Below are 144,179 nucleotides of genomic sequence, written 5' to 3' on the forward strand. Positions count from 1 at the left end.
TCTATGTGCGTATCGGTATCAAATTCGTTGGAATAGCTCCAAAGAATATGGATTGATTGCAGGATGGTGGAGGCTCTAGGGCTTGGAATGCAAGTGTGGGTGTTAGTGTAATCTATGTCGATGGGGCTCCAATTATGTTTGGGAGGCTCGATGGGTTGTTCATAGGTTCTCCCTCTCGGATATGTGGGATTTGAGGAGGTCTGTGCTCTTATCCAACCGTTATGTTCTCTACAAAGTTGATGTTTGGTGGGTTCTGTCACTAATTGGTAAGGCCATGTCTATAGGGTTGGGGAGTGTTCGACTTTATTGTCTCTTTCGTGCCTTACGGTGTTTGGATAGAGCAGTGCACAACACAATGTCGAAGGATAGTCATTGCGGATCTACACAGGATTCAGAGGGTAGTGTTCATGACTCCATGGATATTGATTCAGGTTTTAGTTCCTGCTCGGATGACAACGTGTGTTCTCATTGTAAGCAGTCCCATGAGGATTTGTAACATGCATATTAGCACTTGCATGTACAAGTTCTCCAATTGTCCCATTCTTAAATTGAACTCTCTGATAAATTAATGGCCCTTCAAACTTAGTTTGTGAGGGTAATGGGTGAGATATTTACTCTTTGGAGCATGATTATGGACATCAAATTTGTCTTGGCGACTTAGTCGAGCGTGCCAGATGACTTGACAGTGGAGGGAAAAATGGAAATTGATTTAAACCAATCTATTATAGGCTTCGAATAGGTCCTTTGTTCGTCATTGTATGGAGTATGTTTGTCAAGTGTGTTATGCATAGGGTATGTATAGGTATTTGCTATCTTAAGATGTCTGTTGTTTGTCTCAGTGTCCTTAAGTCCCCAACAATTATATAGTGTCTAGCGGTGTTTATCATGTAATGTTGAAGTATTGAGTCTCAGTCACTTTGAAATATGAAGATGTATACCCCGTGTACTTGGCTGCAACAAGCGCAAATTTTTCAATACAATATACTCATATTTGTTTAAAAAAGAAAGAGATGGCTAACTAGTTCATTCAAATTCATATTTATATTTGAGTGAATCTCATTTCCATTAATTTAATATTTAAATTTACCTATAATTCCCTTAATTTGAAAGTGAATTTTCTCAATTATGTTTAATTCTTAGAATTGAAAGAATTTATGGTTCAAATTTATGCTTTATGGGCTAAGGCTCAAGGGTTTTTTGTAATATCTAAACACATTTTTTAAAATTGTTTCCCAAATGTTCACATGTTAAATTAGTTGGCATAGTATTGCAGCGAAAATTAGAATTTCGCTCCTAGACCACCACCTTGAATCAGATTTGCCTATTCATGCATGCACCCACATTATAACAAATATAAATCATCCAATCTTTGGTTTTGTACATTGATAGGTAGATTTTTGATGTGGAAAACCTCGAGGAATATCCAATTTATAAATGACCTTTTAATGCTCCAAATCAACTACTTTGAATCTTTCTATATATATTTCAAATCTAATTATAAATTTATATAAATTAACATAATCAATTTTTTCGATATAAAAAAAATATTATATATTATGTTGGGAATGTATACATATGTTGTCATCTTGTCATGAGTGTTGTAGCACTTCAATATCAGTGTAAAACTAAAAAACATGTTCCTTACAAAATTGTTAAACAAAAAGACCCCACATTTACCTTCAAAACATAAAACCAACATCTAACTACATATCTTAAGTTAATCTACAAATATAACAATGCCTATATGTAGACTAGAAGGAAACATTTGTCTCCATTGACTTGGTCTCCAATCCATCAATGAATTCATAATGTCATGTTGTACCAGTGGGTAAGGCAAGGACTTATTTTGTCAAGCTGTCAACATTCATGTTGATTTTGTGTAGAATGTGATAGAAAATCACGTGTTAAAATGTTCCAACATCATCCCTGATATCTGATAACAAATTTTCCAATCCAAGAATGTTTACTTCAGATCTCCTGTTTGCACAGTCAGTCACAAGTTTTGAGTCTCCTAAGACCTGTAAAGATGTGATGCCCTTCTGCTTATCCAGCTCCAACAGAAACCATAAAGCCGCAAATTTTTCTTTATTATTTGAACCTATGCCCAAGTAGTGTCATCCATAAATCAAATGTGATCAACTAAGATATAATACCACCCCTATTCCATAACTGGAAGGGTGGCCTTGATTGGCCCCATCAAAATAGCCCCATAGATATCCATAATCGATTTTATACATGATCAGGGTTTTGGGCTTGCTAGGATTCAAATTCGATCTATATTCCTATGCCAACGCTACCACCTTAGCTCCACACACCTATGTCATAATGACCTTTTCCTAGAGCACACATAAATTTCATCCCCACCAAATGTTAGCTACCAATAGACATGGTAGGGGTTTGAAAGGGGCAACTTCCTTGTCCAGCCACCAAAACCTGAAAGCAGAACATAAATTTATTCCAGGCCACCTCAACTTTGGATTAAAGACATGCCCTAAATATTCACATACATGTGATGCATATCTACAATGCAATAAAAGGTGTCTATGAGTCTCTCCATGTGTCTTTCAGAGAGGACAATGATTCAACCTATAACATCCTCTTTAACAGAGATTATCCCTTAGTACACTGCCACATTTAAAATCACAATCTCACTGCCCTTACTCCCAACAACCATCAATTCGCCCTTAGTTACTCTACTTGCAAGCCTCGTGGTTGATAATTTCACAACCATGATCCAAGTGAAATGCCAACTAGTTCACCATCTCTTGAAATTCAATAAATTTCAAATTCCATGGACAAAATTAGTTAAACATAGTAATTATATTGTTATTGACATTACATGATGATGTGAACATGACATTAGCCTATTATCATAGATGATTTGTCTTTGGTACTGTGGAAATTTAAGTAATTGCCTCATTGATCATTGGATTATTCGGGTATCTCTTATATCAAATTGCTTACCCCAACCATTACATTGGTTTCATTTACCCAACCATTACATTGGTTTCATTTAGCGTGAAGACACCCTTTCTATACTTTGTTCATTTTGTGTGAAACAGGTTCATTGAACTGTAAAATAATTAGGGTATGGGGCATGTAGACTTCCCTCTTTTCCTTTGAATGAGTGCCTAATGATTATGGTCTGATTATCTTGGTCCACCTATAGAGACATCTTAGAGTGTGATGTCATTCTTTGATTTGTCTTTATTAACTTATCTTCACTTTAAATGTGCTTAGGAGATATGTCAAAAGCCATCTCATCCTTAGCACTGATAAGATATTAGTTATTGATACTTTTTGTACATTTAATTAACATTCATAAAAGAGTGAGGTTATTGTCTTTATACTTTGTTGACGTGTCACAAAGAAGGGAATTGTGTTTTTATATCATACAACCCTTCGTATATGACCCAATTCTTAATAAAGGATGATAGCAGACACATGAGAAAGAATGATGTCATTATTAGGTTATTTGACATTGCATTGTTAGGATATTGCTAGTTGCATCATTTGTGAACTATTGGTTCCTATTTGTGCATGGAACATCTAAAGAATCTCCAGATTTCATTCTTATGTTCTATAAGCATAGTTGTTTCCATTGGCATTGCTGATTTTAGAGAAGAAAAAACAAAAGGGACAATTTTTTATTCCTAATGAGAAAAAATTCTTTGTTGTTGTGTGCTTCATCATTATCAATCTTACAATATTTTGAATTTCATGTTTAAATTGAATAGGTTTGATTTATAGATTCATATCTATTTATTGTAGGTTGCTCTCCAAGTTTAACAATTGGTATTAGAGTAGTTGTTGGCTTCAAGGGAACACCTTTATCACTAGGTCGAGTAAAGTTGGTTCACATAATCTTGGGTTGTTAAAGCCTTATTTTTGGTGCCTTGATTAGGTATCTAGACAAATCTAATAGTTTTTGTAAACAATTTCAAACTATGTAATGATGTGCTACACCAATAGTGATTTTATTTTAGGGTAGATAGCTTCAATGAAATGTTGGGAAGATGTCCATCGTAGGAGAAACAACTTCTAAACATTTGGAGATTGAAAAATTAAATGGCCACGTGGTAGTCAAAGATGGAGTATTTAATTATTGAAAGATAGCAAAAGGAAGTCATCATGAAGGACATGGATCCCAACATTGTGAAGCAGGCAGGTTGGGACATGATGAATGATAAGGCCATTTCCTTGATGAGTTTGGGACATGATGAATGATAAGGCCATTTCCTTGATGAGTTTAATCTATTTGAGAGTGTGTTGATTAATTTGTATAAAGAAATAACAACAAAAAATATTTTCGAAAATCTTGGCTCATCTTAAGAGGTTAGATCTTTTATGAATTTGATATTCTTGTGGAAAAAGTTGTATGCTCTAAAGAGGAAGGATGGTGATAGGGCGATATATGACCTTAATTCATTCAGTGCCTTATTTAATAAAGGTTGTTGGTAATTAAGTAAAGGGTATTGAATGTTGCATATATTGCTTTATAGACTTTTGGATTCTTGAGATAATCTAATGGTTGCCATCAATATAGAAAGGTAGAAAATATGAAGTTGGATGAGATTGTGGGTCAGTTTCTATAGAAGGAGACAAGGAGAAGAGCCTCTAAAATAAACATTGATTCAAAATCTTTGGTGACTAGGGATCACTTTAGGGAATGATGAGAAATCTAATGAGAGGAAATATACATCTCGAGGAAGATATGCTAGTTAAGGTCGAAAGTTACAAAAGTTTATTTGTTGGAGTTGTGGTCAAACAGGGCACAAGGAGAGCAAATATAAGGTTCTTTCTCTGAAGAAAAAAGAAGAAAATAAGGAGGATTTAATTGCTAGGATTTCTACTTGTGAGGGTAGCACCTATGAGGAGGCATGATTAATAGATTTAGGAGTTTCCTTTCACATAAATCCTCATAGAGAGTGGTTTGTGGATTAAGAATAATCACATGGATTCAAATGATTTCTTGGGGATAATTTAAATCATTAAATTTCCTAACATAGCAATGGGAAAGTCAATTACAAATATTGGTATATGAAATAAATTATGAATGTACGATACTTTAAAATAGGAAAACGTCTTATGTAGGTTTTGAAACAATCTTCTCTAAAGGAAGTTCTAGATTGGTTCAAGGGGCTATTATTTTTACCATGGGTCTTTGGCTTGCAGTTTTGTCGAAGTTGGATGTGACTACTCAAGTCATGGGTAGTAGCAATGCAATGTCAATTAGAAATCACAAATAAATGACAATGTTGCAGACATTGAACATTATGTTGTGGCATTGTTGGATGGGACATATAGATGAAAAGGAACCCATGAGAGCTATGCACTAAAAACACTGTCCATGGAATTGATCATCTAAGGGATGCTTTTGAGTTTCTTGAGACATATGTGTTCACAAAGTAGAAGAAAGTTCAATTTTCCTCAAGTAACAAGAAAGCTTAAGAGGCGCTTGAGTCGTTATGTTATGATAACTGTGGATAATTTTGATAATTTGTTTGCTAGATGTGTTGCTTCTCAAATATACTCTAGTGTTGCAAGTGGTTTAACTTGCTTCTCAAATGTTCGCTAGCTACCTCACAACTAATTTTATTCTTCTCAACTTCCTCCAAATATGTAGGAGAGGACTTAACTCTTGAAATGTCTAAGTCTTCCTTCCCATGAATAAATAAGGATGTAATTCATTTGTTGGGCAAGCAAAGAAAGTCTCGAGCTTCAATATTGAATAAAGGTGTTTTTTTTATTATAGTAATTAGTAGAGCCATGCCTAAATTTGTTTTAATGTGAGAGTTCTAGTTATTGATGCGATCATGATAAAAATGGCAATGTTTGTATTAAGAAAAATAAAACCCACTGGTCAGCTCTACGAAAGAGAGTCTGAACCAGGAGAGTCTGGATCTGTGAACGCTCTACATTGTTCATCAACATTACACATTAAATAGAATACATGGTTTTAGGGAAGTTAGAACAACATCCTAAGAAATAGAAACTAATTCCTATCCTGAGGCTACGTGAACCAACTCTACCTATTCTAGGATATTATCCATTATCTTCAACACTCCCCCTTAATGGAGAATGGGTTCACATATATGCCTAACATCTCCCTAAACATTTGAAATTTTACTTTTCCAAGGGGCTTAGTGAAAATGTCCGCAACATTATCACATGTATTACAATATTCCAGATGAATTTCTTTAGATTGCACTTTCTCCCTTACAAAATGGAATTGAGTATCAATATGTTTCGTGTTTTTGTGAAACATCGGATTGTTGGCCAGCTTGATTGAACTTTGATTGTCGCATCTGATTGTTGTTGCGACTGTCTGTTCTTCCCCAACATCCTGGAGAAGTCTCCGCAACCAAACCGCCTCGCACGTTGCTGCACACATGGCTTGATACTCTGCTTCTGCTGAGGACAAGGAGACTGTGTTTTGCTTCTTGCTGCTCCAAGTGATCACCCCGAATCCAAGACTGAATGCATAACCTATTATAGATCTGCAATCATCTACATTTCTTGCCCAATCTGAATCTGCAAATCCTATCAGTCTAACATCAGAAGAGTCAGTGTAAATAATTCCATAATCTACAGTACCTTGTAGATACCTCAAAACATTCTTCGCTGCATTCCAATGGCTTTCGAGAGGCTTAGACATAAATTGGCTTAACACGTTGACTGCATAAGCCAAATCAGGTCTAGTGGTGGTTAGGTAGATCAGACTCCCAACCAGTTGTCTGTAAAGTGTTGCATCCGCCGCTTTTGAGCCATCCTCACACTGCAATTTGATGTTCTGCTACAATGGTACCGGTGCAGACTTACACTGATCCATTCTAAACTTTTCTAACAGGCCTTTGACATACTTTGCTTGAGACAGAAATGTTTGACTTGAATCTCTCCAGATCTCGAGACCTAAACAGTATCTGAGTTCACCGAGATGCTTCATCTCAAACATCTGTGACATCTGCTGCTTGATTTCATCAATTAGATATATAGCATCACCTGTAATTATCAAATCATCTACATATAATGAAATCAGCACTACGCACCCTTGTTCATCTTTCATGGTGTAAAGATTAGGGTCATTCTTGCTTCTATTATAGCCAGCTTGCAGAAAAAATGAATCGATTTTCTCATACCATGACCTGGGAGCTTGTTTTAATCCATAGAGTGCTTTCTTCAACCTACAGACTAAATGTTATTTTCCCTTCTAGACAAACCCTTCCAGTTGCTCTAAATAAACCTCTTCTTTCAGTTTCCCATTCAGAAATGCAGACTTTACATTTAGTTGGTGCATCATCCAATGTTTCTTAGTAGCTAAGGCAATTAACATTATGATGGTGTTCAATTTAGCTATAGGGGCGAAGGTTTCTTCATAGTCTATCCCTTCTTTTTGTGTATACCCCTTTGCAACCAACCTAGCTTTTAGTTTTTCTATAGTTCCATTTGCATTAATTTTCGGTTTATATAACCATTTGCAACCTATGACCTGTTTTCCTCTAGGAAGTTCTACCAATTCCCAAGTGTTGTTTCTGATTATTGAATCATATTCCTGTTCCATGGCTATTTTCCATTCATTACTTTCATTTGCTTCTTTATAACTAGACGGTTCAACAACATTCATCATACTAGTTATAAATGCATTTTCCCTATATCTTGTAGGCATTTGAGCTTTCCTACCTGATCTCCTGAGTGGTGGGGTGGTGGTTTCAAACCTTATTTTTTCTTGTTGTTACAGTTATTGTTGCTCATCCTCTGCCTTTGTTTGCTGCTGATCCTGATTGTTCTCTACATCCTTTTCTTCAAAGTACGGAATGTCCCATCCATCATAGTGCTCATCAGTTTCTTCACTATCCTACTCATGGAATTTAACATCTCTACTAACAAAGATCTTGTGAGTAGAGGGATTAAATAATCTGTATGCTTTATATGATGAACAATACCCTATAAAAGTGCATCTGATGGCGTTTGAGTCTAATTTTCTTCTATCGTCCTTTGGTATATGGGAAAATGCTTTATATCCAAATATTCTTAAGTGTTTTACTGCAGGCTTATATCCATACAAAGCTTCAAAAGGAGTTTTAAACTCAAGACTTCTTGTAGAACTCCTATTTTTTAAATAAACCCAGTACTCACTGCTTCAACCCAAAAACCATTTGAAATATTCTTACCTTTCAACATACTTCTCGCACATTCCACCAGAGTTCTATTCTCCCTGTCTGTTACTCCATTCTGTTGTGGAGTATGGGGTACTGTAAACTGTTGCAAAATTCCATGATCTTTACAATATCTAATCAGTTCATTTTTCCTATATTCCCCCCCTTGATCAGAACGAAGAATTTTTATTTGTTTCCCTATTTGTCTTTCAATCATATTTTTAAACTGCTTAAAGTATTCGAATGTATGACTCTTCTTACTTAAGAAATACACCCAAGAAAACTTCGTACAGTCATCAATAAATAGTAGGAAATACACTGCACCTCCTAATGATTTTGTCTGCATGGGACCACAAAGGTCTGTGTGCACTAACTCCAGTATATCCCTCTGTTTCTTTTCTACTCTAACAGGGAATTCTTCTCTATGCATTTTTCCTAAAGTACAAGCATCGCAATCATTATGTACTTGCTTTAGCATAGGAAGATCTCTTACCATTTCTTTTCTCTGTAGTAACAACAAATCATTGTAATTGATGTGGCCGAATCTCTGGTGCCAAAGCTCTTCTGTAGTCAGGCTCGCTACTATCAATGCTCGAACCGGTGCAAGTCTCACATCCAACTTGTATAGTCCTCCTGTTCAGATTCTTGTAGCAATTGTCTTCATTCCATCTAGCAGATCCTTAATGTAACAGTTAGATTTTAAAAATTCAACTTTCAAATCTTGATCTGTAATCATTGATACAAAAATCAAGTTCTTTGTTATGCCAGGCACATACATTACATTATAGATTTGTTTAATATTACCATCAAGTAGAATGACAAAAACTTTCCCACATCCTTTGATTTGATGGCTTCTGTCATCACCTAGGTAAATTTGTGTGCCTTCGTTGATCTCTTTAAAATCCTCCAGCCAGTGCTTGTTCCCTGTCATGTGTGTTGACGCTCCTGAATCTACATACCAGATGTCTGCATCAACATTTTCATCACGATCTGCCATGAACAATCTCAAATTCTGCACCTGATCATTGTTCGCGAGATGACCTGCATGTCTCTTTGACTTTTGCTGTTCTTCATGATACTTCTTTTTCCTACATTCCCTGGCAATATGACCCAATTTTCCACAATAAAAACATTTTGTTTAGAGTAGTTTTTATTCGGGTGCATACCTTGGGTCAGATTTGGTTGTTTATGTGAACTTGCTCCATTTTGTTGTTGTGGACCTCCTTTCCCTTTGTAGAAGTTCTTCCTCGCCACCAATGCAAGATCGACACTCTGGGGCTTCAGAGTCGATCTCCTCTCTTCTTCCTGCATCAATATACTTGTCAGCTCTTCAAAATGCGAGATCTTTTCTCTGGCATTGATCCCAGTGATGAACATCTGATAATCATCAGTGACACCATTCATTGTAATGGTCACAAGATCTGTATCGTCCATTGTATGACCAATATCTGATAATTTGGTTTTCAGATCCTTGATCCTTGCTACGAATGAAGTAATCGTTTCATTCTCCTCCATTTTCATGGACATGATCTTACTCTTGAGGAACAAAAGACGATTTGAATTTTTGATCTCGTACAATTCCTTCAGAATTCCCCAGATCTCATTCGCTGACTTACCTTCTCTGATGTGCGGTATAATATAATCTTTCACTAACATCTTTAACATTGTCCTTGCTTTGCTTTCTCGTTTCTCCCAATCTGGGACTGTTGCTGATCCAGCCGCGGGCCTCGGCTCATCCCCATTCACAATCGTCCAAGCACTTTGCGCTTCTAGCAGAGTTTGCATCTTAAACTTCCAATTTGCATAATTGGAACCATCAAGCTTGTTATGCTCGTTCATGCATGCTTCAAATATGTTGTTATTCATCTTGGCGATTTAAAAAAAAAAATTGACAGGTAAAAGATGTTAAATTTACCCCACATCTGTGACAGATAGATCACTGTTGTTTGAACTCGCAGCACACGCGAAGATCACCATGGCTTCCTTCTCAGCCTCCAGACAACCTCCTGTTGTTAGCTACAACCTTGTTCTTGGCTCGCTTTGCAATTTCTTTGATTTACACGATCATCGTTGATATTTGCCCAATATCCGAGACTAGTCACAACCGTTGCTGATATTTGCCCAATATCCGAGACTAGTCGCAGAAAAACACCAATTTTCAGAGACCAGTCGCAACTATACACTGGAAAAGTGCGACGATCGAAAAAATGAAATCTTTGAGAAGTGTAGTAGTGTATCGTCGCGACTATCCACTCAAAACTTGCGACGATTTCGGTTCAAAGAACCAGCCAGCGTACAGGTTATATCCGAGACTAGTCGCAGAAAAACACCAATTTTCAGAGACCAGTCGCAACTATACATTGGAAAAGTGCGACGATCGAAAAAATGAAATCTTTGAGAAGTGTAGTAGTGTATCGTCGCGACTATCCACTCAAAACTTGCGACGATTTCGGTTCAAAGAACCAGCCAGCGTACAGGTTCCTCAGCCCTGATGCTCTAATACCATGATAAAAATGGCAATGTTTGTATTAAGAAAAATAAAACCCACTGGTCAGCTCTACGAAAAAGAGTCTGAACCAGGAGAGTCTGGTTCTGCAGAACGCTCTACATTGTTCATCAACATTACACATTAAATAGAATACATGGTTTTAGGGAAGTTAGAACAACATCCTAAGAAATAGAAACTAATTCCTATCCTGAGGCTACGTGAACCAACTCTACCTATTCTAGGATATTCTCCATTATCTTCGACAGATCATTCATTCACATGGACTTTTTCACATCTCTATTGAGCAACAAATCAACTCCAAATTCCCATTAACTTATGAGAATGCACAACAAGGTATAGGCAACATGAATTTGTATTGAATATCTAAGAAATCTAATATTCACAATTTTTTTACATTTATTATCGAGTTAAGAGATCACAAAATGTATTTTTTGTCTTAAATTCTATTCATATGTACATTGCATATATCATAAGAATAAAAAAAATTAAGAGAGAAAGAACAAAAATAATTCAAGAATCAAAAGAATTGACGAAGAAAGAAGAAAAAAATCACAAAATATTTATTTATATATTTACATTGTATATATCACAAGAATCAAAATAATTATGAGATAAAGAAGAAAATGATTCACCCTCATTCGCAGGGAGTAGTAACTCAATCCATTTTGCGTTTACTTTCAATTAATTAAGTGGTTAACCAAAAATTAAACCAGATTTTACAAAATTTACATTAGAATATTTTATTTTATTTTTATTTATTGTTGATTTAATTATTTATTTGTATTCTATTGGTTAGAGTCTTATTGTGATATCATTGTCCTTGCTACTATCTCAATCGGTAATCGTTGTACTTGGCCCTATAACATTCTATTCTCATAACAATAGCCTTCATCCATTTGATGGAGATAATATTGCATTTCCCGTCTGTACTTTGAAATCTGGGCATAGTGGATTCATTATATATTACGTTAATTTTTCTTAATTATCTCACTCAACCCAAATTACTTTAGCAAAATCATCTAATAAAAGCTGAAATTTCATAGTAGTTGCAGGCATTTTTGAAAAAGAAACCTAATGGTTTCAATTATTAGATGGCTAATCACGGCTAATCTAATTCGCTTTGAAATTCAGTATTCTATGCGTCGGTGGAAGTTGGAACTCACCAGACCCTATTTGCTATCAATCTCGAATGCTTAAACCATAAATTTTTTGAAGTTTATCTTCCAATTGGAGACCATAACCTTGGACCCCATATGCTGCTGCAGTGGGACAATATTGTACAGTATTGGACTTAGTCGGACGGAAACTCCTATTTCCATCTCTATAGCAAAGTTATTGCACCCTGACATGCAAGGGGAATAGTGGGTGCCTTGCATTTATATTTCTGCCAAAGTTGACTTTGGCATGTTAGCAGCAAAACACCCACTATTCCCCTTGCATGTCAGGTGCAATAAATTTGCTATAGAGGTGGAAATAGGAATTTCCTAGTCGGACATTGTTGTACAGTATTGGACTAAGTCGGACTGTGTTGTACAATGTTGGTCTAAAATTTTTTTAATGAAAATAATTGTGTGCCAAATTTAGGATAAAGCATGACATTACGGAACCATATCATGGCACTTATACGTTAGAATGGATTCGAACGAATTACAATAAAACATTGTACCAAAGTCTTTTATCATAAATTTGTCCAGGGAAACAAAAGCAAAAAAATGGAAATAATAGGAATTAAACAAAAGTAAAAAAACAGAAATAACATGATTTAAACCAAAAAAAATGGAAATAAATTAATCAATAGGAGGATTTGTAATTTTTTTTTTTAATTAATGAATTATGTAAGCTGGTTATATAAACATTATAAATTTGTACCACTTGTATCATTAAATCTTTATAAAATTTTATTTATATATTAATTCAAAATATATATATATATCCTATCCTTCGTAATTATCATGTTATCATGTTAGGCACAGTTAATTTTGCTCCTCTCCCTTTCCTAGTTAAATAGTTAATATATCTTTGAATTAGAAAAGTCAATCCTTTATTTATTCATAAAAGGTAAGTTAGGGTATAGGGGAGGGTCGCCATTACATGTGCGCCCTCCCCGCCACGTCAGAAAACCACGCGTAAAAGCACATGGAGCCGGTATGACACCTACCCACCGTGGAGCTCCATGTGTTGGCTACCGTATCAACCCATAAAACTTTGTGTTCGCGCCATTTCACAGGTTCGTTTGGGGTCATTGCTGCGATGTTCCAGTTTCCCTTTGTCTTTCTGCTCGGGGCCGGTTGTTGGGCGAAGCCCCCCGCCGAAGATGGCGCGGGACGGCCCCGGAACCTGCGCGCTTCGTCGTTTATTCGTGTGCTGTTTGAGGCGTTTGTTCGGTTGACAGGGTTTGTGGACCTGCGCACTTTGCCTGGTATGCAGGCGCTGGTGCGAATGTTTGCTAGAGTTTCAGGGTTTGTGGTTGGCACAACGCTTCTGCTTTTCTTGTGCTTTTCCGCCTAGATTTCTTGGTCGTTTTGGAATGCCAGTTGTTTAGCATTTCTCTGTTGCTGGTCTTATTCGACGATTTTGTTGTTTGGGGAGGAGTCGGTCGCTGTTTTACTGAGCTCGAGGTCAAATGGTGTTTTGCTGTTAATTTGTTGTTTTGTGGTGGTGTTTTTGTGGTTTTCTGTTCCCTAATATATATTTTTCTTCTTGTTGCAGGTGTGGAAAAGGTCGTTGCAGGTGTGGAGAAGGTCTGGCGAGCTCCGGGGAAGGTGGGGAAGGTCGGCGACCATGTATCCGGTAGGATTTTAATCCTACCAGCATTCTCTGTGTTTTTCAACACAAGCATCTCTATTTTTGGATATTTTGTAAACTTTCTATGGCATTTTATGGCATTTTTTTGAGGATTTTTTTGAGGGTTTAGGGTTTATGGGATATTTTGATGCTGTTTGTTGTTGAAGGTTTAGGGTTTATCTGAAATTTCGTTGTTTTTGCTGTTATTTTTGCTGTTTTCGTTGTTATCCTAGGCCGTCCCGTGCTATCCTCGGCTGTCCCGTGCCCTCGCTGTTATTTTTGCTGTTTTCGGTGCTATCCTAGGCCGTCTCGTGCTATCCTCGGCCGTCCCGTGCCCTCATTGTTATTTTTGTTGTTTTAGGTGCTATCCTAGGCCGTCCCGTGCTCCTCGGCCGTCCCGTGCCCTCGGCCGTCCCGTGCCATCCTCGGCAGAGGGCTTCGCCCCACAACTGGCCCTGAGCAGAAAGACAAAGGGAAAATGGAACATCGCAGCAATGACCCCAAACGAACCCTCGAAACCCTCTGTCGCTGCTCTCAATTGACTTGCATAACTTATCTTCTCCTCGTCCGTGAAAGCTTTTGTCAGGAACTTCACTCTTTGTATTTGAAATGAAGCCTCGTAACCCTTTGTCGCTGCTCTCAATTGACTAATTTGAGCAAATTTGGGGTTTGTTTGGTTGCGTTGAAAATAACAAATTCTTTAATGGCCATATGTATGGGGTAGTATAAGTCTACCATTGCAGTTATTTAACTGTGGAGGAAGAGAAGTCCTGTTCGTTTCTGGAATTTGTTACTCCTGGTTATTAATTTTGGTGCTTTTTGCTATTTTCCTGAACCTAATGTGTATGTTTTGCAATATGGATATCCTGTATACACAGTCCTTTTTGTTTCCATGCTGACGCTGCTCTCAATTGACTAATTTGAGTATATTTACAGTTTAAGCAAATTTGGGGTTTTTTTTTGTTGCACTGAAAATAAGAAATTTTTTAATGGCCATATGTATGGGCTACCATTGCAGTTATTTAACTATGGAGGAAGAGAAGTCCTGTTCGTTTATGGAATTTGTTACTCCTGGTTATTAATTTTGATGCTTTTTGCTATTTTCCTGAACCTGATGTATATGTTTTGCAATATGGATATCCTGTATACACAGTCCTTTTTGTTTCCATGCTGATGTATTTGTCTTTCTGTACATGGTGACTTTTCGGACCTCTGACATTTGCCTTTCATCGAGATGTCTCGGACAGTGGCTGTCAAATGCCACCCTTTTGTATCTTATGACTTTTTTTATATTGTCAATATAATCTGTGATGCTTTTTTCTCTGAAAAAAAAAAGGAGTTCACACATTTTACAGTCGATTCCAAAACCGGTTACTGATGGTTACAGAGATAAGAGAATAAATATTTTTAGTAATGAATTATGTTCTCATACATAAAATGCATTTCAATAACTAAACCTTCTCGGGGTCCAATGATAAAACCTTACTGTATAAGTGACTTTTCATTTTAATTTAATTAAGGATGTGGATCATGTAAATGAGCAAATATGACTTATTCCTAGGTCCCACAGATTCAGTTGTTCATTTCGAAGTTCTAATGTAAATTAGTATATGATATAATAGTTTACTCATTGTGTGAATATCTGAAGTAGTCTCTGTTTCCAGCCCATCTTGGGGTTCATTGACTAGCTATTACAGAATATAATGGGTAGAAATTGCTTTGTAAGCATTATGGTTGAAGCATGAACTATCAAGTTGAATGATGTTCCTTTAGATAACGGTCCACTTATTGGAGCCATAAGTGAGTTTAGAGCTTTGTACAGTGCTGCAAATTTGATGCCTTCAATGTTGAGATCGAAGGCATAAAAAATACAATGTATAAAATGCTCTTAGAGAAAAGATCATCCAAAGATTAATGGGTTGAGTGTCAAACCCATCTCTCCTAACATCTGATGTCAAAATTTATTGACCACATGAAAAGCCATTGAGCCATTGAGGTGCGAACTGTCTACTAAGTAGAAGAACCGAGACATATTAATATGGAACCACATATAAAAATCGAAAGAATGTTCAATACGGGATGATCAAGAGTATCTGTCTCAGGGTTTCCATCTGATTGTGAGGGAGTTGAGTGGACAAAGCTATACTTCTCTCTCCTTCACTTCCAGCGAACAACGTCATCCCTCCAATTGCTCCCAAGAATGGGGCTTGCACATTCAGTGGCCTTACTTTTCATTTTAATTTAATTAAGGATGTGGATCATGTAAATGAGCAAATATGACTTATTCCTAGGTCTCGTTGATTCAGTTGTTCACTTCAAAGTTCTAATGTATATTAGTATATGATATAATAGTTTACTCATTGTGTGAATATCTGAAGTAGTCTCTGTTTCCAGCCCATCTTGGGGTTCACTGACTAGCTATTACAGAATACAATGGGTAGAAATTGCTTTGTAAGCATTATGGTTGAAGCATGAGCTATCAAGTTGAATGATGTTCCTTTAGATAACGGTCCACTTATTTAGCCTTTTTCATACTCAACTTGATAATGAGTGCTCTCAATTTCTCAAGTGTCCCCTCAATGAATAAAATTATTAGTGGCTTTTTCACATTTAATAAAACTTATTATGAGGTACATTGCCGCCTCATTGATTTCTGTATTTAGCCTTTTTCATACTCAACTTGATAATGAGTGCTCTCAATCATAATAAGATTGTCTGGCCATTTGATTTCTGTATTTAGCCTTTTTCATATGCAACTTGATAATGAGTGCTCTCAATTTCTCAAGTGTCCCCTCAATCAATAAAATTATTAGTGGCTTTTTCACATTTAATAAAACTTATTATGAGGTAGATTGCCTCCTCATTGATTTCTGTATCTAGCCTTTTTCATACTCAACTTGATAATGAGTGCTCTCAATCATAATAAGACTGTCTGGTCATTTGATTTCTGTATTTAGCCTTTTTCATATGCAACTTGAAATGTTATTATTGAATTCCCAAACATCGCAGCAATGACCCCAAACAAACCTGTGAAATGGCGCGAACACAAAGTTTTATGCAATGATATGATGGCCAACACATGAGCTCCATGGTGGACAGGTGTTGTACCGGCTCCATGTGCTTTTACGCGTGGTTTTCTGACGTGGCGGGGAGGGCGCACAGAATAACTTATAGAAATAGTTTTATCATAATTAATATTTTACAGAAAGACATATTCCATTGAAAATTTCTTATCAACACACAGTTAGGTTGCCACAAGAAATCACTACTAGGTTGTTAGCCAAAATGTTTCTTGGGACAAGAAAAAGATACAATCTAGTGTTGTAAGCCAAAATATTTCTGTGACAAGAAAAAGATACAATCTAGTGTTGTAAGCCAAAATGTTTCTGTGCCAAGAAAAAGATACAATCCATCCAAAATCCACATCATAATGTGGTTAGAACCAAAAACATATGGCACCCCTATTCTTTATGGCCCTGAGAATCTTGAGTGCCAAAACTCCCCGAGTTACCTTCTTAAGCCAGGTAGGTTGGCCTACTAGTCAAGGGTTGATTAGGAAATGGTTGATTGATGCCATATGATTGATTCCAATTTGCAGCTTCCAACCATGGAGGTACTGAGTACCCATACCTCACATTTGCACTACTGACCCCTGCATTAAGTGGAGGTGTGTAATGAGCATACAGAGAATTGACACCAGCTCTGGTAGGAACAAGGCAAGTGGGTAAACCCTCAGTTTGATAGTGGGGCAATTGAATGTTTATGAGATCTTGGAATAATAGTGTATTGTCTACAATGGAGTCCAATGAGTTTGAAATAATCCTGGTTTCATCAGCTATTCTTGTATCGTTGATCATCCCTTGTTCCTTTTCAAGCATTTGTTGTGCCTTTCGCTTTTCCTTTTCCTATCTTGCCATTTGCTTTTGTTGGTCCTTAACTTGCCTTACTTTATCTCTTTCAATCCTTTCTTCTGCTCGACGTTGTGCTGCAACAATCCTTGCTGCCTTCTTCTCCTTGACTATATCCTTCTTTTTCTGTTTTAATTCTTGCATTTCAAATTTCTTTTTTTCTGACTCAACTAACAGGTTTATATAGTCCTCTTAGGTGAGTAACTGTGAGCTTCGGCCCAGACGAAGACTACCCGGTGCACCTTGCTTTTTTTTCATTGATACTCTCTCTATTGGTAGCTTTAGGAACCGTCCAAGTGTCTTCTCCACCCCTCCCACCTGCATGTCATTGCTTGGTACTTCCCTTTCAGTATCTGTTGGAACTGATTGAACCATATCATTATCTTCATTTGATGCCTCATTATGTCCTTCATCTTCTTCCATTGATCTATTGTCCACAAAAAAATGAACAATTTCACTGTTCAATTCTGCTAGTTGTGAGGGCATGTTCATGCTTTCTTCATTGGTTGCTGAGACACTATGTGCATTCATATTGATCATTGCTTCTACTAGCCATGAAGGTGGGGTTACTTGGCTTGGCAATGTCAATTGGTCATTGTCAACTGCATGTTCAACAATATCATTAGCAATATCAACAACAGGAATTTCATGTTCTTGAGTTGGTGGAACAATCTCCATGTTACTAGGAATTTGTTCATTGTTATATTGTGTTTCACATACAGTTTCATCATCTTCAGCATATAAGTGTCCTTGAGACAGGGAAATCATATTACCAGCGGCAACAACATCATCTTGGTCATCTACTTCTTGCACTTCAACACCTGTTTGGACATTCCCTTCTTCCTGACCATCCACATGAAACGCTTGGCTACAACCAGTATCGTGCATAAGAGCATCATAGTTCAGTGGCCAGATTCCTGTCCTCCTAAAGCCAGCCTTAATATTTGATGGTGTCAAAGCCCTTTTAAAAGCTTTACTTGCAAGCTCTGCTAACTCAAACCTTTTCACCTCAACCCCTGGATTGTTTGCCATCCATGCAGCACGCTCCGACCTGAAATAGTTCTTGAAAGGGCCAAACACACTAACATCAAGGGGTTGCAGCCTATGAGTGGTATGAGCGGGCAATGTCAACAGGTCGATGCCTAAATTGTTTGCTTCCTCAATTGTTTGTACAGCCATGTGGCTCCCATGGCCATCTAATATCAAAAGGTGTCTGTTATTAGGCGAGACGCCACCTGGTACCGATGCAGCAAAGTGAAAAAGCCAACTTAGAAACAGTTCTTTAGTCATCCATGCATGGGGATGTGCAGCCATGCATGCACCTGGTTCACAGTTCTGTATATAGTTTTTCAGTTGATTTTTACCTTTGAATAGATAAAATCCTAGGATTGAAGTACCAATTGCATTAACACAACATAAAATAGTTATCCACTCCCTGCTCTTGGGCAAAATCTTTGGCACATTTCGGCTCCCTCTCTTGGCAATTACCCTCATGCCACAATTCCTCCCTGCCTGTAAACCTGTTTCATCACAGTTCCATATATGGTCTGCTCCATAAGAATGTTTATCGTAAGCACTAGAAAGTGTGTCATAGAACTGTTGCACAACTGCAGGGCGCAAATTTAATGCTCTGTCTCTGTCAAGGCCCTCAGCAGTACGCAATACAAGTTCTGGATGCCTTTTTTTAAACCCAAACCACCATGATTTACCAGGAAACCCATGTTTGAATGGGTTTGGCCTCCCTTGATAGATTTGAGCAACTGTTGATTTGAGTTGTATCAACTCTAGCCCATGTCCCAGTTGGGCCATCTCTTTACACCACTCAACCACCTCGGCCTCCTCCTCCTCAGTCATAACTGTAAGAGGTCCTCTACGTTTTGTATGAGTCAGTCCATTTATCCAATAATGTATTGATGAGGGAGGAATACCATGTTTTTTTGCAGATGCCCGAACTGAGTATCCATTAAACTCTATGTCGTCAATTGCAACTAACATTTGTTCTTTTGTCCATCCTCTTATAGCACTGATCTTTTTAGTTGAGCTTGCCCCTTGGACTGTTGTTGATGGTGGTTCTGTGGCTGATGGTGTGTTAACATCAGCGGCTGTCACATGGTCATTTTCAACAATGTTCCCTGGTGCATTGCCGGCATTGACATCAGCTGGCCTGTCATCATCAGACGATGTGCATCGCAGCTGCACACCCCTTGTCACTCTCCTGCCACTTCTCCTTGTACGAGCAGAGTAACTTCCTTTTGCCATATATGCAACAACCTGTAAAATTATTGCATGCATTTAGACATTAGAATATATGTCAAATTATGCTTTATTACTTCTGCAAAAATACTTTTCCTCTATTACAGGAAATTATCAACATGTATGTTACTGTTTTCATAATGAGAGTAAATGTTTCACTTTCATAGGGCAGTGTCAAAATTTTGCAAATGTCATTCCAAGTAAATCCATAGTTCATCAATTTAGCAACTTTTATGTGGATTCAAGTAGATTCTATGATAGTTGTTTCAAATATCATTTTCCATTTACTTTCAACAGCTTTTTTCCATTTACTTTCAACAGCTTTATACAGCTAAACCAATGAGGTATGTAAACATGTATGAATTACGTCATTCTCCTTATATCTGTTAAAGATTAGGGAATACAGGTAATAAGCAGGTACTAACCATGCTTGTTTACCTAATCACTTGCTTGTCTCATTCTCATTACACTCGGCATAAGTAATAGCACAGATATTTTATAAGTAACATCATCTAAAGGTTGACCTATCAGTACTAACCTAAGAAATACATGTATAGATATGATAAAGTATGTGTATCACAGGTTGGTTATCTCCCTAATAGACTGGATTCAGCTTTAATATAGATATAACATATGTAATTATACAGAGCTTTGTTCTAGCTCACTCATAGATAAGGGTGAACTGAAACCATGCTCAGATACTAATACGAGCTTTTTAGTGTATAGAGCTTACTAGTGATAAGATGAATGAGATGTATTGAATATGATACATACCTTTGTTCAATGTATTATGTTATATTAGCTTATACAACTTAGCTTCATACTAGATCACGTATTGAGTAAGATACACGAGTTTCATCAGTTCCAGTACTCTGACCGTAATCATACTAGTATACCTGTTCTAACTTATAAGTAATCTGTATAGGTATATCCCTAATTAACACTATCATAACATGTAAGAAACACAGACCCTTAGTAATACATGTTCCTTATCACTAGTCGCAAGCTTCATTAGTATCACTAAACAGTTACTCAGCTTAGGCTATGATCAGAGCTTGTATCGTTTCATCATAGTTCATAAGGTAAGCATATCCATATTCAACATACAAAAAACAACACGTTTTAAGCATAAGATGTAATCAGAGCTATGACCAAGTTGGTTGATTAGATGGATACGACTGTATTCAATAGGTTCAATTCCTGTCAGCTAAGGTTCAATTCCTGTAAGCTAAACAAGCTGTGACATTGATTAGATGGATACGACTGTATTCAATAGGTTCAATTCGTGTAAGCTAAACAAGCTGTGACTACAATACTAACACGACATATGTAACCTCTGTGATATGTAAGCTGTAATCACTATGAAGCTGATGATCGAATATTTCCTGTAAGCTAAGGTTCAATTCCTGTAAGCTAAACAAGCTGCGACGTTGATTAGATGGATACGACTGTATTCAATAGGTTCAATTCCTGTAAGCTAAACAAGCTGTGACGTTGATTAGATGGATACAATTGTATTCAATAGGTTCAATTCCTGTAAGCTAAGGTTCAATTCCTGTAAGCTAAACAAGCTGTGACTACAGTACTAACACGACATACGTAACCTCTGTGATATGTAAGCTGTAATCACTATGAAGCTGATGATATAATAAGCTAGAACACATACATAAACTCTGTATAAAAAAGGTTAACTGTAACTGTATAGGTTAACTGTAACCCTATGGACAGAACTGTAAGAACAACGACTTTCAATGGCTGTTTGTGAAACCATCCAGGTATCCTTCTAGCAGTTATGGCCAGACAGACCATGTAAGAAATCTGATAAATGAAAACAATGAAAACAGAACTGTAAGAAGAATGAGTTGTAATTCATATAACTAACTTGGATATATTGGCCACTGTTTTGTGATGTTGTCTTCAAGTTTGCTGAATAGTTTGAAAGCATAAGATGCAACTTCAACAGTGGGTGGACTTCTTTTATAGTTTTGGGGACTTGATTTTAATTGGTGGACATGGATGCACATGGATTGCAATGGCTTCATTTTGAATGTGTGGTATGGATTTAATTTGATGTGATCTAATGGTTGGGAATTGTTTATTTGTTGATCCATGTGCTTTGATCTGTTTTAATGAGAAATAGAGTGAGTTGGGTGCCATTTATTGCAGTTATTGGGTCTGGTGTCATTTATTGAACAAAGTGGGTTTAAATGTTATTGGGTTGGGTGTCATTTATTGAACATAGGGTGTTTAGTTGTTGAACAACACAGCAGTTATGGCTGACATACATTCCTTTTGTTATGTGCAGGTTGGCATATTTATTTGGGATGCAAAGTTGCAGTTCTGATGAGTGGGGGTTGAAGTGATTGCTGTTTTGTACTTCTGGAATAGACCAGTTTGGAAGCCTTTATGGCTCTAGCTGTTTTCTACTTGGGTCAATATGTTTTGTAGTGTTAAGTAGTAAAATACTATTTATGGAGAGTTGTGGGCCCAGTCAAAGTATGGGTGATTTTTGGACATAAATTAATACTTATTTATACATAATGTTATTTATTTCTGTTTAAATTTTGGTTTCAAAAGTCTCAATTATTGATGGTTTGGTGGGACCAGTACTATATCAATTACTGGTCCCTACACAACATTAGGAAGCTCTCCCCTATATACTAAGAACGTTTTTTTGGTTAGAAATATATATAAGGATTTAAGGAAATAAATTTATTATTAAAAATATATATATCTTTGAATTAGAAAAGTCAATCCTTTATTTATTCATAAAAGGTAAGTCAGGGTATATATACTAAGAACGCTTTTTTTTGTTAAAAACATATATAAAGATTTAAGGAAATAAATTTACTATTAAATTATATTTTTATTTATATTATTATGGTGCTGGAAAACAATTTCTTTATTTAATACAATTTATTTTCATACATTACATATCTAAATTAATATCTACAATTTTTAAATATAAAATACTATTAATATGTACCATTTTTAAATTTAAAAGGTACAATTGCTTTGGAGAAGGTGATATAAATGATTTGAGACAAAATGTAACAGGGTCTGGCAACTCAGGAAACAAAGATAGAATAATGTGAATAAAGATAGTAGAAAGCAAATAATAGACATTGAAAGCCTCATACTAATAAGAATACAAGGTTTATCTAATCAAAATGCAGTGGACTTGAATGAAGACAACAATATATTGAAGAAGAAAAAATAGTAATGTGTATTTATGTACAACATGGGGTTCACGTGCTTAGATCCAATTTTATTAGGGACATTTTTTAAAGACACGTGATTATGTTCCTATCCAATTTTGTAACATTGATTTTTTTTTCTAAATATTTCAGATGTGACCCACAATTATATATTTATATACATAAAATAAAATGTATTTTGTTGGTCATTATTTTGGTGTCCATTTCTAATAAAGCAATCTGATATCTCAACCTACATGTTATAAAAAATACTAACAACCTACCTAAGATAACTAAAACATTACATACTACAAAACATATTTCTTTAATATATATTGATTTTTATTAAAGTTAATAGTGTTGATATACGAAATAAATTTCTATTATAACATTAAATCATTTTTAAAATAAAATAATACGAAAATCCATATATATATAAATAATTACAATTACAATTAATGAATAATAAAATTATTTAATCAATCAATATATTAAATTAAAATAAAATAAAATAATAAAATTATTTTTCACAATTCCATATTTTAATTTAATTATTTTAATTTAGTTGTGCACCATATTTAAACTATGTATAAAATGTTTGACTATTCAATTACATTGACATGCCTTGTTATTTGGCTTTGTGTTTTATAAAGAATTTGGGTATCAAATTATATAAAGCATAACAATGTGGTTGAAATTTAATGTTTACCAATGGATCACAACATAACACATATACAATAACGAATATTAACATGTCTATGACATAATATGATGTCATTTCCTAGTTTAATTTGTACTAAATGTACGTCACTAAAATATGCGTGAGTCTTGACACCACTTCATTAATATACATCTCCAAAACATCAATGTTTAAATTTATATCTAAACAAGTTTTTAATAAAACTCTTATTAGTGTGGTTTTATCGATAATGAATTTGGACAAATTTTTAATAAACTTCTTATTGAGCCTAGAAGTTAAATAATAAACTTCTTATTGAGCCTAGAAGTTGATTTTAATTTTACATGTGTAATTTGTTCGTCATTATCAAAGTTGAAATTTAGCTCATGTTGGCTCAAATAAAAATAAAAATAAAAATAAATTAAATAACTATACAAAATATTTAACTAATGTGGGTTCATAAAAAAATTCCCCCTAGTTCATAAAAAAATTTGCACGTGAAGAAATTGGATCCCTTTCAACTCATAAAAAAAAATTGAGCGTGAAGAAATTGGATCCCTCTCAACTCATAAAAAAAAATTGAGCCTGAAGAAATTTGATCCCTCTCAACTCATATTAGATCCATATTTAAGATAGGTCTATGCTAGTTAGCATGAAGAAATTGGATCCCTCTCAACTCATATTAGATCTATACTCATATTAGATCCATATTTAACATAGATCTATGCTAGTTAGCATGAAGAAATTGGATCCCTCTCAACTCATGTTGAGTTGAATCCATATTTAAGATAGTATTTAAGATAGATCTATGCTAGTTAGTGTGATTCCTACCATGTATTTCCTAGTGCGATCACTATTTAACCAAATAAGGTTTTTTAGTCCTTGCCGCACTCCTTAATCAAATAAGGTTTTTTAGTCCCTGCTGCAGGCAAGGATAGGATTATAGTAATCAAAATGATGGCATTTAACATTAAATAAGCTGATTATTATGACACATAATCAGTTACTATTCCAAATAGCCAAACTTTTTTAAAATGAATCAGTTTAAAATGAATCGATTTGATCATCTTATTTAGCTTCTTCCCGCGGGAGGATACAAGCATAGATTATATTCATTTTTTTTTTGCTTTTTTATTTAGCCTCTTCCCGTAGGAGGATAAAAGCATAGATTATATCTTTTTGTTTGGCATTTGGAAATTTAGCTTCACAAAAATTAGTTGAAAACATTAAATGTTAAAAAGAAGCATTAGTTGAAAATATTAAAAGTTAAAAAGAATGAATTACCTACACTAAGCTAGATGAATGCAGGTAGGCAACTCTTTTACAGTGATTGAAAGATATGAATACATAATAGATACAGAGACAAAGACATGAGCGACAGAGCGTATCTATTTGCTAAGCTACTCTGGCACTAATGTGAGCTTTGTCCCAACAAGTGGCAACCTGCTACCACTACATGGATGATCACTGCCTTCTTCCGCAAGCACCGCTTTCTTGGGTAAGAAAGCCTCACATGCCTTCTAAACGATGCAGAAAACTAATATGTCGATGTTGCCTCTTTGTTGATTGTAGGCAATGCTTCAATTGTTGATTGTCGACAGTGCTTCAATTCATCTTCTAGAACTCATGGGCACTAACACTGCTAAAACATTGATGGCGCTAACATTGTTGGCAATGCTTCAATTCATCTTCCAGAACTTATGGGCACTAACACTATTTCAACATTGATGGTGCTAACAACTGCATACCGCTATGGAACATCTACTTCAACACTGCTTCAACATTGATGTTAGAACTGCTTCAACATTGATGGCGCTAATAGTTGCATACCGCTATGGAAGTTCAACACTGCTTCAAGATTGATGGTGCTAACCGCTGCATACCGCTATGGAGGAACTTCTAGACACACATGAACTTATGGGCACTGTGTCAACATCTGTTTCAACATTGATGGCCCAACACTTGGCCTCCGCTCTTGACGCTACTCGACTAATAATCAGAAGAAGCGACTCTTAATCTGCATCACAAGTAAATATCAGTAACTCTTAATATGCATCACAAGTAAATATTATCAGTAACTCTTAATCTGCATCATAAGTAAATCAAATAAATATCCAAGTAAATACCAATGATTCTTAATCTGCATCATAAGTAAATCAGGTAAATATATCAGTAACTCTTAATCTGCATCATAAGTAAATCAAGTAAATATAGTAAAATCTTTACCTATAAGGCGTAGCATGCCTGTACTTTATATATAGCATGCCTTGTACTTTATATATTGTATTTTATACAATATGAAGAGTAAAAACCATAAGCAATATAAGAAACTATGAGGTAAGAATGTATGGGAATATGCGGACTGGTCCTGATTCAGGGGTATGTTTTCAATATTAAAAACTATAAGCAATATAAGCAACTGTGAGGTAAGAATGTATGGGAATATGCAGACTGGTCCTGATTCAGAGGTATGTTTTCAATTTTAATTTTTAATATGACAGAGTTAAAATCAGATTGAAATTTGCATTTGTTTCCCCTACTAAGTGGTTAATAAACTTAGGGTCCTCAGTTCTTTCTATAGTAAAATCTTTACCTATAAGGCGTAGCATGCCTGTACTTTATATGTTGTATTTTATACAGTATGAAGAGTAAAAACCATAAGCAATATAAGCAACTATGAGGTAAGAATGTATGGGAATATGCGGACTGGTCTTGATTCAGAGGTATGTTTTCAATTTTAATTTTTAATATGACAGAGTTAAAACCAGATTGAAATTTTCATTTGTTTCCCCTCCTCAGTGGTTAATAGACTTAGGGTCCTCAGTTCTTTCTAGGCTATATCTAGATGCTAATGCTTAATACATCTAACAAAAACAAGAATAACCATGCATTGCAGATAGTTCAAATGTGAAATCAAAATGTACCCTGTTTTCTTTAAATATATGCTGGTGCCTAACACATCCAGTGAAAGAAAGAATGGTGAAATCAAAATGTACCCTATTTCTATGCTTAAATCTATGTTGGTGCCTAACACATCCAATGAAAGAAAGAATGACCTTGCAGTTGTTAAAATGGTTTAAAACATACCCATTTTTCTATGGTTAAATCTATCGTAGTACCTAACACATCAAGGAAACAAAATAACAACCAAGCATGTAGTGAAGCTAGCTATTCAGATGTGGACTCAAAACATACCCTGTTTTCTATGGTTAAATCTATGCTAGTACCCAACCCATCAAGGAAACAAAATAGTGTTCATGCAGTGAAGATAGTTCTGATGTGAACTCGAAAGTTCTCTTTCATTGAGAGTAACCATGGTTCGGATGTTAGTTCACAACATACCCTGTTTTATTGAAAAAAGGCATTCAAGACATCCCATCTTGACATGGGAAGGCATCCATAATCTTATCTTCAACGGATGGAAAGCTGCAATTAAGGCATGATCATACTCAAATTCATATGAACCAAGTGATGATATAGTTCACAATTAAAACAAATACTGATACATTATCCTAACCTTTCACAACAGTTGCCAGCAGTGGGTTTTCAAGAACTTGACAAAGAATTGATAGAAATTATAACCAATTTTGCATTCAAAGAAAGTAAAAATTTACTTCATCATACTGAAGACAGTAATTTCGAGTAGCCCTTTCCTTTCCTTCCCCAGTTCAACAGACTAGGGTTGTTTATTTCCCAGTTGTTTACTTCCCGAGCATCATGCGCTTTTAAACTTCGACATATTGATTTCAATTACAGAATGGCCCCTTCCAACGTCTGCAATTGCAACCTGAAAATGATTCCATCTATTCCAAATCCCAAATTATTTCTCTCCTCATTGCTCTTACTACTAACACTAGCACTCGCTCACTTACCTCACTTCGATATTCCCACCGATTTCCTGTCATCCAGTTGCAGAGGCAGCGGATATACCATGAACGAAAGTACTCGGGAAAATAACTTGAAGGTGAAGGGAAGAGCATTTACTAAATTTAGTAGGGAGGTGTACTGCCAACTGCATGTCCCATAATCACATTTCTCTGGTGGCCACCAGTCTAGAATGACACATATAAAATCCTGGTCCGTCTCACCAATGGCAGATTCTCCCTCCACCCGAACCAGAGCAATAACGATCTTGTTAAAACCGCTTTCACATCGTAAAAAGTTGCAACACAGAGCTTATTATTAAAACACTCGCTCTTACACCACTATAAAGCTGCGATAGGATCAACATGCTAAGCTCCATTGATTTTACACAAAAGCTACCTTGATTTATGGAATTGCAGCTTTTCTTAACTTATGGAAACCAACTGCAGTAGTTTCCTTAAGTTAAGAAAATCAACTGCAATTACTAAATTTATAATTGGGAGCTACTAAAGTGGTCCATCACTTTGATCTGATCTCTACCTTGATTTGTGGTTTTTCTAACACATAGCTTTTAGAAGCTTGATGGAAGCTTAGCTATATGTTCATCTGTTTGGTCCCCAAGCTCATATCTCAATCCCCTTCAGTTCTACACCATCTAGCTGAGATAGCAGAGCTCGGAAGTGCCTTCAGACTAGTTGTCTTATCTCCTTTTTGCATGTGCAGCTGGAGCGTGGTGTTTCAGAAGGAAATTGCATCAACAGTTTCACCAATGGCTGGAGGTAATTCGTATCCCTGGGCATTAAGTTTCAGTGATTCTTTTCAGTTCTTTCCGCATGCAGAATCGCTGTTTAAGTTTATTAGTTTTCTAACAGTTGGTATCAGAGCGGAGTTTACCTCTGCCTTGGTGTGGATTCGAATATTTTGAAGTGATTTTTATTTTCATTTATTCGACTGAATCTCATCGTCAGTTTTGTATTGCTTCGTTTCATTTCATTCGTTGGTGTTGTTTCTGCTGCTTCGATGCTTTCTCCACTGCTGTTCTTCTTCTCCCCTTATTGTTTTAATGGTGGAGTTAGTTTCGAACCTTCACTTTCTTCACGCAATTTTCTTATATTGATATGCACATACATCATAAAAAGAGCGTGCCTATCAGCCATGAATTTTGGGAAACAATCAGTCTATTTTGTCAGAGTAGTCAAAGCATGCTGACGAGATATGGTCTGTTATACGCATGGAATTGCATATCTCGCATTTGGCTATAGGGCGAAATGTTTTTGGAAGACCGATTGATTATTCATGCGATTTTAGTGGCTGTGTGAGACCGAAATTATGCTTTATACCCGAGATTTGAATTCGAATGAGGCGGGTAGTGATCGAGCTCGCAGCTTAGAATCGTATAAAAATTTTCCCAACACGGGAACTTCAAATTTTTTTTAATTAATGGTGCAATTAAAATTTTTTAATTGCATTCAAGTGTATATATGTTAGAAATATATCGATACAAGTACGGGCAGAGATTCCGATCTCATGGTGCATGCCTATATAACTGATGACGATGGATATATATGTTGTTTGTATGTGCAAGTCCTCCATTTGAAAATAGGATGATTTCTTGTTCCGGAGCAGAGTAGGATTTCAGGGTTTAATTTTTACAGGTGCCATCGTTATTGAGGTATGCAAGATGCAGGCTCTTTGTATTTGTATATATTTATTGGATTTTTGCCCTCTTAACGTGTATGTCAATCGAGTATTAACTATCACGGTTTGAAATTTGAATTATATCGTTTTGCTTGAAAAAACGGATCCTGGCGGTAGAAGACTTGTGTTGTTTTAAAATGGATCGGGTGAAAGTCTTGAATCCAAAGAATCAAACCAAGTTAATTTTGGTAAATAGGGCATTCTGTGACCGAAATTAATTTTGAAACCCTTTTGTCTTGCGTTTATTTATGGCTTAATAAGAATTGAATTCTTGATTGCTTGAAAAGCCTGTTCAAGCATGCTCCTCTTTTTATATGGTTCACTAAGAGGGAAAGAATGCTGCAATAGATTTGTGTTCGAATTTTTCCTCAACATGAGGCCTTTGAATGATTCTCTTTATAGTTTTTTTTTTATTTAATGAGCTGAAGAACTAGAACTTGAATTGAATTGTGTAGTATGAATGAGTACAGAGAACTGTCATGGTTATTGAAAGTTAAAATAATAGAATGCGTAAGACTTGACGAACAGAAGGCTATTGACTGTAAGGCACTGCCGTGGGTTGGTTATTGAAAATTATGATACTTTTGATTATGTTTGTATGAATTGGTTTTCGGTGTTAGTAATAAACCGTTTCCACAATATAAATCAAGGAAGTGTCGAACTATTTTTCGGCTGTGCATGTTGCACATGTTGGAGTAGTAGCTACCTCATTTGTGTTTGCTTCTGCTTCGTTTTGTATCATGCAACGTTGGTTTTCTCTTGTATTTTCTCATGTTTGTAGCTTATATGTGTAGATGTATACACATATAATGTGTTAGGTTTATATGCACTCAGCAGCAACGTTGCTCATGGCGATTTCACTGCTGATTGACTTTAAGCGCTTTCTCATTATTTTGTCCAAGACGTGCATCTTCCAATCACTGTTGCACATGTTTGCTAGTGTCTGACGCATCAGCTGATGTTTGACAATGAAGCGTTATATGCTTGATTATATGCAGCCCATCTGAATGAATTGAATGATCAGTTGGATTAGATTCTTGAAAATGAAATGGGACATTATCCATTTTAGAATCGGAAAGTTAAACCACATTATATTCATTTTCAAGCAAATTCATTAATTGATCATTGAAAATAATTTATTCATTTATATTATTTTCATTTAAATAATATCACAACAAATCAGTAAATATGTTTCCTTTTTATGGATTGAAGGAACAATATTTGTGTGTGAATAAAGGTTGTTGTTGATATAAATCATGGTTCAGATCTTGTGAGCAAAATAGCTTGTTTGCTGGTCTATTTTGTTGTTTTATAAACTTAAGGACGGAGCCTGAAGTCAAGCCAGCTAGTCTTCGAACTGCATTTGCTATGCAAATGCAAAGTAGATCAAAGCTAATTCAGTCAATCTCCGGGTTAAGTTTATAGTCATTTTCGGTAATGATGACTGCTTTTGATTTTGCTGGAGAATTATTACAGTTTATGAAGTTTATTAAAATGTCATTTTGACTTACTCCTTTCAGTAAACATTATTTTTCTCTCTGGTTAAGTTTTGTTTATGCAACAAAATAATGTCTAGTGATCCATATGATTTTAATTAATTAGATAATAGCCACAACATCTTTAATTAAATAAAATTATATATTGATTGGCAAGATCACATAAAGATTATTTAGACATTAAATTGTAATTAATTACACTGAATATAATAAATTTTATCCCACATGAATTTTTATTATATTTATGTGATTAATTAGGATAAAATTTCATAACCTACCCACAGGAGTTATGAATTAATAAGTTTTATCATAAAGTTTTATTGAATCTGTTTGAATTGAAAATTTAGCCCACAGACAATTTTCATGTCATTTGATTCAATTCTTTTTAGCATGTTTTACATTGGTAAAACATGAAAGTTCATAAAGTTTTATTGAATCTGTTTGAATTGAAAATTTAGCCCACAGGAAATTTTCATGTCATTTGATTCAATTCTTTTTACCATGTTTTACATTGGTAGAACATGAAAGTTTATTAAGCCTCAACATAAGCATGTGATTCTTTATTTTGATGCAGTAGTACAACCTGCAAATTTCTCTGAAATTCGTTCTGACATTCCCGAACTTGAGGAAGTAATCTCGTTTGTTTGTTATGAATCTGATAGGGTTAATGTTAATATTAACACATGGTGGATTGATTCTGGATCAACAATTCACATTTCGAATTCCTTGCAAAGGTTTGCAAAACCTAAGGAAGCCAGTAGGAAGTGAGCAAAGCATCTTATCAGGAAACAAGATGGGCTCGCATGTGGAAGCTATAAGAACATGTTATTTAACTTTAAGTTTGTTTTGGAGTTAGAAAAGACCTTTTACGTTCCAAGTTTTTCTAGAAACTTGATTTCAGTTTCAAGGCTTGTACCTTTTGGATATTCCTTAAACTTTTCAGAAAAATCTTTCAGTCTATTCTATAAATCTGATTATGTTGGGAATGGTATTTTGTCTAATGGTCTTTACTGCATTAATTTACAAAACAATGTCACATATGATTCAATGCATGTTCACACTGGCACTAAAAGATGTGTTGTTAATGAAGATTCCTCTAAATTATGGCACCGGAGACTAGGTCATATCTCCATAGATAGAATTAAAAGATTGGTAAATGAAGGAATACTTAATACTCTAGATTTTACTGATCTTGAGACTTGTGTGGACTGCATAAAGGGAAAGCAGACCAACAAGTCAAAGAAAGGTGCCAATAGGAGTTCAGACATATTAGAAATCATACATACTTACAGATTTTATTGTCCATCTCACAACACTAGGATTGTGGAATCAGGAAATGCAAAGTTTCTTGAAAATGACTTGATCAGTGGGAGCGATCAAACCAGAAACATAGTTTCTGAGAAAGATCATTTAGAATCTCAACCTTCCACTTCAAGTGAAAGATTGGTTATTATTCATAGCACCCCTCAAGTACAAACTGGTGTTGAACAACCAATTGTTGAAGTTCCACAAGCTGTTGACGATATTCCAGTAGATCAAGGAGTTCAAGAGTTGCCAAGAACTTTTGAACAACAAGTTGAAGCACATACTTCTCAGGAAGATGATGGTACAACATTAAGAAGATCTACTAGACCTAAGAGATCAGCAATTCCTAATGTATGCTCAAGTCTGCACAAGACATGACATTGCATTTGTTGTGGGAATGTTGGGACGATATCAGAGTGATCCAGGTTTAGGCCACTGGAGAGCTGCAAAGAAAGTAATGAGGTACCTTCAAGGGACCAAAGACTACATGCTTATGTATATCCTGTTTTGAGGCTGCTTTACATGGTGTATGGCTTAAGAATTTCATTTCTGGGCTTAGAATTATGGATTCTATCTCTAAGCCATTGAGAATATATTGTGATAATTCAGCTGCTGGTTTTATGGCTAAAAAAAAGTGGGAGTCGAAATAAACACATCGACATTAAGTATTTAGCTATAAGGGAACGTGTTAAAGAAAATAAAGTGGTCATTGAGCACGTCAGCACTGAGTTAATGATCGCTGATCCTTTGACTAAGGGCATGCCACCGTTTAAATTCAAGGATCATGTATTGAATATGGGACTTGGTTCCATTATGAAGTTTTTCATTGTATGGACAATGATATTTTAATGAAATTCTTAATTATTGTGATGTTTTTTCTCATATTTATGTGCACCTTAAGTTGATTTGAGAAAATTCATTTAAGAAGGACCAAGAATAAACATAAGGTTTATTCATTAAGATATTGTTGCCACATAAATTATAATAAGAATAAATGCAAGTAATACATGGAAGATAATACTCGTCATAAGAGGACTTATCGCCATGATTCATGTATCTATTACTTAATACAGATTGTCAATGGTTTTTGAGACATTAAGTTTGGAAGTATGGACCAAGTGGGAGAATGTTAAGCTCCATTGATTTTACACAAAAGCTACCTTGATTTATGGAATTGCAGCTTTTCTTAACTTATGGAAACCAACTGCAGTAGTTTCCTTAAGTTAAGAAAATCAACTGCAATTACTAAATTTATAATTGGGAGCTACTAAAGTGGTCCATCACTTTGATTTGATCTCTACCTTGATTTATGGTTTTTCTAACACATAGCTTTTAGAAGCTTGATGGAAGCTTAGCTATATGTTCATCTGTTTGGTCCCCAAGCTCATATCTCAATCCCCTTTAGTTCTACACCATCTAGCTGAGATAACAGAGCTCGGAAGTGCCTTCAAACTAGTTGTCTTCTTTCATTTTTGCATGTGCAGCTGGAGCGTGGTGTTTCAGAAGGAAATTGCATCAACAGTTTCACCAATGGCTGGAGGTAATTCGTATCCCTGGGCATTAAGTTTCAGTGATTCTTTTCAGTTCTTTCCGCACGCAGAATCGCTGTTTAAGTTTATTAGTTTTCTAACACAACATCCATCTCCAGTAGATACTACGTACTCTACGCGACATATCTTAATGTGAGCAAGCAACTATTCCATTAATGTTCCCTCTTGGTCCATGCAGCGATCGTGGGAAGCAAACAGGATCGATCACCTCGGCTCTAGCTCAAAAAACTAAAAAGTGCCTTATTAGGTAGAAAAGGGGTGCCAAACTGGAAGCCATTGCGGGAATTTTCTGGATTTAGCAGCGAGTCTGCAGGAATCGAACCAAGGGGCGCTGGAATCGAACCAAGGGGAGCTTTTGAGGCTTTTTCCTCCGCCCTGACGGTTCACCTGAAGGCAACATGGTATTTTCATCCTTGATTTTGCATTAAGAAAATTGTATAAGCACACGCTGAAAGTATATCTTCGAATGCTAAGGGTAAGGGAAGGAGAAGCCACAAGTGGCGACCATGCAATGTAAGCGCTATAGTGTCTTTCTTACTTTTGTCGATCACAACGAACAAACACATGTCATCTTCTTGAAATTTAAGAAACTGTGTTAGTCTTTCTTGTTCAAATCATGTTCCTCAATTAATCAATCTCTATCATTTTTACGCCATAAGGCGTTCCCTATGAGAAAGACATCCCTAAAATGTGACGTGTGCAATCTTGAGCCATTGATTTTATGTGTTAGATGATTGGGGTGTGAAACTCTTTGCAAAAACTGCCCGCTGGCGATGAGACTCTTGTGCTGGCGATGAGACTCTTCGCAGAGACTCTTTAGGTCTTTTGCGACCAAGGATCCAAAGCTGTTCGATAGAGCGGGTGAGTTTGTGCCCCGTCGGTTCATGGGTTCGGAAGGGGAGAAGATGCTCAAGTACGTTCTCTGGTCCAACGGCCGCGAAACGGATGAAACGTCCGCCGATAACAAGCAGTGTGGGGGTAAAGACATTGTTGTGATGGTGGGGCAGTTGTTTGTGGCGCACTTCTTCCTGCAATACGATTCGTATAGCATAGATCAGTCGTCCTCCGTCATGTTTACGGCACTGAACAAGGCCACTTTCTAAGATCAGAATACGCGAATGCTGGGTTTGTAGAAAATAGTATTTGAATTCGTTTTAGATATTGCAGGTTCCATATGGATTTTTACGCCGTAAGGCGTTCCCTCTGAGAAAGACATCCCTAAAATGTGACGTGTGCAATCTTGAGCCATTGATTTTATGTGTTAGATGATTGGGGTGTTTTCTGTCGTTCGTTTAATCTGTTTTTTCATAGAAAAATAGTTTTTTCCCATGATAATGGGCCATGAAAGGCCAGGCTGCTCTGCTGGCGATGAGACTCTTCTACTGGCGATGAAACTCTTTGCAAAAACTGCCCGCTGGCGATGAGACTCTTCGCAGAGACTCTTCAGGTCTTTTGCGACCAAGGATCCAAAGCTGTTCCATAGAGCGGATGAGTTTGTGCCCCGTCGGTTCATGGGTTCGGAAGGGGAGAAGATGCTCAAGTACGTTCTCTGGTCCAACGGCCTCGAAACGGATGAAACGTCCGTCGATAACAAGCAGTGTGGGGGCAAAGACATTGTTGTGATGGTGGGGCGGTTGTTTGTGGCGCACTTCTTCCTGCAATACGATTCGTATAGCATAGACTAGTCGTCCTCCGTCACGTTTATGGCACTGAACAAGACCACTTTCTAAGATCAGAATACGCGAATGCTGGGTTTGCAGAAAATAGTATTTGAATTCGTTTTAGATATTGCAGGTTCCATATGGATTTTAGATAAATTGCCTAAACTCTCACTCTGTGTGAAACACATCATTGTATTGCATATATATATAGAAGTTGCTTCTTTCTACTGTCTTCGCGTGTGTTTGCATTTGTGATCTGTTATTTATATAGGGCTACAGGTGTTTACATCCAGGAGGGCGCACAACCCTAACCTGCTTTGAAAGCTGAGAAATTGGAGGTTGTGCCTTAAGAGTTTGAGTTCCTTTTCCGGTGACTTCAGGTATTCTAGAATTTTAAAAGATTTGATATTGCCAATGGCTTTATTGGAAGGGATTTTAGTGGATTTCAGGAATATTCTGGATTTTGATATACAGAGTCGTAGTGACAAGGCAGAATGATAAAAGCAGCAGGTCAAGTAATACACTAATATTTTTAACGGATAGATTTCTAATTTCAAAAATATTTTAGATTTTAATATCCTAAATGACAAAAGGCAGGTCAAGCAATTCACTTTTTATTTTTAAATCAACAAAATATAGTTTTAAACGAGCAATTTAATTAAGTTCAATAAACATTAAATAATTGTACCACAGTTTCCTGAAATAGTTTTCTAACCATGTGATTTATTGATGTTTGTCAGGTCAAATATTGTAGCGTGTGCTAAGCACTTTGTGGGCGATGGTGGAACAACCCAGGGTACAGATGAGAGTAACACTGTCAGCAATTATAAACAATTAGTCAACATCCACATGACCCCTATTTTGATGCCATTGCCAAAGGAGTCTCCACCATTATGATTTCTTATTCCAGTTGGAATGGACAGAAGATGCACGCTAACCGTTTTCTCATTTCTCATGTTCTAAAAAAGCAACTTAGCTTCAAGGTATTATTACTGTGTACTCTTAGAATTTTGATTAGTCTTGGTTTTTTCTCTTTTCAAAAAATTATATTCTGTAAAACATTCAATTTCTTTTGTCTTTTTTGATGCCGCCTTGTATTGGTTACAGGGCTTTGTTATTTCAGATTGGCAAGGTATTGACAGAATAACTACCCCATCGAATGCTAATTATTCTTTGTCAGTCCTTGAAAGTGTGGGTGCAGGGATTGACATGGTAGTGTATTTCTCTTGCATGCTAGATAACATTCCTCAATTTTCAGTATCCTCAATTAAATACTGCATATACTTATGACAGTCTATTAAGTTTGATATCTATGAGATTCATGCCTGACTTTTTCTATTGGAAATCTGCTTCACAGGTGATGGTTCCCTTCAATTTTGCTGACTTTATTAACGACCTGACTTCGCAAGTTAAGGGTGGTTTCATACCTATGAGTAGAATAAATGATGCAGTTCAAAGAATTTTGACAGTAAAATTCACCATGGGACTCTTTGAACATCCTATGGGTGATCCAAGCTTAGCCAACCAACTTGGCAGCAAAGTGAGTGTGCCATTTGTTATTCACGGACAGTTTCTTATGATCAATGGTTAATACCTATGCTGTTATGTATTTGACTATGTTCGTTTTCTCATAAATAGGCTTCGGTATTTTACTCTTCTTTAAAACCGTATCTTCCACAATATACCGTGTGTTCTCTCTTTTTCTGTTGGACTGGATATTAGTTTTTAATCGGATTTTTAACAAAAGCTCGTCTTTGATATTGATAATAGACCCTGCATAAAAAATTAATTACAATCGTCCATGGCTTTCGTGTGGACAACCTGGTGGGAGCTTGGAGCTTGCTTTGCAAGTTGCAATGCTTTGCTGTCATAACATATAACAGTTATTTTTGCAATAACAGGAGCACAGGGACTTGGCAAGAGAAGCTGTTAGGAAATCTTTGGTATTGTTGAAAAATGGAAAGTCTGCCAGCCAGCCTTTGCTTCCTTTGGATAAGAATGCTCCCAAGATTCTTGTTGCAGGGACTCATCCTGACAATCTAGGTTATCAATGTGGTGGATGGACGATAGAATGGCAAGGTTTAAGTGGAAACATAACCATAGGTGAGTTCCATTGCATTCATGTCAGGTCAGCTACCTTTTATCGTAGACTAGCACCATAAGAACCAGAGATTCAATTGACTCTTCCGATATTTTTTTTCTGCTATGCAGGAACAACAATTCTTTCAGCAATCCAATCTGCTGTTAGCTCCTCTACCGAGGTTGTTTATCAGCAAAATCCAGATGCAAACTATGTCAAAGAACAAGGGTTTTCATATGCTATTGTGGTTGTGGGTGAGCCACCTTATGCAGAAATGTTTGGGGATAATCTCAATTTGACCATTCCTTTAGGCGGAGGTGATACGATTAACAATGTCTGTGGCTCCCTGAAATGCCTTGTAATATTGATATCTGGAAGGCCACTTGTTATCGAACCTTACCTTCCACTGGTGGATGCTTTTGTTGCGGCATGGCTTCCTGGCACAGAGGGCCAAGGTGTGACGGATGTGATTTTTGGAGATTATAGTTTTCAAGGGAAGCTGTCAAGAACATGGTTTAAAAGTGCTGATCAACTGCCCATGAATGCTGGGGACCAGCAGTACGATCCTCAGTTTCCCTTGGGTTTTGGACTGACCACAACAGTAGCAGAAAATATAAGGTAGTAATTTAGACTTGTCCTTTTTTACTTAAAAGAAGTCATGCATTGTTTACCAAATTTTGTCATTCAACGATAATTGGCAAAACCTTAAGAGGCTACTTTATTAAAAGGCTTACTTCAAGTAATTAGGGAAAGGAAGAGGGTGGGGAGGGCTGATTTTGTCGTGGTTGCAATTAGGGGAAGAAAGAAGGGGATGATTTTGTCCTTGTTTTTATTTGCAATCATGTTTCTTATCGTTTTGTGTTTTCTGTTGTAGGTCTTCATCATTTGGTGTTCTATCGAAGGAGGTCCCTAGCGTGCTTGCCATGATTATTATCCTGTGCTTGCACATGTATGCTCTGTAAAACTCTGTAAAACAGATACAGCTCAAATTCATTATAGTTTTCAGTTTTACTTTAAGGCATTCCTTATTATCAGCATGAGATTCAAAAAGATATTGTATCTGATATACACAAGGTAAGAATGAAGGTCATAGAACCAAAAATTGTACTCTGAATTCACATCAGATAAGAATGAAAGTCATAGATGATAGAACCAATTGTTTGTAAAACAGTAGAATAATCTTGTACTTTATATCTGGAAAAACAGATATACATATGTTTGCCTTGTCCTTGCATATTTCTTCTAATGCTGATGATGTCATTCATGTTAATTTTGCTAAAGGTGAAATGATAAATGTGGTACCTGAGGATACTGAGATTCAAATTGGACAGGGTTTATGCTTTTTTAGAATATCATTTTATTTTTAATATTGGTATGGATGGTGAATTATACATGAAGGCCACAATGGAAGAAATTATAGCAAAACAGGCCTGGTAACCATACACTGAGGTAAAGAAAGAAATGAAATAACATATACAGTACTGAAATAGCTTAATCAATTTTAAGCTTAAAAGAAGCCTGAAGTGTAAGGCACCTATTCTAAATAGGTTTTGAATATATCTACACTACTGTCATTCTAAATAAGTGCTCAATATAATTGTATTGTGCATCCTTTGTATCTCATCTTTTTAAAGTTAAAATAAACCTTCATACTTTACACTAAAATAAACCTTCATATTTTATATACATGGCTATTGTTAGTTAACTGGTTATATATAATTTTTTTTACATTTATTCACTTTCCTTGCTGCCCATTTTCTACTCTTTGACATCAATTCATTAAAAGTTAAGAGAGTCGCTACCGTTATAAATTAAAGTTATTAACATATGGAGATGATACAGAGTAACAAAACAGATAAGTTTTTGCCATACATGCACTTAACTCTAATAAAACATGTGAGGTTGTTGTTGAAATGCAATGAACCGCTTCTTCCACCATATTTAAGCCATTGAATTATTGACTTATGTCTACAGAATACCTCCTTTTTCTTATCTTTTTGAATTTGAACCCTATCAAACTCATGAATTTTTTAATAACGCAGGGCTTTATGCCTTCCAGTATTTGAACGAGGGTGATTAATGTGGTTAAGCACTGTATCAACCACTAAGTCAGGCATGTCTGACTTCTTTTCTTTTATATGAGTTATTAATTGTTTTTACTCAAAACATAATAAATAGCAATTTAGCAATTTCTTTTTAGTTGAGTGACTCAAATTCAGGTTTCTTTAGGTTGACGGTAAACCCACTAAAGTGGAAAAAATTGTGATTCCAATAATTAGAGGGATTGTCATCCTGGGGTGATAAGAAATTTAATATTCCAAGACGAGGAGGTAGTAGTAGATTCTAAATAAATTAGCAATGCAATAACATAAATGTTTGCAACAAATTTAAAGAGATCCACCTTCTTGAATAATGCACACACTACATGGATAATGGATTTCCGCACTTTATGCCTTACGGCGTTTTCTTTGCAACATCTAGTGCAAATGCTAGTTATTTATATGAATGAAAAAACTGGTCAAAAATGTTTTCGACAGAATCTCCATTCTTGGACATTACTTGTTGAAATTCTTTTAATTATTAATTTACTATCCTAAATTTAACATAGATTTCAACTATCTCCTCCTTCCTCTTTTAGTCAAAATTCTAACTTCCTTATCCTTCTTATTTAATATAGATTTCAACTATCTCCTCTTTCCTTTTTTAGTCAAAATTCTAACTTCCTTATCCTTCTTATTCAACTCTTGGCCCATAATTAACTAATCAAATATTATTTTTAATATTTTTTCAACCCCTTAACTGTTAATCAACGAATACATAATTTAAATAGGTTCCTATATAAAGGCGCTGGAACACTCATTTACTTTCAAGGCTCTCTGATCCCTGATGATGGATGGAATTCTCATCTGAAACATTGGACAAATCACTTATATCACACAGTGCCCTTGCGGAAGTCATTGTTATAACCTATTTCATGCAGAGTTCATAATTTAAGAAGGGTAAGGTTTTTGTCGAGTGCATAATTTAAAAAGAGTAAGGTTTTTGTCCATACCGTTGTGTGTCCCCTCAACATGAGTGAAGAAGCAATATATAAGTGACGAATTTTGGCAATATTTTTGTTTTTAACATTATGCTAGATAAAGCAAGACTGATGGCAAATGAATCAATAGTGGCCACCTCGGCCGTAGTGCAAGTCACCGTATGTTAGTAGCGCTTGTTTTCTTACCAACCAGAGGTAGATTTGCGACGTGAAAGAACATCCTTCGATAGTGATGTGGTACTACCTTCCCCACTAACGCTAGTGAGCTAATAGCTTACCTAACAAGCATAAGCAACTGATTCAATTTCTTGGTTGCGCAATCGAAGTACTAATGAGACAACTCGGGGTTTGGCTAACTCATTTAATGGCTCGCACTGGCACTGGCAAATAAGAATTCTGCTCACTATCTAGGATATATAGCGCATTGGCTATACTTAGGACTTTCATAAACCTCTCGTATCGAAGAACCGGAGCATAAGCCTGACAACACATCCATCACTGCAACGATTGGGGAACAACGAGGCTCCCGTGCAACTCTTATTAATGAGCATCTTTGATTTTGATTGCCCTTATTTTCATGCTTCTATATATCTATGCGGATATCAGGAATAAGTTCTGAATATTTGTCTGCGACAACTGGCTTTTTAACGAGATTGAGCCACATGCCAATGGCTTAATAGGTTATGTTGGAAACGCTGCAGCGAGCACCTTTGTATACCTGTGCCAAGGCCACATGCCGGTGGATTAATAGGTTCGGTTGAAAACGCTGCAGGAAGCACCTTTGTATCATACCAAAATACCCCAGCTTTTGGGGTATGCTGCCTTTCTCATGGGATATGTACATGTGGCGGCTATCATATCAAAATAACCAAGCTTTTGGAGCATGCTGCCTTTATGTAAATCTGGCGGCAGGGACTTGTTGCATCGCAGCGCTCCAGGCCCTATATTAAAAGGGGTTGAATAGCGCAAAACTAACTCTGCGAGGTTTGCTTAGAGTGAAGGCCAAGAATAATGTTATTGGGACCTTACTCGCTATGTTAGAAAAGGACCAACCCTTTGGATAGGATCCTATTAGTTGGAGTGATTTATGAAGGACCTAAGGTGAAAAGGACGCTCATCATCGCAATCTTTACGACCATTTTAACTATACCCTTTGTAAAAATTATTTCTGCATGTTTGAATTAAACGTATTGTGCCACCTAAACCGTGGAGAGTGACAAATGTCCTCCTCCCAGGCAAACAAAATTTAAGAAAATCCGAACGCTGCCCTGCATAAAGAGCTCAATCCTTTCCCATTTCTTCAGAGGGGAGTTGCTCGATCAGTATTCGAACGGCAGCTGATTCGTGTTGCAAAGGTTACATTCTACGAGTCCAGGTTTGAATCTTTCCTTTGCCTTTTGCAATTTAGTTTCCCCATGGATTTATAAACCTTGCAATTTAGTTTCCCCATGGATTTATACTGCTTTATAGGTTGCGAGATCTCCAATGTCTGGCGATTGAATGAGTAGAATCCGGGTTTGAATCTTTCTTTTGCCTTTTGCAATTTAGTTTCCCCATAGATTTATACTGGTTTATAGGTTGCCATATCCCCAATGTCTGGCTATTGAATGAGCGGGTTTGAATCTTTCTTTTGCCTTTTGCAATTTAGTTTCCCCATGGATTTATACTGGTTTATAGGTTGCGAGATCTCCAATGTCTGGCGATTGAATGAGTAGAATTCGGTTTGAATCTTTCTTTTGCCTTTTGCAATTTAGTTTCCCCATGGATCTATACTGGTTTATAGGTTAGAATCCGGGTTTGAATCTTTATTTGGCATTTTGCAATTTAGTTTCCCCATGAATTTATACCGGTTTGTAGGTTGCGAGATCTCCAACGTCTGGTGATTGAATGAGTAAATAAGATTCGCTACAAAGAATTTTCCTTTCTGGTTGCTCAAATTCGAGGCTCTAGAGTTCCCGTGACGCGCCATCTATAGTGCAGGGTTGGATTGGTTAAATATTTCCACTAAAACTGTCGTCGTATAAGCTAGGAGCTGTCTGTATTGCATAGGATGTTACAAAGTCTTTTGCATTCATTCATGCATGCTTTTCCCTGCTTTTAAGCAGCACAGCCTTAGGAGGTCGCTGCCAAGCTCTCAGAGAACGAAAGGGTTTTAAGAAATACCTCTGTGATATTGATGCGCAGGGTTCCCCAGAGGTTGTTTTGTTTTCATTCATGCATGCTTTCCCCTGCTTTCAAGTAGCACAGCCTTAGGATGTCCCTGCCAGGCTCGCAGAGAACGCAAGGGTTTTAAGAAATAACTCTTTGATATTGATGCGCAGGGTTCCATAGATGTTGTTTTCACACTTTTTCCACACCATGTGTTGCTGCGAATTGGTGCTCTAGGTTCCCCAGGGTTTGTTTTCAATTTTTTCCCTTTCCATTTGTTAAGTAACATCGGCTTCTTTAGTTCGGCACTTGCCCGCTGATGGGTTGCAACCCTATTAAAAAATAACCATGACGCTTGCCGATGTGGCATAAGCTGCCGATTCTTAGTTGTGCCTCGTGCCGAATGTGTGTTGAGTCGGTGGATTACACTAACCAGTTTTCCACATATTTTTTAAAAGAAATTAATTCCAGTCTTCAGTCATACTTCTTTACGTTCAGACCAAATATTTTCATCTGAACTCTTTGGTTTAAGCCTGAAAGTTTCTTTTGGCATGCAACTTATAATATTTTACAGTACTTGCCAGTTCGAAATAAATTTGTACGATGAAGCAAGCATATAAACTGTTTAGAGTGGCTGTATTTGCCTTCCTAGTAAACCCCAAGGTACAGATCGATTTTTAACCCTGGATTTGAAGTCAACGAAGCTCAATTTTTAGTCCAGCCCATTTGTTAACTATTTTGGACAGTTGTTTTTTTTAATGGCTACTTTAAACTTTTGATTTTTTTTTCTCGATTTTTCTGTTCAGTCCATTTGTCAACTCTTTTGGACAGTTTCCTTTTGGGTTTTGCCAATTTTTATTTTATTTAAAATGGCTACTATACATGAACAATATATTTCCCTCTTTATTTTGTATTTTCACTGGTCCATTTATTTGAAACTTTTTTGGATGGTTTATTTTGTTTTTTCTTTTGTTTCTGTGCTTCAATAGTTATTCGCTAAATAAAAGATCTCTCTTTTTTTAAAATGGATGTTTAGATCAATTATTTTAAAATGGTAGCATATACTAGGGATAGCTAGATAGCTTTGGTTCAATACCACTTCAACCAATCTGGTTTCAATAAATTGTCTTTTATTTTACTATTTTATAATAAATATTTAAATATTTACTCTCCCGCGTGTGAGATTCTGCTTTATTATTGTATTCAATGTATTGTTTTATAATAAATGTTCACTCTCTCATATGTCTCATTTTCAAGATTAAAAAAACAAAAAATAATTAATTGAAAGTAACTAGTAATACTTAATGAAAATCATGTAAGATTGGTTACTTATTTTTGCTCTGGTTACTTATTATTTTGGTTGACATGCATTCGGTAAAAGTTATTCTTAATATATATTTGTTTCTTTCAGCCAGAAATGGTCAGCCAGTCTGGTTTCAATAAATTGTTTTTTAGTTTACCCTTTTTCATAATAAACATTATAGAGCACTTTACATTATCACGGCAAAGATTTACATAGTCAGTAATTGACAGGCTAAATGTTTCATAGTTTGGGGTCTTCCTAGTGGAATATTGGGAGTGGGAAACCAAACAAGAGGTTTAAGTTCAAAATCTTAATATTGTGGAGATCTCTTTTTGACCATTGCATCCATCGGACAAAAAGAGCAGCAAAGTGGCTTTCTAAAGAGAAAGAGCATAGGATTTTTTATTTTTATTTATTTATTTATTTTTTTTCCTCCGAAGGAAAAATAGGAAAAATAGTAATCTTTCATTCATTATGTAGAAAAATTACATATTAGTAGATAATATGCGTAGCTGTTGGCCAGTTCTAAATACATATCAGTAGATAATTATGGCGGATGCCATTTCTTGTAAGTAGTAATTCAAAAACTGTACAAAAATAACCTCGCAGGGGTATTTAGTCTGATGAGCCATATATATATATGTACATAATTATTTTCAAAAATGACAACTGTTTTTAAAATAATATCCAAAAACAGTGATTTAGGGCCTGTCCACCCTATGATATGCATGGGGGCGGTGGTAGTATTGATACTGTTCAGCACCCTTCTGTTCCCTGATCATCCACAGGCCTCGGGGTAGTAACGTGGCCTCCTTGGAAAGCCTGTCAGCACTTTCGTTATATTCCTCGTTATATTCCCTGTAAATATGTTGACATGAAATTGTGTTAAAATTTGCTTTGAAGAGGACAACTTCGTCCATGAAATTGTGTTAAAAAAATTGTGTTAAAATTTGCTTTGAAGAGGACAACTTCGTCCATGAAATTGTGTTAAAATTTGCTTTGAAGAGGAGAACTTTGTCCAATATATTTGTAAGTGAATGAGCATGACAGTGATTTGTATTGTTGAACCAGTTTATAGTGATTTTAGAATCCCTGAAAATCTGAATGGTTGTGTAATCTTGTGCTAATGCAAAGTGCAGTAGATGTCTGAGGGTGAGCCCCCAAACCCAGTAGATGTCTGAGGGTGATAAGCTCGACGAAGTTGTTTGTCCCCTCCCCCAAACCCAGTTGGACTTTGTATGAGTGCTGTTCAGATATATGCAGAATGAAACCCACTCCACAGCCATGGGCTTGGGCTGCACCATTGAAAAAAGACCATGGGCGGGATTTGTCAATCGGTTCTGGGAGAGAATACAAGAAGTGGGGGAATTGTCAACTTGCAGGATTTCATGGTAAGCTACCACAGCCTTTGCAATGATGAGAGGCCAACGAGCTGTAGCTTCATTGAAAATGATATTATTTCGGGTAAGCTAAATAGTCCATCATAGGATGAGGGGTAAACATAGTGCCATGGTGTGCAGCGAACCAAGAATTCCAAGCTAGAGGGATAGAGGGTCCTTGCCACCTTCCCTGGATGGATAGGGACTGTGTAATCGTTTGCCACAGCTGGACAACTGTAGGGCAGTGCAGAAACAAATGCTCATTTGTTTCAGTGTTCCGTTTACACATAACACACCATAGGATCTAGTAACTAGAGTTGTCCTATTTGGGGATCTACTCGTCAGCATTCTCCTTTCCCGTAAATGTGCTCCTCCTTTCCTGGAAAAGTGTTGTTGTTCCTGGCTGAGGAGAATGTTAATGCGTTGTTGTTGCTTGCTTAGGAGAATGTTAATGCGTTGTTGTTGCTTGCTTAGGAGAATGTTAATTTAATATTGGTTACTAATTTTGGTCTGGTTACTTGTTATTTTGGTTGACATGCATGGGGTAAAAGTTATTCTTAATACATATTTTCAGAAATGGTCAACCAATCTGGTTTCAATAAATTGTTTTTTATTTTACCCTTTTTAATAATAAACACTTCTTTATTCAAGGCACTTTACATTATCATGGCAAATATTTACATAATTAGTAATTGACACGCTCAATGTTTAATGTCTCGGGTCTTCCTAGTGGAATAGTGGGAAACCAAACAAGAGGTTTAACTTCAAATGTGGAATAGTAAACCTTCAAATGTGGAATAGTGGGAAACCAAACAAGAGGTTTAACTTCAAAGTCTTAAGGTTGTAGAGTAAAGAGGTTTAACTTCAAAATCTTAATGTTGTGGAGACCTCTTTTGACCATTGTATCCGTCGGACAAAAAGAGCAGCGAGTCAAACAAAAAGAGTGGTGAAATGGCTCTTCTAAAGAAGAAGATGATTTTGCATAGGATCTAGTAAATAGAGTTGTCCTATTTGGGGACCTACTGGTCAACATTCTCCTTTCTTTTAAAAGTGCTCCTTTCCTGGAAAAGTGTTGCTCCTCCTTGCTGAGGAGAATGTCAATGCGTTGTTGCTCCTTTCTGAGTAGAATGCCAACGCGTTGTTGTCCCTTGCTTAGGAGAGTGTTAATTTTGTGATCCATGTTGTCCAACTTCTTGTTGTTGTTCCTTGCTTAGGAGAATGTTAATTTTGTTATCCATGTTGTCCAACTTCTTCTCTAGCTCTCTCAGCTTGTGGGCATTGCCCTGTTGAGCCTAGTTGTTGTTGAATGGGATGTGGGTATTGTGCTGTTGAGCCTAGTTGTTGTTGAATACGATGTGGTCATTGCATTGTTGAGCATAGTTGTTGTTGAATAGGATGCATCTAACCATAATTTTGGTGTGCCAATACATCTTAACAACTTGCATGCATGTGGAGTACTGGGGGTGAGTACATATGGATCTTAACAACTTGCATGCATGTGGAGTACTGGGGGTGAGTACATATGGATTAGAAATGGATGTTGGGCGAGATGGTGTTGAAACCATTGCTCCTTATGCTTAACATAAAGCAGTACTCCAGATAAGGGGCACCTTCCACTGCCAGTTCCAGGGTTACGAACAAAGAAGAATCCCCATCCAGTACCTCTCCTCTTCCAGCCTTTCTTACCTTTAAGGTTTTGTCTAAAGAGTATGCCCCTTCGTTCCAGTGCCTTAGCGTAGTAAGACGCTTGTTCCTTTGAGATCTCAATTTCATGTTCAATTTTTATGCCCTAAAATTGATTAATCGATATTTTGATTTATTAACTTTATTTCATGCTCGGGTTCGAGATCAACAGAAGGGAGGTTAGTGAACATGTGAACAGAGGTAAGTGAACTGAACATATTAGGGATGTAAGTGAAAAAAAGCAAGGTCGCACCATTCTTTTCATACTACACATTTTCTTCGTGGTCGTTATACACTTGGTTCTTCTTCCTCCATGTTGCTACGGAAGTTGTGGTATCTTGCTACGGAAGGCACTTCCAGTTCTTGTTTTGACCACCAATCACGTCATAGTCAGTAAGTGCGGGTATGCTATGTTGCCACCCTTCTATAGGTTTAATAGTTTCTTTGGATTCTTAATATTTGTTTTGAAAATGACTCTAAGCCTTATCCGCGACCTCTCCTTCCACGTTTCCTTGGATGGAAGTCGCATAAACTCTCCTTCCACGTTTCCTTGGATGGAAGTCGCATAAACTTCTGGATAGATCGGTCACATAAACTTTTGGCGGGATAACTTTCTTTCCTCAGTCAAGGTAGTTAACTTATGGTTGGATAGCTAGTTGTTTGGATATTTGAAATTCCCATACAACTTTGATTAGCTAACTTCTTGCCCAACTCACTTTCTTTTTAGGAGTTCATTCGAGTGAGCTCATGAATGAATTCGATTTCTTCCCCTCAAAGAACACTGATTTGGAAGAGAAATATGCATATCTGTTATTATATGATGCATGCTTGCCCTTTATGTACATGTTCTTCTTTTCCTTATGTATAGGTTCTTTCTTCCTACATATAGGTTCTTTTCTTCTTACGCCCTAACCAGATCTTGAACCACTATTGGTTTTGCATTCTACTATGTAGGGTCTTCTTTGTCACCATCCTTTCATTCAACTCCTTACAACCCCTGCTAGTTGCATTTTCCATCTTCTGGGTCTTTGCCTCCAATCAATTTATAAATTGATTTGGCAACCCTTGTTGGATGCCTCCTCATTGCCTTCCAATCAATTTATAAACTGATTTTGCAGCCTTATTTGGATGCCTCCTCCTCCTTTCCTCTTTTGCTTTCACCTATTTCCTATTGTAGCACTACATCTTCGAAATCACGACAGTTCTGACACCTTTACCTCCATCACTTCATGCACATCTGCTTTGCATCATTGTTGTCATTCGTCCCTCCGTTGTCCCACTCCCCTCAGTACATGTTGGCCATCAATCAAAAGCTTTCTTGGAAAGCATCACCCAACTTAGTATGTTGGTGACAACGCGGTTGTGTCTTCGATCTTCGATTCGATTCACTAACTAACCTTGTACTCTTCCTTCCGCCTCGTTGTGCCTTCCCCATCCTGTACCGTACAATGTTGGGTCGATGTGGTAAATGAAATCAATCTTATATTGTGGGAACATGGCCAGCCCTATTTCCTGGGCTATAGCTTTGTTAATGCACTTTAAGAGATGGTGAATGCACTCGATATGCCCACCCTACATACATGACCATGGTTATGACGATGGTTGTGACTTGGTGACTTTGACTCCTATAGCGGCATCGCTCGGACATACTTTGGTGTAGTTAACGAAGTTTGCTATTAACTGATTTTCACCCCATATCCGCATACAACATAATAAGCATTTTAAGCATTTGCAATAATTTTATAATTTTATGTTTGTTATTCGATAATATTTGTAAGAGAAAAAAATGTAAAATGTGTCCACATTTACAAGGGAAAATGATTTATTTTTTTAAACGATTTCTAATTTCTAATTTGGTTTCTAGTTATAAATTATTTATTTGTCTTGGCGCCCTTTCTAATTTTTTATTTAGATTTTTTACCTCGTGTAGAAGGAAAAAAAGTATAATTCTTTGGAGAAGCATAAATATATATATTTTTTTTTAGATTTTCTACCCCTTGTGTAAAGGAAAAAAAAGTATAAAAAACAAGTATAATTCTTTGGAGAAGCATAATTATAAATTATTTATTTGTGTTGGCGCCCTTTGTAATTTTTTATTTACATTTTCTACCCCTTGTTTAGAAGGAAAAAAAATATAATTCTTTATTTCTTTAACTTTAATGTTGAGCTTGAATGATATGATTTGGTCAAAACACGCATGACACATGATATTGATATGTATATCTCAGACACACCTACGCTACTTGGGGTGATTAGAATGGTTCCCACAAGATTCAGTGATGAGAGCTTACCCTGTTTGAAGGAAGGACAGTTAGAATTCACATGTATTTTGGTTTGAAGTGTTTTTTTAATTTTGGCTGTGATGAGTTTTCTGAATATAAAATGGAAATGGTGTTGTTTATCGAGGCCACAATTTTGCTCAGAAAATTTGACTCCAGAAAACTATTTTACGCTGAAATTTGACTCCAGAAAACTACGCTGAAATTTGACTCCAGAAAACTATTTTACGCTGAAATTTGACTTTTTTTTTTTTTGCTAAATCCAAGCATAGGTCAAAGTGGGTTAACACCATTAAAAATCCTTGGGCATCAAAAATTTAATTTGGAAGCTTGACAACTGTGCAAAATCTTGCTGGAATTTTTGGAAGCTTGACAACTGTAGAATTTTTGGTCAAATTCTTCCTGGAATTTCCATTTTTTTCCGGGCAAAATTGTGGCCTCATTAGACTATATATAAAATGTGTTACTATAAGCTATGAAATTGTTAGGACAGACTTGCATGTTATACAAGCAATAAATTCCCCACCATGAGTGCTAATAACCCTTTTCTCTTTTACTTCTGTTTTGAGTTTTTAAATGCAATTGGGTCAGAGGTTGTTTGTTGGAACACATATGGATCAACCATTTAATTTGTTTGGATGTCTGAGTTGTAAGATAATGTAATTTGTATCTGAAATATGGGTGTGTGTCTCATTAAAGTCATAGCTTCATGTTAAGAAGTCTATAATAGATTGAGGCCTTTGATGTCCTTGGTGATGGGATCTTACCAAGGAACCTTTGATGTCCTTGGTGATGTGATCTTACCAAGGAACTGAGTGCTAATAACCCTTTTTTCTTTTACTTCTGTTTTGAGTTTTTAAATGCATTTCTTTTTTCTTTTACTTCTGTTTTGAGTTTTTAAATGCATTTCTTTTTTCTTTTACTTCTGTTTTGAGTTTTTAAATGCATTTGGGTCAGAGGTTGTTTGTTTGAACACATATGGATCAACCATTTAATTTGTTTGGATGTAATTTGTATCTGAAATATGGGTGTGTGTGTCTCATTAAAGTCATAGCTTCATGTTAAGAAGTCTATAATAGATTGAGGACTTTGATGTCCTTGGTGATGTGATCTTCATCTAACCAAGGAACCTTTGATGTCCTTGGTGATGTGATCTTACCAAGGAACTGATGTGTTTGTATTTTCCTTAATAAGTTGGCCAATACGTTATGCTTTTGGAGTTCCATTTGTTTTAGGTGGAATAAAGTTAATTTTGTTACTTATTACGCGCATTGAAAGGAATTCATCAGCATGTAATGTTTGTAAAATTGGTGAAATCCCCGATGACATCCCACGATTCAAGCATTGTACAAAAGAAGATTGAAGATTGAAAACTTTCTAACTTTTGTTGCCTAGTCAAATGCGTGTATGCACATCTGCCTTTTTTAAAACATATTTCTAAATTGTCTGATTAATCCAGTCATGTGAATTCTATTCACAAAGCAGATCTTCGTGAAGATAGGCATTCTTTGGCTGGATCATTTAGGTGCTACACCAATAACAACTGCACATGTATGTCTACAATTGAGATTAGATTCTTAGATTTTAACGAGGGCAGTGCGAATTTACTTCCATGTAAACATATGAAGAGTATCTCTTTATCTTCAGGGTGAAGAGTTGAGGAAACAGGTTGGTGCTGCATCATACTTTAGAGTGTAACCGACTCAACGTGTATACCACTTGAAATGTGCATTATGTTCATATTTTTCTTATGCCATAAAGCACGTTCCCCTAATTTCTAACTTCTGTTTAATACTATTACATAGTGGTAGCTCGTCTTTTCTAGTTTAGTATTATTACATGGTGCTTGCCTCGTAGATTTCCAAAGATCGATAACTTTAATACCTAATTTATTATCCCTCACCCAAAATAAGCTCATCCACCAATGTACTATTCCCTCCCCTAAAATAACCTCATCAACCTCATCTTTAGTCTACGAAATCCTCTCTTTACTAAATTCCAGACCCAAATGAAAAGGGCTGCCTCTCTTTACTAAATTCCAAGACCCAATTGAAAAGGGCTGCCGACTGTTGAGCTATGGAGAGCGATGTTATAGTTCTTCTACACATGGGGAAGACTATCATCTCATGTTATTGGATACTTAGAGTTATACATGCGTAGTATGTACACGATCATCATGTTCATCATGTTGACAACTTTTGTCCGACCATCAATTTGGGGATGGAATGCAATCAACTTGGTGAGCTTGGTGTCTAATAATGACCATAGGCACGATCAGAATGTGCTCAAGATCTTGCTATCCCCATTTGATATAATGGTCTGCGGGATCCCAAAATGTACCCACACGTTCAAAGAAGAGTTTGGCAGTTTTGTCTGCTATGATACTCTTCTTGGTGATTGTCAATATAACCATCTTAGAAAATGTGTCCACAACCACAAATACACAGTCATTACCATGTTTGGTAGAAGGGAGGCCAAACCGATTGTCCATGGAGATGGATTCCCAGGGTTGGTTGGGAGTAGGTAGAGGAGTGTACAAGCCTTACTTCTTGATGGTTGGCTTGTAGAGGAGTATACAAGCCTTACTTCTTGATGGTTGGCTTGACGATGACACAGGTAGTGCTATGATACTCTTCTCGGCGATTGCCAATATAACCATATTAGAAAATATGTCCATAACCACAGATACACAATCATTACCATGCTTGGTAGAAGGCATGCCAAACCGATTGTCCATGGAGATGGATTCCCAGGGTTAGTTGGGAGTAGGTAGAGGAGTGTACAAGCCTTACTTCTTGATGGTTGGCTTGACGATGACACAGGTAGTGCAAGATCTAATATATTTTTCAACATCCTGTCAGAGTTTTGGCCAAAAAAAATACTTTTGTAGTACTGCCATAGTTTTCTCCACACTAAAGTGTCGTGTGACAATATGCAACATGATTGGTGATGCACTTCTTGTATTTAATTTTCAAATGGAATTATTGTAGACGTATGGACCATTTTTGATGGTGATCATTTGCCACTTTTCTTGTATCTGTATAAACTGAAGAGGCCAGTGATCTGTGTGGAACACTGTTCTCTTCCACCGAATGTAATGTTTCCATTGCCGACAAGCCTGCACGATGGAATACATCTCTTTATCGTCAGTGTGGTATTTCTCAATTGTATTAGAAAGTGTCTCACTGTGATAGGCCACCGGATGCCCTTGTTGGGTGAGAATTGCACCAATAGCATAGCTGAATGGTTGTTGTAGGCATGGCAATGTGAGTACTCGTGTAGAGGAAATACAATGCTTCAACTCAACGAACATATTCTGTTGGGACGTAGATAAGAAAAACTTTGCTTTTGCTTCGCCCTTGGTAACTTGACTCAAAGGCTAAGTGATATGAGAATCTCAACACAAACCTCGAATAAAAATTAGCAAGGCCCAAAATGTTGCAAAGATTTGTTAGAGTGGTCGGGGTTGGCTAATCTTGAATGAATTGGATCTAAACCAGATCCACATGCACACCTTGATCATCAATGATGTAACCCAGATATTGGACTTGAATCATGCCAAGGGTGCACTTCTCCAAGTTGGCACATAGTTTGTGTTGTTGCAGGGTTTGAAGGACCTGACGAATGTGTTGCAAGTGCTCTTTCCAACTCTTGATGAAGATGAGGGTGTCGTCAAGATATACAACCACGAACGAGTCGGTGAAGGGCCACAATATGTCGTCCATCAATCTCATAAAAATTGCATGGGCATTTTTCAACCCAAAAGCCATGACCAACCACTCAAAAAGACCCTCCTTGGATTTGAAGGCGGTCTTTCATACATCTGTGGGTTTTATTGGAACTTGGTGATAGTTAGACTTCAAATCAATCTTGTTGAATTACTCGGCTCCCTTGCACTGGTCAAGAAGGTTGTCAATCTGTGGTGATTGGATATATGTTCCTAACAATGATTTTATTTAGTGTCCGATAATCAATGTAGAGTCTCCAAATCCCATCCTTTTTTGTATAAGTACAATTGGGCTCCCACATGGTCTCCAAATCCCATCCTTCTTTTGTATAAGTACAATTGGGCTCCCACATGGTGAGGAACTTGGGCTCCCACATGGTGAGGAACTTGTCAGATGAGCCCTTTTTGCAACAAGTTTTGGATTTTTTGCTTGATTTCTTCATTTTCCAAAACAGAGCGACGATATATCAGACCATTTGGTAGAGGTACTCCAGGAGTCTAATTGATCGAATGCTTGACTTGATAGTGCAAAGTTACTCCGGTGGGTGAGGAGATGTCCTTGTGTTCTTCCACAACATTATCCACCTGCTTTTGCTACGTGTTGGAACCCTTCTTGAGGGCTATGGATGTGGCTATGATTTCCCCCTTACTTTGAGAATGAATAAAAAACAAAACAAATTTTCGAGTCTGGAAGATGACCTTACTGCATTTCTTATCAGAGATCAAAGAGATGGCTGTAGGCAGGGCTCTTGTGGAACTCACACCACTTTCTTCTACTGCATTGCTTATCAGAGATCAAAGAGATGGCTGTAGGCAGGGCTATTGTGGAACTCACACCACTTTCTTCTGTCCTGTCTTCGTGGTGTTATTTTTGCATGTGGCTTTGATGGGTTGTCTAGAGTCACCCCACTGTGGATTTTTCCTTTGTTCTATGGTTTGGAGGTTCCTTTTCCTTGCTTCGAATTCATAGATTCAAAGTCTTGCTTCTTCTATTTACATTTCTGCGCGATCTTAATATCATATTAGTATGTGGCGCTAAGTGAGGAGATGTCCAGGAACTCCATCTCATCCTAGATGTATTTGTGTAGACAACTCTGGTACTTGAGCACCAAATGCCGCTAAGAATCCTTGACACTCAACTTCGTGTAAAGGGTATGAAAAATATTTGTGAACTTTGGCATGTCTTGGGCCTGTTGTCACCCAAAGTGTACACCTAAGGCTCAACCCTTAGAGTAGGGGTTTCCACTCTAATCCCTACTCACCCCGTTTAGACTCTCTCCTAGCTAAGTCAAGGGGGTAGTCCCTAAGGATGATTGATGATGCGAACTGGTTGAAGCAACAAGTCTAGGATATCTAGAGGCAAGGTAATCACTTCCCCAAATAACTTGAATTAAGATGAATTAAGATTTGAAGGAAAGTTGAGCGATCGGTGTAACATAAATATGTTCAATTAGATCAAAATGACACTTAAGATGAGACAACAAGGGACCAGTGCAAATGACACTTAAGATCGGTGTAACATAAATATGTTCAATTAGATCAAAATGACACTTAAGATGAGACAACAAGGGACCAGTGCAAATGACACTTAAGATGAGACAACAAGGGACTAGTGCAAATGACACTTAATATGAGACAACAAGAGACCAGTGCAAATGACACTTAAGATCGGTGTAACATAAATATGTTCAATTAGATCAAAATGACACTTAAGATGAGACAACAAGGGACCAGTGCAAATGACACTTAAGATGAGACAACAAGGGACTAGTGCAAATGACACTTAATATGAGACAACAAGAGACCAGTGCGTTAATAACAATGCCCAAATAAATGGTACTTCAAGCTATAAGTAATGCTACAAGATGAGACAACAAGAGACCAGTGCGTTAATAACAATGCCCAAATAAATGATACTTCAAGCTATAAGGTAAGTCATGCTACAAGAGACCAGTGCGTTAATAACAATGCCCAAATAAATGATACTTCAAGCTATAAGGTAAGTAATGCTACAAGGAAATGTAGTGCAAGAAATCAATAGACCACGATAACCAAATATCTTAAACTTTAAGACAATTGCAAGGAAGAGGAAAGATGTTATTCTAAATACAAATAAACTTGCAACTATAGATTTAGTCCACGATTCCAATTACCAATGTTCGATAAGGAATGAATGCAAGATCTTAACTAATGTGAGATGCAAGATGCAATGAATTAGTGAAGGAAGAGGGTGAGGAAACAAGATACAAGGTTAGCCTTGAAAAGACTTTAGAGAAAACAAAAACAATTGCAATGACCTTAAAAATGCCCAATAACAATAACTTTAAAATGTACTAGACCTCTAAAACACCACTGTCAGCAAACGATAAGCTTACTGCAACTGGTGATTAGATATGTTAGTCCACTATTATGGTGAAATCAACCCATAAGATCAATCATAATTGACTGCTAAAACACCACTGTCAGCAAACGATAAGCTTACTGCAACTGGTGATTAGATATATTAGTCCACTATTATGGTGAAATCAACCCATAAGATCAATCATAATTGACTGCTAAAGTGCGGGGAATAAAATTCAATGCTCAAGATTCGAATTTAGTGCTAGGAATAATGTTCCAGACCACCAAGATACCATTGCAAGTACAAATAAGAACAAATAAGACCTCTGCAACACAAATACTAGTCCTCTAAAAGTTAAACCAAGTCATACAAATATGCATAAAATAATAACCAAACACTTGGGATTACTCTTGAAGCAAGTCCGATGTCAATTTCGTGCTTAGGTTCTGATTATTGCTAATATTCTTATGAATTCAGATCTGATGATAATGACAATCAACAAATAAGTCACATTTGGGAGAGGATTGAAGCTTAAAGCCTTGCAGCCTCCCCTTAGTGGCTGATATATCAATATGATCCTCCAAATATCAATGTATAGACCACAAATAAGTAATGAAATCCTTTCAAAGAGCGATGTCCCACCAGACTACAGGAAGCCTTTTAAAATAGTGAATAGGACCGACATCTTTTAAAATAGTGAATAGGACCGACATCTAGGTAAGACATACAAAGCTAGAGCGTTCAACACTTGGTAGAAAAGGCACCAAAATTAAGAAGCTGACAAGATCAGTCTACTGTTAGTAAAATATGGATTACTGCAGCCGACTGCCAAATATATATCAGTCAGTGAGATCAATCCTTGAATCATTTACAAGACTTCAAATGCAACTTTAAGGCTGGAGGCAATGCCTAGATGCTTCAGTGAAACAATAAAGACAGTTGTAGCAAATGTATTATGTGAGCAAAAATTAGTAATTAGATCAAGCAAATTAATGCAAATGAAATTGTTGTCAACAAATGGCTATGCAAAAGATGTATCAAAGCTCAACACTTGCCAATCAGACCTCTAATATAATTTATTTAAAATTTTAAATTAATCACCAAATAAGAGCAGAGATACTGACTTCTTTTTATTATGATACTTACTTGACTTCTTTTTATTATGATTATTCCCTGGTGTTTTTGGGATTAGGCACTGCAATGTGAAACTTTAGATTTGATGATCATGACAACCGAAAGTGTTAGCACTATAATTAATTGCAACCAGCGAGAATTAGTACTGAAATGCAATGCAAAGGAGTCATCTGAAAGCAAGATCAGATTTCCTCTATGCTTCACTTTGAACCAATGAAGATCACAATTCATCACTTTTCAAACCAAGATTGCAGGAGTGTCAATAGTATAAGCAATTCCTCTTGATTTTCTTTTATGTCTGTGTTAAGAATTCTTCCCCACTTGTTGGATGAGGCTACCCTTGATTTAACCAGAGGTAATGACAATGCCAATGTTTTTTATGCCAATTAATTATAGTTATGCTCCTACAAATAAATCACAAATTTCAGAGACTGTTGCTAATGTTTGATCCTAAACAACGACGTCACTGAAATGTCACTGTAAATCATAGGTCAAATTGTTGTAGCAATTACTGATGTTGATCAGGTCACTACAACTCAATATTAGTTATGAAAAAAATGCAAAGAAGAAGAACTAAGGAACCAAAAACAATTAGGAACAATTCATTAGACCATTGAAAAATCAAAATAGACTACTGTAGCTTCAGAATAGTCTTTAGAAGAACATAGACTAATGTAGCTTAAAATAGTCTTTAGAAGAACATAGACTACTGTAACTTAAAATAGTCTTTAGAATAGTTTTTAGAAGAACATGGCTTCTTTAGAAGAACATAGACTAATGTAGCTTAAAATAGTCTTTAGAAGAACATAGACTACTGTAACTTAAAATAGTCTTTAGAATAGTTTTTAGAAGAACATGGCTTACTACCAGAATCACATGAGATGAGGGCCAAATATTGATTTCTCTTATGATTTATAGAGTAGATTGGAGTGTTTTGGGACTTAGAAGATAACAGTGTTTAATAAAAAAATTATATCAACCCACAAGCTTCACTAAATAACTATTCTTGCTTTCAGTCTATGCGGCTTCTCTCTCCATGTTCAGAAAAATTACGATTTTAACTCTCCTTGGAAGAAAGTAATTTTCTCAAAACCGTTGAAAGGATTTTTCTTGAGATTCCTGGGGCAGGGTTTATAGCAACTGCCAGGATGAAGAAAATATGCAAAATGGGGATAAAGGAAGCCTCTTTCTGCGTTAGAGAGAAAAAAATTTAGTTTCAAGCCCTAAAAATGACGTGTTATCTCCGACAGCAAACAAGCTTGGAAAATTTGATGAAAACTCACCTCTGCATGATGCCAAAATTATAAACAAATATTTTCATCATAAAGGAGAAAGGCTTCCTGGCATAAGAGGGAAAATTGGCCTAAAAAAGGCTCACAACCAACGCAGAAAATGACGTAGAAATTTGATTTAAAATTTATAAATATTATATGACCACTTGCTCCAAGGCGTTGGAAATAAATGCAAGCGACCAGGTCACTGATCCTAAGGCTTGCTCCTTGAAAGGATAATGCCAATAGTTTGTGGCCCTAAAAAAATTTGCAATTGAATTCACAAGAAAACATTTCAGAATCAGAATATCAATGCCTGATCTGTAAAAACCACAAGTGAAGATACAAAATCCCCAAAATCTAAAACCCCTGAAAATTATCGGTTTTCTTTGCAAAATAATTAATTATTAGAAAAGTAATAACTAGGAGCAGAGTCGATCCCTTTGTGGCTTCGAAAATTATTGTCAATGATGCTTGGGGCCTGCAAAAAAACCCCTTTTTAAGGAAATTTTGGTGAAATTTAATGTTCAAACCCTCCTAAAAAAAAGTTCGTTCCAGGAGCTAAGACAGTCTTATATGCCTTTGTGATGCAAAACTCCTGTTAAAGCGTTGGTTTACAGTAGCTTCAGGCTAGCAGATGCCTTAGAAGATTTTTGCTGAGGTGTTAAGGCCTTTTAAAAGCAGATCAATCTCTTGGAAAAGCCCTAAAATCCCTGCGACAAATTCATATAAATTTTGAGTCACAAATTAAAGGTGAGGTTTCTTCTTTAGCCAGGCTTGAATAACCTTTAATGGCTTACGACTACTCCAGAAGAGTTTTGACTGCTGCCCAAAAAACAAATTGCAATTAGCATAAGCGTTTACGGAACTTTTGCCCAGAATTTTTAGATGGAAACCTGTTCGTCTCTTGTTTGGACCTGGAGATTACACGAAATAATCATAAAATATATACAAAAGAAAGAATTACATAAATATTATAAAAAAATATTATTACACATTTAAAAAATAAAATATTTCAAAGGATGATATTTACAAAGTTTTGTTTTTGTTTTTGTTGTTTTTTTTTTAAAATTTCAAATAATACTATTTACAAAAAGATTAGAAATAAAATATTTAAAAAAAATTATATACAAAGTTTAACAAATATTTTTAAAATAATCTATAAATCTAATTGATTTTTAAAATAATCTATAAATCTAATTGATGGGTATGGGGACACCTTCACCCATAGATCAAATAGAGTAGCTCTAGAAATAGAAAATGGATCCTTTAAAGCTCTATAAGTTAATTTTTTTTTGGAGATAAATAATTTAGATGAGTCACTAGCCAAGAAGCCATGCAATAAAGTCTTACTTAGATAAATCTTTAGATCTAATCAGGGAGACTAAAGCCATGCAATAAAGTCTTAGTTAGATAAATCTTTAGATCTAATCAGGGAGACTAAAGTCTTAGTTAGATAAGTCTTTAGATCTAATCAGGGAGACTCTTCAGATCTTATTGGAGACTCTTCATTGGAGACTCTTCAGATCTTATCCTTTGGGAGTTGGTTGGTACAATTGAGGACATTTGGGAGGTGGAGACTCTTCAGATCTTATCCTTTGGGAGTTGGTTGGTACAATTGAGGACATTCTTTCACGCCCAAATTTTCAAATATAAAACATCCAAAAACTTAACCCTAGGAGATGAAGCAACAAAAGTTTGTGGGCCCTGTTGGGATTAGTTGGAACACAAACTTTTCGGGGTTGTAACTGGTTGTAACTTTTCGTGGTTGTAATTTGACCATATGGTCTTTGTTTGGAGTGCATGATAGCTCGTTATATATATATATATATATATATATATTATATATATATATATATATATATATATAAGGATAATAAAATTCCCGACAAGCCTTTTCCCAATGGGCTATTGGCTTGGCATGCTTTTAAAAAAAACACCGTTTAGGGCCTTGAAACGACTCAAGAAGTTTAGGACCTGAAAAACTACCAAAAATAGTAATTGTGCTACAATTAAGGAAATTGAAAAAAACAATGTTGGTGTCCCCAAGTGGAATAGGTGGGTGGCCACCAATATCCACTTGGATCAATCATCCCCCTTCAGAAGCAATGGTCCCCATTGCGTTGAGTGCTTCCATGAAATGGGGAAATTTATGCTGAACCTGGTCCCTGGTGAGCCACTTGTATTGGTGTGGGAGTTGGCTAGCTTTGACAACTCGATATAGTTGGATTGTTTGTTGGTGAGTGTTCTTGATCTGTGTGTCCATGATCTGATCAATTGTGGCATATTCCATGCAGTCTTGGTTGAGCTCTGTTGGCGTTCGCTGTTCGTCAATGTCTGATGTGTCCAACAATGGTGAAAAGTATGGCCGAAGGCAGTCCACATTGAACATTGGGTGCAAAACAAGGATTGGGGGGATGCTGAGCTCCAAAGTGTTGTTTCCCACAACCTTTGTGATGGTGTAAGGCCTGGATCGAAGTGTTCAGAGCTTTCGATGGGCTCTGACAAGGCATTCTTTCTACAAATGCAACCAAACTTTGTTGCTTACCTGAAACTTATGTGGCACTCGTTGTTGATCATGTCATTGTTTGTACTTGGCATTGGATTTATCCAAGATGTCGTGAACTTGTTGTCAAAAGTGCTGGATGCGTTTAATAAACTTGGTTTTTTTATCAATCTTAGACTTTACATGCGTAGATTTTGCCTATGTAGTTGCATGAGGCATGACAACATCAATCAGACACAATGGTTGAAATCCCAAACACACTTGAGAGGGGTTGTGGCCTATCGAGCTATGGAGAGATCTGTTATAGTTGTGTTGCACATAGGGAAGACTCTCATCCCATGTTCGTGGATGCTTGGAGTTGTACATGCGTAGTATGTGCACGATCATTGTGTTGACAACCTATGTTTGTCCATCAATCTAGGGATGGAATGTAGTCAATTTGGTGAGTTTGGTGTCTAATAATGAATAGAGGCTCGACCAAAATATGCTCAAGGTCCTCTTATCCCGATTTGATATAATGGTCAGTGGGATCCCAAAATGTACCCACACGTTCAAGGAAGATTTTGGTAGTGTCCTCTATTGTGATAATCTTATTGCAAGATGCCAATATATCCATCTTAGAAAATATGTCCACAACCATAACTACACAATCATTACCATGCATGGTAGAAGGGAGGCCAGTTAGATAGTCCATGGAGATGGATACCCCGGGCTAGCTGGGAGTAGGAAGATGAGTGTACAAGCCTTGCCTCTTGATGGTTGTTTTGACTATGGCATAAGTAGGGCAGGATCTGATATATTTTGGAACATCCTATCAGAGTTTTGGGCAATAAAAATGCTTTTGTAATACTGCCACAATTTTCTCCACACTAAAGTGTTATACGACCTGACTATAGTGCACTTGCCAAATAAGCTTGGCACGCTTGCTTGAAGGAACACAAAGGTTCCCCAAGTAGCATAATAATGCGTCTTGGAGGTGGAATTCTGGAACTCACATGCCATCCACTAGCATCTGGTAGCGTCTTGGAGGTGGAATTTTGGAACTCACATGCCATCCATTAGCATCTGGTATGTGGTGGTGAAATTTGGATCATTTTTGTATGGTTGCGTCCATCCAAAGGTCTCATGACTAGAAGAGTTGAAAATAGTGGTTAATGCTACAACTAGGGGTCGAATGAGGCAATCTGTAACACGATTGGTGCTTCCCTCCTTATATTTAATTTTCGAATGGAATCGTTGCGGATATGTGGACTAGTTATGATGGGGATCATTCTGCAACTTCCCTTATGTCTCTATAAACTACTAGAGGTCGGTGATCAATGACTGTCTCCTTCCCCAAAATGTAATGTTTCCATTGTCAACAAGCCTGCATAATGTAATACATTTCTTTATCGTAGGTGGGGTATTTCTAAATTGTATCGGAAAGTGTCTCATGGTGATAGACCATTGTATGCCCTTGCTGGGTGGGATTTGCACCAATAGCATAGTCAGAGGCATTTGTCTCAATTTCGAATGGTTGTCGCAGGTCTGGCAATGTGAGTACTGGTGTAGAGAACAGGCAGTGGTTCAGCTCAACAAACGCCTTCTGTTGGGACTCGGACCAGAAAAAAATTGCTTTTTCTTCGGCCGTGGTAATTTGACTCAAAGGCCAAGTGATATGAGAGAATCCCAACATGAACCTCCAATAAAAATTAGCAAGGCTCAAAAAACTTCAACGCTTTGTTAGAGTGGTAGGGGTTGGCCAATCCTGAATGACTTGGATGTAAGTCAAATCCACATGCATGCCTTTCTCATCAATGATGTTAACCCAGATATTGGACCTCGCTCATGCCAAAGGCCCACTTCTCCAAGTTGGCACATAGTTTGTGCTATCGCAGGGTTTGAAGGACTTGTAAAATGTGTTGCAAGTGTTCTTCCCAACTCTTGTTGAATATGAGGATGTTGTCTAGATATACAACCGCAAACGAGTTGGTCATGGGCAACAAGATGTCATCCATCAGCCTCATAAAAGGTTCAGGGGCATTTTTCAACTCGAAATGCATGACCCAACCATTCAAAAATGCCCTCTTTGGATTTGAAGGCAGTTTTCCATACATATGTGGGTTCTATTGGAAACTGGTGATATCCATACTTTAAATCGATCTTGATGAAGTACCTGCTCCCCTTGAGCTGGTTAGGAAGGTCATCAATTTATGAGATTGGGTGCTTGTTCCCGACAGTGATTTTATTTAGTGTCCGATAATCACTGCAGAGTCTTTAGGTCCCAACCTTATTTTGTACAAGTACAATTGGGGTCACACAAGGTGAGGAACTTGGTCGGATGCGCCATTTTTGCAACAACTCTTGGATCTTTCGATTGAATTCTTCATTTTCCAAAATAGAGCTGCGGTATATCGACCCATTGGGTAGAGGCGATTTCAGAGTTAGATTGATAGAATGTTTGACGTGATAATGCAAAGGTACCCATGTGGGTGAGGAGAAGATATCCCTGTATTCTTCCATAACCTTATCCATCTGCTTTTGCTACGTGGTGGAACCCTTCTAGGGGGCTATCCATCTGCTTTTGCTACGTGGTGGAACCCTTCTATGGGGATATGAATGTGGCCATAATCTTCCCCTTACTTTGAGGGTGAATAAGAAATAAAACAAATTTCCCGATCTTGGAGATGACCTTACTGCATTTCTTAACAAAGGTGAAAGAGATGGCGGTAGGCAGGGCTACCTCTAGTATCATGTATAACTGACTTCCCAAAGTAATAAAAATATTGCGAGGCTTAGACTCATACAAAACATGTTGCTTCCACAAGGATGGTTGACCTAATAACACATCACACAATTCAAGAGGAGAAACATCACACAATACTTCATTCGTGAAGGGCTTGATGTTGTAGAGAAGGCGACATCGCCTGCTAACGCAAAGATCTTGTCCTTGGTGGAGCCACCCGATGGTATATGGCTGCGGGTGTGGTGTGGTCGGTAAGCCCAATTGCTTAACGACCTCTGTTGAGACGAGGTTCTTTTGGCTTCCACTGTTGACAATGAACTGCAACGGATACCCCTTCACCCACATTTGTGAGTGGAAGAGACGTTCCTCCTCTTCTAGATCTTTGGGCTCAATCTTGTGGACCTTGGTGTTGGCAACAATGGGGTTGGGCTCTGCGTCGATAATTTTCTTCCCTTTGTCATTCCCATTTTTTGGTTCTGAATTAGAGTCTGAATAAGTATTTGAATCTGAAGCCTTCAGCTCGACCACTAGTGATTGCTTGATGCGATAGTCATTTGTGTTGTGAGTGGGGCTCTTGTGGAATTCACACCACTTTCCTGTGTCCTTTGTTTTCGTGGTGGTGTTCTTTTCTTGCGAATTTGATCGGTTGTCTAGGGTCACTTTGCCTTGGCTCTGTTCCTTGTTTTGTAGTTTGGGGGTGCCTTTTCCTTGCTTCAGATTCAAAAATCCAAAGTCTTGCTTTTTTTGTTTAAATTTCTTCTTGATCTTGACAACATATCAGTAGTGTCAAGTGAGGATATGTCTAGGAACTCTATCTTGTCCTGGATGTATTTGTGTAGACAGCTATGATACTTAGTACCATATGCCGCTCAAAATCCTTGATAACCAACTTCGTGCGAAGGGTATGAAAGATATTTGTAAACTCCGACACATCTTGGTCTCTTCCTTGTTGCAGTGTGTTCTGTTAGCGCTCAAACTAGCACAGGTCCTAGGAGGGGATCCTATAGAGAAACTACTAGGTAAAGGGGCAATAATGGAGCGATAACCGATTGTCACCTCCGTTAAGGCTCCTTGCTCTTTACAGAGTTCCACTAATGCGAGGAGACTCAGTATAGGGGGAATCAATACGAAGGATGGATCTTGAAAGGATAATGAGTGATTCCTAAGGCCTATTCGCAAGTGCAGGTCAATTAGATATCTTTCTTGCTCCAAAAGGAAGGTGATAACAGCTCTAGGAAGGGCTCCAAAAGGAAGGTGATAACAGCTCTAGGAAGGGCTAAGAGGATTATTGAGCCTAGGTTTGGAGGATATGCCTTAAAATGGGGCTTCTTAGACCTAAGGATCCTTATGGATAAGAGGCTTCTATGTAATCTTTGTGGAATTGGAGTTACAAAGTTGAAGGACCACAAAGAGCCAAGTGGACCAAAAACTAGGTCAAGGGTATGGATTTGGTCAACTAATGAGGGGCTTGACCTATTTAAACTAGGGAATAGGATCAAAGGACTAATTTTCCTTTGAGATTTGAATGCAATGATCCCAATGATGATGTTAACCCAAATCAATTTAGGGAAATAATTAGTCTCATGTCTAGCGATTGCTATATCTCATGATTCCATCGTCAGATTTGCTTCAAACTTGGAGGACCTCTAGAAAAAACCCCAACACAGCATTGGACCAAAAATCAAGGTGATTAGATGGCTAAAAGGGAATTCGATTGACGCCCTAGGTGACCTACTAGAGCTAGGCTTAGAAAGAGAAGGAGAAGGTGAGAAAGATACTTGTTTAAGGGATCACTAGTAGTTGGATCAGTGCCTTCCCTTTGGGAGAATTGGAGTCAAGGTGAATTTGTGATTTGGAGAGCATTAACCCAATCAAGGAGGCCTCTAGGAAACATCGCATGGAAATTAGGGCATGAGAGCAACTACCAATGTGCAATGTTTAATGAATTATTAAGGTATATTCAATAAAAATAACCTCTTGGAGAATTCACCCATTCATACATGACACTTGCAATGTATGCAAAACTTCAATAGATAAAAAATCCACCATTTCGCATAGAGCAACAGTGAATTTAAGACACAGATAACGAAAATCCCAAGAACATTCAAGTGACATGATAAAGATTAAACAGTAAAAGAAATCACTTACTCTTACAATGAGTATATCCAATCATCAAATCATGACAAGAATGAAGCTCCAAGACCAAGATAATAGGTATCCAAACATCAACATTCATCCATGAAGAGTATATCCAATCATCAAATCATGACAAGAATGAAGCTCCAAGACCAAGATAATAGGTATCCAAACATCAACATTCATCCATGAAACCAAACTTGTCTTCCAAAAGGGAATGTGAAATTCTCCAAAGTAGCTACTTATTCCAAATGAATCACCTCTCATCAATTTATATGATCTCTAAAGAGTTAGAATTGACTAACTAGGCCTAATTAAGTCCACAATAATAAAATAAAGAGTTAGAATTGACTAACTAGGCCTAATTAAGCCCACAATAATAAAATAATGTGCAATAATAACATCCCTTTGTGACAAGCCCACCAAGTTAGCTCAATAACATAAAAAAAAAGCCTCTCAAGGGGGGAAAATAATCAAGATAATGAGTCGATGGGCCTCGCTAGAGGCCCAATGAAGTCCAAAGTGTGCCATGGTGAGAGAATGGACTTAGGCAAGGGGTTGGCCCCTTGTTTCCCAAGTAAGTCACATGTGGTGCTCCCAAGTAGGTGTGGGTGCACAAGGAAATCCTCATGGATCTCCAAGTAGATTGATGATGCCTATAAACCATATGTAAGAGATAAGATGATGACATAAGCCCTCCCTTTCTCTCATGCAGTGAGACACATCCTCATCCGGAGCTTGGAACCTCCGCCAAATGTATGGCGCAAGTGTGGAGTTGGTTGGGCATGGTGAACTAGGTGCACCATCCTCATCAAAAGAGGTGGAACACGAGCAATCACTTAATGGTGTTGGGGATCCATGATATACTCTTTGCTATCTTATGGCTCTCAAAGCTCACCCTACAACTGCTAATGTGGCCTTATGTAGGGTTTAGACTCGGTATAGGGAGACCAAACCCCAAATAGAGACCCACCTGCTATCCGGCATAAGATCTAATGCGTCCCCATGCCCTATGAAACAACTAATCATTAGAATAATCAAGTAAAAGAGCTTACAAATCATGGAATCAATGGGGCACCTCATGGTGGCATGCCCTTCCATAGTGGGATTTGGCATGTACAAGTGTCTCCAAGCTTAACAAGGGGGTTAACTAGGGACCCTATGAGGTGGTTTCAACCTTTAAAGGGGGTGACATGTCCATGGTTCATCCATCGGGTGGTAGATGGCAAGTGATATAACGATGGAATGGAGTGGGGATAAGGGGAATGCTCTAAGTCACATGTCATGGTACAAAGGTAGTTATGGTGAGGGAAATCCCAAACTTGGGTATATGAATGTAGGAGGGAGAAAATCGTGGTACATGAGTTACTTCGGCCTTTGTTTTTCCACCCTTCTTCATATGCATTTTTACTTTGATTGTTTTTTCTTCATAACTGCACTGGGCTCCAGGGGGTGAGAGCATGATTTGTAGGGGGCTCCAGGGGGTGAGAGCATGATTTGTAGGATACAACAGTAGACACCCCCTTAAGGTGGGGCAGTTCATTGCCCATCAAGGGTTCTGACAACCATGGGCTCCTTAATGATGGAGGGGGGCTCATCTAGGTTCCATAGGAACCAGGGTGATGGCCATGGATAAGGGGTAGAGCTCATGTTTAGCTTTTGCCCATGTGTTAATTTTTTTGTCCCGACCATGTTTTGAATTTTGTGGTAGATTTATTGTTGAAAGTGGCCAAATTATGTTTTTTACTTTCTTTTTAACTGTATCAACCTTTGGGCATCGTTCTAAGCCTGAACCAAAGTGTGGAAAAGGGGAGGGTGAAGGCTAACCTTATGTGGACCAGAATGGAAAAATGATGAATGAGGTTAAAATGAGTGGAGGGGAGTGATGTATATGGTGTTAGGAAGTGGGACTATGCAACCAAAATCAAGATTTTTCATGTAGTGCCAACCCTAAAGCTAGTGGCCAGTGAAGGAGATCCCACGAGACTAGGATGCAAGGCTATCCACCAGATTGGACAGAGGGAAAAGGGGAGGGTGAAGGCTAACCTTATGTGGACCAGAATGGAAAAATGATGAATGAGGTTAAAATGAGTGGAGGGGAGTGATGTATATGGTGTTAGGAAGTGGGACTATGCAACCAAAATCAAGATTTTTCATGTAGTGCCAACCCTAAAGCTAGTGGCCAGTGAAGGAGATCCCACGAGACTAGGATGCAAGGCTATCCACCAGATTGGACAGAGGAGACAAGAGTACAAACCTAGCCTACTCTTTCCTCTGAATCCCCCCATTGATCCACGCCCTGAATCCCACCATTGATCCACGCCCAAAAGTGTCCATGATAAGTAAAATGAGTGGAGGGGAGTGATGTATATGGTGTTAGGAAGTGGGACTATGCAACCAAAATCAAGATTTTTCATGTAGTGCCAACCCTAAAGCTAGTGGCCAGTGAAGGAGATCCCACGAGACTAGGATGCAAGGCTATCCACCAGATTGGACAGAGGAGACAAGAGTACAAACCTAGCCTACTCTTTCCTCCGAATCCCCCCATTGATCCACGCCCCGAATTCCTCCGAATCCCGCCATTGATCCACGCCCCGAATCCCGCCATTGATCCACGCCCAAAAGTGTCCATGATAAGTAAGCAAAATTACTCAACTATACCAATGAAAATCCATATCTTCGGGGTCGTACCTTCCGGGTTGAGAGGCCCACCTTCAAACATACAATCATAACAGATGATCGAGGGACCACATTGCTAACTCGGGTGGTGGAGATAATGGCACATTGAGCTATCTAGTGGTTGCAAGGGTTTGTTGGGCTGCAAGGGTTTGTTGGCTGCTGGTTGAGGACCATCTAAGAGAAAATTTTCTCATATGCATACTACCCAGAGGTAGTGGGTAACATGGTCCATTTTATGTGCTTATCATCATAGCTCTTGACCGGGTAATATTGTTCCTTGACAACGTCTCGGAAATAATTCCAAGTGGTTGCAGCTGAAAATAGTAAAATAGTAACGGTTCCCTCTCGTCCCTCTGCTTACATTATGTTTCCCACTAGTCCTTAGCGTGGTGAGTAGCTTAGAGGAGTGCAGAAATAACTTCTTCCCTATTGGGAAAATTATGAACCAAAAAATATCCTTCCAGCAGATTTAACCATTTATCTGCATCTATCTAGCCTTCAAATATAGGAATGTCAAAGTCATCTTGTACCTTGAAGGGGGTGGCGCCTCCGAGGTGGTTGTTAGATGATGATGCTTCACCTGTTAATACCCGCTGAAGGAACTAGGAAAAGTTATCCATCATCTCGTTCTTTCATTACCTGAGGGCTTCTTCGAGCAACATTTTGAAAGGATATCTTGCTCCCTTGTTTTTCTTTTCTTCTACCATGGGAGGTTGTTAGTGCCGGCAAGGTCGGTCTTGTAAGGGTTCAAATCCTAACTCCTTATACTCCGACCTCGTTGGGAACATGCACCAAAAAATAGAGAAAGAGAAGACTGCTCTGATACCACTACCACTGATCTAGATTTATGTAGGAACGAAATGAAATACAAATTTAAACAGAAACACAAAGTTATAGCAAAAACTGAACTTCAATTCATGAATAAATATTGAAAATTATTTACAGCTAGAATGGAAATAAACTAGCTCTAGTGATGGTAGCTTCTCTGGGAAGAGATGTGATGACTACATGTCTTTTGAACTTTGTTAGAACAAGGCTCAGAGACCCTTTTTATTATTGATAAATAATGAAAAGCTCTAAATATCCAAAAATCTAATGCTAGGGGATGAAGCACCAAAAGTTTATGGGTGTTGTTGGGATTAGTTGGAACCCCAATTTCTTAGGGTTGTAATTCGGCCATATGATCTCCGTTTGGTTTGCACCATATCTTGTTAGAAAGATTTGTATGAGGACAACATAATTTCCTATAAAACATCTACATAACAGACTATGGCATTGACACACTTTTCAAAAAAATGTTGTTTAAGGCCTCAAAATGACTTCAAAAGTTTAAGACCTAAAAAACTTCCAAAAATAGTAAATTTTGCTATAATTAAAGAAACTGAAAGAAATAGTGTTGGGTGTCTAAGTGGAATAGGCAGGTGGCCACCAATAGACTCCCTTAAAACAAAGGTTTTTATGAACTCCTGCCCATGATACCTTATATAATTTGGCCATGCTTATATAATTTGGCCATGCTTGGATCTCTATAACATTCATCCACATTATATCTTATGTTGGGAGTCCCTTAATTAAGTATTCATAGTAATGTTTTTGGTCCTTATGTTGGGAGTCCCTTCCACTTAATTAAGTATTCATAGTAATGTTTTTGGTCTTTTTGGTGACCTTCTGATCAAGAATCTTTTCCATCTCCAATTTCTCCAAATTTCTCCAATTTCTTGGATGTAGATAGCTGATTTTCCCACTAAAGCTTCTCTTGATCGTCCTCCTCCTCCCCTTCAAGTTCCTTGTAAGGGTATAAATTTGTAACATGAAATATTGGAGTTTCCAATATTAGATGGTAGTGCAATCTCAGCGGCATTAGATTAAAATTTTCTTAAGACCTTGAATGGTCCTAACTTCTTTAACTTCTTCAATTTCATGTTGTTATGTTCATTCTTTGGGAATCTCTATTTTCTTCAATGTGCCATAACCATATCTCCAACTTCAACATTAACTTTTATTTCATGTTGTTTTCATGTTGTTATGTTCATTCTTTGGGAATCTCTATTTTCTTCAATGTGCCATAACCATATCTCCAACTTCAACATTAACTTACTTCAACATGAACTTTTATTTTCTTTAGATCTTCCCTCAGATTTTTATCATGTAGCTACCCCTTGATTTAGAAGATTTTTATCATGTAGCTACCCCTTGATTTATTCATGTAACTCTTGCATGGTTTTAGCAAACTCTTGCATGGTTTTAGCAAACTCTTCTGCATTTGCACTCCTTACTTCTTTTCCTAGATCTTTAAGTGAAAAACATGGCCGTTGGGTGCATGCCATACATTATTTGAAATGGGTTCTTTCCTGTACTTATATTAGGCGAATCATTGTAAGAATCATTGTAAGTAAACTTTTGGAAGAAACTGGTCCCATTGCCTCTTATGCTCACTTACCAAACTCCTTTATAAATTTTCTACCCCAACAAATTTGGTTTCTCTCTCTAAAACTATACTTTTGGGTAGCCCATGTAATCTCACAATTTATTTGAAAAACAAATTTTCAATATAGTTAACATCACTAGTCTTACAATATGGTATAAAACTATACTTTTGGGTAGCCCATTTAGTCTCACAATTTCTTTGAAAAACAAATTTTCAATATAGTTAACATCACTAGTCTTACAATATGGTATAAAATGTGCAATTTTGGAGAATTATTGTGTCATTTTATTTCTGAGTTTTTAGTTACACTCGAAACAAAATCCATGCTTATATTAGGCGAATCATTGTAAGTAAATTCAAGTAAATTCAACTTTTGGAAGAAACTGGTCCCATTGCCACTTACCAAACTCCTTTATAAATTTTCTAAGGCCCTGGTTACTACTTCAATCCTCCCATCCATTTGAGGATTATAGGTAAATGGATTATAGGTTGAACTAAATGAAATCGAGCTTTTTCTACCCAACAAATTTGGTTTCTCTCTCTAAAACTATACTTTTGGGTAGCCCATGTAATCTCACAATTTCTTTGAAAAACAAATTTTCAATATAGTTAACATCACTAGTCTTACAATATGGTATAAAATGTGCAATTTTGGAGAATTATTGTGTCATTTTATTTCTGAGTTTTAGTTACACTCAAAACAAAATCCATGCTTATAACATCCTATGGTCTATTTGGTATGCGTAATGGATGATATAACCCATCATTCTATTGCTTCCCCAGCATTGACAAATTTTACACTTGCTTCCCCAGCATTGAGTGTAAAATTTTTAACATTAGATCTTATAGTTGGCTAGAAATGTGCAATTTTGGAGAATTATTGTGTCATTTTATTTCTGAGTTTTAGTTACACTCAAAACAAAATCCATGCTTATAAGATCCTATGGTCTATTTGGTATGCGTAATGGATGATATAACCCATCATTCTATTGCTTCCCCAGCATTGACAAATTTTACACTTGCTTCCCCAGCATTGAGTGTAAAATTTTTAACATTAGATCTTATAGTTGGCTAGAAATAAAAAGAACTTAACATAAGTTTTGTCATGTTCAAATTGTCATGTTCAAAGTGACCAACTAATACTGGGTTGGGCTTTTCTTTCAAAGGTGTCCCTCATGGATGATATAACCCATCATTCTATTGCTTCCCCAGCATTGACAAAATTTAGCATTGACAAAATTTTACACTTACAGAATTTTTAAATTAGATCTCACACTTGGCTAGAACTTAGATCTCACACTTGGCTAGAACTTAGTTGAACATAAGTTTTGTCATGTCCAAAGTGACCAACTAATACTTCGTTGGGCTATTTTTAACATTAGATCTCACACTTGGCCAGAAATAAAAAGAACTTACTTGAACATAAGTTTTGTCATGTCCAAAGTGACCAACTAATACTTCGTTGGGATTTTCTTTCGGTGAGGGACGTTGGGCTTTTCTTTCGGTAAGGTGTCCCTCATTGAGCACTTAAGAATGCAATTTTGGCTACCTTTGAACAACAATCCCTCTTGAACCATATATTCAATCCAAATAGTTCTATCCCTCAACATTAGGACCAACTAATACTTCGTTGGGCTATTTTTAACTTTAGATCTCACACTTGGCTAGAAATAGAAATAAAAAGAACTTACTTGAACATAAGTTTTGTCATGTCCAAAGTGACCAACTAATACTTCGTTGGGCTTTTCTTTCGGTGAGGGACGTTGGGCTTTTCTTTCGGTAAGGTGTCCCTCATTGAGCACTTAAGAATGCAATTTTGGCTACCTTTGAACAACAATCCCTCTTGAACCATATATTCAATCCAAATAGTTCTATCCCTCAACATTAGATTCTCACATGATTCATAATCTTCTCTAAATTTTGGGTCCTCCTTATACATTTCCTTGAGATACTTAATCCCAAAGTACTCACTTGGAATGGTAAGGTTTCCCTCATTGAGCAACATCCTATGGTCTATTTGGTTTATTTGGTATGCGTAATGGATGATATAACCCATCATTCTATTGCTTCCCCAGCATTGACAAATTTTACACTTTGCAAAATATTTAACATTAGATCTTATAGTTGGCTAGAAATAAAAAGAACTTAACATAACTTTTGTCATGTTCAAAGTGACCAACTAATACTGGGTTGGGCTTTTCTTTCAAAGGTGTCCCTCATGGATGATATAACCCATCATTCATTGCTTCCCCAGCATTGACAAAATTTAGCATTGACAAAATTTTACACTTACACAGAATTTTTAACATTAGATCTCTCACACTTGGCTAGAACTTAGTTGAACATTTGAACATAAACATTTGAACATAACTTTTGTCATGTCCAAAGTGACCAACTAATACTTCGTTGGGCTATTTTTAACATTAGATCTCACACTTGGCTAGAAATAGAAATAAAAAGAACTTACTTGAACTTAAGTTTTGTCATGTCCAAAGTGACCAACTAATACTTCGTTGGGCTTTTGGGCTTTTCTGTGAGCACTTAAGAATGCAATTTTGGCTACCTTTTAACAACAATCCCTCTTGAACCATATATTCAATCCAAATAGTTCTATCCCTCAACATTAGATTCTCACATGATTCATAATCTTCTCTAAAATTTGGGTCCTCCTTATACATTTCCTTGAGATACTTAATCCCAAAGTACTCACTTGGAATGGTAAAGTGTGCCTCATTGAGCACTTAAGAATGCAATTTTGGCTACCAACTAATACTTCGTTGGGCTTTTCTTTCGGCAAGGTGTCCCTCATTGAGCACTTAAGAATGCAAGGTGTCCCTCATTGAGCACTTAAGAATGCAATTTTGGCTACCTTTGAACAACAATCCCTCTTTGAACCATATATTCAATCCAAATAGTCCTATCCCTCAACATTAGATTCTCACATGATTCATAATCTTCTCTAAATTTTGGGTCCTCCTTATACATTTCCTTGAGATACTTAATCCCAAAGTACTCACTTGGAATGGTAAGGTGTCCCTCATTGAGCACTTAAGAATGCAATTTTGGCTACCAACTAATACTTCGTTGGGCTTTTCTTTCGGTAAGGTGTCCCTCATTGAGCACTTAAGAATGCAATTTTGGCTACCTTTCAACAACAATCCCTCTTTGAACCATATATTCAATCCAAATAGTTCTATCCCTCAACATTAGATTCTCACATGATTCATAATCTTCTCTAAATTTTGGGTCCTCTTAATTTTGGGTCCTCTAGTTCTATCCCTCAACATTAGATTCTCACATGATTCATAATCTTCTCTAAATTTTGGGTCCTCTAGTTCTATCCCTCAACATTAGATTCTCACATGATTCATAATCTTCTCTAAATTTTGGGTCCTAATTTTGGGTCCTCTAGTTCTATCCCTCAACATTAGATTCTCACATGATTCATAATCTTCTCTAAATTTTGGGTCCTCTAGTTCTATCCCTCAACATTAGATTCCCTCAACATTAGATTCTCACATGATTCATAATCTTCTCTAAATTTTGGGTCCTCTAGTTCTATCCCTCAACATTAGATTCCCTCAACATTAGATTCTCACATGATTCATAATCTTCTCTAAATTTTGGGTCCTCTAGTTCTATCCCTCAACATTAGATTCTCACATGATTCATAATCTTCACATGATTCATAATCTTCTCTAAATTTTGGGTCCTCTAGTTTAGATTCTCACATGATTCATAATCTTCTCTAGATTCTCACATGATTCATAATCTTCTCTAAATTTTGGGTCCTCTAGTTTAGATTCTCACATGATTCATAATCTTCTCTAAATTTTGGGTCCTCTAGTTCTATCCCTCAACATTAGATTCTCACATGATTCATAATATTCTCTAAATTTTGGGTCCTCCTTATACATATCCCTCAACATTAGATTCTCACATGATTCATAATCTTCTCTAAATTTTGGGTCCTCCTCACATTATTCATAATCTTCTCTAAATTTTGGGTCCTCCTCACATTATTCATAATCTTCTCTAAATTTTGGGTCCTCCTTATACATTTCTGGGTAGTTCTATCCCTCAACATTCCCTCAACATTTCCTGGTAGTTCTATCCCTCAACATTAGATTCTCACATGATTCATAATCTTCTCTAAATTTTGGGTCTAAATTTTGGGTCCTCCTTATACATATCCCTCAACATTAGATTCTCACATGATTCATAATCTTCTCTAAATTTTGGGTCTAAATTTTGGGTCCTCCTTATACATATCCCTCAACATTAGATTCTCACATGATTCATAATCTTCTCTAAATTTTGGGTCCTCCTTATACATATCCCTCAACATTAGATTCTCACATGATTCATAATCTTCTCTAAATTTTGGGTCCTCCTTACCTCACATGATTCATAATCTTCTATCCCTCAACATTAGATTCTCACATGATTCATAATCTTCTCTAAATTTTGGGTCCTCCTTACCTCACATGATTCATAATCTTCTCTAAATTTTGGGTCCTCCTTATACATTTCCTTGAGATACTTAATCCCAAAGTACTCACTTGGAATGGTAAGGTGTCCCAAGGGACACCTTGAGATACTTAATCCCAAAGTACTCAATCACATGATTCATAATCTTACTTAATCCCAAAGTACTCACTCACATGATTCATAATCTTCTCTAAATTTTGGGTCCTCCTTATACATTTCCTTTATACATTTCCTTGAGATACTTAATCCCAAGTACTCACTTGGAATGGTAAGGTGTCCCAAGGGACACCTTGAGATACTTAATCCCAAAGTACTCAATCACATGATTCATAATCTTACTTAATCCCAAAGTACTTCATAATCTTACTTAATCCCAAAGTACTCACTCACATGATTCATAATCTTCTCTAAATTTTGGGTCCTCCTTATACATTTCCTTGAAATACTTAATCCCAAAGTACTCACTTGGAATGGTAAGGTGTCCCAAGGTGTCTCTCATTGAGCACTTAGATTCTCACATGATTCATAATCTTCTTTAAATTTTGGGTCCTTATACATATCCCTCAACATTAGATTCTCACATGATTCATAATCTTCTCCCTCAACATTAGATTCTCACATGATTCATAATCTTCTCCCTCAACATTAGATTCTTAATCCCAAAGTACTCACTTGGAATGGTAAGGTGTCAAGATTCTCACATGATTCATAATCTTCTCCCTCAACATTAGATTCTCACATGATTCATAATCTTCTCCCTCAACATTAGATTCTTAATCCCAAAGTACTCACTTGGAATGGTAAGGTGTCAAGGTGTCACATGATTCATAATCTTCTCCCTCAACATTAGATTCTTAATCCCAAAGTACTCACTTGGAATGGTAAGGTGTGAAGGTGTCCCTCATTGAGCACTTAGATTCTCACATGATTCATAATCTTTTCTAAATTTTGGGTCCTCCTTATACATATCCCTCAACATTAGATTCTCACATGATTCATAATCTTCTCCCTCAACATTAGATTCTCACATGATTCATAATCTTCTCTAAATTTTGGGTCCTCCTTACCTCACATGATTCATAATCTTCTCTAAATTTTGGGTCCTCCTTATACATTTCCTTGAGATACTTAATCCCAAAGTACTCACTTGGAATGGTAAGGTGTCCCTCATTGAGCACTTAAGAATGCAATTTATTTTGGCTACCTTTGAACAACAATCCCTCTAACAACAATCCCTCTTGAACCATATATTCAATCCAAATAGTTCTATCCCTCAACACCCTCTTGAACCATATATTCAATCCAAATAGTTCTATCCCTCAACATTAGATTCTCACATGATTCATAATCTTCTCTAAATTTTGGGTCCTCCTTATACATTTCCTTGAGATGCTTAATCCCAAAGTACTCACTTGGAAATAGTTCTATCCCTCAACATTAGTTCTATCCCTCAACATTAGATTCTCGCATGATTCATAATCTTCTCTAAATTTTGGGTCCTCCTTATACATTTTCTTTTTGGGTCCTCCTTATACATTTCCTTGAGATGCTTAATCCCAAAGTACTCACTTGGAATTACTGCGAAACCATGCAGTGCTTAATCAAAGCGTCTGCAACTTAGTTAGGATTCCCACTGACATGTTTAATAACGAAAGTAACATTGTTAAATTTCGATGAAACTTTGACATGTTTAATAATGAAAGTAACACTGTTAAATTTCGATGAAACTAAGCATCTGCAACTTAGTTAGGATTCCCAACTTAGTTAGGATTCCCACTGACATGTTTAATAATGAAAGTAACATTGTTAAATTTCGATGAAATGTTTAATAATGAAAGTAACATTGTTAAATTTCGATGAAACTTTGACATGTTTAATAATGAATTTAACCTTTGCAACTATTTAGATGAATATCTCAAAATTGAAATATAGTTTACTTTCACCAAGATACAAAGTCTCTAAACTTTGCAACTATTTAGATGATATAGTTTACTTTCACCAAGATACAAAGTCTCTAAACTTTGCAACTATTTAGATGAATATCTCAAAATGTTTACTTTCACCAAGATACAAAGTCTCTTAACAATTTATTTTCACCAAGATACAAAGTCTCTAAACTTTGCAACTATTTAGATGAATATCTCAAAATGTTTACTTTCACCAAGATACAAAGGCTCTTAACAATTCATAAGCAATGCAATAAATATCTCAAAATGTTTACTTTCACCAAGATACAAAGGCTCTTAACAATTCATAAGCAATGCAATAAAAACATAGACTCTAAACTTTGCAACTATTTAGATGAATATCTCAAAATTGAAATATGGTGAAATTCATAAGCAATGCAATAAAAACATAGATTCTAAACTTTGCAACTATTTAGATGAATATTTCAAAATTGAAATATATTTTACTTTCACCAAGATGCAAAGTCTCTTAACAATTCATAAGCAATGCAATAAAAACATAGGGATAAAAACACATCACAAAAATTAACACACTTTTCTCGTGATAAAAACACATCACAAAAATTAACACACTTTTCTTAGGAAACCCAATAAGGGAAATTCGATAGTAACTTGCAACTATTTAGATGAATATCTCAAAATTGAAAGGGATAAAAACACATCACAAAAATTAACACACTTTTCTCGTGATAAAAACACATCACAAAAATTAACACACTTTTCTTAGGAAACCCAATAAGGGAAATTCGAAATTAACACACTTTTCTCGTGATAAAAACACATCACAAAAATTAACACACTTTTCTTAGGAAACCCAATAAGGGAAATTCGATAGTAACTTTGCAACTATTTAGATGAATATCTCAAAATTGAAAGGGGTAAAAACACATCACAAAAATTAACACACTTTTCTCGTGATAAAAACACATCACAAAAATTAACTCACAAAAATTAACACACTTTTCTTTGGAAACCCAATAAGGGAAATTCGAAAATTGAAAGGGGTAAAAACACATCACAAAAATTAACACACTTTTCTCGTGATAAAAACACATCACAAAAATTAACTCACAAAAATTAACACACTTTTCTTAGGAAACCCAATAAGGGAAATTCGATAGTAACTTTGCAACTATTTAGATGAATATCTCAAAATTGAAATATAGTTTACTTTCACCAAGATACAAAGTCTTTTAACAATTCATAAGCAATGCAATAAAAACATAATACAAAAATTAACACACAAACACATCACAAAAATTAACACACTTTTCTCAAGAAACCCAATAACACATCACAAAAATTAACACACTTTTCTCAAGAAACCCAATAGGGGGACAAAAATTAACACACTTTTCTCAAGAAACCCAATAGGGAAAACTTGCTTGCTTGATGTGGCTATTTTATTGATTGCTTGATGTGGCTATTTTATTGATTGTTTGATGTGGCTATTTTATTGATTGTTTGATGTGGCTATTTTATTGATTGTTCATGTAACAATTGAAAACACATCACAAAAATTAACAAAAATTAACACACTTTTCTCAAGACAAAAATTAACACACTTTTCTCAAGAAACCCAATAGGGAAAACTTAACACACTTTTCTCAAGAAACCCAATAGGGAAAACTACAAAAATTAACACACTTTTCTCCAGACAAAAATTAACACACTTTTCTCAAGAAACCCAATAGGGAAAACTTAACACACTTTTCTCAAGAAACCCAATAGGGAAAACTTGCTTGCTTGATGTGGCCAATAGGGAAAACTTAACACACTTTTCTCAAGAAACCCAATAGGGAAAACTTGCTTGCTTGATGTGGCTATTTTATTGATTGTTCATGTAACAATTGAAAACACATCACAAAAATTAACACACTTTTCTCAAGATAAAAACACATCACAAAAATTAACACACTTTTCTCAAGATAAAAACACATCACAAAAATTAACACACTTTTCTCAAGAAACCCAATAGGGAAAACTTGCTTGCTTGATGTGGCTATTTTATTGATTGTTCATGTAACAACTGAATATAATACAGAGCAAAATGTCTCACTTAAAAAAGTGTTCTGCTTTTCATACAAATATTAGCTAATACAACTGATCTTGGCATGCCTTGATCACTACTTGATCTCGGTTCCTACAAACAATTGATCCTTTGTTGCCTCCTTGACTTGCTTTGCAAACCTTATTGTATTGCTTCAATTCTGCTTCACTTAAAAAAGTGTTCTGCTTTTCATACAAATATTAGCTAATACAACTGATCTTGGCATGCCTTGATCACTACTTGATCTCGGTTCCTACAAACAATTGATCCTTTGTTGCCTCCTTGACTTGCTTTGCAAACCTTATTGTATTGCTTCAATTCTGCTTCTCCTTCCTTACGCACTTGGCCTCCTTATTCTTTGTGTTGATCTCCTATTTCCTATCACACTTTTGGCTCTCTTTCTTAGCGCTCCTGAGCTCCTATATTTTGGGACCCCAACTCCACACAACCTTGGGACCCCAACTCCAACCTGCGCACAACCAATTCTCCTAAATTCTAGCGCACTTGTGGCTCCAACTTCTTAGGACAAAATTCATGCACCCCATAATCGAGGCTCTCTCACACTAACTCGTGAGATCTGTGTTGTCACAAACCTTTGTGCACAAAACAATAGTAATTTACTTGGGTCTTTGTCCTCTTTTTATAGTTTTGATCCATACTAAATAGTAATTTACTTGGGTCTTTGTCCTCTTTTTATAGTAATTTACTTGGGTCTTTGTCCTCTTTTTATAGTTTTGATCCATACTAAATAGTAATTTACTTGGGTCTTTGTCCTCTTTTTATAGTTTTGATCCATACTAAATTAGACTTGTTCAAATTTAGAATTCTAGTTGTGATAGCAAGTTAACTGCGAGTGTTACTTGCTTTCCTTCCAATCATCGCTGGAGTTGTTAACTCGTGCTCTCTCAAAGCAACACTTTAGATCTGACTCGCTCTTCCTTCAATCAAAATTGAAGACTAACTCGCTCTAACTGAGCTGCTATCTGCGACCTTGTTTTGTAGTAACTAATGAAGACTTCCACTTAAATGAAGCTCCAACAATACACATGGTTAACTTAATGATTATTCTAGTAAATATGAAATATCTCTTCATAATTGAAGACTAAGTCACAAGGAAAATTTGAGGTCTTTATTTGTAAGGAACAAGCCAAAAGACTTTGCTCACTACATTTTCAACACTCCCTTTTAGCGAGGAAGTGCTCACTACATTTTCAACACTCCCTTTTAGCGAGGAAGGTACTTTTGGAAGAACCCTGTCCACCTGGATTTGTCTTCAACACTACCACATTCTCTGTTGTTGCAATTGCTCCCTTTGAACTAGAATACTTCCTTGCTTTTTCCTGTGGAATCTGCTCTGAAGACCTGTTCTTTCCAACCATGCTCCGTGAGTCTATCACCTCATCCATAAGTGACATGTACCTTGTGTATCTCTGTGGCTACTTACTCTAGTTGAAGGTGGTACTAGGAGGTTCAACTCTCTTCTCATTCTCCCTAAACAACTCCTTTGCCCACTTGGCTCAAACTTTCCCTATAATCAACTTGTTGATTGTCCTAGGTGAGACTCAAACCGAGACACTGGTTGAGGCTCCATTTTGAGTAGCTTCTTCTCACGTACTCTAAATTTCTCTTGCTCTAAGGACTCTCTCAGAGCTCTGCTCTCCTCGATCATCACTTCTCTACTATGCGCACTTCCTGCCTTGAACATGCCTTGTTGTTCAGGGCTATGTCTTTCTCTACCTAGAAATTGTAGAGATTCTTCATTCTCGCACTTATCTATTTCATATATCTAAAATCTAAGTGCATGAGGTAAGCCTTACCTCTGTTGAATATGACATCATAACCCTTGTCCTCAAGGGTAGCTACTAAAACAAGATTCTGCTTCAGGTCTGTAACATAGTGGACATCTCTGATATGAAGACAAGATTCTGCTTCAGGTCTGTAACATAGTGGACATCTCTGATATGAAGAGGATTACCTGACTCCCTCTAGAAAATGACAGTACCAATTCCTCTATTTGCATACATGCCATCGTATCCTAGCTCAATTTGAAACTATATGTCCTTCTCCTTCAGGTGGATGAAATACTTTTTAATACTTTTTGTTCCTGGTCATGTGGAAAGATGCTCCTAAATCAATATACCATACATTGTTGTCTACTAAGCTTTCCATGCAATTTATCAATTAGAAATATTTCCACTTAAATGAAGCTCCAACAATACACATGGTTAACTTAATGATTATTCTAGTAAATATGAAATATCTCTTCATAATTGAAGACTAAGTCACAAGGAAAATTTGAGGTCTTTATTTGTAAGGAACAAGCCAAAAGACTTTGCTCACTACATTTTCAACACTCCCTTTTAGCGAGGAAGTGCTCACTACATTTTCAACACTCCCTTTTAGCGAGGAAGGTACTTTTGGAAGAACCCTGTCCACCTGGATTTGTCTTCAACACTACCACATTCTCTGTTGTTGCAATTGCTCCCTTTGAACTAGAATACTTCCTTGCTTTTTCCTGTGGAATCTGCTTTGAAGACCTGTTCTTTCCAACCATGCTCCGTGAGTCTATCACCTCATCCATAAGTGACATGTACCTTGTGTATCTCTGTGGCTACTTACTCTAGTTGAAGGTGGTACTAGGAGGTTCAACTCTCTTCTCATTCTCCCTAAACAACTCCTTTGCCCACTTGGCTCAAACTTTCCCTATACTGGGAGTCACTGACTGAGTGGCTGCCTCCACTCGCCTTAGGCTCTCATCTTTATCAACTTGTTGATTGTCCTAGGTGAGACTCAAACCGAGACACTGGTTGAGGCTCCATTTTGAGTAGCTTCTTCTCACGTACTCTAAATTTCTCTTGCTCTAAGGACTCTCTCAGAGCTCTGCTCTCCTCGATCATCACTTCTCTACTATGCGCACTTCCTGCCTTGAACATGCCTTGTTGTTCAGGGCTATGTCTTTCTCTACCTAGAAATTGTAGAGATTCTTCATTCTCGCACTTATCTATTTCATATATCTAAAATCTAAGTGCATGAGGTAAGCCTTACCTCTGTTGAATATGACATCATAACCCTTGTCCTCAAGGGTAGCTACTAAAACAAGATTCTGCTTCAGGTCTGTAACATAGTGGACATCTCTGATATGAAGACAAGATTCTGCTTCAGGTCTGTAACATAGTGGACATCTCTGATATGAAGAGGATTACCTGACTCCCTCTAGAAAATGACAGTACCAATTCCTCTATTTGCATACATGCCATCGTATCCTAGCTCAATTTGAAACTATATGTTCTTCTCGTTCAGGTGGATGAAATACTTTTTAATACTTTTTGTTCCCGGTCATGTGGAAAGATGCTCCTAAATCAATATACCATACATTGTTGTCTACTAAGCTTTCCATGCAATTTATCAATTAGAAATATTTCTCAAATTGGGCAGAAAATGCATTTACCGTTGCTGATGTAGCCACATGATCCTTATGCATTTACCGTTGCTGATGTAGCCACATGATCCTTATTCGACTCCTTCTAATTAAAATTGGGTAGAAAATGCATTTACCGCTACTGATGTAGCCACATGATCCTTATTCGACTCCTTCTGATTAGGGAACTTAGTGGCATAGTGTCCAAACTCATGGCAATGGAAGCACTTGATTTTTCTCAACTCTTCCTCCTTCTTCTCACCTTCTGACTAGACTCAACCTCTCGTTGGCCCTTTTTTCCCTTGGCTCTACTACCTTTGCCTTCTAGGGTAAAGTTCTCCTCATCCTTTGTTAGAGCTTCTCTACCAACTCTCGTACTTCTTCAAATCTTTTCTTGAATATTCTCTTTGCCACTTATTGCATCTTGGAAACTATATCGAGACTTATGGGTTCCCAAAAGCATAAGAATCACAAGGTCTTTTTTGCTACTGTCTCGGCCACACTACCTAGCTCATCCCGAACTTGAGTGAACTTTGAAAGATATGTGATGATGGGCTCTCCTTTTCTCATCCAAATGCTTCTTAGCTTCTCTTTGAGCGCAAGCTTCTTGGCATCACTGGAACTTTAATACAAATCTAAGATGACTTTAAACACGTCATATGTTGTCTTCTTATCATGGAGATGAGGAATAATATGGTTTTGATCCCATCAAGAATGATCCTCCTCGCCTTGGTGTCATTCTTGTTATGTGGGCATTTGTAGGTGGCACTAATCGCTGTCTCACAAACTCTAGCACTCCATTATCTTCCAACACCATTGATATCCACTCCTTCCATGCGCAAAAATTCGAGGCTCCCTCTAAGTTGTGATCTGACCTTAGTCCTAAGAACACCATATTCTTATCCAAAGAACTGCTCTGCTCTTCCCTTCAAACTCTATAACTAGCCTTCCTCACTGTTTTGCGTTCTTCACTAAATGATCAACTTGGTGCTGGTCTTTATATCGATCTCTGCTCTAATACCATGTTAAATTTCCATGAAACTCTGCAACTACTTAAATGAATATCTGAAAACTGAAATCTAGTTCACTTTCACCAAGATACAAAGTCTTTTAACAATTCATAAAAAACATAATAAAAACACACAGATAAAAACACATCACACAAATTACACAAATTGACACACTTTTCTCAGGAAATCGAACATGGAAAACCTACTTTTTTGATGTGGCTATTTTATACATCACACAAATTGACACACTTTTCTCAGGAAATCGAACATGGCTGTTTCACTTGAGAAAGCGTTTTTCTTCTCATACAAATCTCAACTAATACAATTGACCTTGGCATGCCTTGATCACTACTTGATCTCGGTTCCTACACACAATTGATCTTCTACTACCTCCTTGACTAGCTTTGCAGACCCTACTGTCTTGCTTCAATTTTGCTCCTCCCTGGTGCACTTGGCCTCTCTATTCTTTGTATTGTACTGATCTCCTATTTCTTAGTGTACTTCTGGCCCTATTTCTTAGCGGACTTGAGCTCCTATTTTATAGGATCCGAACTCCACACAACCTGCGTTCTTAGCGTACTTCTGGCCCTTCGTCCTCTCTTTATAGATTTGATCCATGTTAAATTAGGCTAGTTCAAATTTAGAATTCGAGTTGTGAAGTTGTGATAACAAGTTCATTAAGAGTATTACTCGATCCCTTTAAGAGTATTACTCGATCTCTTTCCAATCATCACTAGAGTTGTTAACTCATGCTCTCTCCAATCAACACTAGATATCTAACTTGCTCTTCCTTCAATCAAGACTAAAGGCTATCTCACTCTAACTGAACTACTAACTGTCACCTCATTCCATAGTCAAACTAATGAAGACTTCCACTTAATTGAAGCCCTAACTCTAGGGATGTTAATTTAATGATTATTCCAACAAACTGGAAATAACTCATCCTGACCGAAGTCTAACTCACGATGTTAACTTGATGATTATTCCAACAAAATGACCGAAGTCTAACTCACGATGTTAACTTGATGATTATTCCAACAAAATGAAAATGGAAATAACTCATCCTAACCGAAGTCTAACTCACGAGGACAATTCGAGGTCTTCACTTTCTGAGAAGAAATGATTTTTATTGAACTTCTCCAACTTGATTATGAATTGTAAGGCATGGTTCTTAATATGTAAGATAAGCTCTCCCGGTATGAGATATTGCATGAACTTTACCCATTTGATATGATTTTTATTGAACTTCTCCAACTTGGTTATGAATTGTAAGGCATGGTTCTTAATATATAAGATAAGCTCTCCCGGTATGAGATAGTGCTTCCATTTTTTTAAAGATTGTATTGGTTCATAAAAATCTTTGTGATAAGTAGAATATTTCTACTTTGTTTCATTCATCTTTTCGCAATAACTCATCCTAACCAAAGTCTAACTCATCCCAACCAAAGTCTAACTCACGAGGACAATTCGAAGTCTAACCAAAGTCTAACTCATCCTAACCAAAGTCTAACTCACCAAAGTCTAACTCACGAGGACAATTCGAAGTCTAACTCTTGTGATAAGTAGAATATAAGTACCAAAGTCTAACTCACGAGGACAATTCGAAGTCTAACTCTTGTGATAAGTAGGACAATTCGAAGTCTAACTCTTGTGATAAGTAGAATATAAGTACCAAAGTCTAACTCATCCTAACCAAAGTCTAACTCACGAGGACAATTCGAAGTCTAACTCTTGTGATAAGTAGAATATAAGTACCAAAGTCTAACTCATCCTAACCAAAGTCTAACTCACGAGGACAATTCGAAGTCTAACTCTTGTGATAAGTAGAATATAAGTAGAATATTTCTACTTTGTTTCATTCTTTTCGCAATAACTCATCCTAACCAAAGTCTAACTCACTAGGACAATTCGAAGTCTAACTCACGAGGACAATTCGACGTCTTCACTAGCTAGTCTAGCTAAGACACTAGCTAGAAGAATTTGCTCATTACATTTTCAACGAAAACTTTGCATGGACTTTACCCATTTGATATGATTTTTATTTAACTTCAACTTGGTTATGAATTGTAAGGCATGCTTCTTAATATATAAGATAAGTTCTCTAGGTATGCGATAATGCTTCCACGAGCTCTAAGGCACGAGCTAGAAGAATTTGCTCACTACATTTTCAACTAAAACTTTGCATGAACTTTACCCATTTGATATGATTTTTATTTAACTTCTCCAACTTGGTTATGAATTGTAAGGCATGCTTCTTAATATGCAAGATAAGCTCTCCAGGTATGAGATAATGCTTCCATTTTTTAAAAGATTTTATTAGTTCATAAAAATCTTTGTCATAAGTAGAATATTTGTACTTGGTTTAATTCATTTTTTTTGCTAAAATAAGCAATAGGCTTATTATCCTAACTTAGAACAATGTCATTGGCCATTCCACTTGCATTTTACTTGACACCTTTTTGTCTCGAGAGGAATATTTTGCCTCGTGCTTCTCTTGCCCTGGGTGATTGGCTGCTAGAGCTTTTTGCCTATGCTTCTCTTGCCTTGGGTGATTGGCTGCTAGAGCTTTATGCTACTTCTTTTGGAGTATAAAATCTTCCTCGGTTGGAAGATCCTCTTTCCTTTGTTGGACTCCTCCCTATGCTTCTTTGGCTTTGCTTTCTAGTCAATTTATCCTCTGCTCTTAAGCCTTCCTAGAAAGCATCTTCCACTATAATCTCATCTTCCACTATAATCTCATCTTGGATATCACACCTTAGTCCATTTATATACCTCACAACTTTTTCGACATCCTCATCTATGTGACCTTCTTGGATGTTCAATTTGTAGAATTTTTCATTGTACTCCTTCACTATCATGGACTTCTGTCTCATATTTTATAATTTCCTAATTTCCTAAAGAGGCTCAATTGATAGCCTTGGATATAAATTTTCCTTGAACTTAATGGCCAATATGTCTTTTGTCAATTTAATTAGATAAATTATGGATATTTTAATTGTCTTAAATTGTTAGATAAATTATGGATATAAAATTTTCCTTTTAACTTAGTGGCCATTATGTCCTTGTCAATATAAGATGGATATAAAATTTTCCTTTTAACTTAGTGGCCATTATGTCCTTGTCAATATAATTGTCTTAAATTATGGATATAAAATTTTCCTTTTAACTTAGTGGCCATTATGTCCTTGTCAATATAATTGTCTTAAATTGTTACATGGATATAAAAATTTCAATATGTCTTTTGTCAATTTAATTGTTAGATAAATTATGGATATAAAATTTTCCACTTAGTGGCCATTATGTCTTTGTCAATACAATTGTCTTAAATTGTTACATAAATATAAAAATTTTCAAAAATTTTCAATTGTCTTAAATTGTTACATAAATTATGGATATAAAAATTTTCAAAAATTTTCCTTGAACTTAATGGCCAATATGTCTTTTTTCCACTTGGTGGCCATTATGTCTTTGTCAATACAATTGTCTTAAATTGTTACATAAATTATGGATATAAAAATTTTCAAAAATTTTCCTTGAACTTAATGGCCAATATGTCTTTATTAATTTAATTGTCTTAAATTGTTACATAAATTATGGATATAAAAATTTTCAAAAATTTCCTTTGAACTTATATAAAAATTTTCAATTATGGATATAAAAATTTTCAAAATTTTTCCTTGAACTTAATGGCCAATATGTCTTTATTAATTTAATTGTCTTAAATTGTTAATTGTCTTAAATTGTTACATAAATTATGGATATAAAAATTTTCCTTGAACTTAATGGCCAATATGTCTTTGTTAATTTAATTGTCTTAAATTGTTACATAAATTATGGATATAAAATTTTCCTTTTAACTTAATGGCCAAGGCCAATATGTCTTTGTTAATTTAATTGTCTTAAATTGTTACATAAATTATGGATATAAAATTTTCCTTTTAACTTAGTGGCCATTATGTCTATATCAATACATAAATTATGGATATAAAATTTTCCTTGAACTTAATGGCCAAGGATATACATTCTATTGATGAGATTGAATTGTATAAACAGACAGGAGAGATGGAATATTCCACTTTAACAAGCGAAGCCATTGTAGATCACCAGCTGCACCAGTTACAAAATTCGCTGAATAATATATCAGCACAACTTCAACTAGAAAAGGCCTCCTCACAGGCCAAGGATACTAGAATCAAGTTTTTGCAGGACTTAATCATAGAGCATGATTCCAAAGGTGTGAACGCTGTAGAAAGATTAATTAAAATGAAGAATGATGACATAGCTGCTTTGAAAAGACAACTCAAAGAAGAGCTTAAGGACAAATTAATTGATGAGTGGAAAGAAATAGAGGAGGAGTGGGACACATGGATTCACTCTAAACAGAGTGAGTTGGCCACCACTCCAGTGACTGTTATTCCCACAGTCTCTACTGCAGTTCCCTTAACATTGGCAGCCTCTTTAGCACCAACAGCTCCACCTGCTACATCATTGCCAATCACAACCGAGTCTACTACTGTAGGTACATCAACAAAAAAGACAGCAGAGTTTGTGAAAGCCATGGAGGAAATGTTGACAGCAGAGTTTGTGAAAGCCATGGAGGAAATGTCGACAGCAGAGTTTCTGAAAGCCATGGAGGAAATATCCATCCGGTCTACAGAGCTATTAAAAAAGCTTAAAAAGCTAAATTCAAACTACAAACATCGAGCACAATCATAATAAAAGGGATAACATGATGTAGTTTTCCATTTGTCTCTATCTTTATGGTTGATGATATTTTAATTTCCTAGATTAATTCTCAAACTGTTATGAGATATTTTGTAATATTTTTGTATAAATACTTCACATTTCGAAATATTTATGGTGGATTCAAAGACATTTCTATAGACATTTTCCTTTTAAGTTAAAGTGCTATTATGAGATATTTTGTAATATTTGTCAAGTGCTATTATGAGATATTTGTAATATTTGTCTCTATCTTTATGCTTGATGATATTTTAATTTCCTAGATTAATTTTCAAACTGTTATGAGATATTTTGTGATATTTTTTGTATAAATACTTCACATTTCGAAATATTTAGGGTGGATTTAAAGACATTTTCCTCTTAAGTTGATGATATTTTAATTTCCTAGATTAATTCTCAAACTGTTATGAGATATTTTGTAATATTTTTTGTATAAATATTTCACATTTCGAAATATTTATGGTGGATTCAAAGACATTTCTATAGACATTTTCCTTTTAAGTTAAAGTGCTATTATGAGATATTTTGTAATATTTGTCTCTATCTTTATGCTTGATGATATTTTAATTTCCTAGATTAATTCTCAAACTGTTATAAGATATTTTGTAATATTTTTTGTATAAATACTTCACATTTCGAAATATCTAGGGTGGATTTAAAGACATTTTCCTCTCAAGTTAAAGTGCTATTATGAGATATTTTGTAATATTTTTTTTTGTATAAATACTTCGCATTTCGAAATATTTAGGGTGGGTTCAAAGACATTTCTATAGACATTTTCCTTTCAAGTTAAAGTGCTATTGTATCAAGACTGGATTGGCTTGCTGGATCAATGAATAAAGTAAAGACATTTCACAAGATTTTTGAGTAAAGCAGAAATCAAATAAGTATTTTTTCTCATGAGTATTATTGTTTTTCTTATGTTTATTAATAATCATATGTGTTTCTATGAAATCTGAATGGTAAACCAGGAATGATATTTCAGAATTGGCTTTAATGTTCTCTGTTTTCACTGTTTACATTTTTAATGTTTTCTGCTAAACTATCTTAGTTTGGGAATTCTTAACTGCTCCCTTACTTCCGTAGTCCCCCCTAGGTCTATAGTAAATGATTCTTAATTGCCCTTTGTTCATGATCACCTTTTGCTCTTCATCTTGATCTCGGTCTAAGGATTCTTCATTGCCGTTTCACCATGGTTAGGACTACCTTATCGATTTGAACTTGAAGATTTGCCTTTTGCTTTGCTAGCCTGCCCTGTGAACTCTCCCTTTAGTGATTGATCTGATCCAGTTAAGCCATCTTTTGATTGACTCCATAGCCCAATGGCTTGAAGGCTTTGTTCTGTCCATATGTTCCTAGAATTCCACCACCCAACCAAAATCAAAACCTTATGAGCACTAAGAACTAGCCTAGAATCCCACCCAAAACAAAGTTAAATTATAAAGAGAGAGCCCTCTTTAGACTTAGGTTGGCTAGAACCCGAGTTTAAAAGATTAGGTTTGTGGTTATCTCGGATTATTTTTTCTTTTTATAACTTTTAGGGAATACTTCTGAGTGATAACAAGTTGTATGATACTTAGCAACAAATACACCAAGCATGCAATGTTACAGCTAGCATGAAAAATGGACAGCTAACATGCAACCACAAGCATGCTAAGGACAACAAGCATGCTAGGGACAATATGTTAAGCAAAGTGCAACAAGCACATGGTGGCAAGCATGGTGCAACAAGCACATTGGGACAACAAAGGTACATGGTGCATTACAATGATGGGTACAATCATGATTGCTAAAACATGATGAGATGCAACATAGTAATGATGGGTGCAACATGGTGTAGCATGGTGAGGTGCAGCTCATGGACGGGATGCATCACAATGATAAGTGAAGGAGTCACCTTGGAGAATTAGTTGAAGCAACATGTCTTCCACTGATCTCATGTAGAGATGATCTATTCTCTTATCTAGAAAGTCAAACTGTTGACTTCTGATGTAAATGTACTCTTTCTTTCTCTCTCTGCTGAACTATTGAAGAACATAAAAGAAGAATTGATCAAGGGTTTTCGCACATTGGGGTTTGTCCCTAGCTAGCGCCACATCTTGTGTCCTCTTGTCTTGGCTTGTCTTCCACGATTTATGTTTATGTTCTATCTGCAGTTTACTTTAATGCTGATGTGATTGCTAATCTGAAAAAGATATTGAGCTAATTGTGAAAATTGAAATAAATTGCTCTAAGCATAGAAAATACCTAAAATTAACATGGGATCAGAGTTAAGGTGAAGGCAATGCCCAAGCAAGAGTGAGAGCAATCATCGAAGACAATTGGGAAAGGACAAAAGGATTAGTGGATTCCTCATCCCTCTTCAAATTCACCTAGGGTGAAATCGAAGCAGAAAATATTATCAGAATGGCGCAGCGGAAGTTTCTGATGGCCTACTTAAAGATCACTTCAAATGGGAAGTCTGGATCTAAGGGTGGAAGGAAAGGCAGATGCCTTGGTTGCATTAAGTTCGGCGATTATGCGAAGGAGTGTCCGAATGGCAGGGACACATCTCTTGATGAAGATAACAATCATTCCAGGGACATCTTCAATGATCAAAGGAATGATAGGTAATGCAGGTCATCAAGGAAACAACCGACTCTTCAGAGAAAGCAAGGAACCCTAGGTATGAAGAATGAAATGTTGTTTCTGATAAGATAAAGAAGCGTTATCTTGTATTGGCCCTCTCCTTCAGATTCTTTGGGAATCTGGCTTATTGATTGTAGTGCTTCAAGGCACCTCATCGGATAAAAGGGTGCTCTCTCGAATTTGGTAGAGACGGAAACAATCGTGGGATTATACTTGGAGTCGATGCTACCTATCCCAGAAAGGGTGTAGGGAATGTTACCCCTCAATTGAATGAGGGTAACTCGATTCATTTACAGAATCTCTTTTATGTACCTGATCGCAAGAAGAACATGGTGTCCATTTTGACAATGGAAGTCAAAGGTTACAGGGTGGTACTCATCGATGGAAAGGTACATGTTTGAAAATAGAATTTTCAAAGATGTTTTTGAGTTCAGGGTTGTATCAAGTTGCAGGAAGTCCACTCCGAACCATGTCCATTGACACATAACACTTGAGGTCTGTGAGTCAGATGGTGACAGGGATGCCTGAATTCAAAAAGAGCATGAAAGTGCATGTCTGAGATGTACCGAAGGAAAATCTTACAAGGGGACCATTCCCCTCATGTAATAGGTCCACAGGTTTGGAACAATCCGCGGAGTTTGAGATTCATGATCAGGAATCTCACGTATGCAGGTGGAAGAAAGCCCTCTATGGCTTGAAGCAAAATTCCCTGAGTGTAGTATGAGAGGAATGATAGCTGTCAGATGAAGCTGAGATTCACTAAGAGTGAAGCCAATCCAAACCATTGTTTGAAGTTTGTGGATGATAGAACTATCATACCAGCACCTTTTTAGGACGACCCATTTCAAACAGGTGTAGACCCTCTCACTTGGAGAAGTAAGAGGGAGTTGGATTCCGGATTTGGAATGGTAAACTGCAAGCCTGTGACTACCTTGAGGATCTTAACTTTTAGAAGTTATATGGTAGTGATGTCGGACCAGATTTGGGAAATGCTTCCGAGTTTCACAAACTCATTCGCGTTGATGTTTTTGGTGAACTTCCGTCCGGACATATGTTTTACAGTTAGCATGGTGAGCTCATATTTGGTTGAGCCTCATTGGATTGGTGCCAAGAATCTTCTGAGATATCTTCGGGGCACAATCTCTCATGGATTGAGATACATTGTTGGAAATATGAAATTGCATGATTATTCGAATGCTGACTGGGTAGGCAATGTGCAGTATCACTAGAGCACTTCTAAGTGTTGGTTCTCTTTGGATTTTGCTTCGATATCATGGATGATTAGTTCTCTTGTGGGCCGGGATGATTAGTTTTCCTTTGGCAACTGTGGAACAGGATGATTAGTTCACTTGTGGGTCGGGATGATTAGTTCTCCCGTGGTGACTGTGAAACATGATGATTAGTTCTCCTGTGGGCCGGGATGATTAGTTCTCTCGTGGCGACTGTGAAACATGATGATTAGTTCTCCCGTGGCAACTGTGAAACAGGATGATTAGTTCTCCTGTGGGCTGGGATGATTAGTTCTCCTGTGGGCCGGGATGATTAGTTCTCCCGTGGCGACTGTGGGGCAGGATGATTCGTTCTCCTGTGGACTGGATGATTAGTTCTCCTGTTGAGGCATCCTACCCATGTAGTTTGGGATTCATGGGAAGTACCTCTCATCTGATCAATGAGCAGGGAAATGGGGTTAGGGACCATAGTAGTACTATTGATGGACGCATCGATGTATCTACCGTGCTCCCTATGCTAGGATGACCTCCATTGATCTAGGATCAATGAAACTGATCTGGGATTAGTATGAGTGGTTTGAGACACTCTCTTGTGATATTGATCTAGGATCAATAAAACTGACTTCGGGACAGTAAGAGTGATGTGACACACTCTCTTTAGATGAAATTGACTTCGGGTTAGTAGAGAATGGTATGAGACATTCTCGATCAATTCTTCTTCTTCATGGTTCAACAGAACCGAGCAAAGCAGATCTCAGTAGAGCAGAGCAGTGCAAGGCACTGATGGAAGAGATAGTATAATCGGACATATGGATCAACGGAGGGAGTTCTCCCTAGTTGAGAGGGAGTGTTAAATTGGCAACTAGGGCCAAACTCCATGTGGGTGATCTTATTAATGGAAGCCTATATTTTTCTTAGATCCCTCTCATCAAGAGGTGTAGGATGGATCTAAAGATCATCTGATTCTGATAAGTGTTCATGGAGATATGAATTTATTTGTGTAATGGGACAATTCGTCAAGGTCAGCCAACAACCAAATAAACTCCACTTGTGCTCAACGTTTTAGTATAAATAGAGGTGGCCTTCAAGTCATTTCAATGCACTTGGGATCTCTTTTTCTCTACTTGTCTTTGTGTTTTAGTAGGATGAGAGATCCTAAGGGATAATGCTGCCCTAATCCAGAGGGCAGAAGTCGGAATTGCCGAGAACTGCCGGGAACTGTCGGAACAGCCGGGAAAGCTGATGCAGAGGGCAGAAGTCGGAACTGCCGCGAAAGCTGACGTAGAGGGCGGAAGCCGGAACTGTTGGAATTGCTGGGAATAGCCGGAATTTCCGGAAATGTCGGGAACAACCGGAATTGCCGGAACTACCGGAACAGGTGGGAAAGCTGACGCAGAGGGTAGAAGTCAGAACTACCAGAATTGCCGGGAACAACTGGAACTGTCGGAACTATTGGAAACTGCCGGAACAACCAGAGCATCTGTCTCCGAAGGAGAGCAGCATGCAAGAGACAACTAATTAACATTGAGACAGTTGTATGGTACTTAACAACAAATACACCAAGCATGCAATGTTACAACTAACATGCAAGGGACAACTAGCATGCAACAACAAGCATGCTAGGGACAATATGTTAAGCAAGGTGCAACAAGCACATGGTGGCAAGCATGGTACAACAAGCACATTGGGACAACAAAGGTACATGATGTAGTACAATGATGGGTACAATCATGATTGGTAAAGCATGATGAGATGCAGCATAGTAATGATGGGTGCAACATGCTGCAACATGGTGAGGTGCGGCAGATGGACGAGATGCAGCACAATGATAGGTGGAGTCACCTTGGAGAATCAGTTGAAGCAGCATGTCTTTAACTGATCTCATGTAGAGATGATCTATTCTCTTATCTAGAAAGTTAAACTGTTGACTTTTGATGTAAATATATTATCTCTCTCTCTGCGCTGAACTATTGAAAAACATAGAAGAAGAATTGATCAAGGGTTTCCCCACATTGGGGTTTGTCATTGGCTAGCGCCACATCTTGTGTCCTCTTGTCTTGGTTTGTCTTCTGCGTTTATGTTTATGTTGTATCTGCAGTTTACTTTAATGCTGATGTGATTGCTAATCTGGAAAAGATATTGAGCTAACTGTGAGAATTAAAATAAATTGCTCTAAGCATAGAGCATACCTAAAGTGAACAAATTGTTAAAAATATTATGTAAAAAACATTTCAATGTATGGTCCCTCATAATTAGACACCGTGGTTAAAACAGTAGAAGGTGGAAAAAAACATTAAATCCCCTCAAGTGTCAATTAATTAATTTTTCTGGCAAAAATAATTAAATCATAAGCTAGAAAATTAAGACAACAGCTTTTGGCTTTCTCTTTCTCTTGCTTTGAGTTTGTTGAGCGAGCTTCTTGAGCTGGCTGGAAGAATTTGTTGAAGTGAATGGCTTAAAGGCCCTTTCCTTAATAAAGGCCCTGACCTGAATCAAGGCCTCGACCTTTAGCCCGAGAACTGCCTTTAGCCCGACACTAACCAGGATCCGCAAGCAGGCTCGACCATAAGCCCCCCCACCCAATAAGTAAATTGAACCTTTTGGGGGTTTCTAGATTGCAATTGCCAGATGATCCTACAACCTGCCATCATGATTCTACAACAAGCATACGTACTTAATACCCAAAGTATCCATAATTAGAGTCAAATTAAAATGTCTTAGGAAAATTAAATTCTCCAAGTGGAAAAATTCTTGGGTCGTAAATGAATTAATACTTGGAGAATTTTTGAGGAAATTATATCAAAATAATTAATTTTGAGGAATTTAGACTTCTGTGATCCATAACATTGTTTAGAAATCTTCGGCAAAATCACATAACCAGTATTTTGTCGACGCGTTTTGAACCAACCAGTGTGGTTCATCGTCAGGACAAGATGAAGAACTGATCTGGCGTAGCGAGAATAAATAGATTGTGCAGAGATTCCAACAGCTAAATCCTAACGGCTAATTTTGACCAGGTCAAACCCCTAAATTAGATATTTAATATTTCTCGAAGAAAGTAAAATAAGGTAAATTAAGGAAATTCAATTGTTAATTTAAGAAAATTAAATTAACAATAAGGTAAATTAATGAAATTAAATTAACAATTGAATTTCCTTAATTTACCTTATTTTACTTTCTTCGAGAAATATTAAATATCTAATTTAGGGGTTTGACCTGGTCAAAATTAGCCGTTAGGATTTAGCTGTTGGAATCTCTGCACAATCTATTTATTCTCGCTATGCCAGATCAGTTCTTCATCTTGTCCTGACGATGAACCACACTGGTTGGTTCGAAACGCGTCGACAAAATATTGGTTATGTGATTTTGCCGAAGATTTCTAAACAAAATTAATTTTGAGCTAAGAAAAATGGAATTAAATGATAAATTTGAAACATCCACAAAATAAAAATTCAACGACTAAGATTAAAAGATGATCAAGTATTTTTCAATGACCGAGATTATTTTGACAAGGATCAAACAAACTAATTGGTATTTTTCCACTTGGAGGATTTATCTATAAATTAGAGTCATTTGAGTCTTTAGCCATCTGATGTTTGGCTAAGAAATTGTTGCAGGTAACATTACAGTGCTGATAGAATAATTCTATTGATAGATTATGAGTTTATCTTAGATGATTTGATTCGCGATATGTCTAACATAATTTCTTGATAAAAATATATAATGTTCCCAGCTGATGTAGGCCCTGGTTCCCAAGTTCACAAAGTATGGGCATTAACTGACCTTGTTTGGACTCCGAATATTTATATGGTTGATTTAACTTCGTTAAGGCTATAATTTGCATTAATTTTCCAAAGTATTATTAGCCATCTATTAAAGAAAATTCTAAAATTTTATTTGTCAAAATTTGTTTTAGAACCCTTCTATATTTGTAAATTTTGTAAATATTTCTTAAATTACTTTTTCTAGTTGGGGTTTCGGGGTTCTTAGATTTTGTATATATTTTTGGTTTTGGGTATTTGTAGATCCATTTGTGCGAGTGAGATCAAGTGGAGAAAGTTATAATAAAGCTAGATCTAGGCCCTTGACGTAAGATCTAGTCTCTAAAATGTTTTGCAGGGTCAACTATTGAAGAATTTGTAGTAAAATTTGGATCTAAAGCAAATATTTTTTTTTGAAGTTGGGGTTTCGAGTTTCATATTTCCCGAGCCTGGATCTAGCCCCTCCAAGGCCAGCGTCAGCCTCTAAGGCCAATGTGTCACTGTTCTGTCTCTCTGCGTCGTTTTTTTAGCATTTTTCAAGGCTGGTCATAAGCCCTAGGGGCCTCGACCTCCCTTTTACCCTCCGCGTCTGAGTTTTAGGGCCTTTCTAGGCTCGAACATGAGGCCTAGTGTCCGCGGCCTCCTTCTACGACCCTCCTTTGCCCCTTGTGGGGCCCACACCAACCCTTTAAGGCTTCCAACCCTAACTGCAAGCCCTAAGAGGGATTTTTCTTCCTTGCGTCAAGCATTTTGGGCTTTCTCCCTCCTCCTTAGGCCTCCTCCTTGAGCTGCTAGCATTTCTTGGGCTCCTTCCTCCTTTCGTGATCCTCTTTGGCCTCGTTTCCCTTGTCCTTGGCTCCCTTCTAGCTCTAGTTTGACCTCTGAATTTTTTGGGGTTGAATACTTTATGGTTTTGCAGGGGAAAGTTGCTCAAAATTAATGTTTTCAAGTTGCAAGAGCATTGGAAATTTTTTGGCAACTTGGGAAAGTTTATCTTCAAGGCCTTAGCCCTAGGATTTTCTCTCTAAACCCTATTTTTTATTATTTTGTTACAGCTATAAATTTTGATTCATAATAGTGATATAAGTACCCTAAAAACACATCTAATTGGTCAAAATACTCTAAAATTGCAAAATAAAATTTTCCTAAATTTTTGGCCACTTGGGCATTGAAGATCTAGCCTAGATCTACATTTTTGCTTGCTGGAAATTTTCTGCATAATCACTGAATCAAATCTGATATTTTCTGAATAACACACCTAAAGGGACCTAAAAATCATATTTTTTAGTTTGGCAAGCTATCTCTAAGTTTTGGGCATATTTTGGCACTTGTTGTAGCATAGATAGGTCATTGTTCACACATTTTCTTACTTTTGTGATATACATTTCAGATCTGATATAATTGTGGTAATCTCATGATAAGTAGGTTGAACACATCTAAATTTTTGAGTTGGAAAATTTGGTTTGACAGTTGGATTTCTCTTTCTTACATTATGAAAACATATGCATCTTGAAATTGGCATCTTAGGCATCTTAGGCAAACTTGCTTATTGCTCTCATTTTGGTTTGACAGTTGGATTTCTCTTTCTTACATTATGAAAGCATATGCATCTTGAAATTGGCATCTTAGGCATCTTAGGCAAACTTGCTTATTGCTGTCATAAATTATTTACTGTTGTCATATCAATCACTTATTTCTCATTAAAGGGTCATTGAAACATAATTTTCATAAGTGTTTTCATGGTTTTACATTCTTATTGCTAGTATTGATGTTGTGGAAGTAACTAACATTGTGTTTTCCTTGTGATGTTATATGCTATAAAGTTCATGCTTCACATCTAATAAGCTCACTCACTAAAACATTCTAATCATATATTTCCTTGGTATATTTGGGCATATTGACATCTTGTTAATTTAATAAGAATCTCCGGATAAGTGGCATTGAAGTAACTTGTTTTAATACATGATGATCCAAATTGCATATCAGCGTTCTTAACTTGAAGATTAGTAAATCTAATTGCACATATCCTATTGAAGAATATTAGCTAAGAACACTTATTGTCTTATTCTGGATAATGGTCATTGGCTTATCATATTGAATCACTGGTTAATTGTTTCTCTATTGATTATCTATTTTGGATCTATATTTTTGAGCAATTGTATCTTGAGGATTTCTTGTTTATTATTGGTACTTATATCATTGAGAAATTGTTCTTGTTTAAGATTGTCTTTCAATACATTGTTAAGTACTCTTGCCATAAATCAATCAACATCAAGAAATTAAATCACATAAACAATCTCAAATTAAGACTCACTCATAATCTTTCATTTCATCCTAAGCCTAGTCTCATTAATAACTTACCTCCAAGCATAAGCTTGGTTGATAGACTCATAGGAAAACCCTCTCTCATCTAGTTTGAGGGATTCAATCATTCTAAGTGGTTAACACAGTGACTTTGCAGTTGCCAGAGTCACAGTCTTTGCAGTTTTGTAGGAACTGGGTGGTTGGAACACAGGGGGAGGTATTGTTAATCATGCCATTGCTTACTTCCTGTTGGTTTCCATCCCACAACCTACTCTGCAGAGTGTTTCTAAAATCAGTTAAGGGAAATGTTCCATTTAGATTAGCCATATAATCTAAAACTAACCAAGATTCTTGCATTTCACCTAGACTTTAGGAATTGCAATTCATATAATTTAGTTCATCATATAAACAATGGTTCTCCATTTGGTTACTTGGTCATAATTTATAATAAGCAGGATTTTTCAACTGCATAAGACACTGATCTCAAACTCTAAATCTAATTGAATCCCTAATCTTGCTAAAATTTTCACCAAGTAGCTAGGCCACTCAACTGTGTCCCCCGGGCAAGTTGGTTCCAACTTGCTTTCCATCATCTCATTTCCATAGAGACTACCCCCCATAGCATGTTGTGGGAAAATAGCTAGAATGAAGTGCATGGGGATGAGAGTGACAACCCCCGCCCTGAATCGTCATCGCGGTGCCTATACAATTCGAGCGATAACACACGTGAAACCCGCTAATGTAAGGGTTGCCCAAACTTTAGCTAAGGAATTAGAAAATGAAAATAAAGCATTCGAGAAGTTTGGGATTCTAGATATTAAAGAAAATGAATGTGATCTTGTTAAATAACTAGCTCAAAGCATTAAAAATATGCAAGTTGAGCATAAAAATCAAGTCACAGTCATGCAAAATCACCTAATTAATATGGAGTTGTCTCAAGAGAATGAGTTGTAGGATAATAATGATCAAATGATCAATCTTGGCCATATTTCAGTGCTTGTGAAAGTCTTCATGATGAATTTACTTTTAATTTTGCAAGAGGAACCCTAGGTAGTGGTTTTGTAGGGACATGTGGCCAAATTAACAATATTATTGAAGAATCACATTGCTTTCTTATGGAAGATCATGAGAAGCATATGGTTAAGAAATTAACTCAAATGATCAAAGACATGCAATATAATGAAGTAAGATTAATAATAGATCACACAAGATAAATGGGTTCCATGGGGAACACATTACAGACAATGGAAATTAATCAGCATAATTGAAGGATGAGTTTTCAAAACATGATAGAGACCATGAAGGATGATCACGCACAACAAATAAGAATGATGGAAGAAAGGAAATTACTGTTAGGTCCCTATACTACTAGTCTAGCCTCTTATTGTTATTAGTGCAACCCCCTTATTGTATTGTTGTGCCCATGTAGTCCCATGTTGTTATTATTATGCCCCATAGAAGTCCGCTATTGTTATTATTATGCCCCTACAATATTATTGTTATGCTTGCTCTGATTATATTGGGACCTCTTAGACTCCTATATATAGAAAGGAGGTATTGCCATTTGTATGATCCAAGAATTGTTCATTTGTGTAATATAAAAGAGGTTTTCCCCTCGAAGAGGCTGAAGAGGCTGACTTTGAAGTCGTTGATCTATCTTTTCTATCTTTTTGTGAGCTGGTTTCATAACATTTGGTATTAGAGCTTTGAATTTTAGGGTTTCGCTACTCCAAATAGGTCATTGTGGAATTTTCGCAATAATTTTTTTTTACGACATTTTAGAAGCTGAAGTTAAAACCCATTTGAGCCGAAATCTTGATAAACCTCGGGTCTGAATTTTAGATCTTGTCTCGCCATATTTTTGGAGATACGATCTAAGGATTTAGGATTTTTACAGGCTCCCAAATTACATCCAAAGCAGGGGACCTTGTGAAAATCGTCAATACTTTTTCGCTGAGCATCAGATTGAAATTTCGTAAGAAGTTATAGAAAGAGGACAAACTTTATTTTTCTGTGTATTGTTTTTAGGTCCGAAGGTCGAAACAATGACATGTGGCACTACATACCAGTTTCCTCTACTAAAAACATATATAATCAAGTGATTTTATAGTTACATTTTATCAGTGCCATGGAGGTCAACTTATCTGACAAGATAAACACAATTACCGACAATTTTGTGGGTAATATCACTAGGAGAAATTTTTTCTATAAGATGGTTCTCAACCGATAGCCAACAGCCCCTTCCAGCCACCAACTAGCTTGCTGTGTCATTTCTCCGCCACTTGAGCCTACCATGTGGTCCCTCACCCATCTATCATGTTTATATGTTTGAAGATGGGCCTCCCGAACCTAAAGATATGCCATGTCATTTGGTAATTGAGTATTGCAGTTTTCTTATCATGGACACTTTTGAGCATGGATTAATGTGGGGATTCGGTGGAAAGATTGAGCTAGGTCTGTGCTTATGTCCCCTAGACTTCTTTTGGATGTTACCCTTGGATATTGGTCTCGTGGGATATATTTTATTGGCCTTTGGATTTTAGTGTGGTATTACATGGGAAACCTTGATTTTGATTGCATGGTCCCTCTCCCTTGTCCACATACATCACTCCCTTTCCACTCAATATAACCCCATTCATCATTCCTCCCACCTGGGTCCACATTCCTCCACTGGGTCCACATAGGGTTGGCTTTCCCATTTCCCTTGCCCACACCTTGAGTTAGGCCTGGAACGATGCCCTGGAGGTTGATGCAGCTGAAAAGAAAATTAAAAGCATAATTGACCACATTCAACAGGAAAATGTACCACAAAATGCAAAAGATGGTTGGGACAAACACATTTAGCACATGGGAAAAGGCCAATGCATGAGCTCTAACCCATTCTCATGGCCATCACTTTGGTTCATATAGGCCTTAGATGAGCCTCTTTTATCATCGAGGAACCCATGATCTCCCCAACCCTTGGTGGGAAATGAACCGACCCACCTCAAAGTCGGTATGCATTGTTATATCTTACACATCATGCTCTTATCCCTTGAGCCCCAAGTAATCAATTAAAGAAAAATCATAAAAGGAAAAAAAGCATACAAAAAAAGGGTGGAAAAATCAAGGTAGAGGAACTTCATGTACCAAGATTTATCCCTCTTATACATTATATACTCAAGTGTGGGCTTCCCTTTTATTAGTTACACCTGTACCCCAACATCTAGACTAGGGCTACCCCTTTGATTCCCTACTCCATTCATCTATTTATCCCATGCCACCACCGTTTAAAGGATGTACCTTGGGCATATTATCCCCTTCAGAAGTAGAAACCACCTACTAGGATACTTGGTTAACCCCATTTGGAGCTTGGAGATATTAACACATGCTAAAGCCCACTATGGAAGGGCATGCTATTATGAAATGCTCACTTTTTGTCCATGGTTGGTAAGCTCTTTTACTCCATTTCCTTTGATGACTTGTTATATTAGAAGGCTAGGGGGTGCATTGGATCTTATGTAGAATTGCAGATGGTCTCCATTCAGGATTTGGTCTCCCTATACAAGGTCCTAACACTCCAAAGGAATAAATTGGCACATGTAGGGTGTGTGTTGAAAGCCATGGGTTTCCACAACAATAGACAACACTCCATGGATCCCCAGAGATGTTCAGAGATTGATCCAGATTCACGTATTGGATGAGGAAGATGCACGTGGTTCACCATTGTCTATGACATGTATTATTGATCATTCGACCTCTTGAGACGCTTATTATATTGTTTATGAGCTAGTTTGGTGTGTTTGTCACCAAAAGCTAGTTATTTTGCACATTATTGTATTTTAGGGGCTAATGTAGGCCCAAGTAGCTAAATCAAACTCATTACAAGTATATAAATAGATGCGATGTGAACACATTTTAGCATCATCACTTGGATTTAGAACTAATATCTCTTTAGAGATTTTTGCGATCCTTCTTGGAGGATGAATTTTTGGAGCATAGAATGAATTTTGATGTTTGGATAATTTTCATGTCTTGGAGCTTCTAAATGGAAAGTTTTTGGATGGTTAGATATATTCTTATACATTTAAGTACATTTTAATGCTATTATTTCTTTATAATTTTGTCACATACATGTTGCTGGGATTTCGCTATACTAGGGCTTATTTGTCGCATCTCTTATGTGAAGTTGTGGAAATTTTGTCTCTGGATAGTGAATGTTTCATGTATGTGCCATGTATAATGAATGAATGTTCCTAGGGATGTTTCATTATTGAAATTCATCTTAACAGTCCATTTATCTTAGAAAACAAAGTAAAAGTTTTGAAGTTGCTTTTGTTGTTGTCTTAATGCTAAGCAAAGTTGTCTTTAAGGCTTCCTTACCTAGAAAATTCAGAGGTCCATAGTCAAAATTCTATGTGACTTCAATCTCCCAAAAGTATTAGGGAATGGTCCACCCAAAGGTGATCATCTTAAACCTATTTTCCTTCTCCCCTTTCCTTTTTTCTAGGTCTAGTCCTCTAGGTCAACTAGGGCATCAATTATCTCACGATCTGGCTATCCAAATACTTCAATTTTTGGTCCAGAACTATGTTGGTGTGTCCTCAAGAAACCCTCCAAATTTCATGATATTTCGATGGTGGAATCTTGAGATATCACAAGCCCTAGCTTGAAGACCAATTATTGCCCTTGGTTTCCCTTAGGCTAGAAACCTGACTAGGATCCTTGCATTTCCTTTCATTGAAAATTAATTCCTTGATCCCTTTCCTCTCCCTAATTAGGTCAATGATATTGTTAGTTGATAAATCCTATCCCCTTGATTGAACTTCGGGTCCACTTGGTCCTGTGTGGTCCCATGCAATATTAAGGTTAATTCTTCAAATATCACCTGGAACCCAAGTTTCCACAAGAATTCTAGGGCTTAGGTATCTCCTTTATAAGACACATACTCAAAACCTAACCCTAGAAATTTTCCTCAAGCCCTTCCTTGGGAGCCTTCCATCTTGTCTTCCAAGACAAGCAAGCCACATATTTGAGGCTCTCTTGTGAATAGGGTTCCAGGATCACCCCTCGCTCTATCATTGGTCCATCCATTTCGTGATCCTTATCATAGCGGGTCTCCTCCCATTGGTGAAAGTTCGTAAAGAGTCGGGATACTTATCCAAGGTGATAGTGGGCTATCACTCCATTGTTGCCCTTAGCGTAATAGTAACCCTTCAAGGATCCCCTTTTTAGGCCCCTACTAGTTTGAGCGGTAGTAAAGACCATGGAGCACGATCACACATAGGAACTGAAAGCCTTCAAAGCTAAGTATTTCACTCTTCAAGATAGATTCTTAAAGATAGAAATCAATGAAGGAAAATTAACAGTAAGACATGCCAAGGAAATGAGTTCCATGCAGATGAAGTTGGACGAAATGGAAAAATTACAAAAGTTTTAGCTTAATCCATAACTTTCAACAAATCACAGTATTTCCAACTAGCTGACCCAAGACCCACCTTACTATGAGGCAGTCACATATCTCATTCAAATGCAAAATGAGGGGAGACAGGTCACAGAAGCCTTAGACATTCCATCCCGCCATCTTCAACATTAGGCAGTCATATCTACATTAATCACATCATCAGCCGCATCACGATTCACCAAGAGAAAACAAAGAAAGAAAAGAAATAAAGAAAGCAAAGAAACAAAGAAAAAGGCAACACTAAGCTTCCACAATATACCACATATGAAAGAGATGAGAGAATAAGAAGGAAAAGGTTTGATGCATTTGATGGACGGAAGCAACTCGATATTCAGAAAGTCAAAGTCCTAGCATTTTCAGAATTCAACATGGCACATCTAAGTTACAACCGACAGACTTGTCAAAGAGTCGGTAGATGCTTAGTATGCACTATGTTGAAGACATCTGATGCCATGGGAAATCTTTGTATAGGATCTCTAGCCCCACTCTTTTTTTTATTTATGCCATTAGTTAGTTTACGCACTTATGTTTTCGTATCTTTATATTTTCCAGTTTCTAAGAGTATACTTCTTCTATTCCAGTGAATTTTCTATGTATGCATGATGATTTAAATTCTGAATGGATATGTATGGACGAAATTTTTCTTTCTTGGATGTAGGATTTTGGGGTTCTCAAGTTAGTTCATGGAATATATGTGTCCCCATATGGAGCTAGATGTTGCAGACATTTTATCAAGGATCCAAAGAGGTAGATGTACCAATTTTTTCAAAGGACCGAGATCGTCAGGGCATCAATTTATTGAGTCATTGTAAACCCATTTTGCAAATTCGTAATGTAAATGATGCTAGTAATACCATGTATGTATATAACCACCTAGGTAAGCCTATTATTTTGGTGAAAATTCTGTTCTAGGAGGTTTTTTGTCTCACTAATCCTTTTGTGTTTCTAAACATGGATGGTTGGCATATTTTTTCCCTCCAACCTCACCTCAAATCTAGGGTGGAATTTGTCATCAAAGTCTTAGGTGATTTTTGACGTTTTAATAGAGTCTTACGTAAAAGCGATTTGGAATAATCTAAGCTAATTGAATAAATTATTTTATTACAAATCACTTGGTCTACTAGATCATGTTGCGTCGCAGATTTGAGTGTGTAAATTGAGGGTCTATACTGAGTAGGTGTACCCCATTTGATGGTTGAAAATGTTATCATCTTTTGTAAAAAGTATTTAATGCATGATCCTTCATACTTAGACACCATGGATAAAATACTAGAGGGCGGAAAAAATATTCAATCCACGTAAATTAAGTAATTTATCTGGGAAAAATTAAATTAATCCTAAGCTAGAAAATTAATTAATTATAGTCAAATTTAGAGTCTTAAAAAAAATTAAATTCTCAAAGTGGAAAAATTCGTGGGTATCAATGATATTATTTTTTTGAGGTCCCCCACCAAAGAAATATTGAAAATTTAAAAAAAAATTGGACCCTTGGGTCTTGGTGGTTAAGTCAAAGTGATCTTTTTTTTAGGAAATTAGGTCAAAATAATTAATTTTGAGCTAATAAAAATTGGGTTAAATAAGAAATTTGAACATTCTTCAAAAATAAATATTTTCAAATGTGAAGATTAAAATATGATCAAATATTTTTCGACGGTCGAGATTATTTTGATGGGGATCAATTCAACTAGTTGTTATTTTTCCACTTGGAGGATTTATCTATAAATTGAGAGTCATTTGTGTCACAAGCCATCTCGCTTTGGCTTACGTAATTCCATTGGGAACTTTTTTATAATCATAATAAATACTTTGAGGTGCAGTTCATGGTGTCTCTAATATGATGATTTGTGGTATGTGTTGGGTATGAGTATTCCTATATTATGCTTGCCAAATATTTTGATTGTTATTTCATTGTAGGTGATAGGAACATTCTATTGATAAGTTGTGGGCTTATATTAGGTGATCTGATTCTCTGGGTGTTCTAACAATTTGTTCTTCAGGAATATAATATGTTTGCAGATTCCCCAGCCCTTGGGCTTCAAGTTCACAAATTTTGGATAAAGGTTGACTGTGTTTGGACTCTTATTATTTTTATGGTGTGTTAAGGTTGTAGTTTCTCATTTATCTTTCGAAATCCATTTAGTCACTACTAAAAATGTATAAGATTTCAAAAAAAAAATCAAACATTTTACATGTATATTTTGTAAATATAGTTTGTATAATACACTTGTAAATTATTTTATTTTTCTAATCTTGGTTTTAAAGTTGGGGTTTTTGGTGTTTGATTTTTTTTTTTTGAATTTTTGTATATATTGGGGATTTTGGTTCTTGTAATTTTATTTGTGCATGTAGGCTTCAAGTTAGACCTGGAATATTTCGAGGATTCCAAGGGTTCAAGTCTTTGGAATATTTTTGTAAGGGCTTCTAGAGATGGATCTAGACTTAGGAAGGCAAGATGCATCATCGTTTGCCTCTCCAAGCTCAACGTTCAAGCCCAAGGAGAAGGCATCAACTCTCGAGAGAAATGTTTTGGCATTTTTTGACAAATTTTTGATGTTTGCAGCAAAAAAATAATTTTTATTTTTTAAGGAATTTTCAAAAATATAATTAAATGATAAATTTTAAAATTCTTTAAACAAGAAAAATTCAACGACCAAGAGTAAATGATGATCAAGTATTTTTAATGGCCGGAATTATTTTGACAAGGATCAAGCAAACTAACCACTAGTTTTCCATTTGGAGGATATATCTATAAATTAGAGTCTTTTGAGTCTCTAGCCATCTGATGTTTGGCTAATACATTGCTACAAAAGAATTGATGTAACATTACAGTCCCATTAGGAACATTGATTTGAATCATAATAAAGGATTTGCGGTGCAGTTCATGGTGTTCAATGTTCATTGATTTGTTGTATGTGCGAGGTATGTGCTTTCATATATTGTGCCTATTAATTTTAAAATTTGTTTTTCATTAGATGGAGATAATTGATACATTTTGGGTTTATCTTAGATGGTTTGATTCGTTATATGTCTAACAATTTTTCTTGAAAAAAATATATAATATTCGCAGGTTTCTCAGTCCTTGGTCCCCAAGTACACAAACTATGGGCATAGACTGACCTTATTTGGACTCAAAATATTTATACGGTTGATTTAACTTCGTAAGGCTATAGTGTGCATTAATTTTCCAAAGTATTTTTTTTTAACATGGTCGTTTACTATTATATTATAAAAACTTCAAAAGAGGAACAAGTCCTGTTACATAAGATGGAAGGAGCGAAGTAGAATGGATCCAAAATGGGTGCGCAGACCCTTGATCCGAATCATTAGACTTGAGTTTTGAGATTTGGAAGAGATAACGGCTATATTGCCGTATAAACTGTCCTAAAAGAAAGCAGTATTTACAGAACATAAGGTGTTTTACATATATTGGTTTACTGAATCATCGAGCGGAGGCTCTTTTTTCTCACTGATCTTTGTAGAGGCCTCTCCTTGCATACTTTGAGTCATTGTTTTTATGTGATTGATAGCTTCTTCCAGGTGATTGCACTTTTCTTTAAGGCCTTCTATTTCCGCCCTCTGTTTCTCCAGCTTTTTCCTCTTAGATTTGCTGTCTGCCTGAAATTCTTCCTTGAGATCATTGAAGTGCTTGACAAAACGAGCGATCATGAAACAATGAGCTTTGCACAGAGTGCAGCTGTTATTGGTAATAACACGTTCCAGGGGGTTCTCAGACATTGCTGACAGGCCTTGAGTAGGCTTGGGGATCTTGAGACAGAGATTGAGAGAGGAATTACAAAAGAGGGATGAAGGGGTGACAGGGGATAAGAAGGAAGAAGACTGACGATTCAGGAGAATGGAAAAAGGGCTGATCAGGAAGAGGTTCGATGATCCACAGAGGGAAGAGAAACAGGGAGGAGCCGGGGCAGGAGAACGACTTCTGCTGCAGGGAGAGAAGGGGGGGAGGAGACAATAAAAGGGAGAGGCAGAGTTCTGAGAAGCGGGGTGCGACGATGATGGGAGAATCTGCTTCAAATAGACAAAGAGACTGTTAGAGATAAAGAAAAGAAATGCACGAAAATCACGGTCATTACCGCGCCAGGCAGAGATTGATAAACCTCTTCGGCTGCGGAGCACTGAGCACGATCTAGGCCGGCTGGTATTCGAGCTGAAGACCACCTGAGACGATCTGGAGGGAGCGCGATTGGAGCACAAACCTTTTCTCTTATGGCGGAGGGATACTGAAGCTCTGGGGTGGATGAACTGAGAAGTTTCCTGCTGGATATATACTAACTCAAGAGGCTGGACCTCAGGATTCGGATTGGGCAGCTCAGAGATTTTCTTGTCCCTGTTGTCATTTCGTGAATTGCTTGTGCAGCCAATTTGTATTATGAGAGGACTGTTGCCTAACTTCTGGTTATTTGTGTCACGAGACCTCTCCCAATCCATAGTCCCGTACTGATTTCCTTGATCCCTGTAGATTTCATTGGCAGCGCCTTCGATAAGATGGGGTACAATGTCAGGAGGGGAGGAGTCAACAGTCTGGTTGCCAGCGTTGTGAGGGAAGGCGGAAGTATTGTTGAGATGACTGATGTAGTCATGATTCACGGGCTTGGCTGAGGAGAGAGTCGGCTTATGGGATTGGTTTGTCATAGATTAGATCATTCTCACGAACCTGTCCTGTGGGTCTATTGACAGCCCTGTTGGCTAGTGAATCCGCCTTTGCGTTGTTGTTTCTCATAACATGCTTGTAGAGAATTTCCCCCATCTGATTTGAGTTATCCTTGATCTAGTGCTTGATGCTTTTGAGAGCCTGTTTCTTGAATTCTCCCCCTGAAGCCATAACAACAATCACTATTGCCGAGTCGCCGATTATGATTGGGTTTTTTACTTGCAGTTTTCTCATAATGCTGATACCTAGAAGAAGGCTGTAGGCCTCCGCCATATTGTTCGTCATGTTTCCTAGTCCCCATTCATAGGTTATGATAACTTGGCCATTCTGATATTTGATTATTCCCCCTGCCCCTGCTTGCCCCGGGTTGTTTTTGGATGCACCGTCAAACTGGAGAGTAGTTTTCTTTTGCTCTTGTATCCATTGTTCTATGTCTTCTTGAGAGCCCCTGAGTTTCCAATTATTCCCCCTCTTGCCTGCGGTTGATAGAGGTTGCATATTCTTGACATAGTTTAAGTGGAATTTATTAAACCACTCTTCCTCTTCCTTCTGCCAACTGGAGCGATCAGGTTGAGAAACAGAGTTGGCACTTATCATTTCGGCAACTAGGCCCATAGTTTTGGCCAGGGTGCGAGCTGGGTTTGGTTTTTGATTGTTAAAGATGCAGTTGTTCCTGGTGAGCCATATTTTCCAACTGAGAGCTGAAGGGATGCATTTCCACAAGCGAGTAATGGTAGTCTTGCCTTTTCTTGTGTGAGGGTAGCTTTGCTCCCAGTTTCTGTTGAGGGTTTAGAGCTGGTCGAAGGTTTCTCTAGGTCTGAGCGGATTGATAATTTGCTTCCAGCAGTTTTGAGCAAAATGACATTCTAAGAAGAGGTGTTGACTGCTCTCCTCCTCTGCGCAGCAGAGGCAGCAAATTGAGGGACCATGGATTCCTCTTTTTTTGAGATTCTCGGCCGTGAGAATCTTTCCTTTAAGGAGGGTCCAGGTGAAGAATTTGATCTTTGGAAGGCATTCGGTGTTCCACACAGCTGACCAAAGATTCTAGTTACCTAGAGTGGGTGTTATAGGCATTTTTGTGCCTTACAACATTGAGCATGAAATGTCAATAATCCAAGGGATCCAAAGTCCCTAAATGAGTTGCTCCTACCCCTAAAGGAACAAGGTCAACCAATGACAGCTTCTCCCAGAAGTTATCCACCAAAAACCACTCAGAAACAATCAATTCAGGATCAATTCAGAGGCTCCACTAGCTGTCTGCGCTGAAATGCAGAGGTTACACTGGCCAGTTGCACTGCAACGCAGGTAGAAGCACTACCAGGGTGCGCTGAGCGGGAAATGACAAATGGCAAGTTCATTCAACGAGGTGGAAAGACCCTGGAAGCTTCCAGAATCTTCCTCAATGACACTTGCCTCAATGAATTCGACTAGTGATGAGTAAGAGGTTCTCAACCTCCAAGTGGAAGCAAGAACTGACAGAGAGAAGCCACAAGTCAAAACATGAGCTGACTCATCCTCTCTGCTCACATCTATATATGGATCTCTCACCCAGAGGTTCAGGAGGCTGGAATTTTGTACTTTGCAGAGAATTGCTGTTGGTTTGAGATTGAGATTAGTACATTGGGTGATTTATGCTTTGTTGGAGGAGAGGAAGGGATTCTTTTGCTGGGAGGTAGATGCTGGATCGGGACTCACTTGGTTGTATCTCCTCTTGAACCTTGTTTATCATATCAATAAAGCTACTTGAGTTTCTCCTATATGCTTGTATTTCAATGATGTTTTGTTATATTTGCATATTTAGTTTATATCTGATCCTAAACTAGTTATGAATGTGAATCTATATCTTTCGTGTAGTCTTCTGCTCTTGTGATCTTGCAGGAACCGTGTGAAGCTAGACCAGTGAAAGCGCAGGCAGCGGGAAGCGAACGAAAGAGAGAGAGTGATTGGATCGACAAACTAGCGGAAGACACCGGTTAGTTACATCCTTCTTTCTCTATTTACATCTCATAAAGAAGAATACTTAGATAGCTTTCCTTGTTTGTTGCTAAGGCACTATCACCTCTTAGAGTGGGATAGGGGCATTCCATATTGGATACTTTTCCCAACAACAAATTGGCGACTCCGCTGGGGAGAGTATCTTATTAGTTTACTTGTGTTTCTATTGCTATTCATTTCATAGACTCAAGAGTGCCGAATCGAACTGCATTTGCTATTTACAAATGCAAAGTAGAGATCAACTACTCTAGCCCTCTCACTGGGCCTCTTTATGATCTGAGAAGCTGATCCACAAGTGCTCTAACAGCCCTTTGTGATAGATCTTAGTCCTCCTATAAATCATCCTCCTAATTGTACGTAATTGACAGCTTTTATCCGGCCAAAAACTGTAGAAAAAACTGCAAACCGTAACCCAGAACCCAGAAACAACTCTCATTTCTGCTTCAACGCAGACTCTGTGAAGAGGTTCTGCATTTCAACGCAGGTCCCGTGAAGGCTACCTGTGCTGAATGTCAAAACCTCTGTGTTAGGAGTGCGCTGATCAGTCTTTGCCTTGTGCAGCTGTGGTTCCCTACTTCCTTTTGCTCAGTTTTATCTCTGTCTTTTGAAGCCTGTTATCAGTCAGTGTACCTATCTGAAACCCCTTTTCTTTGCCTCAATTCCGCCTCAGTTATATAAAGAAACTGTATTTGTTCTTTGTGTATTTGTTACATCATTTGCAGTTTCCCATTACAAAAGTAAACTAGTCATACTGTCGCCCCTAGATCTAGACCTGTCGTAAGTGTCGTTTTGATCTTAGGAGTGAGTTTGTTCGCTGTTCATAGTTGATTTAGCTTTTACTTTTGTCTTTTGGTTTGAATTTATGCATTTCAAAGTGTCGAAACAAGTAAATCATAAAGTGTCGTAATCGTCTTTTTGATTTCGAAAAAAGGAACTTGTTTATGTTTTCACTTGAAATCAAATTCAAATTTATATAACAACTTTCTTTTTAGGCATCGATATTAAGAAAGCGAAAACAAATACATGCATATGTGTATTTGCATTTAGACAGTTTGTATGTTGATTTAGGGAAAAGTGCATTACTGTGTGCTCTATGCTCTTTGAGAAAAGATGGTGTCTTTCTTTTCCCCTGGTAGCTAGGATTTTCATTGTTGAAAAGATATAAAGCTTGCTTATCATCTTTAGACTGCATTTAGGAATTGTATCATACATCTCGTGGTGATCCAAAAAGGCAAACTTCTAAAAAAGATCAACCTAAAATAAATTGAATGAACTTAACAACGCTTTGCAACATAACGCACAACATAGAGGTCTAGGCTAGAGACGTGTTCCAGCGTCGTAAAACCTGGTCACTGGTCGCCTCACTGATGGTTGGGTGATTCCTCCTGAGAGATGATTAGTACCAGTATGGATTGTGCTCCCACGTACCGTCGCGTATATATTGGGAGACCCCTATAGGAATATAACCTTTATCCATAGGAAGCCGTGTCGGCCGCCCTACTGATCGCAATGCACTGAACACAACATTCAGGAAGATTGACCGCCCGTACCCTAAAAAGTATTCTGCGGTTTTGCGAAAAGTTTGGCACACCCTCTACCTAGAACTCCAGAGCAGTTCCTTTTGGCCTTTTTCAGACTCTATAACGGAAAAAGTCCATCCGAGCATTTGTCACTTCGGGCTCGTTAAAACATCGAAGGAGACTAGAGTCATCTTTAGCTTTTTCTCGACTCTTTAAAATTGAAAAAGCAAGTTGTGTCTAAGCATCGTTAAAAATTTATTTTAAACGGAACAATCACCCCTTTCTCCTGCGTTGATCTTTAGGTTGAGAAAATGGAGCCCACCAACCAAGGAATTCCCCTTGGTGGAAATCCTAGTCCCTTCTCCTCTTGGGGAGATGTTGGTGCGCCCCATATGGCCACATTGTCGCTTCCAGGACTGACAATTGGCCTGCCGGTCTAGCTCTTCTCAACCAATGTCGTTCAGAACACCACTATTCCTGAATAGTCGAATCAACAATTAGACGAGTCTAGAATTTCCCACCAACCTTCTACTTCTTATAATTCTTCCTCTCTTCCTTCCTCTTCGCGTAATGGAACTGGTAAGACCAAAAACCAAGTTCCTAAAGAGAAGAAGGAAAAGAAGAAGAAAGAGAAAAAGAAGAAGGAGCCAAAGGCAAATAAGGGAAAACAAGTGTCGTCTGATGAAAATCCACACACAACATTGACCAGGCCTAGATCGCCATGTGTCATCTGCAAGGGAGAGCACTTTCACCGAGATTGTCCCTGCATCCCTCGGATACTGAGGGACTGGTCTCCCCGTTTGCACAATCCGGTGTCATCAACCTCTAATAGCCATGTTGAAAGTACACCGTCAACTAGCGAAAGTGAGGTCCCTGGACAAAAAGGGAGGGCTAGACCTCCCTGTAGACTGTGCGAAGGCAACCATGCCCTCCACCGTTGTCCCTTCTTAGACGAGGCTAAAAGAGTCTTGGAAGATCGTCCGGTTTCACCGTTACGGCTTCTTCCTGGATATCAAAAACTCTTGCCAAGTCCTTTGTTAGTTGAGAATCCAGCTGGCCCGCTCAAGTGGTTAGCTGAAGCATCTATCATTGAGGATAAACCGACTGAATCCATACCAGACGAAAGTCAAAAGGTCGAGGCGGCAGTTGACCCGGTATTGCCTTCAGAGGATTTATCTTCGAATGATACAGTCACTGAAGAGGATAAGGATGACACCATCCAGATTCTTTTCATCAACACAGACTCCGACGAACACGGGGGCAATGCACCTATTCCTTTATCGCAGGAAGGAAGTTCGTCAGAGCGATATCCGGCCGTCTATTCGGTCCCACCACCAAGCAACCTGGTTGTGTCCTTCGACTGGAACCAACTAGGCAGGCCCCGGTTTCCAACCAGTATACCATTCAGAATTATCGTTCAAATATACAGAATGGTAATGGCTGGCACAATCATTGATGAGGGGGCATCTGTGAGTATCCTTTCCTCTATTGCTTGGAAAGCGCTTGGTTCGCCAGCGCTTTTGCCTGAAATGAGAAATCTATCAGGCTTCGATAAAGGAACCAGTCGACCTTTAGGGATCCTCCCAAATGTGCCGATAACATTGAAAGGGAAGACCGTTCAAATGAACGTGATGGTCGTTCAAGGACCCTTGGATTATAACCTACTCCTTGGACGAGACTATATATATTGCGTGGGAGCCATCGTCTCCTCACTCTTTAGAGTAATGTGTTTTCCGCACGAAGGAAGAGTGGTCAAGCTCGTGGACCAGCTTTCATTTCCCGGATCGCGCATCGCAAATAGTCATGTACCATCCCTAAATGGTCTCTTCGCGTAAGAAATGTCTCAACCCACGGTCCGTCCCCCCGATGAGCGCGAGTGATTCGGAAGGATATGACTGAAACCCAGGGGGCATGCGTCCTGGTCTGCTTCGGCAGGAAAACTTTGGGTATAGGGTAGGTTTCCGCGGGAGAATATGACTAGTCTGTACCCTGCCCATGCTGGAAGAGGGTTATTCTAGAATAAGATTCTCTTGTCAAAGTCATGTGAGTTGACAGAACTGAGTCAATCACCTTTTTCTATCTCGGTAGACATAGCCAAAGAAGTGTTTTGTTCGCTATGTGAATAGAACAATCTTTGGGTGACCTGTAAGAGGTAGGCCTCTCTCACTAAAACAAATGTTTTACCGGACTAAAGTAGGGGTAACCTTGAAACTCTGTTTTATACCTGGGGGCATGCAAACCTTTCGGAGTGCAAGCAAGGGGCGGCTATTTATTTTTTTAAATTTTTAGGTCCTCCCTTTAAACCTGTAGGTATAACCCTTTAAACTCATAGGATTAGTCGTTTCCGAACTTGCATAACGAAAGGATTCCGGAGCAAAGCTTTATAAGGCGCAAGCTCCATAAAAAATGGAATCTTAAATGAGACATTCTTATCATATGATTGGATTAATCGAGCAGTTTTATCGTATAGTTCATGCTCGTTAAAAAATAAACATAAAATCGAGCAGTTTTAGCACATAGTTCATGCTCGTTAAAAAATAAACATAAGATCGAGCAAGTGTTTCAACCCGTGTTTAAGCTCGTTAAAAAATGAACTACCCGGTAAATAACCACTGCGAATGTAAATCATCAGCCATTAAAGACTTGGTCGTGTTTGCACCATCACCTCCACTTTTCCATTGGCCGATCATTCACCTCCATTTGATTGTTTACCCATTTTGAGGAACAACTGCAAAGAGTGATTTCACTAGCCATCCTTGTGACACTGTCGTGATTTGGAAATTCCAAAGCTTACCTGGAATCAGCTGCTAACCCGTTTTATCACTCGTTCCTCAAAAGACGAGTCTTCTTTAAGCTCTTTTCATATGACTCGTAAAATATGAAAAGATTGCCGAGTTTTGGCCTTCCAGCTCGTTAAAGCGACCGGAAGTGCTATCCCTCCTCTAGATTTTAATCTTTTTGGACCTGAGGGATTATTGCACAAAAAGATCTAGCGCTTGTTTTGTTCGGCTCGTTAAAACTATCGAAAACTCATCCCTTCTGTATTGTTTTATACTTTTTCAGACTTAAGGGATTAGATGACGAAAAAGGAACTTTGGAGTTACCTTTACGTACCTTTTCAGACTCTCTAAAATTGAAAAGGACCGAGTTATCTTTGTCGTTAGACTCGTTAAAAAGCATTAATAGCGACAAACTTGTCTTTAGACGAGAACGAGTTTCACTATCGCTAGGCTCGTTAAAACATAGCGATGGGTTTGCCCGAAGGGAAAATTATAGAACAAGCATATGTTATCCTCCTCAAGCTTGACAAAAATAAAGAGGTACTGGTCAGAAATCACTGGGGAAAAATTGGGAAGAAACTCAAGGAACTTTTATTGGTAGCAAGTCGCTCTTGAACATGACACTTCCACTCCGTGCCTGAGTCGGGTTGGGTTGTTTCATTCACCGGTCACATCACCATGGTCTCGCCATACCATCCATCTTTGGGGTAAATGCTACTGATCCATCACACAAGTGTCGCCGATATGTTCAAGAGAAGTCATTCAGAGAAGTCAACCGTGTCCCATCCACTACCATACATTATCCTTCATCCTTTCATGACCGCCACCCTGAACCATATATCATCAGATCATTTTCACCTCCATCAAAATCATTTGCTCCGTTCCGTGTCACTGATGTGGGATACATTAAGGCCCTCCTTTGACGGATCGCTTCTTGTCGACATCAGCTCATTATCCAAGAAGTTGATCTAGGAACACCCCCTTCAGTACTTTGAAGCTTGCATACCTCAATGGCAAGTTTCTCACTTCCGGCGACAGGTATACATCAATGACCTTCGACCGAAAGATTTTGCGTGGTGTTCGACGCCAAGTCCTTTATTCACACCACGTGAATTGTACTGCAGTACCTTGAGGGTCATTATCATTATCGGTGATTCCTCTCGCGCTTGTTAACAGTTTACATCATTGACTGGTAATCATGCGATGTCTTTCCATGTTTGACTTCAGAACATTTCTCAGATGGATCGACTTGTACTTAGAGTGAAGATCGAACGAGATTGAAGACCCCGGATCTAGTTTCATCCATCCGGGCTGTTGTTGTGGGGAAAAGTATCCGACTCGGATGACCCTATCCCTACTCTAAAGGTGACAGTCTTTAGCAACAACTGAAAGTAAAGCTTTAATGTTTTCCTTTATGAAAGTACAGAGAGAAGGAAGAAAAGATTAACCAACCGGTGTCTTTCGCTTTTGTCGATCCTTATCCTCTCTCTTTGTCTCTTGTTCCCAGCTCCTTGCTCCCTTTGCCGGTCCAGCTACACACAGATCCTGCACAACAGAGAGAAGAAAACTACAAGATACATGTACTCATAACTGATGCATGGATTAGAGTGAATCAAATATACAAGTAAATACAATACATCAATGCAATACAAGTATATAGGAGAACATTCAAAGCTTTATTGATAAAAGTAACAGGGTTCTGAGAAGGTTACAACCATCAATGGCTCCAATCCAGCAGCACCTCCCCAGCAGCAAGAAATCTCCTCTTCACCTCTATAAAAGCAATCACCCAATAGCTCTAACTGTAAACCAACAACACTTCCTTGCTTTGCACAAAATTCCAGCCTCCTTAGACCTCATAGAAGAGCTCTATATATAGGATAGAAGAAGAAAGGATGAGTCAGCTTGAGACTGACATAAAGCTGCCTTGTGTCCTCTCCCTCTTCAGTTAAACTTCAGTTCTTGAGTCCACTTGGAGATCCTTGCTTACACATGGAGATCAAGTACCTCTTACTCATCACAGGGCGAATCCCTTGAACCAAGTGTCAGTTTGGAAGCTTCCTGGGCAATTGACACCTTGCAGAATGACTGTGCCACTTGGCCAATCTCGCCCAGCGCAGGTAGCCTTCATTAGATTTGACTTTCAGCGCAGGTACAAGGAGGAGCAGTTGCATTCCAGCGCAGATGCTCAGTGGAGCAGCTGACATGATCCAAAAATAGCCTGTTTTTGAGTGTTTTCAGGTGGAGAACTGATGGGAAGTGCTGTGGTTTGCTGACCTTGTTCTTCTAGGGGTAAGAACAACATATTTAGGGACTGAGGATCCCTGTAATTATCGACATTTCATGCTCCATGTTACGAGGCACAAAAATGTCTATAACAGTTGCCCCCTAAAGTATGAGGCCGTTTATCGGGTGAAATGCTTTATCCAGAGGGTCCGAAGTTCATTCCAGTGCTGAGGAGGCGCCCTGTAATACAATACAATACAATACATTATTTTTCATTTTGTTTTCATGATCTAGCTGAGGCGGGCATTCCCATGCTCAGCTTTATAAATACATTTTGGTACATAGAACAGACGATCGTCTGATAGTAGACTGACAATTTTCTGCTGAAATTATCATCCTTTGAATAGGATGATCATCTGCTGCAATGATGTACATGACAAATGCTTTTATATTTCCTGAATATATATCGCAGCCCGGATGGATGAAACTAGATCCGGGGTCTTCAAAATTGTTCGATCTTCACTCTAAGTACAAGTCGATCCATGTGAGAATTGCGCTGAAGTCGAACATGGAAAGACATCGCTTGATTACCGGCCAATAATGAAAACCATTAACAAGCGTGAGAGGAATCACCGATAATGATAATGACCCTCAAGGTACCGCAGTACAATTCACGTGGCGTGAATAAAGGACTTGGCGTCGAACGCCACGCAAAATCTTCTGGTCGAAGGTCATTGATGTATACCTGTCGCCAGAAGTGAGAAACTTGCCATTGAGGCATGCAAGCTTCAAAGTATTGATGGGGTTGTTCCTAGATCAACTTCTTGGATAATGAGCTGAAGTCGACAAGAAGCGATCCGTCAAAGGAGGGCCTTAATGAATCCCACATCAATGACACGGAACGGAGCTAATGATTTTAGTGGAGGTGAAAACAAACTGTGATATATGATTCAGGGTGGCGATCATGAATGGATGAAGGATAATGTATGGCAGTGGATGGGACACGGTTGACACTTTCAGAATGACCCCTCTTGAACATATAACGACACTGATGCGATGGATCGGTAGCATTACCCCAAATGTGGATGGTTTGGCGAAGACCATGGTGATGAGACCGGTGAATGAAACAACCCAACCCGATGTGGAACGGAGGAAAAGTGTCATGTTCAAGAGTGACTTGCTACCATTAAGCTTTGATGTTCTCCCAATTTTTCCCCAGTCATTTCTGACCAGTACCTCTTTATTTTTGTCAAGCTTGAGGAGGATAACATATGCTTGTTCTATAACCTGCCCTTCGGGCAAGCCCATCGCTATGATTTAACGAGCTTAGCGATAGGGAAACTCGTTCTCGTCTAAAGACAAGTTTGTCGCTATTTAATCATTTTAACGAGTCTAACGACAAGGAAAACTCGGTCCTTTTCATTTTTAGAGAGTCTGAAAAGGTACATAAAGTCAACTCCAAAATTCCTTTTTCGTCATCTAATCCCTTAAGTCCGAAAAAGTATAAAACAATACAGAAGGGATGGGTGTTCGGTACTTTTAACGAGCCGAACAAGACAAGCGCTCGATCTTTTTGTGTAATAATCCCTCAGGTCCAAAAAGATTAAAGTCTAAATGAGGGATAGCTCTTCCGGTCGCTTTAACGAGCTGGAAGGCCAAAACTCGGCAAACTTTTCATATTTTACGAGTCAGTGAAAAGAGCTCAAAGAAGACTCGTCTTTTGAGGAACGAGTGATAAACAGGGATAACAACTGATTCCAGGTACAAGTTGGAATATTCCAATCACGGCAGTGTCACAAGGATGGCTAAGTGAAATCACTCTTCGCAGATGTTCCTCAAAAAGGGTAAACACACAAATGGAAGTGAATGATCGGCCAAATGACGGTGGAGGTGACGGTGCACAAACACGACCAAGGCTTTTATGGCTGATGAATTTACGATCTCAGAAGGGTATTTACCGGTTCATTTTTTCTGAGTGAGCTTGAACTCTAAGGGAAAGCCTGCTCATAAACTTATGTTTATTTTTTAACGAGCATGAACTATGCGCTAAAACTGCTCGGATCTTGCGTTTATTTTTTAACGAGCATGAACTATGTGCTAAAACTGCTCGATATACCAATCATAATAAGAACGCCCCCTGTGAGATAACTATTTTTTAAGGAGCTTTATCTCACGAAGCTATGCTCCAATTTTGGCAAGTTTTTACCTTTGCCCCACAGGCTTTCTTCATGCAAGGTCGGAAACGGCTAATCCTACGAGTTTAAAGGGTTAGACCTACAGGTTTAAAGGGAGGACCTAAAAATTTAAAAAATAAATAGTCGTCCCTTGCTCACATTCCAAAAGTTTGCATGCCCCCAGGTATAGGATAGAATTTCGAGGCTACCCCTCCTCTCCCCTACCTCTGCTTTTCTTTGGGTGTTCACAGCTACTTGTCATCTTGCTAATCTAATGTTAACGATACTAGTCTTCTCGTTATTTTAAGGGGTCTTATGCGGTACTCAGGCTTCCCGTCAGCCCAACTTTTAACGAACAGCTATTTGTGACAAGAGAAGAACACTACTCAAAGACAAAACATTGGTATTATTGAGGGAGGCTTGCTTCTTTCTTATTATCCGAAGAGGGTTCTATTTGCTGCCGCAAATCAATCTCTTTCTTCGGCGATGCCTAACATTAGGTTACTAAAAATGGTGGCCGCCGGTTGTAACAATAGAATCTCTTTCTTTGGAGGCTGCCCCTACTTATCCTTCAAAACATATGTTTTAATGGGTGAGGCTTGTCTTCAAAGATGGTTACTACTTGCTACAGCAAATGGTCCTCATCCTCGGTATCCTGATTATCTAGACAAGGGGAGCGAGAAGCAGATTATCTCACTCGCATAACTTTGACAAAAGAATATTATTCTAGAACAACCCCTCTTCCACCGCCGGACGGGGTACGGACTAGTCCATTCTTCTGCGGAAATTCTTCCTTATACCCAGGGTTTCTTCTGCCCGAAGCAGACCAGGGTGCATGCCCCCTGGGTTCCAGTCTTTCTTTCCGAATCACTCGCACTCATCGGGAAGGAGGACTGGGGGTGGAGGCGAATCTTGAGTGAACAGACCATTTAGGATTGGTATTTGACTATTTGCGATGCGAGATCCCGGAAATGAAAGTTGGTCTACGAGCTTGACCATCCTTCCTTCATGTGGAAAACACATTACTCTAAAGAGTGAGGAGACTATCGCTCCCATGCAATAAATATAGTCACGTCCAAGGAGTAGGTTATAATCCAAGGGTCCCTGGACGACCATCACGTTTAAATTGACGGTCTTCCCTTTCAATGTAACAGGTACATTGGGGAGGATTCCTAATGGTCGACTGGTTCCTTTATCAAAACCTGAGAGATTTCTTAACTCAGGTAAAAGCGCTGGGGAACCCAGTGCTTTCCAAGCAATAGAGGAAAGGATACTCACAGACGCCCCTTCATCAATGATAGTACCAGCCATAATCATTCTATAGATCTGGACAATGATTCTGAATGGTATACTGGCTGGTAACCGGGGTCTGCCTAGTTGATTCCAATCAAAGGATACAACCAGGTTGCTTGGTGGTGGGACCGAATATACGGCCGGGTATGACCCTGATGATGTTCCTTCCTGCGATAAAGGAATGGGCGCATTGCCCTGACGCTCATTAGAGTCGGTGCTGATGAAAAGAACCTGGATGGTGTCATCCTTATTCTCTTCAGTGAGGGTGTCGCATGAAGCTGACTCTTCGGCGACGGTGTCATTTGAAGACGGGTCTTCAATGACGGAGTCATTGGACGATGAAACCTCTGAAGGAAGAACCGGGTCAACTGCCGTTTCGACCTTTAGACTTTCGTCTGGTCTGGATTCAGTAGGTTCATTCTCAATGACCGACACTTCAGCTGACCACTTGAGCGGGTCAACTGGATTTTCAACTATCGAGGGATTAGGCGCGAGTTTTTGATATCCAGGAGGAAGTCGCAACGGTGAAACCGGGCGATCTTCCAAAACTCTCTTTGCCTCATCTAAGAATGGACATTTGTGGATGGCATGATTGCCTTCACACAATAGACAGGGTGATCTTGGTCCCCTTCTTCGTCCTTCACTCTCGTTAGTTGACGGACTGCAATCAACATGACAACCAGAGGTTGATGCTACCGGATTGTGCAACCTTGGGGACCAGTCCCTTAGTATCCGGGGAATACAAGGACAATCACGATGGAAGTGGATCCCTTTGCAAATGACACATGGCGATTTAGGCCCGGTCGGTGCAGTGTGTGGGTTTTTGTCAGCTTTCTTCTGCTTGCCCCCAGTCGCCTTCGCCAGAGGCTCCTTCTGCTTCTTTTCTCTCTTCTTCTTTTCCTTCTTCTCCTTGGGAGGCTGACTCTTGCCAGCTCTACCTTGCGAAGATGAAGGATCAGAGGAAGTATCGTAAGAAGTGGAAGGCTGGTGGGTAGTTCTAGATTGTTCTGACTGTTGATTCGACTGCTCAGGATTAGTGGCGATCTGGACTACATTAGTTGAAAAGAGCCATACAGGTAGGCCGATTGTCAATCCTGGAAGTGACAATGTTGCCATATGAGGCGCACCAACATCTCCCCAAGAGGAGAAGGGATTTGGACTTCCGCCAAGGTTACTTCCTTGGTTGGTGGGCTCCATACTTTTCAACTGAAAGATCAACGTGGGAATAACAGGTGATTATGTTCCGCTTAAAATAAATTTTATTAACGACGCTTTTAGACACAAACTTGCTTTTTCATGTTTTAAGAGTCGAGAAAAAGCTAAAGATGACTCTAGTCGACTTCGATGTATTAACGAGCCCGAAGTGACAAATGCTCGGTTGGACTTTTTCAGTTATAGAGTTTGAAAAAGGCCAAAAGAAACTGCTCTGGAGATCTAGGCAGAGGGTGTGCCAAACCTTTCGCGAAACCACAGAATACGTTTTACAGTACGGGTGGTCGATCTTCGTGAATGCTGTGTTCACTGCATCGCGATCAGTAGGGCGGCCGACACGGCTTCCTAAGGATAAAGGATAAATGCCTATAGGGGTCTCCCAATATACGCGACGGTACGCGGGAGCACAAGTCCGTATTAGTGCCACCGACTCTCAGGAGGAATCACCCACCTTCGTAGAGATCGACAGTCACTACGTTTAACGACGCCGGAACACGTCTCTACCTAGACCTCTAGATGTTTGCGTTATGTTACAAAGCGTTGTTATGTAAATTGGATTTATTTTAATGTTGATATTGCTTAGCAGTTTGCCTTTAAGGATCACCACGAGATGTATATATACAACTTCCTAAATGCAATCTAAGATGAGAAGAAAAACTTTTCAATCTTTCAACTTTGAAAACCTTAAGCTACTGAGGGAAAAGAAAGACACAACTTTTCGCACAGATCATAGAACACACACTAAAATGCAAATTTTCCTAAATCGTCAAGCACACAGTCAAATGCAAATATGCACAATGCATGTATTTCTTTTCGTTATCCTTAATGTTGATGTAAGACAGAAAGGAAAACTGTTGTATGACTTTTGAATCTAATTTCAAGCGAAAAATAAACAAGCTTGTCCAAAATCAAAAGACACCTTAAGATCGACTTGTTTAGACACTGGAAATGTATAGATTCAAACCATAAAATGAAAAACAAACAAACTCAAACAGCCATGAACAGTAATAAAACTAGCTCTTAAGATCACAAAGACACTTTTACAGTTCAGGATCTAAGAGGTCACCGCTATACTGGTTCGTTTTTCACAATGGGAAACTGTAACTGAAGCAAGAAATACTGAAAGAACACTCACAGTTTCATCACACAACTGAGGCGGAATAATGTCAAGGAAAGTTGGTTTACAGCAAGTACAATGACCAGCAATCAGCAGCAAAAGTCAGTGAAAACAGGGCTAAGACACAGTAGGAAACCTCAGGAAGACATAGCCTAACTGGGTCAGCGCAGGCTCTGGTCTGTCAAATTGACTCTCAGCGCAGTTCCCGAAGGGAGTACCTGCGCTGAAATGCAGACTTCCTGTGGACAGCCTGCACTGAGACACGAGAGTTGCGTTTACAAGGATTTCCGGGTCATAAAAAGCTCAAAAATGCACTGTTTTTGTTGAAATAAAAAGCTATAGGTCAAGTACAGGCTAAGGGATGATCAAGAGGATGAAAAGCTATCACAAAGAGTACAAGAGTCTTTTGTAGATCAGCTCTTCAAATCATGAATCTGCTCAGAAAATGAGCAAGAGTAGCAGCCCCTCTACTTCGCTTTTGATATAGTCAAAAGCTTTTCGATTTGGTACTCTTTTCTTCAGGAAATGAATAGCAAAGATACTACAAACACCAACAAGATACTAGGCTCCCCAGCGGAGTCGCCAGTTTGTTGTGGGGAAAAGTATCCGACTCGGATGACCCTATCCCTACTCTAAAGGTGACAGTCTTTAGCAACAACTGAAAGTAAAGCTTTAATGTTTTCCTTTATGAAAGTACAGAGAGAAGGAAGAAAAGATTAACCAACCGGTGTCTTTCGCTTTTGTCGATCCTTATCCTCTCTCTTTGTCTCTTGTTCCCAGCTCCTTGCTCCTTTTGCCGGTCCAGCTACACACAGATCCTGCACAACAGAGAGAAGAAAACTACAAGATACATGTACTCATAACTGATGCATGGATTAGAGTGAATCAAATATACAAGTAAATACAATACATCAATGCAATACAAGTATATAGGAGAACATTCAAAGCTTTATTGATAAAGTAACAGGGTTCTGAGAAGGTTACAACCATCAATGGCTCCAATCTAGCAGCACCTCCCCAGCAGCAAGAAATCTCCTCTTCACCTCTATAAAAGCAATCACCCAATAGCTCTAACTGTAAACCAACAGCACTTCCTTGCTTTGCACAAAATTCCAGCCTCCTTAGACCTCATAGAAGAGCTCTATATATAGGATAGAAGAAGAAAGGATGAGTCAGCTTGAGACTGACATAAAGCTGCCTTGTGTCCTCTCCCTCTTCAGTTAAACTTCAGTTCTTGAGTCCACTTGGAGATCCTTGCTTACACATGGAGATCAAGTACCTCTTACTCATCACAGGGCGAATCCCTTGAACCAAGTGTCAGTTTGGAAGCTTCCTGGGCAATTGACACCTTGCAGAATGACTGTGCCACTTGGCCAATCTCGCCCAGCGCAGGTAGCCTTCATTAGATTTGACTTTCAGCGCATGTACAAGGAGGAGCAGTTGCATTCCAGTGCAGATGCTCAGTGGAGCAGCTGACATGATCCAAAAATAGCCTGTTTTTGAGTGTTTTCAGGTGGAGAACTGATGGGAAGTGCTGTGGTTTGCTGACCTTGTTCTTCTAGGGGCAAGAACAACATATTTAGGGACTGAGGATCCCTGTAATTATCGACATTTCATGCTCCATGTTACGAGGCACAAAAATGTCTATAACAGCTGTGATATATATTCAGGAAAGATAAAGACATTGACATGTACATCATTTCAGCAGATGATCATCCTACCAAAAAGGATGATGATTTCATCAAAATCATCAGTCTAACATCAGACGATTGTCTGTTCTATGTACAAAAAAATGAATTTATAACGCTGAGCATGGGAATGCCCAGCTCAGCTAGATCATAAAAGCAGTATGAAAAATAATGTATTGTATTGTATCTTATAACAGGTCTCCTCCCAGCATTATAAGAACTTCGGATCCTCCTAATAAAGCATTTCACCCGATAAACGACCTCATACTTTAGGGGGCAACTGTTATAGACATTTTTGTGCCTTACAACATTGAGCATGAAATGTCAATAATCCAAGGGATCCAAAGTCCCTAAATGAGTTGTTCCTACCCCTAAAGGAACAAGGTCAACCAATGACAGCTTCTCCCAGAAGTTCTCCACCAAAAACCACTCAGAAACAGTCAATTCAGGATCAATTCAGAGGCTCCACTAGCTGTCTGCGCTGAAATGCAGAGGTTACACTGGCCAGTTGCACTGCAACGCAGGTAGAAGCACTACCAGGGTGCGCTGAGCGGGAAATGACAAATGGAAAGTTCATTCAACGAGGTGGAAAGACCCTGGAAGCTTCCAAAATCTTCCTCAATGACACTTGCCTCAATGAATTCGACTAGTGATGAGTAATAGGTTCTCAACCTCCAAGTGGAAGCAAGAACTGACAGAGAGAAGCCACAAGTCAAAACATGAGCTGACTCATCCTCTCTGCTCACATCTATATATGGATCTCTCACCCAGAGGTTCAGGAGGCTGGAATTTTGTACTTTGCAGAGAATTGCTGTTGGTTTGAGATTGAGATTAGTACATTGGGTGATTTATGCTTTGTTGGAGGAGAGGAAGGGATTCTTTTGCTGGGAGGTAGATGCTGGATCGGGACTCACTTGGTTGTATTTCCTCTTGAACCTTGTTTATCATATCAATAAAGCTACTTGAGTTTCTCCTATATGCTTGTATTTCAATGATGTTTTGTTATATTTGCATATTTAGTTTATATCTGATCCTAAACTAGTTATGAATGTGAATCTATATCTTTCGTGTAGTCTTCTTCTCTTGTGATCTTGCAGGAACCGTGTGAAGCTGGACCAGTGAAAGAGCAGGCAGTGGGAAGCGAACGAAAGAGAGAGAGTGATTGGATCGACAAACTAGCGGAAGACACCGGTTAGTTACATCCTTCTTTCTCTATTTACATCTCATAAAGAAGAATACTTAGATAGCTTTCCTTGTTTGTTGCTAAGGCACTATCACCTCTTAGAGTGGGATAGGGGCATTCCATATTGGATACTTTTCCCAACAACAGTGGGGCTGGACTGAAGGATTTTATACCCATCTTTTACAGTGAAATGGCCTCCGCTGGGATCCCAGATGAAACTGTCACGAGCATCTTTGTTTAAAGGAGCTGATCCCGTCAGAGAGATCTTGAGGTCTGCCCATTGTTTCCTGAGATTATTTGAGAGAGGGAGATCCCTCCAAGCTAACCAACTGTTGTGCTCCCAAACTGAAATGTCAAATAAAGAATGCAAATTTTTGGCCTCCATCCATAATTTCAAAGTACTGAACTACTGGAGAAGATTTCTTGGTTCCGATCCCATAATTCTGTCAGTCCATATATTTATTTCTTTTCCATTTCCAGGCGACTTAGAGATGTGATTTTTAATTTGGGGGAGGACTTTTTTTGATAAGTTTCCAAACTGGAGTGCAAGGCCTTTCCACTATTACCTCAGTGAGGACATTGGAGTGCAGCCCATTGAGGTATTTTCTTTTAAGAGCCTTAACCCACCAGGAACCTTTTCCCGTTAGCATTCTCCACACCAGTTTGAAGCCCATCGCTTTGTTGGAAAGGCTAGGGATTTTGATTGCTATGCCCCCTTTTTCAAAAGGGAGGGTAACTTGATCCCATCTGACCAGACTGAATTTTTTTGAGTCTTGCTTCCCTCCCTGCCAGAGGAAACTTCTCATGATTAACTCCATGTGCTTGTGAGTGCTGGCAGGGGCCAGAGTGACAACATATTGGTATATGGGGAGAGCTGAGAGGAGAGCCTTTATGAGGGTGGTCCTGCCCGCCAGATTTAGCCAAGACAGCCCCCAACTTTGGAGAAGCCCTCTCATTTTTTCGATCTGCTTATTCCAAATCTCAGACTTGACAATTTATTTTGCCAAGGGCAGACCAAGATATGTGAAGTGGCTCCAGTTTCTTTGAACTGGGATGTCCATGATCAGAGAGATTCTTTGCATGATTTGGAGAGGGACATTCCAAGTATAGATTTTGCATTTATTGTTGTTTAGCAATCCCCTTGAGACTGCCAGGAAGGTGTCCAAAGTTCTCTTGAATCTTCTTGCCATTAAGCTTGAGGCTCCCCCAATTAAAAGGGTATCATCGGCAAAGAGCGAATGATTAATTTCTTTTATCCCTCTCGCTATGCTGATCCCTGTGATCTCCTTTTGCTTTCGAAGATTTTCCAGGTGTATGCTCAAGGTTTCTGCCATGATGATGTATAGGAAGGGAGAGAGGGGGCGGCCTTGTCTCAACTTAATTTTCCAAAGTATTATTAGCCATCTATCAAAGAAAATTCTAAAAAAATTTATTTCTCAAAATTTATTTTAAAACCCTTGTATATTTGTAAATTTTGTAAATTATTTTTGCCAATTGGGATTTTGGGGTTTTGAGATTTTGCATATATTTGGAGTTTTGGGTATTTGTAAATCCATTTTTGCATGTGAGATCAAGTGGAGAAAGCTAGAATAGAGCTAGATCTAGGCCCTTTAAGGTAAGATCTAATCTCTAAATTTTTTCGCAGGGCCATTCATTGAAGAATTTGTAGTAAAATTTAGATCTGAAGCAAACAATTTGTTTTGAAGTCGGGGTTTCGAGTTTCATCCTTCCCGAGTGTAGATCTAGCCTCGCCAAGAACAACGTCAGCTTATAAGGCCCCTACATCACTCTTCTGGTCCTCTGCACCATTTTTTAAGCTAGTTTCAGAGCTGGTCGTAATCCCTAGGGGCTTCGGCCTCCCCTTTTACCCTCTATGTCAAAGTTTTAGGGCCATTCTAGGCCTGGTCGTGAGGCCTAGAGGCCTCGACCTCCCTTTGCAACCCTCCTTCCCTAGGTCATGGCCCTTTTGGGCCCACGAAAACCCTTTAGGGCCTCTAACCCTAGCTGTAATCCCTAAGAGGGCTTCCTCCTCCCTACGTCTAGCCTTTTAGGCTTTCCCCCTCCTCCTTGAGCTGATAGCCTTAATTGGCCTCCTTCCTCCTTCTGTGATCCTCTTTGTCCCCCTTTCCCTTGCCCTTGGCTCCCTTCTAGCCCTATTTTGACATCTGAATTTTTTGGGACTAAATAATTGGTGGTTTTTCAAGAGAAAATTGTTCAAAATTAATTTTTTTAGGTTGCAAGAGCATTGGAGAATTTTTGGCAACTTGGACAAGTTTATATTTAAAGCCTTGGGCCTATGGTTTTCTCTCTAAACCTGTTTTCTCTCTATTTTGTTACAACTATAAATTTTGATTCATAATAGTGATATAAGTGCCCTAAAAACACATATAGTTGGTCAAAATACTCTAAAATTGCAAAACAAAATTTTCCTAAATTTTTGGCCACTTGGGCATTGATTATCTAGCCTAGACCTACATTTTTTCTTGCTAGAAATTTTTTTCATAATCTCTGAATCAAATCTGATATTTTTTGAATAACACACCTGAAAGGACTTAGAAATCATATTTTTCAGTTTCACAAGATATTTCTAGGTTTTGGGCATATTTTGGGACTTGTGGTGGCATAGATAGCTCAATGTTCGCACCTTTTCCTATTGCTATGATAGGCATTTCAAATCTAATATAATTGTGGTAATCTCATCATAAGAAAGTTTAATACATCTAAATTGTTGAGTTGGAAAAACTGGGTTGATAGTTGGATTTCTCTTTCTTACATTGGGCAAACATATACATCTTGAAATTGGCATCTAAAGAAAACTTGCTTATTGTTGTCATATTAGTCATTTATTTCTCATTAAAGGGTCATTGAAATATAAATTGCATAAGTGCTTTCATGGTTTTACATTCTTATTGCTACTATTGATATTGTGGAAGTAGCTAACATTGTGCTTTCCTTGTGATTTTATATGGTATAAAGTTCATACTCCACATCTAATAAGCTCACTCACTAGAGCATTCTAATCATATCTTTCCTTGGTATCTTTGGGCATATTGACATCTTGTGAATTCAATAAGCATCTATGGATAAGTGGCATTGAAGTAAATTGTTTTAACCAGTGATGATCCAAATTGCATCTAAGTGTTCTTAACTTGAAGATTAGTAAATCTAATTGCACATCTCCTATTGAAGAATACTGGCTAAGAACATGTGTTGTCTTATTCTGGATAATGGTCATTGACTTATGATACTATTTCACTGGTTAATTGTTGCTCTATTATTTATCTATCGTGGATCTATACTTTTGAGCAATTGTATCTAAATGATTTCTTGTTTATTATTAGCACTTGTATCATTGAGAAATTTTTCTTGTTTAAGATTGTCTTTCAATACATTGTTAAGTACTCTTGCCATAAATCAATCAACATTAAATACTTAAATCACATAAACAATCTTAAATTAAGACTCCCATAATCTTGCATTTCATCGTAAGCATAGTTGCATTAATAACTTACCTCCAAGCATAAGCTTGGTTGATAGACTCTTAGGACAACCCTCTCTTATCTGTCTTGAGGAATTCAACCCTTCTTAGTGGTTAACACAGTTACCTTGTAGTCATCAGAGCCACAATCTCTATAGCACCACATGCATTGGGTGATTGGAACACAGGGAGATATCATTAATCAAGCCTTTGCCTGCTTCCTGTTGGCTTCCTTCCCACAACCTACTCTAAAGATTGTTTCTCAAAATAGTTAAGGGAAAGATTCCATTTAGATTAGACATATAATTTAAAACTAACCAAGATCCTTGTATTTCACCTAGACTTACGAATTGCACTTCATATAAGTTAGTTCACCATATAAGCAGTGATTTTCCATGTGGTTACTTGGTTATAATTTATAATAAGAAAGAATTTTTTACTCCATAAGGCACTGATCTCAAACTCTAAATCTAATTGAATCCTTAATCTTGCTAAAATTTTCACAAAGTAGCTAGGCCACTCAACTGTGTCTCTTGGGAAAGTTGGTTCCAACTTGCTTTCCATCATCTCATTTCCATAAAGACTACCCCTGTTAGCCCTGTTGCTAGGAGACAATGAGAACAGAGTGGGCAGGGATCAGAGTGATAGCCTCTGCCCTGAGCCATTATCACGGTCCCTGTACAATCAGGGAGACAACATGCGAAAGACCCGCTAATGTAAGGGTTGCTCAGACTTTAGCTGAGGAATTAGAAAATGACAAGAAAGTATCTGGGAAGTTTGGGCTTCCAGATACAAAATAAAAGGAAAGTGATCTTGTTAAAGAAATAGCTCAAAGAATTAAAAGTATGCAAGTTGAACATAAAAATCAAGTCACTATCATGCAAAATCACCTAATTAATATGGAGGAGTCTCAAGATAATGATTTGGAGGATAATAATGGTCAATCTTGGCCATATCGCAGTACTTGTGAAAGTCTTCATGATGAATTTACTTGTGATTTTGCAAGAGGAATCCTGGGTAATGGCATTGTAGGGACAAGTGGTTAAATTTACAACATTAATCAATAATCACGTTTCTTGCCTATGGAAGATCATGATAAGCGTCTTGTGAATAAATTAACTCAAATGATCAAGGACATGCAATCAAGTCAAGAAAGATTAATAATAGATCACACAAGAGAAATGAGTTCCATGGGGAACAATTTACATGCAATGAAAATTACTCAGCATAATCAAAGGATTAGTTTTCAGAACACGATAGAGACCATGAAGGATGATCACACGCAACAAATTCGAACAATGGCAGAAATAAAATTACGTGTAATCGGTTCCATGGAGTTCAACTACTCTGACAAGATAAAGACCACATAGCACAATCACACATAGGAAATGAAAGCTTTGGAAGCTAAGCATTTCACTATTCAAGACATATTCATAAATACATAAATCAATCAAGCAAAATTAATAGCAAGACATGCAAGGAAATGAGTTCCATGCAAAGGAAGATGAAATGGAAAAATTACAAAAGTTGCAGCTTAATCCAGAACTTTCAACAGATCACAATATTTCCAACCAGCTGACCCAAGACCCGCCTTGTTATGAGGGAGTCACATATCCCATTTTGGTGTAAAATTAGGGGAGACATGTTACACAAGCCTTAGACATTCCATCCTGCCATCTTCAACACCAGGCAGGAAGATCTATATTAATCACATCATCACCCACATCACAATTCGCCAAGAAGAAACAAGGAAAGAAAAGAAACAAAGAAAAAGGTAGCGCTAATCTTCCATGATATGCCCCGTATGAAAGAAATGAGAGAAGAAGAATGAATATGCTTCATTCATCTTATGGTCGAGACCATCTCAAAATTCGGATAAGTCAAACTCCTAGCATTTTCAAAATTCAGCATGACACATCCGAGAAACATCCTATAGCATTGTCGAAGGGTCGACATATGCTCAGTATGCGCTATGTTGAAGACATATGATTCCATGGGGCATCTTTGTATAATATCTTTAACCTTACTCCTTTTTTTTCTTTCATGTCATTAGTTAGTTTACATAGTGATTTTTTCGTATAAAGTTTCGTATCTTTATATTTTCTAGTTTCTTAGAGTAGACTTCTTTTATTCCAACGAATTTTCTATGTATGCATGATGATTTATATTCTAAATGGATATATATTTGATGGACTTTTACTATCTTGGATGCATGATTTTTGGGTTCTCATGTTAGTTCATGGAAGAAACGTGTCCCCGTATGGAGCTAGATGTTTAACATATTTTGTCATGGATCCAAAGAAGTAGATGTACTAATTTTTTCATAGGATCAAGATTGTTAGAGCATCAATTTATTGAGTCATTGTAAACCCATTCTGCAAACTTATAATGTAGATGATGCTAGTAAGACCATGTATGTATGTAACAACCTAGGTAAGACTATTATTTTGACGAAAATTTCATCCAAGGAGGTTTTTTGTCTCACTCATTCATTTTTGTTTCTAATAACAGATGGTCAGCAGAGTTTTTCCCTCCAACCTCACCCCAAAGCTAGAGCAGAATTTGTCATCAAAGCCTTGGGTGATTCCTGACGTTTTAATAGAGTCTTATGTAAAAGTTATTTTGTTAATAATTTAAGCTAATTGGCTAAATTATTTTATTACAAATCACTTAGTCTATTAGATCATGTTGTGTGGTAGAATTGGGTGTTTTATTTGAGGGTCTATATCGAACATGTGTTCGCTCTTTGAGTTTTGAAAATGTAATCATTTTAAGTAAAAAATATTTCAATGCATGATCCTTCATACTTAGACACCATGGATACAATATTATAGGGTGGAAAAATATTTAATTCCCTCAAGTGTCAATTAATTAATTTAGCTCACAAAAATTAAATTAATCATAAGCCAACAAATTAATTAATTAGAATCAAATTTAGAGTCTTAGAGTAATTAAATTCTCTAAGTGGAAAAAATTGTGGGTATTAAGGAAATTAAGTTTTAGAGGTCTCCCATTAAGGGAATATTGGAAATTTCAAGAAAAATTGAACTCTTAGGCCTCGTGGTTAAGTCAAAGTCATTTTTTGAGGAAATTAGCTCAAAATAATAAAATTTGAGCTAATAAAAATTGGGTTAAATAAAAAATTCGAAAATTCGTCAAAAATAAATATTTTCAACGGTGGAGATTAAAATATGATAAAATATGTTTCGATGACTAAGGTTATTTTGACAAAAGTAAATTGAGAGTCATTTATGTATCAATTTATCCAGACTCCGAAAAGCTAATGTAAATTATTGTACCGCTGGGAACATTGGAATAATAATAAATAAAGACTTTGTGTTGCAGTTTAGGGTGTCTTTGATGTCATGATTTCTGGTATGTGTTGGGTGCTGGTATTCTTATATTGTGTTTTATAAATATTTTTATCGTTATTTCATTATAGGTGATAGGAACATTCTATTGATATGTTGTGGGCTTATCTTAGGTGATCTGATTCACTGGGTGTTTTAAGGATTTGTTCTTCAGAAATATATAGTGTTTGTAGGTTCCCTAACCCTTGGACTCCAAGTTCACAAACTTTGGATAGAGGTTGTTTGTGTAGGGACCTACACTATGATATATATATATATATATATATATATATATATATATATATATATTTAAGAGTAATACAGTAAACTAAGAATATAACTATAAAAAGATAGTATTGAGGACTCAAAAATATTAAGCACTTATATAAAACATCCATGAAATTCACTGCATTACACATATCATCTATTTTACATGCCGTTAACTATAGTCACAACGAAGTTATATAAAAGAACATTATAATAACATAGGTACCATTCTCCAGGAGACAAGATTCAATCTTGACTTGCCGCCACCTTCACTCCTTTGTTGTCGTTCGCCTCCAAGTGTGAATTTTGACATGTTTAATCTGAATGTATTGACCCACTGGTTGACCTCTCAGCCTACTCCTTGGGTACTCTCTTTCCCCTTGGACCCCCGAGCTACAATATGGTTGTACAATGGAAGAAATGTGCTCGTTGGTAGAGAAGATCACTCTTTGGCTCCAGAGTCTCCTTTCTAAAGTCCTGAACCTCACCAAACTCAACTATAGCACATAGTCACTACTCTGGCATAGTCTTATCCATCCAACAATAGGGTAAAAAAGGTCCCTTCTCCCATGGCTTGCCCCTCCTTTTATAGGAGGCTTCATAGGTGACACTTGGCATTTCATGCATAATTAATTATTTTTGTTAATCCAATAGTTTGATTATTCATCCACCCATGTGTCACTCTCTCACCAAGGATTTCCAAAATTAATTACTTAAATTTTAATTTAAAAATAATATTTTTCCTCACCCCAACAAGACTTCTAATTTCTTCTCCTTCTCCTAGTTGTCTGTTGATTCCCCTTTTCTACTCCTTAATTTGTGTTCATTACTAAATTCAATTGATAAGCCTTAGATTTGGTCCCCTAACTACTTCATAATTTAACTCAATTTTTCTCTTAGATGGATATTCTTATGTTGGTTGTTGTCACATGGAGGTTCCCTAAATTTCTCTAAAATTTAACTTATTAATCTTATTTTTGTTGGCTTGAGGGGGATTGACCCAGGTTCGGAGTTAATTAGCGAAACAAATCCCTGTACTATTGGCCCTTTCGAGAACAGTGCGTGGAGCGCAGACTGACGTCTCACCTGAAGCAGTATGGGGGGATGTTGGAACCAAGTTTCCGCACCTTGGAGATGTTTGAGGGGTCGATTTAGTCCAATTGTAAATACCTTCGCGCACTATCCTGGCCTGCAAGGCCTTCGCGATCTGTTATAATCGCTTTCGCGCAGCCCTAACCAGGGGCTGAGGTGATTTCGCGTTGCTCTAGCAGCGATCTGCGCTACTTCCCCAAGTTACACCGCGTAGCTTACTTATCTTCTATTAACAATTAGTTATCTTCACATAAATAGATACTTTATCTTATATTCACTTTATCAACACGTTCACATAAGTTCACGCATCATATAAACAATAGAAATGAAATTTATATACAATACATTCAATGCACACAAAAGGAAAAAGATACACAGAAATGATGTAAAAATTCTCTTTATTACTTCTCCAAAGGTTACAGACTCGACCCACCTTGCGCACTCAGTTATGGACTACTAGGCCTCTGCGCACTTAGCTGCAGAGCCTTCTCCTACCCTACGACCCAAAGACTCGACTCTACGCTTAGATAAGACTGAATTCTTCATCTACTACTCCCATTGATTTTTCTTCGCTGATTTACAACTTAGAACCTCGCTCTATTTATACAATCCCATGGTCCATGGACCATAGGTAGATCTCTAAAGCTGAAATTACATTACAAGAATGAGGGCAGACAACCCTATGATTCATTTACAATCTTCGAGCTTCGCGCCCACAAAACGCGGAGTCTTTACAATGGATTTCGTCAAAATATGGGCTTTAAACCCCAAAACTTGCCTTAGGGCATCTTGCGCCCAACACGCCCCGAACACAAACATCGTGACTCGCCCTCGAGTTACTCTGTTGGTGCAGAGATCTTCATGCGGAGACCTCCCAATTCTGTTCGAACTGTGTCAAGATCGGCAACACACTGAGCAGCTGCCTGTTGTATCTCCTGCATGCACTGTTCAGAGTATCTGAACTGCTTCCTTGTATTTGCTCCTGCGTTACCTGCATCTGTTTATAGTCCCACGCCTCCTTTCAGCGACTTGGAGCACTAAGACTGTACTTTGGTGGGTTAGTCAGATAGCCGGGCCACCCGTGTATGGCTTCAACCGACTTCCATTCACTCTTTCTGGGAAAGGTTCTCCATTTAACTTTACTATCTGCATCGCCCACTTTACCATTTGCATCGCGCCACCATCGGTGATCCTTTTAGTATACAACCCGATCCAAGGCATCACACTGATCAACTCTCGGTGGTAGCTCCTAAATTTGTCAATGGAACTATGCATCTCCTGTCTTATCACCACGACCCTTTTATCAAGAAAGTCTTTCCTTATTCCTTCTTCAAGCTTCTTGACTTCTGCTTCCACCATGGTGCTTTTTTCCCTCAACCGAACTCTTGCATTCATGAGTGCTTGGAGCCTAAGATCACCCTGCTGAATCTCTTCATCAAGGTCCCAGGCGTTCTTCTTCGTCCAGCTGTGTGATCCCTTCTTCCAAGGCTCCGCGATCCGTCATATCCGTGGGTGCTGCTATGCACAGATTAGGCATGATATACTCCATCGGTATTATAGTGTTCGCTCCAAAGGCTAGCCTAGAAGGCATCTGTCCTGTCAGTTTCTTGCACATTGTCTTATAAGCCCATGAAACTGCTAGTACGCGTAGGTCCCAATCACTTCGCTGCACTCTACATAACTTGTTTAGTGCTTCACACACTTCGTTAAATGCTTCCGCGTGGATAACTTTCGACATGCTCGTTCTTTCCACACTTTGTCATTCCAACTTGAGGAACCATTCACGCATTTGCCCCCCCAACACATGCTTATTGCCCATATTTCCCCACGCGAAGCTGATGTGCATTCGCGTAGGTTGTTTACCATATGATTGTACCCACCTGGACAGATGTGCGCGCGGACCATCCCGTCCATTGTATTTATTTGCCAATTGCACTATAGGTTTCCCAAATCGTGTGCACATCATCCTCCTACATTTGCGCCAGTATTCAAAGCTCCCTTTGTGCGTACCCCACCACCTTGCGGGCGTAGCGCTTAGTGCCCCATTCAAGGCCTAGAAACATTACTTTTCCAGCACCTCCCTTTCAAATCTATCCAAGAAAGCATCTACCTCACCTAAACCATCATATGTAGGCAGATCCCTCACTTCTGTCGATACACAACGCAATGATATTGTCATCATATTACAGTTCGGCGTGGTTACCTCGTGTAACTGGTTCTACCATCGCTCTATCTCCTCATCAGAATCTAAAGTGCAGGAGCTTTCACGCTCCCATGATATTCGTCCATCCGCGGTGGGATTTATCCAGTCTTGCTCACGCGGTTATTTTGTAGATGCAGTCCAAATCATCGTCACTTTCATAGTCGCACACTGGCTCTATATAGCGCGATCCTTCTGCTGGGTCCAAGGGTATAACTACATGCAGAGACTTATTCTGAAAAATCATCTTGCGCTTCTTCAGATTAATCACCTTGTTCATGTCAGTGGCCCAATCAATTCCTAAGAGCGCAGTGTAGGGATTGCTTTCATAAAAAATCTCTATTACTTCAAAGTCTGTTAGCACGCTCGCTCCCTCAATATCCACTATGATTCCCTACAATCGCCCCATAGGTATTATTTTTTGCTGGTTCGCCATTCGCAGTTGAATAGGAGACCATTGCAGCTTAGACCTCCCCATGCGTTTCCATGTCTGCTTCAGCAGAACGTTCGCATCTGATCCTAAGTCCATAATTACTTGGTGCATCTCATATTCTCCAATCTGCGCGATTAGCCTCATTTCTCTTCCCGTCCTCTTCACATGCTTTCCAATCTCCCTGACTGCGCACGGTTCTCCTGGCGCAGTCCCAATGCATCTGTTAATAAGTTCCTGCAATCCTTTTACAGCCTTACTGTCGCGTAGTATCTTCATGCACGTTTTCAGGAACGTCGTAACATAGATGGGTCCATTTCCGGCTCCGGTCTATCTTTTCTTCCTGAAGTGGAGGCATCTGCGAAGCTCTTTTTAGCTTCTATGAAGGTTTTCTTAGCACGTTCCAAATCAAACTCTGCTTCTTTCGTCGGAGCCTTGCGAACCTAAGTACTATCTTCGAGCTATTTGCCTTTATCATCTCCCGTCGCGATTCCACTTCGGACATCTCCAGGGCGCGAAAACTTGGTTCCAGCATCCCCCTCAAGCTATATCATGTAGCTTACTTATCTTCTTATAACAATCAGTTATCTTCGCATAAACATATACTTTATCTTATATTCACTTTATCAACACATTCATATAAGTTTGCGCATCATATAAACAATAGAAATGAAATTTATATCTGATACATTCAATGCACAAAATATGAAAAAGATACACAAAAATGATGTAAAACTTATCTTTATTACTTCTCCAAAGGTTACAGACTCGACCTATCCTGCACACTTAGTTGCGGACTACTAGGCCTTTGCGCACTCAGCTGCACAGTGTTCTTATACTCTATGACCCAAAGACTTGACTCTACACTTAGATAAGACTCAATTCTTCATCTATTACTCCCATTGATTCTTCTTCGCTGATTTACAACTTAGAGCCTCGCTCTATTTATACAATCCCATGGTCCACAGACTATGGGTAGATATCTAAAGTCAACATTACATTACAAGAATGAGGGCGGACAACCCTATGACTCATTTATAATCTTCGCTCTCCGCGCCCACAAAACGTGGAGTCTTTACATCGAATTTGGTCAAAATCTGGGCTTTAAACCCCAAAACTTGCCTTGGGGGATCCGCGCCCAACAATTTTAATTCACTATCCTCTTCTCTTAAGGAAGTTTAACTATTTTAGGATTAATATTTATACTTACTTCTATGTCCCTATTTCCCTCTCTTACTTAATTAAGTTACTTATGTACATTATCTGGCTAATCATTTCCAACATAGGGTAGAGTTCTCAAGGTAAAATATTTTATTTCTTCCTATTTTGCCCCTACCCCAAGTTTAATTCTTGATTTAATTACCTCGGTTGTAACGTCATTTATCACTTGATGTGAATTTACAAAGTTTTCATATCTTGATTATATTTATTTATTTTTAATGATTCAAAGGGTGCCAAGTTTGTCGTGCCCTTTATGAAATTCCCTTGAAGTTTCAAGGGTGTCAGGCCTAACAGTTTATTTGTGATGCCAAGGGTGCCAAGTTGGTCATGCCCTTCAAGAACTTCCCTTGAAGTTCCAAGGGTGCCACACCACTTTCCCTTCAAGCATCCAGTGGCTACGAGGGGAAAGTATAGGTGCAATGACAAAGACCATTATCATCTCTTATGTTGCCTACTATAGTGAGACTAATGGTGCTAGGGATCAAGGAATCCGCTTTGATTCGTGCCCCTCAGTGAAATCCTCATGAGCGACCCAAATTTGGGACTTGCCCCCACGACATTGTGATCTTCAAGGCTAAGGTGTTTCAACCTTTCCAGCCAAAGTCACGGTGGGAGTGCTAACGGGTGACATCAGGGACACTGCCCCACCCCAACCCTGCAGTTCCATCCAACTGTATAACCCCATCACCCATATGTGAGTCATTCGGCCAAGCAATTAATTTGTGCTTACAACCACTAACATATCATCATAATATGTATATACATATATAACAGGTTTCAAAATTGACTTAGAATTTCAAAGACAAAATATTAATTTCCATCGAACCAGGTGTCATCAACTCATCATATGCGAGTGTCTCTGGTGGTTTCTTTTCATACTCAATAATCATCAGTAACAAAGTTTCTCAGTGTTAGTCATTGTCATAATAACATCATCAACATCACCTAGTCATTCACATCATTGTTTATTGCGAACCAGAACTAATGTAAGTAGGTAACATAGGGGACACATCCATCATGGCTATTATCATCATAACATCAATGGGAAACATACATATCCATTAAATCTATCATCATCGTAACATCAATATAAAAATACACATCTATCAAAGATATCATCATCATGATATCAATAAAGAGCATACATATCCTTTACTGCTACCATCATCATAATATCAATAGAGAACATACATAACCATTAATGCTACAATCATCATAGTATCAATAGAGAACATGCATAACCATTAATGCTACAATCATCATAATACCACTAGATAACATACATAACCATTAATGTTATCATCATCATAATATCAATGGAGAATATACATAAACATCACAACCACTAATAATAGAGTCATGTGTTCAGATCCTCACCCTGAGGTCCTCAAAGAATAAAGTGCGGGCCTTAGGGCTAAATAAATGTTAATTTCATATCACTGTCAGTCAACTAGAGCGGGGCACTATAGTTTGTGTTTGGACTCTAATTATTTTTATGGTGTTCTAACTTCGCTAAGGTTGTAGTTTCTCATTTATCTTTCAAAATACATTTAGCCACTACTAAAGATTTATAAAACTTAGAAAAATTTTCAAGCATTTTACATGTATATTTTGTAAATATAATTTGTATAACACACTTGTAAATTATTTTATTTTTCTAATCTTGGTTTTACAGTTGGGGTTTTGGGGTTTGATTTTTTTTTTTTTGAATTTTTGTATATATCGGGGTTTTGGGTTCTTGTAATTTTATTTGTGCAAGTAAGCTTCAAGCTAGATTTGAAAAATTTATAGGGTTTCAAGGGTTTTAGTCCTTGGAATATTTTTGTGAGGGTTTTAGAGGTGGATCTAGACCTAGGAAGGCAAGATCCACCATATTTTTCCTCTCCAAGCTCAACGTTCAAGCCCAAGGAGAAGACATCAACACTCAACATAAATTTTGTGGTATTTTTTGGAAAATTTTGTAAGTCAGAAGCAAAAATAAAATTAATGTTGGGGTTTAAATGTTTTATGGAGCTCTCTAGGTTGATTTTACTCCAACTGCAGGCCTTTCTTTTCCCCCTTCTCCTCCGTGAACTCATCTTCAGGCTTTCCATAATCGCTTTGGGCCTTTTCCTACCCTCATCTCCCTCCTTATCTTTCCGTCAAGCCTCCTATCCCTTCCACTATCCCTTATCTCCACTTTTTCTTCCTTTTCTTCCCCTGTATTAGATATATCTCCCTACCCAGCAGCCTTGTGTTTCTTCCTAACCCTCTCCCAACCTTCCACTCTCCCTCCTATCCTCTCCATCCTACCCTTTCTTTCCTTGGATCCCCTCCTTCTTCCCTCATCCCTTCACAACAGCCATCGCCTATCCTCCTAACCCTCTCCCCTACCTCAACCCTCTTCATTCCTTCTTGCCTACCCCCTCTTCACCTCTGCGTCAAACCCTTACCCCTCCACTGTAGGCCTATTCAAACTTTTCTTTCTCTGTGGTAAGCCTATTCAGGCTTTTCCTTGTCCTTAGCAAGTCTCTTTGGTATCTTTCCTCCTTACTGTGAGGCCTTGTTAGCCTCTCTCCCTCAGTCCAAGTTGTCTAGGCCTCTTCTCTTTGTTATATCCCCACTTTTCCCTTATATCAATTACAGTTAATACACATTTATATCTTGAGCTAATCTCTGGTGGTTTTACAGAGGCATTGAAGTTAAACTATCGTTAAGATAAATTATGGAAAAAAGTGGGCAAGTGGATTCCAAGGTTTTGAGCCTCAAGGGTTTGATCTCCTAACCTTTCTTACTTCACCATTCTGCTACAACAGTGCTATAAATATTTAATAAGTGGTCTAATTGACATAAACATTTACTCCCATATTGTCAAATACATTGATGAGTTACCTAGGCAAGTTGGGCATTCACTGTCTTGCTAAAATTCTATATGTTCTCATGAATATCATCTCTATTTGAATTGCATATCGAAGTCTAATCCATAACTGTGACATTTATTTCATCAATCTGACACAAAAAAATCCTCATACATTGTCAAGTGTATTAATAAGTCGGATTAAATAATTTGTTCATTATTTATTTGGATTAAGTATGCAAGTTTGGTGATTGTTATCACTGCATCTTAGGGTCTGAGATGCATCAGTGGGATAAGCACATTTTTACTACTTTCTCTCTAATCTAACTTTAAAGAAAAGGAACTACACAATCTAGAATGTTTTGACACACTTTAACGTATTGCTCATAAGTAACTCATTGTTGTCATAATTTATCTTGTGCCTCACTAAAGAAGATAGCTAACATCATAGTGATTTCATTGTTGGGCTATTGTTATATTGATTTTATTTGCGTTCAAAGGAATTAACACATTCTTGTTGTGTATGATCTCAAGGAGTTTCAAACTAATTCACTCAAGGCGTTGACAAATGAATTTTCATAATCTCACCATCTTGAGGACGTTGCTGTGCTAATCATATATCTCTTAAATAATTGTGGGCATTGAAAGGTCTGATTACAACTTTTGGCATTATGTTGATAGTATTATTTCATCTCTTATCCATCATCTTATTTTACATTCTCGTGTTTCGAAGTCTGGTGGTCTTAATTACTCTAATTTCTATAGGAGACTTGGAATAACTATCATCCTTGTTTCATTGCTAATATCTAGCGTTAAGTGATAGATTTACATTGGCACTTTAATTTGAGAATCTATTAAGTTGAATGGTATTTCCTAATTAAAAAGAAAGAACATTGGTGTTTGTTATTTAATAATCACTGGCTAAGTGTTTTCTAAATAGATAAGTGCTCTAATAGTTACTTTGGGCTGAGCATATTGATAAATCATTTATCTTGTTGGACACATCTTGATATCGTATTGGCACTTGTTCTTATGGTTAAGATTGTCTTTGAATATCATTTATTACCTACTTGTTTTCTTAACTCAAGATTTAGTCTTAACTAAGTACTTAAAACATTGAGCAAATCGTAACCTTGGAATCACTGAATCATTTCGGATTTAATCCTCAAGCTAGTCTTGCACTAATAACTTACCTCCAACCATAAGCTTGGATGATAGACATCTATGGCCATCCTTCTCATATAGCTTGAGGGGATTAGCAACTCTTCGGTGGTTAACACAGTGACCTTGTAGTCATCAGAGCCACAGTCTCTTTAATGCCAGGGGCATCGGGTGATAGGTGTGAAAATTCCAAACTGGAATCCTTTTATAGAAAATAAAAATTATTCTCCTAATTGTTAATTTAATTCAACAATTTATTTTTTGTTTGTTACAACAAATACTTGATCAATCACACTGTAATCTAAACAAATAAAATCGTGGAAGAATAAATGCTAGAAGAAATTCTAGCACACAGCCACATAAAAAATAACACAATTATTTTTGAAGAAAATTCCCTGGAAAAAACCCAAATTGGGAAAACTGGTGCAAAAATTGAGGGTTTTATTGTTATGTAACATTGAAATAATCTGGGTACAATCTGGATGCCAAATACTGGCAATCCTGTAGAGAAAATACAGGAAAAAATATAGTGAGGAATTTTCATAGCCCCACAGGAAAATCTGGGCTCTGACTGCAGCTCCAAGTGAGCTATCCAAAATGCCTCTGCTTTGGTTCTACGTCAACCTAGCGTAGTCCCTTTTGCACTCAGTTTGAATTAGTGTCTCCTTAAGCCGTCTAGCCTGCGTTTGTCTAGGAAAATGTTTCTCCTAGCCCTCGAAACCTCTGTCCATCTTCTGGCACTGAATCTCAACTTTCCCCAGCATAATAGAAATAATTTGCCTCTAGAGGCTACTACGTTGCCCCCGCGTCAGCCTCTCTGTAGCTCTTCTGCCTCTCTACAAATGCACTAATCAGATGTAGAAATGTTCCTCCGCCTTCATAGTCTCTGCCCCTCTCACACTGCTTCGATCTCCAACTCTCTCTTTGGTAACTTACTGCTGCTACTTTGGAAATCGATCTTTTCAGAAATCAAACCTCTCAAGTGTCTCCTCCATCACCACTTTGATCTCCTCTTATAATCCTATGTTGGAGCACCAACGACCAATATTAAAACATAATTGATCGCTAGGATCATCTCTGGATCAATCTGTGTGAGTTTCTAGATGATTTTCGCCTTGACTTAATTAAACTTGATTAATTAACCATATTCCCTAAGTTTAGACTTGGGAAATATTTAAAAAATGGTTAATAATCTAATTAAGTCATTTCTAGGTGGAATTTTCATAAACAATTTATGGGTTTTTGAGATCTCATGTATTCTAGCCTCTCCACAAAATTTCAAGGATAGAACACATCTAATGCTACAAAAAAATAACTCCCTCTTAGTGAGGAATTTGTTCTAGTGCTACTGCACCTCCTGTAGCAGTAGGCTATTTCTGCATCATCTCCTGTCACATTGCTGATATCTGGCCATATTGACGACCAATCACTGTGCAACTTTGATATACGTTGCATCACTGTTGCCGTTGACCTTGATGTATTGTTGCCAACACTGCATCTGCACTGCAACTCTCTCTCATCTGTTGTTGTTGCAACTACAACATTTGGAATTGAAAAACATCTAAAATATTGAATCAACTGTGATCAGTATAATGCATTTGTCAACCAATTCTTGGACTGCTGCTAGTGTCTACACTGTCACTTAGGAATCTGCATTGCTGCTAACTCTACACTATTTCCAACTCTACATTGCGCTCCCCAACATCTGACTGCTACTAGTTTCTGTAACTGTCACTCTAACATTTGACTGTTACTAGTTTCTGCAACTGTCACTCTGACATCTGAATACATCAAATGTCACTGATCCATCCTGTTATTGAATACTGTGGGCTCCCACAGGAAGGTATTAATCCATGAGGTGGACTCCTCAAGGACCCTACCCAATCTATGTATTTCTCTGGGACTACAATACCATATATCCCCACCTCTCTTCTAGAGGTATAACTGCAAACATAACGAAATCTGATCTACTTATATTGTTGTTGATATTGCTCTGCTGATGCTTTTGCAATGCTGCTGCAACTACTTCAATAATGAGTCTGATCTCCCCATATCCTTATGCACTATCTTCAATGGGGTTGTTCCCTCTGAAGATAGACTCCCTCTGAGTCTCGATCTCCCCATATCCTTACGCACTATCTTCAATGTGGTTGTTCCCGCTGAAGATAGACTCCCTCTGAGTCTCGTTCTCCCTATGGGAAATCTCTTTGCTCCCTCCTAGCAACTTGCACTGTCCTCTGTACAGAAAACTAGACTGTGAAGTTCTACACTGGGATTCTTCTCGCTAGAACTGTACCTGCATACTACAATTGGGAAATTCTCACTGCCAGTGTCACTGCATCTAGCTTTGCAACTATCTCACATGGACTGACTACAACTAGATTTGCAATTGTCATCTGAATGACTGGTTGTCTCTGCTGACACCGAATTTGATACTATGATATTGTGGGCTCCTGTAGCAAAGGTGATCATCCCTATGCAACAATATGGAACTGATCTGACTAATCTCCTTATTGCACCTGCGTTGGAACCTGCCCATATGGCACACTGGAGTCTCATACTCATCCACCTCCTAGATCTAGTGCCCAACTATCTCCTTTCAAGTCTAGTCCCTAGCTGGGACCCTTAGCTTTGCAACTCGCTCTAGACAACTCGCACTTCCTCCGATATTTGCCTTTGGCAATTGGAAGTTGATTTTCTACCTAGATATGCATTTTGGCTAATTCGAACAACCTCCTATAGCAATATCGTACGGTCATCCCTATAGAGCTACAACATTTGAAAATTCAACACCTCAAAAATCTCCCTCTTTCCCTCTACTTGGTTGTTGCTTTGCTATTCGCACCCCTTCCTAGACTAAGAAAATATTCTCACGGCTAGTGCCAGTATGCAATGGAAAATAAAAATTCTGAAACTCGAAGTTCCCTGAGAGAAATTTTCCCTCTGTTGTGTGTGTGTTTCTCTTCCACCCGACGTGGATTTTGCTTCTGCAACCTACAAAAAAAACCCTTTGCATCCAACCAAGAATCTGGTCATCAAAAAATTAAGTTGTTGCAGCTCCCTTTGCTTGCTGGAATGACTGATCTGGGAGTTTCAAACTTTTTCTATCTCCTGCACTGAAAAAATTGAACTTCCCCAAGCGACTCAGCCTGCCTGGCAATGAACTGTATTGCCTCAAGAATTTTGGCCTATTTCTCCTTCCGAGCAGTGAAATTATTTCCTTGTCTTCTGAGATTCTGACTGATCACTTATGATTTGATACTATGTGAAAATTCCAAATTGGAATCCTATTGCAACAATTGGAAATTATTCTCCTAATTGTTA

General features: G+C 37.8%; 1 protein-coding gene and 1 pseudogene across 2 annotated transcripts; both read left to right on the plus strand.

Moving 5' to 3' along the window:
* The first annotated feature begins 34,910 nt into the window (after positions 1-34,910).
* On the plus strand, positions 34,911-38,301 carry LOC149159841 (uncharacterized; annotated as a pseudogene). Its single transcript, XR_016261325.1, has 7 exons — positions 34,911-35,032; positions 35,801-36,043; positions 36,168-36,272; positions 36,418-36,600; positions 36,962-37,163; positions 37,272-37,758; positions 38,015-38,301. The product of XR_016261325.1 is annotated as an uncharacterized LOC149159841 (transcript).
* A 2,231-nt stretch (positions 38,302-40,532) lies between these two features.
* Positions 40,533-87,730, plus strand: LOC149159842 (uncharacterized). Its single transcript, XM_089433567.1, has 2 exons — positions 40,533-41,555; positions 86,909-87,730. The coding sequence occupies exon 2, from the start codon at positions 86,918-86,920 to the stop codon at positions 87,569-87,571; it is 654 nt and encodes a 217-aa protein (XP_089289693.1). The 5' UTR covers positions 40,533-41,555; positions 86,909-86,917; the 3' UTR covers positions 87,572-87,730.
* The last annotated feature ends 56,449 nt before the right edge of the window (positions 87,731-144,179 follow it).

The sequence above is a fragment of the Pinus tabuliformis genome, chromosome 5_2 (genome assembly GCF_031772625.1).
Source record: "Pinus tabuliformis cultivar Carrire ecotype Pingquan chromosome 5_2, CPIR1, whole genome shotgun sequence".
Classification (NCBI taxonomy): domain Eukaryota; kingdom Viridiplantae; phylum Streptophyta; class Pinopsida; order Pinales; family Pinaceae; genus Pinus; species Pinus tabuliformis.

Bases quoted from the DNA above. Each gene is read 5' to 3' on its own strand.
- LOC149159842 (XM_089433567.1), top strand. From the start codon at position 86,918: ATGGAATATTCCACTTTAACAAGCGAAGCCATTGTAGATCACCAGCTG.